General features: G+C 46.0%; 15 protein-coding genes across 34 annotated transcripts in view; 8 read left to right on the forward strand and 7 right to left on the reverse strand.

The window, feature by feature from the left end:
- csad (cysteine sulfinic acid decarboxylase) overlaps positions 1-316 on the reverse strand; it is a 6,198-nt gene extending 5,882 nt beyond the window's left edge. Inside the window, exon 1 of the mRNA XM_026998774.3 lies at positions 254-316. Within this exon, the coding sequence (XP_026854575.2) occupies positions 254-305 (52 nt within the window). The 5' untranslated portion in view covers positions 306-316. The remainder of the gene's footprint in view (positions 1-253) is intronic.
- Positions 317-1,164: 848 nt separating this feature from the next.
- On the reverse strand, positions 1,165-5,014 carry zgc:174906 (uncharacterized). Of its 2 annotated transcripts, none has more exons than XM_026998773.3 (4): positions 4,813-5,014; positions 3,806-4,180; positions 3,612-3,680; positions 1,165-3,075 (listed from the first exon to the last, which is right to left on the reverse strand). In XM_026998773.3, the coding sequence occupies exons 2-4, from the start codon at positions 4,122-4,124 to the stop codon at positions 2,792-2,794; spliced, it is 672 nt and encodes a 223-aa protein (XP_026854574.2). In that variant the 5' UTR covers positions 4,125-4,180; positions 4,813-5,014; the 3' UTR covers positions 1,165-2,791. The 2 variants fall into 2 exon arrangements, with proteins under 2 accessions (XP_026854574.2, XP_081560022.1); XM_081703896.1 differs by having other exon boundaries at positions 4,960-5,000.
- Positions 5,015-8,389: 3,375 nt separating this feature from the next.
- Positions 8,390-20,930, forward strand: lima1a (LIM domain and actin binding 1a). Of its 3 annotated transcripts, XM_026998775.3 has the most exons (11): positions 8,390-8,711; positions 10,364-10,506; positions 12,167-12,209; positions 13,899-14,201; positions 17,506-17,569; positions 17,803-17,897; positions 18,219-18,293; positions 18,399-18,450; positions 18,656-18,708; positions 18,839-18,972; positions 19,162-20,930. In XM_026998775.3, exons 2-11 carry the CDS (start codon positions 10,385-10,387, stop codon positions 20,129-20,131), a joined length of 1,911 nt encoding a protein of 636 aa, XP_026854576.2. In that variant the 5' UTR covers positions 8,390-8,711; positions 10,364-10,384; the 3' UTR covers positions 20,132-20,930. The 3 variants fall into 3 exon arrangements, with proteins under 3 accessions (XP_026854576.2, XP_081560228.1, XP_081560227.1); XM_081704102.1 differs by lacking the exons at positions 8,390-8,711; positions 10,364-10,506; positions 12,167-12,209 and adding an exon at positions 13,017-13,391; XM_081704101.1 differs by lacking the exons at positions 8,390-8,711; positions 10,364-10,506; positions 12,167-12,209 and adding an exon at positions 13,439-13,767.
- A 1,747-nt stretch (positions 20,931-22,677) lies between these two features.
- spryd3 (SPRY domain containing 3) lies at positions 22,678-48,687 on the reverse strand. 3 transcript variants are annotated; one of them, XM_026998705.3, is made up of 11 exons: positions 48,551-48,687; positions 47,263-47,390; positions 46,290-46,365; positions 43,252-43,376; positions 42,993-43,128; positions 42,134-42,322; positions 33,958-34,107; positions 29,636-29,693; positions 26,366-26,473; positions 25,950-26,086; positions 22,678-24,532 (listed from the first exon to the last, which is right to left on the reverse strand). In XM_026998705.3, exons 2-11 carry the CDS (start codon positions 47,388-47,390, stop codon positions 24,398-24,400), a joined length of 1,242 nt encoding a protein of 413 aa, XP_026854506.2. In that variant the 5' UTR covers positions 48,551-48,687; the 3' UTR covers positions 22,678-24,397. The 3 variants fall into 3 exon arrangements, with proteins under 3 accessions (XP_026854506.2, XP_026854505.2, XP_026854508.2); XM_026998704.3 differs by having other exon boundaries at positions 48,542-48,672; XM_026998707.3 differs by lacking the exon at positions 42,134-42,322 and having other exon boundaries at positions 48,542-48,672.
- A 2,478-nt stretch (positions 48,688-51,165) lies between these two features.
- On the forward strand, positions 51,166-55,428 carry igfbp6b (insulin-like growth factor binding protein 6b). Its single transcript, XM_026998650.3, has 4 exons — positions 51,166-51,809; positions 52,759-52,793; positions 53,348-53,467; positions 53,826-55,428. Exons 1-4 carry the CDS (start codon positions 51,440-51,442, stop codon positions 53,937-53,939), a joined length of 639 nt encoding a protein of 212 aa, XP_026854451.2. The 5' UTR covers positions 51,166-51,439; the 3' UTR covers positions 53,940-55,428.
- Positions 55,429-55,841: 413 nt separating this feature from the next.
- Positions 55,842-64,062, forward strand: pip4k2ca (phosphatidylinositol-5-phosphate 4-kinase, type II, gamma a). Its single transcript, XM_026998649.3, has 10 exons — positions 55,842-56,707; positions 57,466-57,563; positions 57,893-57,989; positions 58,239-58,385; positions 60,113-60,259; positions 60,541-60,579; positions 60,686-60,799; positions 62,444-62,708; positions 62,923-63,026; positions 63,199-64,062. Exons 1-10 carry the CDS (start codon positions 56,549-56,551, stop codon positions 63,277-63,279), a joined length of 1,251 nt encoding a protein of 416 aa, XP_026854450.2. The 5' UTR covers positions 55,842-56,548; the 3' UTR covers positions 63,280-64,062.
- Positions 64,063-66,496: 2,434 nt separating this feature from the next.
- Positions 66,497-69,323, forward strand: LOC118240078 (atypical chemokine receptor 5-like). Of its 2 annotated transcripts, none has more exons than XM_035521355.2 (2): positions 66,497-66,663; positions 67,350-69,323. In XM_035521355.2, the coding sequence occupies exon 2, from the start codon at positions 67,353-67,355 to the stop codon at positions 68,400-68,402; it is 1,050 nt and encodes a 349-aa protein (XP_035377248.1). In that variant the 5' UTR covers positions 66,497-66,663; positions 67,350-67,352; the 3' UTR covers positions 68,403-69,323. The 2 variants fall into 2 exon arrangements, with proteins under 2 accessions (XP_035377248.1, XP_035377247.1); XM_035521354.2 differs by having other exon boundaries at positions 66,498-66,663; positions 67,295-69,323.
- A 783-nt stretch (positions 69,324-70,106) lies between these two features.
- LOC145652806 (atypical chemokine receptor 5-like) lies at positions 70,107-72,961 on the forward strand. Of its 2 annotated transcripts, none has more exons than XM_081704328.1 (2): positions 70,107-70,301; positions 70,988-72,961. In XM_081704328.1, the coding sequence occupies exon 2, from the start codon at positions 70,991-70,993 to the stop codon at positions 72,038-72,040; it is 1,050 nt and encodes a 349-aa protein (XP_081560454.1). In that variant the 5' UTR covers positions 70,107-70,301; positions 70,988-70,990; the 3' UTR covers positions 72,041-72,961. The 2 variants fall into 2 exon arrangements, with proteins under 2 accessions (XP_081560454.1, XP_081560453.1); XM_081704327.1 differs by having other exon boundaries at positions 70,110-70,301; positions 70,933-72,961.
- Positions 72,962-73,744: 783 nt separating this feature from the next.
- On the forward strand, positions 73,745-76,599 carry LOC113570372 (atypical chemokine receptor 5-like). Of its 2 annotated transcripts, none has more exons than XM_035521353.2 (2): positions 73,745-73,939; positions 74,626-76,599. In XM_035521353.2, exon 2 carries the CDS (start codon positions 74,629-74,631, stop codon positions 75,676-75,678), a length of 1,050 nt encoding a protein of 349 aa, XP_035377246.1. In that variant the 5' UTR covers positions 73,745-73,939; positions 74,626-74,628; the 3' UTR covers positions 75,679-76,599. The 2 variants fall into 2 exon arrangements, with proteins under 2 accessions (XP_035377246.1, XP_035377245.1); XM_035521352.2 differs by having other exon boundaries at positions 73,747-73,939; positions 74,571-76,599.
- A 184-nt stretch (positions 76,600-76,783) lies between these two features.
- On the reverse strand, positions 76,784-82,303 carry zbtb39 (zinc finger and BTB domain containing 39). Of its 2 annotated transcripts, none has more exons than XM_026998674.3 (3): positions 82,141-82,303; positions 79,498-81,029; positions 76,784-79,158 (listed from the first exon to the last, which is right to left on the reverse strand). In XM_026998674.3, the coding sequence occupies exons 2-3, from the start codon at positions 80,995-80,997 to the stop codon at positions 78,241-78,243; spliced, it is 2,418 nt and encodes an 805-aa protein (XP_026854475.2). In that variant the 5' UTR covers positions 80,998-81,029; positions 82,141-82,303; the 3' UTR covers positions 76,784-78,240. The 2 variants fall into 2 exon arrangements, with proteins under 2 accessions (XP_026854475.2, XP_026854474.2); XM_026998673.3 differs by having other exon boundaries at positions 82,145-82,295.
- A 1,046-nt stretch (positions 82,304-83,349) lies between these two features.
- On the reverse strand, positions 83,350-100,578 carry agap2 (ArfGAP with GTPase domain, ankyrin repeat and PH domain 2). 6 transcript variants are annotated; one of them, XM_026998656.3, is made up of 19 exons: positions 100,197-100,578; positions 92,214-92,272; positions 91,850-91,937; positions 91,418-91,503; positions 91,026-91,167; positions 90,740-90,874; positions 90,531-90,652; positions 89,952-90,098; positions 89,539-89,622; positions 89,121-89,225; positions 87,114-87,273; positions 86,903-87,013; positions 86,514-86,651; positions 86,165-86,224; positions 85,687-85,835; positions 85,492-85,582; positions 85,118-85,340; positions 84,395-84,668; positions 83,350-84,040 (listed from the first exon to the last, which is right to left on the reverse strand). In XM_026998656.3, the coding sequence occupies exons 1-19, from the start codon at positions 100,357-100,359 to the stop codon at positions 83,834-83,836; spliced, it is 2,544 nt and encodes an 847-aa protein (XP_026854457.2). In that variant the 5' UTR covers positions 100,360-100,578; the 3' UTR covers positions 83,350-83,833. The 6 variants fall into 6 exon arrangements, with proteins under 6 accessions (XP_026854457.2, XP_026854456.2, XP_026854458.2 ...); XM_026998655.3 differs by lacking the exon at positions 100,197-100,578 and adding an exon at positions 94,818-96,770; XM_026998657.3 differs by lacking the exon at positions 86,165-86,224 and having other exon boundaries at positions 100,197-100,576.
- Positions 100,579-101,821: 1,243 nt separating this feature from the next.
- On the forward strand, positions 101,822-108,763 carry tspan31 (tetraspanin 31). Its single transcript, XM_026998661.3, has 6 exons — positions 101,822-102,105; positions 103,769-103,936; positions 104,358-104,438; positions 104,718-104,858; positions 105,151-105,261; positions 106,593-108,763. Exons 1-6 carry the CDS (start codon positions 102,043-102,045, stop codon positions 106,665-106,667), a joined length of 639 nt encoding a protein of 212 aa, XP_026854462.1. The 5' UTR covers positions 101,822-102,042; the 3' UTR covers positions 106,668-108,763.
- Positions 108,764-112,144: 3,381 nt separating this feature from the next.
- Positions 112,145-122,236, forward strand: marchf9 (membrane-associated ring finger (C3HC4) 9). Its single transcript, XM_026998659.3, has 4 exons — positions 112,145-113,806; positions 118,661-118,816; positions 119,402-119,594; positions 120,241-122,236. The coding sequence occupies exons 1-4, from the start codon at positions 113,468-113,470 to the stop codon at positions 120,573-120,575; spliced, it is 1,023 nt and encodes a 340-aa protein (XP_026854460.3). The 5' UTR covers positions 112,145-113,467; the 3' UTR covers positions 120,576-122,236.
- A 378-nt stretch (positions 122,237-122,614) lies between these two features.
- Positions 122,615-133,893, reverse strand: hipk1a (homeodomain interacting protein kinase 1a). Of its 5 annotated transcripts, none has more exons than XM_081704555.1 (17): positions 133,621-133,893; positions 132,234-132,967; positions 131,583-131,956; positions 131,072-131,195; positions 130,964-130,975; positions 130,262-130,381; positions 130,064-130,150; positions 129,598-129,779; positions 129,235-129,397; positions 128,913-129,117; positions 128,435-128,553; positions 127,092-127,246; positions 126,676-126,831; positions 126,273-126,413; positions 125,972-126,159; positions 125,755-125,885; positions 122,615-124,913 (listed from the first exon to the last, which is right to left on the reverse strand). In XM_081704555.1, the coding sequence occupies exons 2-17, from the start codon at positions 132,963-132,965 to the stop codon at positions 124,494-124,496; spliced, it is 3,309 nt and encodes a 1,102-aa protein (XP_081560681.1). In that variant the 5' UTR covers positions 132,966-132,967; positions 133,621-133,893; the 3' UTR covers positions 122,615-124,493. The 5 variants fall into 5 exon arrangements, with proteins under 5 accessions (XP_081560681.1, XP_081560679.1, XP_081560680.1 ...); XM_081704553.1 differs by having other exon boundaries at positions 127,092-127,249; XM_081704554.1 differs by having other exon boundaries at positions 127,092-127,249; positions 133,598-133,893.
- Positions 133,894-135,546: 1,653 nt separating this feature from the next.
- ube2j2 (ubiquitin-conjugating enzyme E2, J2 (UBC6 homolog, yeast)) overlaps positions 135,547-136,406 on the reverse strand; it is a 4,089-nt gene continuing 3,229 nt past the window's right edge. For both annotated transcript variants that reach the window (XM_081704799.1, XM_081704801.1), the window contains exon 7: positions 135,547-136,406. This exon is cut by the window's right edge and continues 1,158 nt beyond it. The gene's annotated coding sequence lies outside the window, so the exon portion shown is untranslated.

Raw genomic sequence — 136,406 nt, forward strand, 5'->3', positions numbered from 1 at the left:
TGCTCCAAACCATCCTACAGCCACAACTTCGTTCTGCACTTCTTGTTTTGCGGGAAGCGCTGTTTAATTGAAGTACAATGTTACACAAGGGAGTATTAAAACAGGACATTTGACCACACAGGGGGAAAAATTCGCAATTTTAGGCTACACTTTTGTCTGTCATATCCTGTGCTTAGCTTGTCAGCTCCGAAATGCCAATCTAAATAGCCACTACTAATACATTCCTTTAATACAAATCAGGGTATTTTCTCACCTTTGGAAAAGTTTGCACTCATTGCTGCAGTCCACAGTCTTGTATCACACATAGCCTATATGTAACCCGATATTTAGAAGTCTAATTTAAGCAAAGGAACAGACCAATGAACATTTAGGAGCGTGGATGTACAAGCATACAATTGGATTAGAGTGGTCGGGGTGTGTTAGTCTGCAAAGCAGTATCTCAGTAAGGTAAAAGAAACAGAAAAAAATCTAAAGATAGAAAAGATTTAAGATTGCGGGAAAATCTCTCCTATCTTATATTTTTATAACCTTTGGGAAAAGGTGGATTAGACTATGCTATATCAAAAAGCACATACAGCATTTGTAACATTAATATCTATGTATGGGTAATAGACGACTTTTTAAACATCATTTATCTCACGGCAACAGGAAAACCGCATTTTCGATTAAAGTTAAAGATTTTTAAAAAGTTTTTTTTAATATGACGACTTCACAACACAAGAGGCAAGCAGCCTACTTAACCCATTATTTTAGATGTCTAATTATTATAACTACCAATAAAGGCTAATGCACAATACATTTAACTTTACTGAACAGATTTTTAACCACTTCTTCTCTCATTAAAATATCCTAAAGAAATCACTGATCGTTTTATCTATCTACATAAGAAGCCGTTATGCTTATCAAAGTCTAGTTTTCCAAACACTCTACGTTAGATATCCTAAGTATTACGGAGACAGCACAATGCAATATTTCTCCCTTTATTACTGTGTTATGATACTTAAGCAGACTTTTTACAAAATCTGCATAAATCAGCCTGTGTGGATGAACAATGAGGTATTCACTTTCTTTCCCTCAGTCAAGCAATGGAATTCAATCATACTGAATTAAATTAAACATCCATACAGAAAAAAGAAAGAACAGATATTTTATAATAATAAATGGTAAAGAAATAAAAAATAGATTTTATTCTGAATATCAGTGGGAACCTTTGAATCATTTAGCCATAAAACGTTATCCATTCACAATCAATCATAGACGGTAGATGGCAAAGAGTTTTAGCTAAAGGTTAATAATTTGAACATAAACCAAGCCTGATCAAATGACATTCCTCATTTTGATGAAATTATACTTTAGATACTGTCTACAATTGATAAAGCATTAGCTCATAAAACAGTAAAGAACTTAAACCAGACACAAATCTAAATTCATTATAAAAACTGATAAAACTGTTACTGGTTAACTTTCAGTCTTTTTCACCACTATGATAATAATTAACCATGAAATCTTTTCTTCTTTTTTAAAAACTATTTACTTAAAATGGACAAAAGGCCACAAACATTGAAAAGTGAACTTTTTTAAAGGCCAAACAAAGCAGTAAAAAAAGAGAAGAAAAACAACTCAGAAAGTGGCAACATGGCTTTAGTTGTGAATTCCTCTAGCAGAAGCTCTGCTGACATGAATGCAACAGCAGCAGAAATAGCTTTGGATTAAAAATATTCCACTCTGTCAGTTTGCATTAGCAAGCTGATGACTGTGCAACGGAATAGTACAAAGCTCCTCCTCCTGCCTGGTTTCTTGGCTCACAGTACAAGGGTGAACAAGGGTGAAACATCAGGGTGAAAATGCATCAGGGTGAAACAACGTGTGACTTGCCGAGAGGACAAAGGTCAGCCCAGAGTCACCAGATAGCTGTTCAAGTTGGAACATTAAAGCCGTTCCTTTAAACCCGACGCGTTTCTCTCCACGGGAATTCTCTGAGAAAAAGCTTCGCTACCAATATCCCACTGGACACTCCAGGAAGAGCGTTACCTGGCCATCTCCACAATTCAGCTCAGGACAAGGTGTCATGTGTGATATCCAACCCGTGTCACATTAAAGCACTCTGGGTTCTTTAGAAATAAAACAAACAAAAACAAAAAAAAAACCTGCAAAATGTAATTTGATTTGTGTATACTGGAACACTGCGTTAGCTGTTTGCACACATATTAGCTGTGGTCCAAAAAAGGAGAAATATATCTGATTAGAACCAGGAGAAAAGTAACAAAACTTGGCATTCTAAGAAATGTTTCACATTTTTTATTAAAAGATTAATTATGTACATCTCCTGTGCAAACCAGTATAAATCCCTTTTTATGGTTTGTTAGTAGTTTTGCTGTCATTATAGCAATAAAAAATCTTCGAGGCACAGTACTTTCTATACAGTAACCCACATTAAAGGTTTGCACTTATTTGTCTTATTTACATGGAAGGAATAAGGCAAAACCTAGACTAGAGTGCAGTGAAAAACATTCTTGAGGGATTATTGTGGCTCGTAATTTTGGTCCAATCTTCTACACCCTTACACCACTTAAAACAAATGGCAAAAATATTACTCACATTGATATAAGTGATTAAATAAACACAAGGGAAAAAAGAAAGTAAAATGAATGCCATCAAACCTTTTTAGTTTGTGACTGCTTATGCAAACTCTTGTTGTCGTAGAGAACCATGGGGGATCTGGTTTACTATTTGTTTAAGACACGTTTGTCTAAGGTCACTGATGCTCCCTGCCGCCCCCGCCGAAACAGAGTCAGCTCTCCTCGAGCAGGAAGTCGATGCTCCCGGGCTCCACGGCGGCCTCGTCCTGCGCGAGGAGGTGGTGGAGGCGGGCGCAAGTGGCCCTGTCCCGCTCACGCATGCGCCAGCAGCGCAGTGCTGCGAACACGCACTCCCTGTGGTTCCTGGGGTTCTCCTCGGCGATCTGCTCCAGCCTGGTGCTGGGGAGGTCCAGGGCCACCCGGGCTACCTCCTTCCAGCCTGTGCCGACGCAGCGGGCCACAAGCATCAGCTGCTTCTCCGACACCATGCAGTCGCCTGCGGATAATGAGGGACACATCAGGCCTCACGCGTCAGTTAGCTGAACACAGACTGTAGAGCTGAGAATAACTACAGTGTTATGGGACCTTCCTCAAAAAGTGCTGTCTATCTAAAATGAGGTTTAAGGGGACAGTTTGGCAAAAACCACATAATGTAATCCAACAGCCAAGACACGTTTGGTATCCTGATCTTGCATTACTACTTTTGCTCTGGAACTATCAGGCTAATGAAGGCACCAAGTAATTATACTGCTATTATACAAAATCACGATTATGCGGCTTAACAATGGTGCTTTATGCAGCTATACGAAGATTTGGGCATGTATTTATATAAAAGATATTAGGTGAGATGGATTTTCATTACCTGTTAGTTAAACTACCTTTGTAGCGCCAATGCAAAACAAAACAAGAAAACAAGACATCAAACACGGACTGACTGACTACATTTGGGGTAACTATAAAATGGTGTAAATTCCTTACGAAACCAGTCTTAGTCTGGAAAAATGTAGCCTTTGTTGTTCCAGATGGCCTCACCCTTTGTAAAAGCCTTCTTCTGGGGAACGTCTTCAGCTGGCGGCTGTTTTCTTTTCGTGACCGTTTCCCCTAGAGGAGAAACATAGATGAAATGTACCCCATTCAATAAGGTATACACACTTCATCTACTGCTTTTTGTATCAAGTTGACTTACTGTTTCCAATTTTGCATTAAAAGCATATGCACGCTGTTACCTGTAGTTCGTGCTTCGCTGAGAGACAGCTCTTTGAGGAACTCTAGTCTCGGAAACGACTTTTGCATGTCATCCTTCTTTAAGAGGTTCAAGAAGCTCTGAACACTTTTCCTGTCTTTTGTCATCATGTAATCCAGGATGTCTCTAACTTGCTGCGATGGAATGACAGTGGCTTTGATTTGCTCGTATTCTCGCTGGGACAGTAACGAGAGCGAATGGCAATGCTGGAGCACATAGTCCACATCTCCACAGAGAACATCGATGAGCTGGATCTTAAACTTCTTCAGAAGTCCAGCATCACCCTCCAGTTCTCCATCCATTGTCCTTCACGTCGCTATGGAATCTACAGTATAGGCCTTTTTTTTTCCCAGTTCTCCTGTTGAGAGCAAGAACAGAACAGGAAAAAAAACTGTTTAAATTATTACACCGTTTAGCACTTCTTTAGGGTACTTAGGTTGCTTATGTGAGCACTTTTACAGATCCATGAAATTCATTCACTTGCCTAACAAGTATCACTGAGTGTTCGGCACTCAGAAATAGATCACTTTTGGTTAGAAGAGGGTGAATGGGCACTGCACTTAAACGCCTCCTGTGTGTCTTGGCACGGGAGTATCTGTTAATGTTCCCTTTCCCCCATATTTATGTTATAAAAAAGACGACTACTATTGCCTTGGTAATTATTAACATAATTTGAGAATGTAACATTTATAAGACCTTATAAGTAAGCTCATAAGAACATAAGACTGCTATTCTAGTGCCACACACACACACACACACACACACACACACACACACACACACACACACACACACACAGTTAGTATTAAACTACTTTGTAATAAAGCTTGTGACTCGACTGTTAAGCCTGCTCAGACGTTCATAATAATAACGTTCAGCACCTCTTCTGCATGAGTAATAAGTTACTACATATTTAATTCCAGCTATTTTGGAAAAGCCTATAGACAGTCAGACTAGATGAGCAAGCAGCAGTTTAATAGTTTAATTTACCTGAACGGGACGCAGTTTAAGGTGTTTCAAACGGTTCTATCTACGTAGATTAGATAAACCACTGAATTCAAGGACCTTACTCATACCTGTTCATTTAAAAAAAAAAAACATTAATTATGTTCGTACGTGGTGAAAGGCTTAAGTTACCTATCTTAGACTGCTTGAACGGACGCTGGGTTTGGTTTCCCCCCCTTTCTGTGTAGCGAGGGTAGCCAGCCATGACTCTGCTGCCACCTACAGGATGGAGGCTTATTCTCATGCGTTGACCAGAATTAGTGACGCCTTGTTTATGGAAAGCTTTTTTTTTTTTTTTTTTCTTGTAAATTCTGCAAGGACCACAGAAATATTTCACAAAGCAGGATTTCCCATCCAGATCCAAAGACTCCTACGAGGTAGCTGATCATATAACTAGGAATCGAGCGCGAGGTTTACAAGTTGGAAACAGGCATCCCTGTCCGGAGGACAGGGGAGGAAGGATACTAGACTGTCTGGCTAGAACGCTAGACAGACAGACAGACAGACAGAAAGAACTTCACTGAACCCAGAGGGATAGATCATGTTATTCAATTCAGTGTATTGACATAAGTGGTGCTTTGTGAAGTGCAAAACATATAGTGTTGAGGCTGGGACACAGAGGTCACAGATGCACTGAAAGAACTCTCTGGAGATTGCTGACCCTGTAGATTACTGTCCTGTTGATTGTCAGTCAATGCAACAATGTATATCAAACTTTTGACTTGCACCCACTGCTTCTACTTTGCCAGTGCAGTTTGTCTGTGTTTGGTATATATTTTTAAGATTTTTATGATTCTCCCCTTCTACACATTCACTGGAAAAAGTCAAATGTGACATCCCTATTATTTATGCTTCCCCCTGCATACCGTGAGTGTTGTTTGAATAAAGCATTTATTTATCAAGTTTATATTTTGGCTTGCATTAATTTATAAAAGCACAATGAGTAAAAGTAGGCCTCTTCAACCAGTAAATCAGTAAAAGGATGTAATTGAAATATGCAGTTGTAGATAATAAACTCACAGGCTCTCATGTGGTGTTGTGGGACTGATTCAGCAATACCTGAATGGAGCTGTAAGTACATGGGGCTCCAAATGCAGGCCTATTGTGCTAAAGGTTCAGGTATCTACCCAGCTGTTACTTGAAAAATGACGGAAAGCCACTCTGGAATTCACCACTGTTGCAGTAGAGACTGCAAGTGTTGTGTAAGTGTAAGTGTTGTGCTCAGTTTCACGGAAGTTGATCGTCAAGCACAAGACGGCTTCTCAGTTAAACTAGTGCACTGTAGCCCTGTATCCCCCACTTCACCTTTATCCTTGTCACATTATCCTTGCTCAAGCATGCCCTGTGCCACTCACGTGGTGTTCAAAACAGCTGGCTTTAGTCACGGCTCTTGTGCCAGTCCCACGGAACGGCCTGCATGTGTCTGAGACGCTTTATTAGCCTCACGGCTGTCTGATGACTAAGGGCTGGCTCATTCCAGAAACACAGAGAGGCAAGCAAACCCATGACTTCTGCATGAAGAGTTAAGATTCATATCGCATTTTCATTCGACCCGAGCACTTACCGAGCTGATTTCGTGGGTAGCTGGCTACTGAGGATGCTTTAGTAGTTCCCATGTACCTAAGACATCAGAATGTACCAACAATGCCAGATCCAGCCCAAAATAAAGCCACAGAGTATATTTCACACGCAGTGTACACATGAGGGAATAATGGTGAATGTTTTCTACACACTGCTCTGGCCCACAGTAACACGGCGTTATGGGAGTCTGCTGGCTGGACAAAATCTATGTGGGAAATCCCCTTTGTATCAGGAGCCATCAAAGAGTTAATTAGAGTTAATTAGAGTTGGCCATAATTACAATCCCTGATGAATCATTTAAACATAGCTGTGTAAATATTTGTATATTTGCTTGTTGAAGTGAACTAGAGACTTCCCCTTCTGTTTCCTTTCTCCTTTCTGTAGACTGTCCAAGTGAAGTCAACTGTACAGTAGGACTGCCCAAGTTCGATGAGTTAAAAAAAAAGCATAGTTGCACAAGAGAATTTAAGAGAAGTCAAGCTGTTTCCGTTTGCTCAGGCCCGAGGATACTTAACCAGTACCAAGTGCTTGCTTCCAGGTTAGCATGTGTACAGTCATGGCCAAAAGTTTTGACCCTTCTTTTCTAAGACTATTGCAATTTGCTTTGGCATGCTGGAAATAAGCTTCTGGGCAAAATCTTGATGGGCAACCCATTTTTGCCTGATCAGTGCTTGGAGTTGATCAGTTTTTATGTTTTTGTTTGTCCACCCTCTTTTTGAGGATTGACCACAGGTTCTCAATGGGATTGAGATCTGGGGCGTTTTCTGGCCATGGACCCAAAATTTAAATGTTTTGTTCACCGAGCCACTTGGTTATCACTTTTGCCTTGTGACGTGGTGCTCCATCATGATGGAAAAAGTTATTTTAAAGTTAAAGACAAAGTTATTTCGAAAGATAAATGATTGTCTGGAGAAGAAAAGGTGAGCACTACCATGAGTCCTGTGTCATGCCAACAGTGAGGCATCCTGAGACCATTCATGTGTGGGGTTGCTTCTCATCCAAGGGAGGGGGCTTGCTCAAACCTTTGCCTAAGAACACTGCCATGAATAAGGAATGGTATCAAAACATCCTCCAAGAGCAACTTCTTCCAGTGATCCAGGAGCAATTTGGTGATGAACAATGCTTTTCCCAGCATGACGGAGCACTACGTCACAAGGCATGCCAAGGCGAATTGCAAAAGTCTTGTCAATAAAAAGTTTTAAAAACTTATGAAATGCTTATAATTGTACTTCACTATAACCATATAAACATCTAAAACAAAACTGATGCAGTAAACTTTGTGAAAACCAAAATTTGTGTCAGTCCCAAAATTTTTGTTCACGGCTGTATTTATTTTTAAAAACTTCTTAATGATTTTTTCCCTATTTAATGCATGTACAGGCTGGTTCTAAAAAGACATCTCCTGGTTCTTGCACGGTGACACTGAAGGCATCTGAGGTGTCTCGTATGCCGTAGGTGGCGGTGCTTTTCCCACATGCCCCCTCCCAAGAAAATCCAGCAGTGAACCCGAGCCATGGAGATTCAATCCCACCAAAGCATCCATGTGACTAGGATTAAGGTGACAAACCTTCACAGAGACAGCGGTCTCTAAACAGGTCACCACCAGATGATACGCCTTGGGGCGTATTCTGATTAATGCATGTCAGAACATTTTGCAACATTTAAAAGCATTACAAAACCCTTGTGCAATTTAATGAAAACCTGGGGACACTGGCTAAATGACCATTCTTTGCTACTCGTTTGTTCTGCGCTTTGATTTGATTTCTTGTGCCAGACACAAATCCTAGAGGGGAAAAAAAGCTTCATGTATTTTTGTTTTCTTATAGATAAAGCTATAAGGATTTATAAAAGGATTTCCTGAAAAAAAAAATTGTCCAGCACAAAGTGGAAACTATCACTTTCATCATGATCATGGAGTTTACGGTCTCACTGGAAATGGGTGGAGACTGAACACTCTTCCAGGAACTGTGAGGGGCATTCCCATTCACTTCAGTGTTGAATCACCCTAATCCAAACAACAGTGCTAAATGAGATGGGGAAATGATATGTGGGTTAAATGGGTGGAGCCTTACCTGCTAGGTAAATGAGAGAGCTTTGTTCTGATTGGTTAAGGACCCAGTGCTCTCCCACCCGTTGGACAGAAACAGTGTGTAAAGGTCAAGAGTTGCTCAGAGCGCACAGGCAACAGGAGAAGACAAGAGCAGCTTACATTCAGCAGAAGAGCAGAAGAGCAGGAGAGCAGGATAAAGGCTTCAAACCTCTTACTGCAAGAGCAGGATTAATTAGACACACACTTAATCACGGTAAGTGGTTGCTTCTTTGTTTTGAGTGAATCATTGTTTTGAGGTGTAGTCAGTAGTCTGGAACACTGCACTGGTAGTTTAGTTTAGAAAGTTGGTGAATTTTAGTTACCTGAGTTTGGAGCAGGCTAATGTTAATTTAATGTGAATTTGTTTAGAAACACTTTGGCTTTTTGCTTATTTGAAGCATGTTTAGCTGCTGCTCGCAGGTTGTACTTAGATTTTTTAGAGCATATGTCCTTTACTTTTACTCTTTTGGCATGAAACGATTTTATATTTGGATCACCAGCAAAAGATTCTCGTTTTTTTTGTTTTTTTCTTACATCTCTGAAAGTTCAGATTCCCCAGCATGTCATCGTTTTAAACTGTAGTATCATGAAAGTCCAGAAAACTTGAGTTCTGTGTGGCTGGAAGAGATAAAGTAGCAGCAGGGCTCGGTCCTGAACATGTCTGCTTTGGCATGTGCAGCTGTGTCCTCATGCCTGGCTTTGAGAGTGGGGGAGGAAGGCAGGGTGAGTCTTCCTCTGGCAGCTCGGCAGTCGCCTCGCTTGGTGTGCCGAAGTCTTGAGAAGGCTGCCTCGGATCCTGTCTCTCAGACGTAATTTTACAGTCTGAGTTTCTCCTCTGTGAACCAGATGCGTTTCCTCAGCTGTGAAGCTCCACGAGTCGGCGAGACCGAACACCAACGCGTCTGTCCGCGTCTGGGAAACCCCCTTTGCGGGTTTTTAATGGCCCGAGATGCTGACCTTTTGACCTCACAGAGGAAGGCAGGAAGTGAATCACATCCTATGAAATGGGGGAATGAGGAACTCACGGCTTTTCCACATTGCCGCATCTGTGTGTGCCAGGCGGTTCTGGCTTACTCCTCTCCCTTCACTCCCTCAACGCCTCCTCCTATCACCTCCTTCCCTAAGTCTTGTCCCCTGTGAGCAGCAAATGAAGACCATGACGGGGAATAGTGATGGCAATGGAGCCACTTCTGCTTTCCTTGGATCAGTGAAGTGCTGAGGCAGCAACTAGAACGGAAAAGGGTGGGAGTGATGTGACCTCATGACAACCCTCTGGGCCTGTGAGTCACGTGTTCGCAAGTGATGGATGTGGCGATGAGCTCAGCGTTGACTGTGTGAGGCTTGTCGCTGTGTTGGGGCTTGTTGTGCGACTGTTGGTGACCCCATTCCCCACAACAAGTCTTCAGTGCACACGGCACTAGTGAGTTTAGCATGAGTCTTTGAAATTGGGCCAAAATTTTAATAATATCTGTATGGACCGTTTGTGTAAAACTGACCTACAGGAAATAAACCATAAAGGAGGTTTTTCACACTCCCTGCCAGACAGCTAGACGGTCTCGTCTGAGATGAGTTGGTGTGCGATGTTGCATGCTCGTGCAGGTCGAACACGCCACCGGGGGGGCAGCGTGGGATGATGTGCAGTGACATACAAATGACAGCCAACTGACTCCGGTGTAAATCATAACTCCTTCTCAGATGAACAGCTGGTGTCTGGAGCTCCCTGAGAACCCGTCCTTTGTAGAAAGGATTTACTTTCATGGGTTCCTATCTGTCAAACTCTCTTACCTTGATCTAAAACAAACTTTTTCCAACAAAATATATTTAACCTTTATTTCATGTAATTGTCTTCTGTTGTCTTTCTTACAGCTTCCAGCCTAAGGAGCAGAGATGGCCGTCAGCTCGTTCGACAGAAGACAGTGGGCCTCCCAGTCCTTGCGTGTCACGGCCAAAGAGCTCTCCATGGTGGGCGCACGGGGCAAGAATGCAGCCATAGCTGAGCGCTTTTCAAAGTATGTACATGCCTCCTAGTCTGCTCCCATGCAGTCGATCAGGCAGTGGGCCCCTCCCACGCACTGCAACCCCCCCCCCCCCCCGCCTCGCTGACTCTCTCCCACGCACTGCCCCGCCTCGTCAGCCTGGCCAGGCGTGCTCCCTTTCCACTTTTGCTTATGCTGATCCGTCTTGCGTCATCCTGCTCTTCACCCTTCTTGGTGTCTCTGCAAAGTGTACATTTTGAAAATGGCCTTCAAAGTCCTCATAACTCCTCATGCTGTGGCTGGAGCCCCCACACACACCTCAAAAAGCTCTGAACAAACATAGTCTGAATTTCAGTCTGGTTTCATTATTGCATTTTCTTTCCATTTGTTTGGTGCATCAACTTCGGTTTCCTGCGCGAGTCTGCGGCACAAGCTGAATTCTGCCTTTGCACGCCGACACCGGGTCGGCTCTCTCTGCCTAAATCCTCATCTCGCCCCTTATCTCAGAAGGCATCAAAACTGGTCTCGGATCAGTGTTAAAGAGGTGCTCCTCTGGTGGGTTGGCCTCATCCGTCTTCCTTTCCCTGGATTTCTGATGCGTTCCCCAGTCTCCTGCAGCTGCTGGAGAGCTGGGATCGTATATCACTCTCTCCAACGACCACGCTGCACACAGCCAGCTGGAGCACACAGCTGGCTGGAGCAGCCAAGCTCCAGGAAGTCGCAGCAAATGTCTTACAATTGCAAGTCTTTACTACCTGCCATTGCCCACCCTGTCCCATTACATACTGACTGGTTTGGGGTTGTTTATGGATGCGTTGTAGATCCAGTGCTGGACTTAAAGTGGGCCATTGACCTTTTTGTTTTGGTGTATACACAGGCCTAAAAACCAGACTAACCTGGGCCTGAACACCAGCTTGAAGCAGCACTAATATGTCGGTGCTAATCTTACCCTCCTTCAAACCTGATGAGTTTACCATAACATCACAGACTTGCTCCTCTTCTAGTTTTGCGGTTCGTATCAAGTGCAGTGACGTCAGTTTACTTGAACCTAAAAGTCGTCCAGTTGCTTCAGTGTTCGCGTTTTGTAGCCACCCGCTGAGCTTTTCCTCAGCAGAGGTCAGCAGAGGTTGTGTTCCAAATCTGCCCCCCCACCCCACCCCCACCTATTTTTGGCACTGCAATCATTTTTCACAAGAGGGGTGTGTATATATGTGTGTATGTGTGTATGTGTGTATGTATGTATGTATGTCTCACACACACATACACAATCCTAATGAAACAGCACAGATAAGAGTCTGATTACACGCATGAAAACATTTTTATTTCATTTCTTTTATGACCCATTTATTTCTTTCAGAATAAAAGTTCTTAAAATCCACGCAAGTTTTCGAATCTGTGGGTAGTGCCTTCCATAGTGTAATGGCTCTGAATGGGAAAGCAGACTGTGCAGAAGTGGTAGCTTGTATAGGAATGTTCCACAGTTCCCGGAGGACACACTTTTTGTAGTTCTGCTCTGATTCTCAGAGTGAAGGAGCTCTTCAAGCATTCGGGTGCAGTTTTATAGAACATCATAAACACCCAGATGGTCATTCGGATAAATAATTAGGTGTTCAATATTCAACACGTTGTATTTTGGGGAGCATTTTTTCCGGTTTCCGTTCTAACCAAATACTACCTGACTTCCTCTCTACAGATACCAGAAAGCAGCAGAAGAGATCAACTCAGACAAGAAAAACGTGAGTGTGTGATTTTATTATTTTTTTAAACTGTTGATTTTTAGAATGGAAATATTCTTGGACCTGGCCTGCAGTGAAACTCCTCTGGGGTTTAGAGTTTCAGTGAAGGATTTGAATTCCCAGGAGGACGTGCCCAGCAGCATAAACCACTCTTTGTTTTGCTCTCAAATGTGCATCAGTGTTCAAATATAAGCTCTGCGCACCCAGCGCATCACTTACTGGAGACAGAGCCCTGCACATCGACGCTTTTCAGGGTTTACAATCTTGTTGCTGTGAGACAGGTTTCAAAAGCTGGTTCTCGCACAAAGCCACAGACAGACAGACGGACGTACTCGCCCTCGATCATGTTCTTTCCTACTGCCCACTGCGTTTAGTGGCTGGTCAGCCTCCGTAATCTGCGGGAGAGTCCCTCTGGACTCTACCGTCTCTAGTTGTACCATGCGCTGCACGTTGATCTGATGGCGCGGTAAACACAGCTGAAGGATGGAAACCGATCAGAGGACATGTGTGGGCCACAGGGTCTGTGGTGAGCTTGAGGAAAGGGCTGTGGGATGGGGGTGGGGGTCAGAGGACGGAGCAGCGGTGGGCGTAGGCAGGCAAGGAGGACTGAGACTGGAGTTTGCGAAGCCGCCTGCGGCTCCGGTTCCTGCGGCTGAGTCCGTGCTCTGGGGTCCTTGTTCGTTGTATCACGAGACGGTACTTCTGATTTTAACGTCCGGCGTTTCGGTGGGTGGAACTTGCTCGGTGGGGGGGTAAACAGATGAGCACTGCGCCAAGTTCACGTCACGCCTGTGGCAGCCTCGCCTGGTGTTTGGACGGGGGATGGGGAGGTCTGGATGTTGGCATGTGAGGTCAAGCAGCGGACCAGCGAACGGCGGTTTTCCTTCTGTGTGAAGTCCGCGATGCTGGTGTTCCTCAGCAAAACAAAACGGGTCATATTACGAAACCCTTTCATAGTTTAGCAGTGCACCACAGACAGTCAGGCTGTTCCTCTAGCGGAAGTCAGAGGCTGCTACGCCAGTCTGCTTGGCGTACAGGGCAGATCGCGTGTCTAGCCTGCTCCGACTCAGATTCTCAGGCTAAGGGCTGGGATCCGGTCAGGATTGGCTTCAGCGGAGACCTGCGGATCAGCTGCTGACGCTTGAGCACTGAAATGGCGTGGCGGGTTTTCATTATGTCTGGGTGAGATGTTTAAATGTGACATTTGACTTCATGTCCATGACAGGTATTGACTGAACACGTAGCAAGCTGCCAAAATCGAAGTGTTAAAGCTTTCACTTTAGGCTTGGTTCTCCTCTGCTTTTCAAAGCCTCTCCTTTTCCCCTCCCTCTCTGTGCTCCACCTTCCTCTCTCCCTTGTTCTCCGGTGTCACGGGTGGGTAGGCGTGGTCAGGGGGGGAGTGCTCTAGCTCTCCCTGCTGGTTTCTAACACGTACATCCAAGTCTTCTCCTCTTCCTTTCTAACAAAAGACTGAACTACTGAACTAACTTGCCTGCCATCCCACTGTTGAGTTCTGCTTAAGGGCTCTTAAATGTTTATCCATGCGTTGCTGCTTTAGGTGAGGTCTTTTTGGTGGGGGGGGGGCTGTCTGAACTATAACTTGTACATTTTGTCTTGCTGTTTAAAAGGCTTTGAGAAGTGTTTGCTGTCTGGCGAGGGTCGATAACGAGGCTCACTTTTTGCTTGCAGCCCACGGAGGGCGGCGCTCCTGCTCTGTGCTGTGGCAGCCTGAGCATCCTGAGGAGGCAGTGGGAGGCCCAGCATCCTCCCTCCCCCGACCGTGCGGCGCCGCTCAGACGCCAGGAGCGAGAGCCGGCCGCGCCCCCGTCGAGAGGGTCTGCCGAAGGGAACGGCAGGGTCTGCCGGGTGCCTCCCCGGAGCCCCAGGATGGAGACGCAGCAGATGCGGGGGGCAGAGGAGGTCGCGGAGGGCCCGCCCACCGACAAACCCGCCGTGCCTCTCATCAGCCTCAAAATGATGTTTGAGAGCAAGGTAAGAAAGACGCACATCCGCGTGGTCAGGGGGTCGTCTCGGCTGTGGCGAGTAGGTGTCGTCTGTCGCGCTCCTGCGTTTCCTCTACGTGTCGTTGAGTGGACGTGATTTAACAACAGGCAACTTTTCCTGCCCACTTAAAAACTACACTCACACCAAGAGAGAACTACACTCCCACCGAGAGAGGCATGGTTAGGAAATGATCAAAGGAATGTCTTCTGAAGAATACTGTTGTATGTTTAAGGGGGGGTGATAACTGGGCCATGCTGCGTGCATCGGGGTGTGTTTTGATACCACGATTCGGAAAACCTCCTTAAAAGTTCTGAAAGTGTCCTTGTGGAGGTTCAAGGGATATTAGAAGTTTGGTAGAGCATGCGACTGGTGTGGGACATTGTGAAGGCGTGAACACGCATTGAGCGTCTTCCCCACTGTGCTTCTGTTCTTGAAGAGGGAATGCACACTAATTTAGTTTTAAGTTCCTCATGCCACAGCGGCTGCTGGCAGCGGTTTGAAAACGGAAATGTTGCACTTGAGACATCCAAGATGGCTTGCAACGACTATCGGGCCTCAGTAAACAGGAGGCAATGAAACTCTCTGTACCATCAGCTCATAGCAGGACAGCGTGCAGAATATGTTGTCCTGCCCTACTGTGGGAAAGAGGAGGTCAACTTCCGTGTGTGGTATTCTTTTCTTCCACCCACTGTGTATTCTGAAATTGCTGCCAACTCTCTGAAGCCTTCTGAGCCGTAACTGCAGTTACGGCTGACGGCAACAACGATGCTTTGTGTTTCGGCCGCGGCGGGGAAGCGCGTGGTCATGTTTTAAAGGGAAGGGAGAGACGGAAGTGGGTGGGTAAGGGAGAAAAGGAGACGGGATGGAAGAGCGAAGGTCTCACGTACCGCCCCCACCTTGCCTTTGAGAGGTCAGGAGGCATGCATGCTCCAACAGGACGTGGGGTTTTTTTGGGGGGGGGGGGGGGGCTGCTTTTCACCCCCAGCCTTGCAAGCCCTCTGCAGCACTCATCACCTGACCCGTGTTGGTGGGGAGCAGGCTTGCGTCAGCCGGCGGTGGCGGCAGGGTGTGGCATATGCCCACCCCCCGCCCCCCGGGGGTGATGTCATGGGATCAGGCAGGCGCACGATCAGTATCCCCGGCGGTACGCACAGGACCGCCCACCCCACAGTTCACAATCTTCTCCTGCGCTAGCTACAGACAGGGCTGTGAGGTGAGGGACCGTGGAGGTGAAGCACTTTAATCTGTCCCACTCCCCGCCTCCCTCCGGGCTTCTGTTAGGGAGACAGATGGAAACCTGACTGGCGTGCTCGGCAGGACGGACCGGGTTGCTCAGAAGGGCTGTCGTTAAAGGGGAGTTCTGTCTGTGATTAGGTTCCAGCCATATGTTCTTTCTTGAAAGGGCTCACTGGGAGTTTACAGTTTCTCCTCGATGATTTCTTTCCTCGGGAGACTTCGGATGATTGAGATTTCAGATGAAGGTGAAGCTTTGACCAGGCCCCTGCTCTGATCAGACAAAGAGCCAAACCCGTCCCTGGGCTCCCGGGCTCCTTTCTAGAAGCGGGCGTGGCAGGCCTGCCTCACATGCTTTGTGTGTCGGATCAGCTCGAGGGGCCTTTTGTCTGCCACCAAAGCCCCTCCCCGCCGGCGCGAGCCCCGGCCTTTTGTGCTGTGCTTGCCTCCTGCTCCCGCCTCGAGCCCCCACACCACACACCCGGCGCTGGTCTCGCCGGCTCTGTGTGGGAATCGTAGCCAGCCGGGCCAGGCCTACAGTTGCCTCCCAGCCTCTCGGCTGATGGTTAATCCACCGCGGGGGTGGGATGGGACAGTTTTGACACCCCCCTTCCCTGTGTAAGTAAAGGCTGCACCAGCTGCTTCCCTGCAACCCCCCCCCCCCAAAAAAAACCCCCAACCCCCTCCCATTGCTGCTGCCAGCCAAACCCAGACAAGCTCCTCATCTGTAATCTGGAGCTCTGAGTGCAGTCCTGTTCGGACAGACGCACACAGCTCTGTGCATCTCCAGGACACGGATTCACGCTGACGTCCTCTAATAGGTAAGGCGTACTCGTAGCTCTGGGGGGGGAGTTTTGGCTGAGTAACGCCTGGCCGAGGCCCGACTTGCTCGAGCAGGGCTCTTTTAGAGGTTTGCTGTCATTTTGGTTCAGATTTGCGGCTTTTCCTCATCAACAGTTGAGTTGGTGTTGCGGGTCAATGAAGGCTATTTAAGCAGTGCTTCTGCGCTACAGCAAGCTAGAAATACTATAGGCTAGTGGTGTACCGGATAATTTTGAATAATATGTCTTTGTGTTTGATTTAAAGTTTTCTTGTGGTGTGTAAGGCAGATGGAAAATTTCTAAGGTTGCGCCAATGGACAAACGAACACATCATAATTTTTAATTTTATTTCTACCTTTTGACACAGTTAGTTCCCACTGTAATGCTGCTCTCATGTGCTACCACTCCGAGAGGGCAAATAATCACTGTAAAGAATGAAAATGGCTTTTGCATCTTTTCTGATTCCTGCATGAAGCCCTATGGCTGAGTGCAGTGCAGGATGGAGCGCAGTCATATAGCATTAGTGCATTTGCAATTGTTCGACGTCTCTCTCAGCAAAGGGGTTTGGCGGGGGGGGGCCTGGGGTCCTGAGGAGACTACAGCGGGCTGCTTTTCAGTCTCCCCGCTGCAGGTCATGCGAGCGGCAGCTGGCATTTGAACAGAAACAGTAGAGTTCGCATCCATACTGCTACACTTAACAGATTCCCACGTAGGAGGCGCGCTTACCTTTGGCGTTCATCGCTTGGCTTGGCATCCTCCCGCCGTTCTCGCTTTTCATCTCTCGTGCCTTTGCGTTTCAAGCTGAAGGGACTGGACATGTTTTGTGGTGTGGCTGGACAACGACCTTTGCCCCATGCATCTGGCTCTCCAGAATTTGAATGGGTTATTCATGGCAGGACATCAGTAAAGGTCAGGAGGGCAGAGCCACGATCACTCCGCTGGTCCAGCCGTAGTGTCCCAAATGGTTTTGCCACTCAAACAAACCGAAATAACAAAAGGCACATTTGAATATTCATCATCTGTTCCTGCACGTGGAGCCAGTTTCCTGAAACGCAATAAATCCAGGTCATGCAGTAGCCTACAAAATCCTTCTTCTAAATTTCCATTAACTATCCTTAATTTGAGGATCAGACAGAATCTTACTTTCTATGTTCATAAATCTAAACAAATATAATGACCCCCGACCCTTGCCCTGTCCGTGATGGACTTTTGCTAATCCACCTTTGTTGTGTCTGCAGGTGTGTGGGGAGTCCTGTGAAACAGGAGGAAGTGGCCCTGAAAAAATGGAACTCGGAGACAAAGGTGCAGCAAAACAATGTGAACTGTTCAGTTTTGGTGTTGCAAGTTTCCTTGTGGCCAGTACAATTTTTCCAAGGGAGCAGCAGCAAGCCCAGATGCCGACTAATTGATCTAGTAAAGTGTTCGCAGTGGAAAACCATATTTCCCACTCGTGACCTGACGTGTGTGTGTGTGTGTGTGTGTGTGTGTGTGTCTGTCTGTCTCTGTCTCTGTCTGTCTGTCTGTCTCCCCCCCAGCGTTTGATGCGATCGTGGAAACGACTCCACTCAGGGACAGAATGGCCCTCTATCAGGCAGCTGTGTCTAAATTGGACGTCCCTTCCTCCAGCTTTGTGAGTGCCTGCCTATCCTCTTACCATCACGGTAACGTCACAACTACACAGCTCCTGTATGGTGTGATGATTATAATTATTATTATTTCACAAACGTATACGGCTGCAGCTCAGAACCACGTGCTCCCAAACAGGTGAGACGCTCTGACGATGTCTGAGTGTCCGTCGTCTGTCTAGTCAGAAGGGGGGCCAACGCACACTTGTGACTTCACGTCGGCCTGGGTCATTTTTAAGTGGAGCCTTTTTGTGGCAATTGGGACAGGCTTTCTATCAGTTCAAAGTAAAGGTGTGTGTGTGTCTGTTTGTGTGTGTCATTGTTAGAGTGACCTGGACATGGAGGTGCACGCCTCCAGCACCAGGCAGAAGGAGAATGTCCCTCCCACATCACCAGACACGGTACGTGTTCAGCAGACTTGTGCTTGATGGTTTTTTATATCTTTATTTTGGCCTGTAGGGGACGCTGTTGCTGCTTCACTTACTTTTCGTCTTTGTGCTCAACAGACCTCAGCCTATGAGCTCGACAGCATGAAGGAATCAGCCACAGACAGCAATGGTGAGCTAGGGCTCAGTATTCATTTATAGCCTATGGCAACTCTGTGTGAGGTGTGTCTGAAGTGTAAAACACCAATGTTGTGACTTTGGGGAAGCCTCTGCAACAGGAGTAGGGTTGCACAAGGACACTAAAACATAGTTTTAAGTACTCTGGCTCCCTCTAGTGTCCACAGTAGGCTATTGTTCCTTTTCTTCTCTCTGTCCAGGCTCCTGCGTGACTACTCCTGTTTCTGACCAAGCCCAGAGTAAGGCTTTCAAGGTAATCATTTATTTCAGTGATAACGTTCGAGATTTACTTAAACCTGCTTTTGCCAAGACGAGGTTGGCCAAGATTTTTTCTTTTTACTTAAGTAGTTTTAAGTCAAGCGTGTGTGTGTGTGTGTGTCTAGAAATTCTGTTTACCCGTGCGGGAGAGCTGCGTGATGTGCATGAAGACGGTCTATCCCCTGGAGAGGCTGGTGGCAAATCAGCAAATCTATCACAACTCTTGTTTCCGCTGTGTCCACTGCAACACCAAACTAAGGTGAGTGGAAGGAGAAACGTTTTGATTAAAATGATCAATTTTAAATTTAGTAGCTCCACGTCTCTTCATAGTTCTTTGTTATAATTTAAAGAAAGGTTGGTTTTCTTTTTAATGTGTGGCTCTGCACAATTTGTCCGGTGACGTACCATGTTTCTCTTTCATCCATGCCGCGCGCCCTCTGCTGGCCAGCTTGGTGAACTACGCTTCTCTAAACAGCAACATATATTGCAAGCCACATTTCTGCCAGTTGTTTAAGGCCAAGGGAAACTATGACGAGGGCTTCAGCCATCGTCCTCGTAAGGAGCTATGGGAGGCAGGAGGATTGGACGTAGAGGAACAGGTGAAGGAATTCCCTACAGAAAACTCTGCCAGTCCCACAGTGGAGGAATCGCCTTTAGAAAAGGTGAATGTCCTCACTGCCACTCTGGAGACACGGGCCCAGTCTGCGCCAGAGAGGCTGGAGAAACCTGTGGAGACCGGCCGGTTGAAGATCTCCTGGCCTCCGCAGACAGATGAAAGGGAGGAAGGTTTGCCTCAGGCCTGTGCAGCTGCTGATGGGGGCATCATCTGTCCTATTCGCCCAAAATGGCCACCAGAGGGCGACTCGGCCCCGTTCAGTGCAGAGAAAGCCGAGCTTTCTAGCATTCGCGGCAGTTCCTCCCTCAAGGAACGCAGCCGCCCCTTCTCAGGTGGTAGCTCCACCCCGCCTACCGTTCAGCCTGGTGAGACACGCCCTGCTCTGCTGAAGCCAGCGAAGGAAGAGGAGCCTTGGGGGGAAACTCCGCTGCCGCACCCGGCCCAGGTCACGCCCCTGCCGGCTGAAGACTCCGCGCAGGAGGAAGAGGAAGCGGAGTACGACCGCGAGCAGGTGGAAGAGGAGGAGCAAGTCGATGAGGAAAAGCTGGAGGGAGGAGAAGTCACCGAGAATAAAGGTGACTGTCAGGAAGAGGTAGAGCAAGCTTCTCTAACATACCAAAGCACCTCGCTGGACAACACGCCCCCCTCCTCCCCTCTCAGCGAGTCCGGCTCCGGCTCCGAGCAGCAGAAAAACTCTCAGGACGTGGGCTTCTGGGACGGAGAGGAGGACCAAGCCAACGACTCCATGGAGGACCTGATCAGGAGGAACCGGCTCTACTACGAGGAGGAGGAGGAAGACTGAGCGCCGTTGGCTCCTTGGTACCAACGAAAGAGCGAAACCAAGATAGCCAACATGAGGGATTTTCTGGCTGGTCTGATTAATGGCCTGATTAGTGCACATTGTCTTTAGTATGCACCCGTGTCACATGCCACATTTTGAGGCCTAGAGCTTTGTTTTGCGCTTGTGAAATTAAAAAGTCCACATCCAAAAGCTCATCCACAGAAACTGCACGGCCAAATAATAGTCATCATGTAAAATAGTGCTCAATTTCAAGAAATACTTCTGCATTTGATACTTTTTAAGAGTGTTTTTTATTTTCTACATTCTTTCTGCATATTTTTAAATGTCACCTTTTTAACAATCAGTATTGTACGAGATTTTATCATGTTACCTGTTAGGTTTTAGACGGTCTTAGTCCTCTGTAAAACGAGCGAGCAACAGACGCATGAAAAACAGCCAACAGTTTATACTTGTTGACATGATTCGAGGTGGGGGGCGGAGAACTTTTCGGAGTGGTCTTGTGTTTTCCATCAAGTCTCGTCACTTTGAAGTTATTAATTTGCTAGGGTCCGTTGCTTTTGCACAAATTTTATCAGTGGGAAAGAAGTAAACTGTCTGGCTGAGTTTTGTTCAGTTCATAGTTGCACAAGCGGTTTCACAAACGTAACGCAACAGTTTGCGAGCACCGCGCGTGCGTGTCATTCAATTGCTTGCTTGTCAACACCTTTCTTGCACCTCTGTATTTTAAATTATATTTCTTAAGAAGGGACCAGACTTCATGCGATGCCGTTGTTTGTTCAATAAATACATATTTAGTGAGTGCTGTTGTACGTGCTTGCCTTCGCGCGTTTGGGCGCAGACGCTTGCTCACGAGTGGCGAGAGACTTTTCAGGAACGCGGCGTTTCGGGGATGAGCGGAGCGTCATTCCTGAAATGCGCTCCGCTGAGCGCCCAATTTTCCTGTCTGCCGGTCCTGAAGAAGATAAATCTCATTCTTGGGGATGGGGGATGTAATTATGAAAAGGAATCTCACTGAAATGCCGGACCACAAAATTCGTATGGAAATAACTGTCTTTATTATTAAGTCGAGTCAATATGCTGGCACAGTGTATGCTACAATTAGGGCAAGATGCTAACATTTATAACAGGAGCAGAGCCCCCATAATGTGTGCATGTGTCATCAAATCAATCATCTGTCATTCGCCATGCAAGAGGCTGAGGTCTGTTCCGACCAAAACCTCTCACCACAAGCTCCGTCTCTGCAGCCAGCCTCATCATCGAGACCCAGGTCCCCCACTGACATAAACCCATTGCACTCTAACTATATGGCATATCTTTTATCTATTAGGAGCTCTACAATCAGGGCAAATGTCCTTGCATTAATTTTTTATATATATATATATATATAAAATTTCCCCTACCATATTTTTCTAAATACTGTATTGTCTTTTCTGTTTTTATTCTGTTGCCTTGCGCCAGTTTCTCCGAGTCAAATTCCTTGTATGTGGAAACGTGACCAATACACGAATTCTGAGTCTGATACACACTGACCAGCCACATCCCAGGGCAGGAATTTAGAATATTTGCTTGGCCGTCTGCGTCCTGCATAAACGGAACTCACTGGAGGGTTTTGGTTTAGGCCTCCCATTTATAATGCCAATTGTGATGCATCCACCACTTTAAGCAACCTATAATAGGGAACCAGGCATCAGCATTTCCACATGCTTGTTGGCTAGAAGCTTTAGAAAATGTATATCCATGTCGGATTATGTATATTCATGTCAGATGGACATAAGATATGCACAGTTTAGAGCTTTCCATTTGTGTGACTGAGAATACAGGATTCCAGCATTTTTGGAAGCTATAGTTCTGGTGACACCTTGCATCATGCATAGGAAAATGAAGCCATCAACACATGACTCGAGTCACAGATAAAAGTGGCCCTTTTCCTCCATATGTGACAGATTTGTCCTTTAGATGACAGTGTGAACAGCAAAAACACATTCCAACATTTTTAATTCAGATTTGGACCACTGTCATGCGTGGTACTGAAATCTGATACTTATCCGATAGGTGGCAACACGCATCTTTCTGATCAGCAAGATCAGAATTCCTGGATCAGAGATCCAAACTTTTCCATCAATCCAACTTGACGTTTATCAGAATTGCGGACTGACAAGAAGGAAAGATGGATGATAACAGTGAAGGAGGATTTCAATGACGGGATAGTGAGGTGCCAGACCTCAAACATTTGCGGTAATGTTTCTACAGAAACAAAACTGGAAGGCACTTACATAGCTTAATGTGTTAAGAAATTTCTCACATGTGGAACCTTTACTATGTAAAGGAAAACTATGAAAAACACCAACAAATTAAAGGAATATAGTGATCCAAACAAGCCTTAACGAGACATCCTCGTAAAGCACATGTAAATGTGATCTGTTATGTATGTGCATTGTTTCTTCTGATGTCTATATTGCAAACCTGTTGACCATATGCAGATTCTTAAGAATATAAGCAGATTTTTCTAAGAAGAAAAAATTTAAGCACCACAAAATAGCAAACACTGAGAAAACAGTATTTTGAATTTTAATGTAATCCTTCAATTCATATACAGGTAACAATTCCTTTTTGGTGAAGGTTGGGGTAATTACACTGAATCTGACAAACTGAAAATTTTGGCATGTAACATGAAAAAATATATAATTTTTTGTGACTTAAATGACATGAAAAAGACAAACGACAATATTACTAAAAGAGATAAACTATACCGATATTATTACTGTGTAAAGATTTCTGATTGGTTCTAAAGGTGTAGAAAATGGAGTCGGTCCAGATGGGAGGAGCTGAGTATGCCAATACCAGCACAAACACTGCTCCAACATCCTTTTTGTGTGTGTGAGAGAGATTCATATCAATTTGCTCTAAAGTGCTTGTGGCATTAGTAGAGTGGACGAGCTTATGGTGAAGCAAACATTGGCAAAGAACATCTTCAGATTTTTGACAAACTGAAGTGTGACATGGACAGGACCACACAGACAGACACTCAGATGCACACACACACAGACACACAGAGAGAGAAAGAGACCAAGACAAATCAACAAACGCTGTGCATAACCTGAGGCAAGAGCTTAAGACTACCAACTAAAACCATTTCAGAACTGACAATATCTGACCATTTGTACTGAGTTGCATACATTTATTAAAATACCAGCCTTTAACATAAAGACTCTAAACGTGTGGCTATCTCCCAACTCTCAACTGTTCTCAACGGCTGACTACCCCCACCTTGCCCCGCCCGGCATAAACCCCCTCCCGCACCCCTAACCGCCCAGATGCTGCCCAAACCCTTGTTTCCAGCCTGAAGTGAAGGCAAAGTGGCACCTGATTAACTCTGACATTTAGAAATAAAGCACAAAAAAAAAAAAGCACAGGAAGAACAAAGAGCAAAAAAAACCAAACCAAAAAACACCAAAAAACCCACCCAGCACAGAAAGGTCTTCCGCTGGAGGTTCCAGGGGGTTGGGGAGGGGAGGCCGTGGCAGAGTGAATGGCACAGTGACTGCGATGCTCGGAGACGTGGCTGCCCCCTGAACGGCTGCTATTTTAAACCCAAATGCCACCCCCTGCCCATTCACCCCTGTCATTCATTCAGCCGTTTCCTGAATTGAATCTTTGTTACTTGCTGTGGCATATTTTGTATAGCAGCCCATATATAAATGTACATTATATACAAGCACGTTAAAAATATATAGTTACATATGATCTGGTTTGTTTGTTTTTATATATACAGAATATCTTTCTTCATACAATCTATTAATTCTCTCATTAGTCAAATTATTTCATATGAGGACCAACATTTACTTTGATATGGTTTCCACGCAGAACATTAAACAAAGACAAATAAACAAGAAAAATAAAGCTCTATCCCTGAAGGGAATTCAGATGACACAGAAATATTACAGAAAAAGACAGTAAGAGATATTTGTTGCCTGTGTGAGCAGTCATCATGCACTGCTGCTTTTTACGGGCCATGGCATATGGGAAACCGTTTTTCTACAGTGTCTGTTTGCATACATGAATAAAAAAATAATAATAATTAAACACCAAACCAAAATTACAGATATATGATGATCTCCATTTGTGTAAAATGAAACTGTTGCAATTCCCTTTTAGCTGTGTCTGCTCCAACCATGCGATTATGCTCTGAGTGACAGACAGCCCAAGCCAGTGGATTGGCTCAAAACACAGAGGTGCTGCCAGTGGATTGGCCGTGCCTGCTGCTCGTCAGCCGCTGAGAGGGTGGAGGTCCACCTTGACCTTCTCCCCGCTGCTGAGCATGCCGACGGTGGGGTAGAATCCTCCGGCTGGCACTGCCACCTCCCTCCTCCCAATGATCTTCCCATTGCGGGTGAAGAACACCTAGTGGAGTAGACACACACGGGGGGGGGTCTGTCACGTAGCTCAGCACAACAGCTGCACTTTACAGCAGTGATGAAAGCCACATGCGTCCAAGGCGTTACATGTACACAACAGAAGATTCTGGGGTTCATTCTTTGGCTCCCAAAAGAGTCTCCAAAAGCTTTTTTTTCCTTCCCCGTGTGCAGCAATCATCCCACGGTTCATTAAACACAAGTAACTCTGGGCACGGATACAGTAAGGCATGCTGACCAAACAGGAGTTCATCTAAGCTTCGAGAAACCAATGTCACTTCCTTCACACGTATCCTGAACGGTCGCGAGCAGTCGAGCGTTCTTACTGCTCCGATCCGCATTTCTACACAAGGTGGGGAGCTCGCCGTGGGTCAGGGTTCCCTCGCGACTCCCACCGTTCCACCACCAGCCCCAGAAAGCACTCCCGGAGCCTGTACGCGGAGGGCCGTGGATTGCGGCGTATACAGATGTGCCCTTTGCAGAGAGGGAAGGTTGCTGACTTGGACACATTTGAGGGCAACCGACTTCAGCCTGCACCTGAAGTCAGCCTCTGACAAAGACCATGACGAGGAATTTATGTAGCTGTCAAATTAAGGCTTTGAGGTCTAGCCGTGACAAATGACTGCCTGTCAGGGAACAGTTGTTGCGAAAGAGAAATATGACTGATCGTGCTTTTAAAAACATAAGGGCACCCGATGACGAAACCCTGGGGGTCGCACGCAGGCATGGGGAGCGAAGGAACACAGACGCAACGCATGTCAGAGAGCCCAACGCTGCAGAAACGACTGGAAGGCAAACCCTTAAAGAGAAACACTTGGTTCTGCGTGTGGTTTGCGTGTGTGTGTGTGTGTGTGTGTGTGTGCAGCGTGTCTCCATGTTTGGCAGACAGCAGCAGACACAGAAGGGGTTTGCAAGTGCGACGGCAAATAACGTTGCTAATTCCCTGCTACAAGGGAATCATTAAATAGAGTGGTAACTATTATAAATGTCATCAAAACTTTATACATGCGCTGGGCCATGAAGGGCCTATTTATCTGGTGTGGGGGAGAGAGGCATGGGATCTGGGGCTTATGACAACTGACTGGATTACAGTCGTACCACAGGGCTTCATTGGGTCTGCATCAGCCTTCATGGTCTGTTTTGTGTTTGGTCAGGAATTTCTATCGGGGTTCGTGTCGTTTCCAAAGGCACGGCGCTTTACCCAGAAGTGGCTCGCAAATGCGTTTCACGAGTGCGTCAGCAGGGCTCCCACCCATTAGGCTTAAGTGCGCTGTGATGAGGCGATTCCTGATGACAGCAGGCGGAAGTTGCTCTGCGAGGGTTTTTTTTTGTTGTTGTTTTTTTTTTTTAATAATATCACCACAGCTCTAGGGACACGGTCCAGTGTGAATGTCAGAGGCGCTCACCGTAACTTTCCTCCCCTCCTGCTCTTGGTCTGCGTCATCTCCTTCCTCCTCCTCATCCTCATCGTTCAGGTACAGTACGTTCTGGACGCGGCCCTGCTTGGGGTGCTCGTCCAGTGTCTCGCCGTCGTCCACCTCATCTGCAGGGACGAGACGAATTTAAAAAAAAAACAAAAAGGGGCAGACTAACATAGCTAACCGATCGGCGCTATGGGTGACCCGTTAGCACGATCTCCCTTAAACAGGAGCGTTAATTGTAGGAAACGGACACTTGATTCTAGGAAACAAACGCATTTTTTAAGATCCTGATTTGCACTGATCGGTAGGCTTGTAGCTCTTTTCGGCATATTCCACTCAGTGGGCGGAGCTGGCCGCACAGGTGAGGAAGGCGCTCTGCTAGAGCGTGCGAGAGGTCTCACCTTCGTAGTCGCGGGGGAACATGATCCCACAGCCCATGATGTCGCCTTCGAAGCAGCGTGGGCCAAACGGGTCGCCAACCCCGCTACCATGGAAGATCTTCCCGTCGTCTGCAGGACACGACAGGACAAAAAACCGACGCAGGCTAAGAATCAGCTATGCGGAGAACGGATCATTTTGCATGGGACATTTTTGTCATGCTTAAAAAAAAAAGGGGGGGGGGGTTTAGGGGCAAAAAAGCAATTTTACACTGCGGCACACACACAATGGAGCAACATACTGGGCCCACAATGAACTAGTTCTACCCAGAAGTTATACCACATACATACCAATACTTGGCATAAACTAAACCTGTGCCAGTGAAAGGTATTTCTCCGCTACCAACACAGGCCGATTATCCTGCCAAGCCATGAGATTTAGTTGATTATTATATTTTACTTTTAAACACACAGCAACAGAAGACCTATATAACTAATCTATTTATTCTACAGCTTTGCCGACTGCATGTACATGACAAGGTTACAGGCTACAAGAGCCATTTAACAGACCAATATACAGCCTTTAACGGTCCTCTCCAGGCGTCTGACCCTGCGCGTGAAAGTGCCGATGAAGGCCTGGAATAACCTGCTATTTTCTAAACCTGGAACAAGTTGAGATGGTGGGATGAAAGTTGCGGAGGTTGACGGGTCAAAACAGAGAGGAGCGCCCTCTGCTCTCAACGTCTTCCCCGCGCTCTGGATTCGAGCGCCTTGGCGGAAAACAGAACAAAAGACGCCAAGAACGGAGACGACGACAACAATACGAGAGGCAGGGAAAGAACGACTTTGAAAAGGTAGCCTGCAGACAAAAAGCCTAGCGCGCAGCACGGCTGGTAAATATTTGTGGAGTTGTCATGGGACCCGTCCCCCAGCTCAGGATGCTGTTTAAACAATCTCTATCAGAACACGGGGAGGGCGCTTGGAGACACTGTATCATTAAGACTCCCATGCGGGCTCCTGTCACAACACCACACACTCGGCAAACACCACAAGCGGTGTGGGAGAGGAAGATGGTTAAAAATAGATGGGGGTCGGTGTTGAGTGTGTGTGTGTGTGTGTGTGTGTGTGTGTGTGTGTGTGTGGGGGGGGGGGGGGGTAGAGAAGGCCCTGTGGGGGGGTGCATTTGGGCGTCTCAGCCTGCTGGAACACTTTCAGTCCTCCTGGCACCTGAGCAGACAGGAAACGGTACACCAGAGGACACAGGGGGGCTTTCCTCTTTCCTCGTACTGCGGGCCTTTTCTCGGAGCCCCGTCTGGAAAAGGCGAGAGGACGCAGCACCGCCGGGACAACCCCCCACACCCCCGCCCCGACCCGGCCACGTCTGCAGGTTAGCCGGACACTTTACGGGCTCTCGGGGGGTGGGAAGACGAGGCTGAGGGACGTGGTGCGGGAGGGATTTGCTGTACCACCAAAAAGCATCACCCCTCAAATTCAGCTCTATCAGCACAGAACCTGGTGTCTCTGTTTTTGAGTCTGAGGGCACAGGCGCTCTGCCAACAGTTTTCCGACCCATTTGGCAAAGTCGGGCAGCGCATTAAACCAGGAGGAGCAGGCTTATTCTTCCCACAAGGTTTAACGATTGCTCCCCGTCTGAGGAGACGCCACCGCTTTACTGCATAACGGCCTTCTTGGTGGGGGAACCCCAAATCAGCATCTCAAATGACTTTTCACTATGGACCGTCGTGTTCCAGCGTTCCCCATCTCCTCAGAGCATGCAAACCAAGCAGCAGAGGTTAGGGAAAGACACCAGCACGAGGGGTCCGTACGGGAGAGTACCTGGCACTGGCATCAGGCAGGATGACTCAAGGGCCCGTGATTTCACGAAATGGGGGCCGCGTATGGATCAGGGTGCTTTAATGAGGCATGGCCTCCCCATCTGCCCTGCGGCTCTGCCGAAACACCCGCGGGGGGGGTTGGGTGGTGAGGGCAGCAGCCTGATGGGCGCGATAAGCGGGTAGATTCCTTCACAGCACTGGGAAGAATAATAATAGCGGAGGGGCAGGATGGTATGACAGCCCGAAACCAAGCGGAGGGATGCGGGGTGAACGCACACGACAGCATGGCTGGAGGAAGGCAGGAAGAGTCATCAGAAAACTCACTCTCCGAAATGAAGAGCACAAAAGTACAGAAGTTACTTTATGCCAGCTCTAATAACAGAGCCACACCATGCACCTAGTACTGTAAACAGAGACGCCAGGCAGGGTGCCATCCTGATCAAGGCACCACCATGGTATGTGCCAGAGAGTGTGTAGTGGAGTCATACTAAGAGGACTGATATTCCTGGCTATTTTCATAAAAAGAAAAACAAAAGAAAACAAACAAACAAAAACATTCACAACACGCGCACAAAAAAACTCCAAACAAACAAAATTATAGGGCTCAACGCTGGCGTGCCTCAATGCTGGAGCGCGGAGGAGCTGATAGGTGAGGGAGAGCAGGTGCGTGCCCGCCCACGTACTACAGCACCTCACACGCTGTGTGGAACGGCTGCGGCCATCGCTCCCCTCGCTAACGAGCGCTAGCGGGAGCTGCACGTTATGGCGGCCGTAGCAACCTGTGTAGCCCCGCCACGTGGCCCGGACGCACGCCGAGCGCATGTGTCGGGGGGCGAGATCGGGTGCTTTATCCGCCCCTCCAGAAGCCCCGCTTCCCCTCCACAAATCGGCCCCTGCGTCTCATCTCATCTCCGGTGAGCTTGCCATCGGGGCTCAGGCCCCCGGGCCAGCCGCGGGGGCCCCGGGTTGCAGAGATACGCCACAGGTCTGCGGCTCCTCGGCACACCCAGGAATCGGCGGGGGCTTTTAGGACAGGTGCAGACAACACAGGCGACGCAGCAAAAGGGCAAAAGAAGGGAACGAACGGAGGAACATCAACACGGCAAATGAGAAAACGGAGGAAATGAAGAAATAGAGATTTATTGGTCTGTGCGTGCTGCAGGGCAATGAGGCACACTGGGGTTACACCACACTGGCAAGGAGGTCAAAGCAGGAGGAAGGTTTCGTACAGCACAGAGTAATATCTGTCAGTAAGATACTGGGAAGCTAAGCCTGGCAGACTGGAGAGCATCGCAAACTTCTCCAATAACCAGTGGGGCAAAAGGCCAGGCTTCTTAGACTTGATGTCTCCAGAATGACACCTTGGGACACTATGTTTTTTTTTTAAATGACACTGTTCGTGGTGTGATGCTCTGAGTGACTACTGCACTCGGCAGAACGGATGTGTGCTGACACTCACCTGCATGATAAGCTACTGAGCCTCTGCTCCAGCCTGGGTGTCTGTTCTTAGGGTAGTCCTGCGGAAACACACACACACACACACACACACACACACACACACACACACACACACACACACACACACACACACACACACACACCTCTTTTAGTTCCCAATTTAGTGCCTTTGTTCCTTTTGAGATCAAAGTCAACCGAACCCCAGTACAAAGGTGCATAGTCAAGGCCAACAGAATCAAATACTTCACTCAACACTTTCACATCAACACGGCTATTCATACTTCAGCACCACGGTCATGAAACAATCAGTGCTCCTCTTCTGTGCTGCGGTGAGAAATGGACTGCCAGCGTGTTGTCACATAGCAGCACAGGATACATCTTTGGTACACAGGCAGGCCATGCCGGCACAAACACTCAAAATTTGTTTTTGTTTTTTTTTGGATAAATTCGAAAGAATGAGTCAGGTAATGAGAGGAAATGTGTTTTCACACCTGCACAGCTAACCCACAAAACTGTTTTCATTCCTGAAATGTTTCGACTCTTCCTAATGTCTGAATGAACAAATGGGGTATTCGGCGCTTAATGGTGCAATTTACGAACTGAAGTTACACGAATAAAAAAGGCCAGAGGGCTTCCAGTAAACTCCGCTGTAGCACTGCAACATCTATGATGTCAATTCACTTTAGCAGGGCTCACTGACACACACACACACACACACACACACACACACACACACACACACACACACACACACACACACACACACACACACACACACACACACACACACACACACACACACACACACATCCACTCACCTGACACTTCATCAGAAGTGCTTTACAGATGTCTAAAGCTCCAGTGACACCGATATGTCTGATGGAGTTGTACCCAAACCCACAACCATGCCACTTTGCGAGGAGTGAGAGCATGGATGAGGTAGGTATTTCGGAGAGAGCAGCTGGTGAGGAATCTGGCGTTAATTTGGCGATCCCCGTGGAATAATAGGAAATAGTTTTTTAGCACGCCCTGTTCTCCCGCTGCATTTCGCTGCGTGCTCATTCCGCAACATCTCCACTCCCCACGGATGTCGCGTGTTTCACGTTCTACTCTCACTCTCATGTCCTTGGTGTTGTGCTGCCTGAGGCTCACAGGACATGCTGCCATTTCACAGAAAGCAGCCGTTGTGTTTGTGTGTGTGTGTGCGCGCACGCGGGGGGGGGGTTCAGAGGGTGAGTGAGGTCAGGAGAAGAGGAAAGAGAAGAGACAAGTCCTCCGTTCCCCTCTCTCGGCCAAACCCTCACCTCCTCCTCGGCTCCGGGCCCTCACATAACTTTTGCGTGAGGATTTTGTGTTTTGGTTCAAACCCGTAAAAAGCTGTGGCCAGAGTGTTACACCGAGAGCCGTTTGATCTGTTTATCGAATTAGGAAAAGAGAGGGCGGGGGGGGTGGTCAGAGAGCAGCCGAGTAAAACCTGATGGATTTACTGTCTCAGCAGAAAGCCACGGAGCCAAGTCTTAGCAAGATGGATGATGGGCTTAAATATCCATGCCCTGACTTCCGTCCCTTTGGTACAGATTGGAACCATAAACTTTCTGTGAGGGATTAGGATTAGGGCACAAAGCTGAGCAGAGGAACGCTTGCAAAGGAAGGGGTAGGTGATGCCACCTCGCACAAGCTCACTGAGTGTGGAAGGACAACAGGAAACAGTCTTAAGAGATAATACATGTCAAAATAAATCATTTTCATACATGGAAATATTCTGTGAGACTCTTGCGTCTGGGAATGTGTTTGCACATTCCATACGTTTGTACGATTGCATCTGTGTTCCATATCGTGTTCCATACACAAACGCAGACAGGCAGAGGCGCTTGAAAAATAAATCCTACACACACCGCATTTATCGCGTCAATCATGCTGGTACCGTAGGAAAAGAAAACATAACAGTTTTTGCATTTAAAGAAAGGTTTTCAATTAACCCTCTCTATTGCTTGGGGGGCTCCAAGCAGAAAGTTGTCTTTCCCTCCATCTAGGCTGCAAAAACCATTGCAATAAGGTGTTACGCTAATCGGCAGTGCCCGTGTCGCTGGCCGAGACCCACGGGGGCCCTTTTATCTGCGTTATTTGAGCAGCCTGCATTTCCACACTGTGCCACAATCAACAAGTAGCTGAGAGGCTGCCGATGGAGGCCGATGCCCATCTGCCAATTACAAGCTTAGCAGTGGGAAGAGCGGGGAGGGGGGGTCTGCAGGCACCCAGACCACCATGATGAGGGCAGCAGACCGGCGTGAAGTGATCCCTTTGTGCCGAGTTCTCATCACTGCCCAAGTATAAACTCGCAACTTGGACGGAGGAAAACCTCTCGGCCACTGCAGGTCTTGTCGAGAGCCACGGAACCCCGAGATCCACAGAACGCGGTGAGCTTTTTTTCTGCAAAGAAAGCTCTCCGTGCATGGCCTTTCTTCACAGAAACATCCGATGTACGTTAAATGACAAAATTATCTAAAATATATAGTACAGATGGTCTAAATGCAGCATTTTGAAGAAAATGCTGAAACAAGGAGACAAGTACTCACGCACCGACACACACACACACACACACTTACACACCATGGGAACTGCTGTAGAGTCAGCTGAAGTAGTGCGGCCGGAAGGGAAAAAAGGAAATGGCCGGCTGCCACGGGAAAGGCCAGGAACCGATAAGGACCAGGGTCAGCGGTTCGGCTGGGGCTGGCCGGGCACAGACGTACCGGTACACGCTGGCGCCCTTCATTAGGCCAGCTCAGACCTTTGTCCTGAGTCCTAGCAACCAGTGTGTGTTCCGAATGTGAGCGGAAGTGCTCTGTAGCTGCGGGCGAGCCTTTGGCAGCAAACGGGGCTCTTATTTTCGGCGCAGCACAGTGTTCAGCCAGTGTTCAGGGCTGTGGCGGAGCTTCAACAGGTGTCGCGGTGCACCCATGACCAACTATGCAAACAGCCCTCCAGAAAGCAGTCAATTATGTGTAAAACCATAACTTATTGTTTCATGTTTAAAGGCTTTTTGAAAAAGTTATTCGAAAATGTCTGGTCATTTTCATTTCTGTTTTCACTGTAAAAATATAGCAGCGCTGCCAACACGCTACTTCCAAAGATTCCAGCGCTTGGCTCAGGATAAACGGGTTGTTTCCATCCAGTGCATTTTCAAGAGCCAATCAGAGTACGTCTAACACATTCTGCACGTCCACCCACGAGTCTGCAATGTCTTTCTGTGTAATATTAATTGCTAGCCCCAACCCCACCCTGCATTTATTTTCATATTTGCTTAACCATTCGCCCCATCATCGGTAGTTCACTGGCTCGAGCCCCGACGACGATGAGGATGATGATGATGATGTTGGCATTACTCCGTACTGTTATTCACTGCGACACTAGCCTTCCTGAACATGTGTTGGTGCTTGCGGACGAGGGCATTTAGCGCTGTCCTCCAAGTGCCCTGGGCTGCCCTCTGTCGCGGCACGGACAGCAATCCCAACAGATGTGTTGCTCAGAGTCCCGTGTCTTGTTTTCTGGGGTCACGTTAACAGGGTATAGTATAGCCCTTTTTTGTAGCCTGTATCTGGGCTCCGCCCCAGTTCAGGCGACGGGGTTCACCGAGTTTAGATAAAATCGGTCTACCTTTTCACCCCCACACATTCAAACAGACTTACTGAACCCAGCAAGATCACATTAGGAATCCAAAGAATGTACTAGACGTGCACCTCACACATGTGCTACAACTTGAAGTCAGTCAATCTTCAGGGCGTTCATACACTCTGTATGTATTTTGGTAGAGTCTAGCTGCTAGCACACCTGAGCCTGATCGTTAGGGATAAGGAGCCACACAAGGAACGGACCTTTTGGCGTAGACTCACTGGCGTGCTCGAGAAATAACTTGGAGGCTTTCCGCATGTTAATACGATATCACGTGGCTGCGGTATCAGTTATACCGTATCGCGCCTCGGCGCGTGGTGTCTACACGGGATGAAACGGCTGCCAGCTGCAGCTGCTGATGAATACGGCGCGCCAGCTTACCCCTTCTGGTCCGCCGGTGCCGAGAGCCCTCGAGGGGTCACAAGAGGCCAGCGCGCCCAGAACACTGCGAGGAACTCGGTTTGAGCGGAACGTATTAGTGTGCGTTTACAGCACGCGAGATCTGCGCAGAGTGTTCTGTCCCTCAGCCCTTCCCTCATCGTGGAAAGAGCTTGAGATGGTTTGTGATAAATTCTCGACAAATCCTGAGGAACGCCTCACCGTCGCAATCCAAACGTAACGATATTCATGCACAACATTGTGGCTTCCACTTACTCTACGAGCAAGGCCCAAGGCAATGTAGCACTTCTCTCCGGGGTCCACAATCTCCACCTCAAAGTAGTGGCTCTGCGTGCAGAGCGGCTGGCGGGCCTGGGCCAGGCCCACGTCCATGATGCTCTTTCCCTTCCCCACGTACTCCAGCAGCTGAGGAGACACAGGAGAGGCTCGTGGGTGATGGGACACATGGAGATACAAATACAGGCAAAAGTCAGGTGTCAAAAATTGGGTTCAATTGGCAAAATAAAGGACCACCATTAACATACACCTGGCAGGTAGTATTGCATTAATATTTCCAAAATTTTTAACCTATACAAAATGTATAACAGACTGGGTTAGTTTTTTTTTTTTTTGGGGGGGGGGGGCGGGTTGTGTTTAGTACTCTACATGGTCTCATCTACTTCAGCAGAGGCAATGGAAGAAGAGGTCCAGCACAAAACAAAGCCTGGCTATGCAGATCTTTCTGAACCACTCACCATACAGAAACATGAGTGCATGTGACTATGCAGGTAATGCCCCTGAACAGAGCAAAGTGTTATGCTCCTCTTCACTTGGGGAGAGGGAGGGGGTTCAAATTGATGGTTTACTTCTTCACAATGATCATGGTGCTACATGTCTCCCACAATCCCCTGTCTGCCCTAGGAAGAGGTCCTGATGCCAGTCACTGCCAATGCCACATGGCCAACAAAGGCCTTGGGACCTCAGCAAAGGGACTGCGCGTGGCACAGCTGGGGTTCAAACCTCAGCTGTTGAGCATCGATGGCACAGATGACGTGACCTTTTTGTGCACCATGTTCCACGTTTGCAGGGAGATGCTAATGTCATAGGATGACTAAGGAGAACGAAAGACTGACTGCCCTTTCTTAAGCTCACAGAGCCACAGAGGCAGGTGAAGGGTTAGTATCCAAGGCCCCCAACTACAAGCAACTGGGTTAATTCTGAAGTTACTGTGACTACTCGAAGAAAGCCAACGATTTACAGTGCTGTAAACTCTTGTCTGGGTTTTTGGGTCTTTGCTTTTATTCATCTGGTCTTGTGCTCTCCAAGACTAGAAAGCAGTAAACTGCAATAGTACTTAAGAAGACCATTGGGTTTTACTGCCGGCCAGCCCACTCTCGCGGACACTGCGTAGACGCTTATGGTGGTTGGGTTCTCGATTGGCAAAGTCCCGCAGTAGTAGCCCTGCTGTAAACCTTTTGTGCTGCCGGGAAGCAGGCAATGCAACCCCTGCTCAGGACATCGTCATCCACCCCCTCCCCCTGCAGAATAAAGGCGCTGGATCTAATCACGCCACAACACGCCACTGTAACTACTTTCAGGTTTAAGACGCCATCCATTAATTGCCCCCAAATTTCCATTTGTGACAGCAAAATACCGTGTGTCCCAGCAGTGGAAACAATCCTTGGATGCCATTTATGAATCCTGGAATCCTTGTTTACCCAACACTGACTGCTGCTCAGGCATTCTGACAGAGACGGGAAGACAAACCGAGGCACTGGTGAGGTGGCTCCCAAAACCATATGGCCCGTGTGTGTATCTATCTATCTCTCTCTCTCTCTCTCTCTCCCCGTCTGTCTCTCTCTCTCTCCCCGTCTGTCTCTCTCTCTCTCTCCCCGTCTGTCTCTCTCTCTCCCCGTCTCCCTACTCCACTCTTTATTATCATGACTAGCAGCAACGCTTGCTGGTCTACATAAAACACCCAGGATATGATCCATGCTGACAGGCCTGTGATAAAAGCTGCTTCGTTCATTCATCCTTCAAGTTGCTTCGTGTCCTGCGTGTGCTCTTTCAGCATCCTCCAAGCCTTCATCTCCAGAGGCTCAGTGAGACTTACTAACGCGTGCACCTGGTTGCCGACCGCCATTAATGGGATTCGACTGTGTGGTTTCTTTATTTAGCCCACCGCCGCCGTTATTTCTTGTTCCTCTGGGCTTTTATTTTCTCCTCCGCCTCATAACTCTTCATGCCGGGACCGGTCGCCTGCTCCTCTCTGAAGGTGGAGGCAAAAATTGCCATGAGTCGCACCTTCCTACCCATTCCAGGCTGAGTAATGCCCCCCCCCCCAAACCGTCACTCCCCCCTCGTCCCCCGGGCTTTTATTTTCTCCTCCACCTCCTCACTCTTCATGCCAGGACCGGTCGCCTGCTCCTCGCGACGGCTCCTGACAACTCTCGCCATGCTCCGGTGACACCAGCAGCCTCCGACTGCCCCATCACCGCTGTTGTTGCCGTTTTGTTTTGTTGACCCGCTGCCCGGGCAACAAGTGAGGCGCTCCGGACAGGCTTTGCGGTTTTCCCGCTTGTCCTGGAGCGACCTGGAAAGCCGAAGGAGGTGAAGTGGAGAGGCGCGTTTGCTGCACTGCTGTCTGCAGCTTGACCTACAGTTTCCACCCACTGTCACCCTATGATTGATTGCGATGGAACCGACAAAGACAGCTCGTGCTGTTAAAAGAACATTTTAAATGGGGCTTCTTCAGGTGTACCTTTGAAATCTTGCATGCCTCTGCACTCTAAAAGAGAGGGACTTCAGTCTAATTGACAATTGTCCATTAAGAGGCTTGATGGAACATTTGCACGCTGTCTCATGTGCCAGATGCAACTGCCACTCAAGGTTTCCAAGGAATTCCAAAATATTTCTAATGTTCCTTAGCTAAGGCCCCTCAGCAACCAGTAAGGCCATTAAACCACTCTATAAAACTGACACACTGGGGTTCCTGCAAGGCCTAAAACACTATGGACACACTCATAAAGCATCCAGGAAGAGGGGCAAAGGAAGGAGGAAATAAAACCACTTAGACCTACCTAATCTAGACCTCAGGTGGTGAGAAGATATGAAAAATGAACTGGCTTGGTGATCGTCATGTAGGCCAGGGCAGAAGTCCAGAGCAACACTCTGGGAGCTCACCTGTTTTACTTGAGGTTTGACTGAGGTTAGTAGAGTGTAATCGTGCTTCCAAATGGCAATAATCATTTAAGAATTTCTGAAGCTACCACTAAGCAGGGCTGTAATGTTACGCAGAGAGGTATGTCCATTAAAACTGCAAATATATGAGTTCTGCTGGATATATTTCATTGCCAAGATCAGAGACGTTTACAGCCCCCAATCATGAAAGGGAGGTACATGAATTATATTTTTTAAAAAGCAACTTGAATTTGCAGCATAAAGATCATTCATCAACAGCAACCCTGTGGTATTTCTTTCCGCATATGACACATATTCCACATATGCTCAGCAAGTCCCTGATGATGAAACAGTTTTAAACAAACCATTATTTAACAGGGGTTCATGCTATCAACAATCTGTCCTTCGTAAGGCTTTGGTTCGGCTGTAAAACCTTGTTGTCTAAGAGTGTAGTCTGTCAAGCTCTACAGATCAGACTGTGTTTTCCTTCTTCAAACAATGCTAAAAAGAGGAAGCGAGTTGGCCTTGGAAGCAAACTGCCCACAGCTACTTTTTTTTGTTTTTGTATAACCTTCTAAACCAGCCCAGTGGTGCCGTGTCTAAAATCGCTCCCTGCGTGATGTGAGGGCCCCTGCCTGCTGGCTGCAGCCAGCCTCTTTCTGACAAACTCCTGCTGCTAATCGCCAGCTGCTGCTGTGAAGAGACAGCACCTACGATACAGGTAACGAATGTACTCCAGCACGACTCTGAGCTCTGGAAGTCCTTGTGATGCTTTCCACAGAAATCCAGCACATGGAGTAAAGGCTTAGCTTGTCCTCAGAGTCTCTCTGCATGTCTGTCCAAGAATACCAATCGGTTCGGCTGAGAAATCCTCCAAAACAACAATCTTTCAGGAGAGGAGAACAATGTCTGCACTTTCCATTGCCTGGGGCATTATGAAAGTGAGGTGTTTCGAGGGCTTAATTTCACACTCTAGAGGCACAAAGAGCTAGAGAACATAGGAAACAATCAGCTTTCCGCTTACGTAAAACAACCGCACTACAGTGAGAACTGCAAAAGCATGAGACGGCGCAGCGTATCGATCAGACTGGAAACCTTTGTCCGCTGCCAACACAGGCAGTGAAGCAGAGAACATTGTGTATCGATCAGACTGCTATGCTGTGTGACGTGACTCAAAGGCTGTATATTAGGCAGCCCAAAAGTGAATCCTGACTCATTTCTCTTCGCTCTCCTCTCATTTTCCATCATGATCGAGACCGAAACCAGTCACACCCACAATGGAAATCTCTCGTTAAAGCAGGTGACCGGGCCTCGCCCTGCAAATGTTAGCTAGGTCTGCGTTTCCTCGTTATGAGAGAAAACAGAAACCAAAAGATGAGCTCCTGCCCCCTGGTAGGGTTTGAAAAGAGTCAGAAAGTTTATGGGGAAAAAAGGTGAAGCGCTTCTGACTAAAGGAGCCGACTTACAGTCCTTGTGCAAAAGACATTCATTTTTAAACGTTTGCAGACTCAAATGAGAATCAAAAGAAGGACCTGAAGGTTCACTGCATGGAAAGGAGTAGAAACCACTAATCACGACTGGGCCACCAAACGACACACCAACCATTCCTAACATCTTTGTACGCTGCGTGAGCGTAGCTGAAAGCAGTTTCTCTTACTACAAGCCCAGCATGGTGGTTGCAATCGCCATGTAAGCTTAGCTGTCAGAAAGGGCCCAGCATCATCATCACGTAGCCAGCGTGGAGGGAGGGTTCTCTGCGTGGGTGAGATGCGACCGTCCGGCAGGGAATGAAGCCAGACTCTCCTGTATGCTGCCACCAGCGCAGTCCTCCACTGGAGTGGCCTCCAGTGGAAATCCAGCTGTTTTGCCCCTGTTCCGTTGCCCCCATGGGCTCAGGCGAGCAGAGCTGATCGCGTGGAAGGGCAGGGGAGCATACACGTGCACAGTTGCACATGTGTGCGCTCGTGTGTGTGTGCAGGCAGGCATGTGCTCGACTGCTGGCGTGCACACATGCTTGCATAGGGCTTGGTTGCGTAGGGGTGTGTGTGTGTGTGTGTGTGTGTGTGTGTGTGTGTGTAGAACTGTAAATGTGTGTTTGATGGCTGGAAGGTTCCCGGTGCAGTCTGCCTGCTTTACTCCACAGCATTAAATGGCAGAGCACAGCCATTGCTGTGGCAACAGGCACAGGGATGTCTGCCTTGTGTTCACAGGGACTAGTACGTATACACTGGCGCTAGCCAAACGCCTCCTCATAATACAAACACTCCATCACGTAAAGAGAGAGAGAGAAAAAAAAGCCATTAACTGACCCGAGTCAACTCATCTCTGAGTTTCACACCATTGAGCACAGCAATAACTGGAAGTCTGTGTGAATTTCTCAGCAGCGCCGGCATGATCATCTTTACCAGCAGAACTCATTAAAACTCCCCGTCAACATGCATGAATAAGTGCTACCTGTAAGCTTGATCTACAATACAGAAGTCCTCATCAAGACCACAAACACATCTCAGAGCAATCTGTGGTTAGCTGCGTAAGGCATAATGCCAAAAGATGAAATTAAGCCCAAGTGTCAGCTAAAACATCCCTCTCGTGCAGACTTTTATGATGTTGAAAATGTCTGGCATTCAACTATGTGTCAGAATAACTGAACAGACGGTCACGTTGCCGGGGGGGCAGTTCTTGTGGCGGCAGGGTTCATGGTCTCACACCAAGCCCGGGACACTGGGTGGTTAGGACTCGCTGTGTCTTTCAATCGCTCCTCTGAAAAAGTGATCAGAGCCTTCGGACCTGGCCCCTGTGGCCATCGGCCGCAAAGAAGAGTGAGCTCCTCAAAACCTTTGCACCGAGTAACAGCCTACGAGCTTTACAAAACAGAGCTGTGTAGGACACCCAGAGAGGACGTCAACTTCGCCCGGTCTCAGCAGCCGCAAGCTTGTATGAGAAAGGGTCTTAGGAGCTGGCTAGTCATTTGCTACTTGAGTAAAATTCAAGTAGAGAGGTTAGGAGTCAGGCCAGCACAATCCAGTGCAACACACAAACACACACAGACACACACAATAATGGAAAAGCAAGGGAATGTTTGGGATCACTCTAGACAGGCTTGCTGACAGTTAGTACTGACTTAAGATGCAATACCCGCTTATGTAAACTGGTCTGGTTGCCCCGCCAGCAGCAAATGTAAACAGCAAACAAAAGCCAAGGCTTGTTGCAGGGCAAGAGCATAACGTTCTGCTCGTGGTGCAGCTAACCACCCCCTTCCTGTCTTTTTGCACCAGGTGCAAGAGCTGAGTGTGGCAAAAATGAAAACACACGGATATACAATCAAGTGATGGCAAATCATGTGTATATCAACATATCAACTTCATTCGCAGCGTAAACCATAGGCAAGCTGCGACGCGCTACGCTGGAGACTCAAAAGCACTTTGGCTGACCCGAACGTCCTCCGGTTTTAGCTTGGCAGCCGGGCAGCACGACTCCTGCTTCAGAGAAACCAAGGCGGCATACTGTGTCGGGCGAACACCGCGGCCGACTACGCTGCCGGCTTCAAACTAAAAGCTTGCTCCGGTAAGACGTGCTCTTCCGGAGAATGGAAATCCGTTGGCAAGGGGAAAAGGTATCAGTGCAACGCCGTTTCACCATAAATGGAGAAAATGAAAATTGCAGCAGCATTCTGAATACCACAGCTGAAGCGGCCAGACGCAGACCACAAAATGGACTTCATTCGAACATCTCTACTGAGAGGCCTTATTTAAACACTTTAGGCCTTGGTAAGAGCGTAAGACCGTACTTACCAGTCAGGGTAACGTATAGAATATCACGAAAGGAAAGATGCTGAGCTAGGATCAGCTCCCTTCTGCCAATACAGCGTAAAGCCAGACTTCTTTTACTGACTCAAAATAGTCAAACAACATTATATGATTTTGTGCTTGCTGCGGTTATAAGAGCAAACAAAAGTACCCACCTGTACATGTAAGGACAACTCAGAATCAAGGGCATAGGAAACAACAGATCAGTGATTAGACATTTCCATTAGAATATGAAAGGCAAAAACTGATCTTGGATCAGCGTCGCAAACTCCTTTACGTCACAGAGATCACCATCAAAACAGCAGACACGGATTCAACTCAGCAGTTATAAAATAGCCTGCTTCTAAGAGCAATGACGCCTCCTGTGCGTCGACACAGCCAGTCCACTGTTCAAACGAATCGCTGGTGTTGGAAGTACATCAACAACTATGTGACTTTATTCACTAGTGATTAAATATTGAATATGTCTTAAGTTCCTTCCACCCAAAAACCCAGCTGCCTGTCAAAACATGCCTTCATCAGCCTCTGTGTGGCAGCGTTACCCATACGGAGGCAAGCGAGGGGCCCCCCCATCGCCTCCTCCTTCAGTAGATCAGGACAAAGGCTGGAGGCCTGCGGCACCGAGCCGGGCCAGCGCACCAAACCTCCGGCTACTTTTTAAAACACGATGACGAGTCCACTTCTCCCTGCCTACCAGTTTCCAGAGGGCTGACCCGTCCGTGCCTGCAACCTGAGCCTCGGCCCACGCTGTGGCTGCGTGCCCGCTGGGCTGAACACGGGGCAGGGTGGCTGGCTGCAGTTCCGGGAAGCTGCGTTCTGGTCCGATACAGGAGGACCAGTCTGAACGACCTGCCTGAGAGTGGAACTTCTGGATGCTCACAGCTCTGTCTAAACAGAGAACTCCAGGTAAAGCGCATCACCTCCAGAGCACACAAGCTGCTTTTGTGGCAGAGCGGGGGCAGCTTGTGTGCGCTGGAAGAAGTTTGCACTGTGTGAGGAAGCTTGCACGCACACACACGCTGGCATGCATGCACGCCTGGCACTGAGCACCTTCTTCTGTGAAACTAGCCCTCAGGTACCTTTCGCAAGAGTGCAGATGCACAGGAAGCCAGGAGGAGATCAGAGTGTGGTTCGGGCCACAGCCTGTCCCAACACTAACTCCCAACATTAATCCCCTGTCCCAACACTAACCCCCTGTCCCAAAACAAGAAAATTATGCACATACTTGAGTCATGGTCTAAATCACAGGACTGCAAGACCGCTCTTTCTAAATCGGAATCATGTGATTCAGGAATAGCCAACAATTCCTGGATGATTTTAAAATTCCAATAAACCAATAATTTATTAAAATCATCATTAAATATGATTTTTTTTTTTTTGTTGATTCCTGCTTTCTTTATTTTTCCTTCTTTGTCTAAGGAGGAGCAGCAGCGTGTCCGAGTCTTCAGCGCCCATTTGGCTCTTACCGCTCCGCTGACGCACACATCGTACAGGCGTCCCCACTCGTCCTCGTGACTGTCCACCATCATGACGCTGTCCTCCTCCTCCCTGCCCCACTCTGCCTGCAGGTCCAGCCGAACCTCCTCCCCCAGGGAGTGCATACCGATAGCGGGGAAGAGGCCGTCCGGAGCCACTGGCACCACTACCGAGCCCACCTGCACTCCACGCACACACACACAAATTGATAACTGTGGTTACTGCATTTAGCCTAAATGTCCGCTACTTACTTCACCAGAATATTAATATTCTAATAATCACGCAGAAGGTAAAGTCGTAAACGGGCAGTTGTAGAGCAAAGAGGGGCATTTGTGTGACTGCTCTCTGTGGACCTTGTCTGATGGGCTTATTAGCTGCTGATCCAGTGCTGGTTGCTCACCACCGAATGAATGAGTTTAACGGCATGTAAATATTTGCCAGCACATTAGCGGTTATGAACATTCTCACTGCAAACATTTACCCACAATGCACAGCACCACAGCTTGCTTGCACATCACAGGAGCAGCAGCAACATGGGCCAAGTGCCACACAAACAACTTAGTCTTGCAGCTCGTTTCTGTGAAGTTCCCTGTCAAACGTTGCCACACACAAGTCATACTGAACATGATTTTTTTTTTTTTTTTTTTTAAATCAAGTCAGGAACTCCTCAAAGTACAAACTGTTCAAGGACAACATTACCGCTTCACTGGTGAGGGGAACAGCTCCGTCTAAGAATATCTGTCGACATGTTTATAGATCATGTTCAACTGCGTACATCTGCCATAGAGCAGTTGTCAGAAACGAGGGGGAGGTCTGTGGTGCCATTTGGACTGAGGAAGAGTGACTCACCTCTTTGCTGTTCTTGGTGAAAAAAACAGTCGTGAGTCCGGCATCGAAAGCATCTGCATAGATTCCACAGCCTATCCGATCGCCACGGTTACACTTGGGGCCGAACTGTTGGCCAACGGGGTTGCCGTTATAAAGTCTGAGGAGGGCAGTGGAGACAATGATGGCAGCCTGTAAGTCCATCAGCTCAACTAGCTGTTCATTTGGTGAACAGCCAACGCGACTGACCCAACTAGCTGTTCACTGGCTTTGTATTACTTACTTCCCGTCGTCTGCATGGTATGCAATGGAGTGTGGCAACCAGCCCGGCTGGTGGTCCAGCTTGTAGTACTGAGGCACCAGGCCCACGGCGATTGTACCCCTGACGCCCGTGTCCATTATGGTCACCTGCAGGAGCACAGAATCACCTCAGTCCACTCCTGTTGAAGGCCTGACCAGTTCATCGGTGAGCTGTTCTGTGGAGCTCAGTCATGATTGTCCTCAACAGAACTTAACAGAAATCAAATCATTTCGTCAAAATATATGTACCAAGGACACAAAACTCATCATTTAGAATGGGTCTTCTCATTCTGAATTACTGTATAGGATAATGCGAGTTTCTGTCTATCAGAAGCCAGGCAAGGAGTAGTGGGTGTTGTGCACGGAGAGCATAAAGCGATGTCAGTCTCGGGGGAAATGTATAATGAGGAACTGCTAGCGAAACCTGTATGAAGTTATTTTACCACCCCACAAAATGGAGAGCTGTAGCCCTGAGACTCACAGCTGCTTTTTGAGAAGTAATCAGCAATATTACAGCCACGCCTTTGAAAGGGGCATCCTGGTGAATGCCAGCAGCTGCGTGCATTGCGAGAGAAGCGGAGCCAGGAATAACAGACCTGAGGACCTAGCAGAGCTGCACTGAGTCAGAGGCTGGAGAAGTCACGGCAAGTAACCTATTATTAAGAGTGTGACCTCCTGGCTACCACTTAACTCCCTAAATGCAAAGCGTCTCGGCTCAATCCGGCCCCGTTCCCCCCCTGGGCGCAGACGGGGCGTAGTGGGAAACGCTTTCGGCTACTGAGCCTTCCACCCAGTCTCCTTGTGGCGTTGTGCAGATCTCAAACTGCGCGTCGTGTGACGTCATGGGAGTTTGTGGATATGAATCACAATTGCTCACGTTAACCTACTCGTCTACTTTGAACCCTGCAGGCAATTTAGTCGCGACCTCCCACGTGACGCATTCAAAATAATGGCCTTCGCTGAGGTCAGAACAACACGAGATCTGTGGCTCCTGAGCGGAGCTGACCGTGGCAGGAATGCGGGTCGGACACCGTTACACGTGGCTCTGGGTTCGAAACCGACTCCAGGATGGCTGCAGTGCAGCTGTTGGCAAGCCACTTGTTTCTGCTGTACAAACTAAACACTGCTCCCAGAGCCAAAGCATATTCATAGCATGAGAAAGTCTCCTCAAGTTGCTGCAGGTTTTCTATAAAGCAGGTTTCGGTTGCCGCCCACACAGAATCTCTGGTTGACTCTTTCGAGGACTTACCTTCCAGGCCTTAGAGAAGAAATTGTTAATTCTAAAAACTATTTCCTAAATATTAACGTCCACCGCTCGCTACAAGTGAATTTTATGTGCCGTGAACCTGAAAGATAGTGTTCCTCAAAAGAGAAGACTGGCTCGAACCTGGCTCAAACACTGGCTCAGAATTCCATCTCGAGCTTCCAGACAAAATAATCAATTAGGCTAATGGAGAAAATTTCCACTTGACCAAAGACAGAGCTGATTTACACACGCACACTGAGGCTCCCTGAAATAACAAAATGACATTAGATCACTGCAAAGGATTCTTAATTGTCCTTTTTTTTTTTTTTTTTTTTACATGGGACAGTTGAAACAAGGGAAGAGTTCTGCGTGTTTGGGCGCAGGCGGGTGGAGGCGCGTGAGCGGAAAGGTGCTTTGGGGGCCAGAGGAGGTGAAACGAAACCCCTGTGAAAGTGTAATGAGGAAACACAAGCCTGCTGCTGACGCATATTCCAGCCTCACACATGACCTTTCCCGGGGGTGCGAGGAAGACAAATGAGGAAAAAAACAAAACAAAAAAAAAAAGCTCTCTGGATTGCAGGGGATTCTCTTGAAAATGTGCATCATAATCGGACCCCCTTTCGCCACCCAGAAAATGAGACTCGATTCATTGCTGTATATGGCAAACTCATTGATGCGGCCCAGTGGTCTTCATTAAGGGGACATACACGATGCACAAAGGCACTAGGGTAACGCTGCCCTTGGAGGCGTGTTGTACCTGCGACTGAAACAGCAAGGGATACAACCCAGTGGCAATAACCGCTCGAAAAACAGCACATCTACAGGAGGCATCACCAAAACACAGACGACGGCCAAAGCCTTTCTATCGAGCCCCACAGGGAGGTTTGAGGAGGAGGTGCTCGCCACTGCTCCAGGCTGAGCGCCGGGGCCGTGTGTGTGCACAGTGCAGCGGGGTAATGGACATGGTGTTACTTTCCAGCTCCAATGCCCAGGAGAGGAAATCCATCAAACCAGGCCGAGTTGCCGGCAGCCCACAGGCCGAGCGGAGCAGGCTGCCGCCCATCCAGGCAGCCGAAGCCCAGGCCAGCTCCGTAAATCACCCACTGCGTGCCCTCTCGCCAGCTCTAATTTACAGCCCCAACCTCGCGGGCTTTCCCGTACTAAATCACTGGGACGTACTCTTTCCAAGCTGTATTTCACGGCAGGGGTTTCGAGACGGCTCGAGCTCGGGCGCCAGAGTCAGCTCGAGATGCGCGCCGTGGTGACAGAGGGCTCGCTGAGAGGCTGCGGCTGTAAGGCCTGGGTGTGAGCACAGCAGAGTGGGCTCCCCGCGGCCCCACAAGCTTGGCCCACCGCCACACCCTTAAGACCACCGGTTCAGGCTGGTGGTCTGACATTGTCTTCTGCAGCACCAGACTCCTAGGTTTAGAGTGAGAACCAAGATCCATGACTGCAGTGGAAGAATCCTGGGCTCTTATTACACCATGACAAGGGAAAACTATTTCCAGAATAGAGGAAAAAGCATGTGCTGGGGCATTCACTATTACATGATTTCCAAAATCAATATACACTCGGTTTACATGGAAATGAATTCATGATGAGGATCGGAAATATGTTTGCACCCTTGTCAAAACAGGGTTTGGGCTTTCTGGGTTATATCTTTAAACTGAGCTGAATTCAAAAAAGTAGCAAAGAGAAAATGGGAACTTAAAACTGCAATTCATTCTTGCAACAGTGGCACTGGCATAGTCTTTCAGCACAGATGTGCTGCTTACCTCAAAGTAGCAGTTTCCCTTCGACAAGGGCCGTGGAGCCACATAGCAGCCAACTTCATCAGAGTTCCCTTGGTAACTACAGCAGGGAGGCAAAAGAAAGCTATTTAGAACCTCTTAGTAAAGAGCACTGTTGCTATAGGTACTTAGACCTTGTCCAGGGAACTGCTGTTAGACTGTTGTATATCCTATCTCGATCCATGAGAGTGAATTGCAGAGACAACTAACACCAACATGTTAATAACAGCATGCTTATTATTGGCACATGACAACACTACAATTATTCCTGATTAATTGGGTTTGACAGCCATGTTGACCAAAAAGCCTGACACCACCTAAAAAAGCAACCTGACCAGTTACAGGCCTCAAACTCAATATAACAGTAACACGGAGGGCTCCGAGGAGGATTCAGTAACAAAGAAGTGGAAAAAAGAAAATTTTATGTCCTGTGGAATTCTCACACCATATTGTACAAAGGCTGACTCTTTTTCCAATACGTCAAACGCGCCTTTCATCTTTTGCTGACCGAAAAACAAGCAGCCCATAACGTTTCCTGAGATTATAATTGTTTCAATCAGTGAGGTTGAGTGAGGCAGCCTTGTTTGCGTTTTTGGTGGAAGCTGATGGTTCAAATGCACGCACACATGATGCTTTTCAGTCCCATGTCGACTTCCCTGACAAGCCCCAGCTTTCCGAGAGAAACATGAGCACCAGAGCTCTGTGGGTGTATGTTCTGGCTGTGGAAAATGGCTGAAAAGTGAATAAATTAAATTGCAAATAAATAAAAAGAAAGCCACACGAGTCCTCCTCATGCTTAATTTAATTACCAAGGAAACGAATTTAATTAAGACAAAATGTTGGTAATTCAAATACATGAAGCTTCAGTCTTATTATTTATGGTCGACTGTTGACATTTAATATAAAATGTGACTAGCTGCCGGACGCATTTGTGCTTTAGGCCGACCGACAGTCCTACCTCAGCGTGTCTCCATCCTTCAGCATGCGTTTGTAACGTTCCTGATAACGTACTGCACGCACTTCCCTGATTTCTCTGATCCTACGCCGCCAGTTAAGGAACCTGTAGTGTAAATTGATGTCATCCATCTTGGGCAAGGGAGAAAAAAAAACAATTAAAAAAAAAAAAAAAGCAATGGAAAAAAGTTTGACACAAAGTTTAGAATTCTTGGGTTATAGACAGATGTTTAGAGACTGCAGTGAAGCTGCAATCTATTTTCTAATCTAATTGCAGCGTGAAAGACGGTATGCTAGTCTTGGTTGGATTGCATTGCACATGTATAAGGCATCTTTGACTGATATAATGTTTGCGTTGATATGACAGTCAATATTTTTACCAGTCATAACAGCAAGTCCTGTTTCAAATTTCTAATTGGAAAAGCTGTCATGCAAAGAGGAACTTCTACTCTCTTCTTAACCTTGTGTCACAATTAAAAAAAAAAAAAAATGAGTAGGATCGAAAAAATCGCATATGTATCACACTGAGTGGCAAATGCTCGGGCCACGAGTTCACACTACGAGGTTTTCCCAAAAACATGAACGAATGTTAACTATAACGAGAAGCATGTCGAGAAGGCCAGGGCGTCTCCGTCCTGTCAATGCCACAGCCGAGGGCCGTGGCTGAGGTAATTTGAGGTAATTACACCCCGACCGACCCGGCGATAAACAAGCCGGCGTCACGTTTACCGGGATCACGGTAGTTAATGACACAATGAGTCACAGTTTGAAGTGTAAAATTACCTTACAGTGACGTGACGTGAGCAAACGTCCAATTAACACTTAATTGAATGGAGGACCGCGAAGATTATTGCAACTAATGAAATTAAAACCTTAATAACCTCTAATAACGACTTGTGTCCACATTACCATAGCCAATAATGCTAGCTAGCCATGCGGCTTTATAACTGGCTACTTAACTAGCTAGCTAGTTATAACGATGTAACTGTCGAAGTTTGCTGACGACTGTTCCACCTGTCGTTAGTTATCTGCGCTTTAGAGCCTCAACTAGCATGCCTATCACTGAAGAAATGGCTTTAGCTAAATACCATATCGACGCTATCTTAGCTTAGCTTAGCTAGCTAGCTAGCCGTTAACGGCGACAAATAGCCAACTTCGCTTCGCGCCCGGCTAACGCGTTAGCATGGCTAAATAGCCCCCTGAATAAGGCAGGAGAACATTTATATTCCGTATCACAATGTATTGATTAGTCGTTATCGAAACATTTTGGTGCAACGCCTTACCGTACTCACGTCTGTAGGCGAGATACTGTGATATTCTAAGGCCACTTGTGTTTACTTCTAGGTTGGGACTCCATTAGCTAGCTAGCTAAACTAGCTTACCTTGTAAAACAAAAAGTGTGTAAGGACTCTTCCTGTTTACATCAGAGACCAATGAGTGATGAACGCCAATCGGGTTAGAGTATGGTTATACTGACGTATCTTTAACCAATTGGAGAATTAGCCGCTATCCACGGCAAGATTTTCCGAGGCGGCACCTCTTGCTTACCGCAATAAAGCTTATCAAGCGCTTATGGGACCAAATTTACCCTTATAGCCATCGCTGTTTAGTTGCCTTTTATTCGTTTTATAGTATGGATGTCTACTGATCAGTTATCCTACGTGCATAAAAGTTTAGGTGTTTTTGCGTTGATTCCACTATGAAAACTGATTAGTAGAAACTCTGGTATTAACTAAAGTGAAAATCACCGAAATAGTAAGATGGCAAGACTTGAAGCTGAAAGCGCACCTGTTGGATATGCTGTGATATAAATCTGTGGGATGAAAAAAAAAGACTACTAAGATCCAGTTCAATGTGCCAAGTGACTATGTCAAGGCTATGTGGGGTTCATGGTTGCTAGTGTACACATTAGTTAAAAGATAAACTGAAGGGTAATTTTGAGAGGAGGACTGAAATTGTCCTGCTGCATCCCTGCAAGCAAAGTGCCGCAAGGCAAGTTTGAAAAAGAGCCTGGGTCCAGGCTTGGCTTTAGGTGGGAACAACAGGTGATTTTGGCAACTTTTGCTAAGATTAAACATCTCTAGGAAGGTCACTATTCAGGTGATGACAACCTAGCAAATAAAAGAGAGACAGCTTGGAGGGATTCTGGAATTCCTGAGTTTTAGGAATCATATCAGGATAGTCACAGCTGTTCAACTGAAACCAAACGTTCCACTGAGTTGTCTGTGGTGCCTTGCTGTACAGCACAACAACTAGGCCATTGATAAACATCGAACTATACGTCGATAAACATCTAAAATCCTGTTCGCTTCCCTTGTACCAGCTTGTCGTTGAAATGGTAAAATCTCCTTTTGCTTCATGACAAAAGCAAATAAACAAGGTTCGTCCTCACAAGACCCTCCTAGCTGATGGTGATCCGAAACCATATGGTGTACCTGCCTTAGATGCCGTGGTTCACAGCTTTAGTTTGGCTTCTCTTCATATGGTAGCATGAAAGATGCACTTTTCATACTGTAGCACACCTGTTTCCAAATCCAGAAGCAGACATTATAATGTATCAGTCCACAGATTGTGTGTTGTGCATCGCACTATGCATAATGTGGCCATTTTCATTCACATATTCACATATGACTAGTGATAGGTGAAATGCAGCATATCTCATTCGAGGTGTAGGTCAAGAGGTGTTTACGTTGAATGAAAATGTTAGGAAATCTCTCCTGGAAAGCAGGTTGAAATGGCTGACCGGTTAGATGGATTGCATAATTAGTTGCTAGAACCGATGGTCTTGTGATTATTCTGGAGAATACACTGCCTGCAATCAGATGCTAATTAATCAGATGCTGCCTTCACTGGGATAAATATTTGGGGGACAAAAAGCTACCCAGCTGTATCCTGCCCTTGCCCCATGTTCTCAGATGCCACATTAGCTCACACCTGTCTACTTTATGGCATTCTCGCTAACAAATGGTTAGTGTAACATGTTCCTTCTTTTAAATCGCAAAGCTGTAGTTTATACACTGCATTGGTGACAGTATGCTCAGCTATATGTTGTATGTTGTGCATCCAACCATGAACATCCTAGATGTTTATAGGATATAAAATGTACTAATTAATGAAGAGTTTGATCTAGAAGGATAACTGAACCAAACTAAAAAAAAAGTAGAAATGCCTGAAGAATTAGTAGTGTAGTTGCCTGTTCTCATCTCATTCAAGTCTGTTTGTTGGATGGTTCAAACCATGATTTAGTACCGTATGAATTACTGCCTTATTACAATACCCAAGTGATTGGTTTTCAGTTTGGATTTAGTTCAGATTGAGTTCAGATATCAGTGTTTCTATAAATACAATGTGACTGTAATATATTTACAGTATATATGAATGTATTTACAGTGTAAGGTACTTAGAAGTACAATGTTTCCTTTATTTGTATCTTTTAGTGATCCATTCTAAATGTGCCCTGAGCTCACAACCGTAGTGGGGAAATTCATAACTGTGAGAGAGGGACTGTGGAAACTCAATCCTGTTCCTTATTGTGTTACCATGGCAAACATTGCCAGACTGGTCTGACATTTTCATGTTTGATGCAGAGAAAGTATATATTGCATGGATTTTGACCTGCTTAACATAAACTGACTATGTATTTCATGCAGAGGAGAGTTGCCCAGATCCAGTACCGGGTGAAGAAAAGCTGGAACAGAGCTTGATAATTTCTGAAAGGAAAAATAATCTCTCTCTCCTACCCCCTTCTCTCTTTCCCTCCCTCCTTTCCTTTCTCATTCTGTCTTTCTCTCGCTCGCCCGCTCTCTCTCTCTTTCTCTTCCTCTCACTCTTTCTCTTTTTCTCTTTCTTTCCCTCTCCTTCTCTCTCTCTCTCTCTCTCTCGCTCTCTCTCTCTCTCTCACTCAGTCCCAGCCCCTGAAGGTGTCATAACTGTGCTCTCTCCCTCTCGCTCTCTCTATCACCGCCTTTCAGATCTTTAAAAGCTGCTGCTTGCTGCGTCTCTCCCTCGTTCTCGGATCGTATCCTCCGGCACTGCGGTGGGACTCCTGGCCGCTGTGCAACTGAGCAGGCTGAGCACCAAGCAAAGCTAAGGAACAGGCAAAGAGCACAGAGAGGTGGGGGGGGAAGAACGGAGACGGACCTCCAGAAATAGCATCAGCCACGTACAACAGGAGAGGGAACATGGACAACCTGAGACAGGAACGCAAGATGCCTTCCCTCTCGAACTTGATGACCATTGTCCTGTTGCTCATCACCCACTGTGGAAGCTGGACTCTGGCCAACCGCTTGGGCCCCCACAAGGTCTGCCCATCCTGCAAGGACCCAATGGGCGCGGGCCGGGCCTCTCGGGAGCACGCAGGGGGGTCCTCGGCCAGCACGGCCGCCCTGGCGCTGGGGGAGCCCTGCGGGGTGTACACCCTCGGCTGTGCCAAGGGCCTACGCTGCATGCCTCCGCCGCGCGAGCACAGCCCCCTCCAGGCACTGCTGCAGGGCAGGGGCTTCTGCATCAAGCACAGCAGGGCAAGTCCCACGGAGAGACCCCACCTCGCAGGTAAGCCCTCAGCCACCCGGGCCGCCTTCACAAAAATCACCGCCAGAGCACCACAGGTTCCTTGGCCGGTGAGAGAGAGAGAGAGAGAGAGAGAGAGGGAGAGAGAGAGAGAGAGAGAGAGAGAGAGAGAGAGAGAGAGAGTGCACATTGGTGCAGCACCGCTCTCCTTTGCTGTATCATCCTGCCAGGGAGAGTGACAGGCATAATCTGCCTTAAGTGCTCCAGCAAATCTTAGCGGCTCGCGTTTCAGCTTCCAAGGATGCACTGGCGAGAGCTCGCCTCGGTCACTATGCTGCAGTGTCAGTATCACGGGGCCGGCAGGATGACAGAAATGTTAGTGGACGAAGGGCAGGCGCATAAAACGCCGGGAATAGCTGCGGGCGTGCATGCAATGGCAATAAATACCTCTGCGGTGTGGAAGCATTTCTGGGTCTTTAGGCTTTCGCGTGGTTTATTTGTGTGGACGGTTAACGGATCGTTTGCTGTCATTGTGTACGCGTGCACGTCTACACGCGTGTGTGCACGTGCGTGTTTGTTGGTGTGCGCGTAAGATAAGAGACGGCGTGTCTACCGCGAGCATATGTGTGCGCTTTCGCAGGAGTGCAGCAGTGCTTGCTTGAGTGAGAAAATTGAAATTCAAAGAAAAGGAACGCGCGCGCGCCCGCGCGCGCGTGTTCTCTGGAGTACATGTCAGTGTCACACACATTCTGACGGTGCTGATTCATATAGCGGACATCTCCATCTACTGCTCATGAAGAGTTACTGCGGCTAAGCCAAGCGCAATAACATGTCTGAGAATGGGATAATAATGTCATCCACCTGAGGTGTGCATTCACCTTAACATAAACATGCAAACAATAAAGAACAACACATTCTGTAGTTCACAATTACATATATTACACAAACTTGTAATTACATGTGATTCACTATTATCTTGTTGTATTTCCAGGTCCCCATCCTTCACACAGTGGTGAAATAGATAAGGTTTGTCTTCTCATTTCCTATTTAACTTATAGAAAAGCTAAGCAATTATTACTGTTCATTCTATTTTCCACCCTTTCATTAGTGACCTATCGTGTTTGCATGGGCAGTCTCGTCCAGCCCCAGCAATTCACCTATTAAAATGCCCCCTAAAATCATATGAACATCACAAATAGTGGCGCTGAGTGAGCAGGACAGTTCTGTGCTCTTTGCTGACGACCGAAAGCCGTACATTTTCCATGAGTCATCACGCGTGGATGTCCAAAGAATTTCATGTTCAATCTGACCCCTTTTTCAACTGTTATCAGCAAAGTAGAAACAGCTGTTTTACCTACGAACCTCGAACAAACTCAGCAGCGTCAGTGTATGTGGGCCAGAGTACGACTGGCTCCCCGGTGTGCATGACACGTGCCCTGCTACAGACCGCACCGTCATACCTCATCACACTGATATCCAAGCCGTCCTTATCCACGTTCTTGATCAGTAAAGTTCAGCGAGTGGCTTCTCACCCCCCTCCCCCAAAATTCAACCCCCTGCCGTTTTCATTTCCTCCCCAGGCTCCGTGCCGGAAGCTACTCAATGCCATGTTGCGGGGACTCGAGCTCACTGTCTTCCAGTCTGACCGTGACATCTACATCCCCAACTGCGACACGCGCGGCTACTACAGGAAAAAGCAGGTACAGGTGCCTCGTGGGGGTTTCAGACTATCCTTTACTGCCTCGCACTGAAGTCTGTTTGGAGGGATAAAGTCATGATTTCCCAGTGCAACGTGGCTGGGGGGGGAAAATGAGCTGAAAGTAAATTAGCAGCCATGCTACTTAATGACTTTGGTACAATGAAAGAAAGATCACCCTGACTAAAAACAGACAGGGGACCAAAATGGAAAAACACAAGAGTTCAAACTAATTAAACTGCCTTATAAAGCCATAAAATGTTGCCCTAATGTCCAGTTCCACCTCATGACGTTGACCACATTCCCAGACACCGTATGGTGCGCTGTGGTTTTAGCAACCTTCTCGTCCCTGTGTTCGGCAGTGTCGGTCCTCCAAAGGCATGCAGCGCGGCCACTGCTGGTGTGTGGATGAGCTCGGCGTTGCCGTGGCGACACGTGCTGGCGAGGACGGCGCGTTACCGTGCGACGGCGAGTGAGGGCGGCCTGCAGCCCCACGACTCTGAGCCAGGAGGAAGAAGAGGAAGAGGAGAGGCACCTAGGAAGAGGGGATGACAATTAGCTTGCGCTAGACACTGCCTGGTCAGGAGACTCCAGGGATAGACCACTTCATAGGAGGAACCAATCACCCCACCCCACCCCACCCCGCGCCAGAGCTCCGCCACTAAACTGAAGGTTCATTCACTGCCATAAGCACAAAGCCAATAACTGCTCAATCATTTCTGTGTGTAATAAACTAGGTCACTTCAAACTGAGAGTTCAGTCCCTGGCCCCATAGTAGAGTCACTTTCTCTTCAAAATATCCACCACTGCCTGCGTCTTGTGTCTTTCTCCATAGGCCGCTATGCCAGTGTGCTTTTTCCGTGTTGCGTTTAACCTTCCCCACCATCCCCTCTCCCTCTCTCCAAAGATACACTGACTAAACTAGACATATGAAAAGAAAATATACCTTTCCATCTAATTTATTCTGGAGTATTACTATATTTCCTTGAAGCAATGCATACTTCTGAACTGTACTTGTTGTCATGTAATCACGACATTGACACAATATCCTGTGTGCACATGATTTAGGAATGATTTAGGAATGCATTCAGTCCTTTCTTTTGTGTCAAAGTGACACTCTGACCGCTAATATACATAGTAGATTGTTTGTACATAAATGCATTTATTTGTGGTATATAATGCCATGGGGTGACAGGTTCATAAGAGCTGATGGCTGTTACTCTTTCTGAGAAGGCATATTTTTATATACTTCAATATGATATTTTATATATAAATTTTATTTAATGATCTACAATACCATGTATTTTTATATTGTCAGCTTTTTCTCATTGTCAAGACACAGAACCTATTTTATTTCATGAAAAAAGAGAACACCATGCTTTAATGTCACATTTATGAAAAAGCGAAACAAAAACACATATTTAAATACACCCTTAAGATATATACTGCTGTACATGTTTTTTTCAATATTACATTATTTCATGATGTTTACTATTTATGTTGAATATTCAAAATTGAAATGTACTACAATAATGCTTGATTTAAAATATTTCGAATTTTGTTCAAATGACGCATTTAAGATTTTCGTTTCAAAGTCTGGTAATATTTTCTAATTTGTGAATGCATAGAGAAAACAAATATGATAGTGCTTTAAAAAACAAACAAACAAAAAAAACATAATTCATTATTTTGTTGTATCAGTGTATGTGCCAGTGGTGGTTCCAGGTCCTTGCAAAGTAGACTTTGCAAAAATGCAAATTACAAGCGGTCTAACAAAGAAAAATAAATAAAATGAAACAATATGGAGAAAAGCACAACCATGTCAATGTTATAAATGACAATGTACTATTATTCATTTTGGAGCTTCTAATTGAAAGGAACTAAATGTAAGATGCCTATATACTGTGTACCTCAACGTCACTAAAACTGATTGAAAAGAAACATTAAAAATTATTTTTGTGGCAATTCCTGCAAATGTATGCTCTATGTGACCAATAATTCACAAACATTCAAAACAATATATCATATCAGATCTTTATGAGAAATAGTGACGCTACAGAAGTGTGCAACCAATCAGATGTGCTCTGCAAACTAAGAAAATGATGATTTTTAAAAATAGTTCTACTGTATAAACCATTCAGTCATTAATGCTCTAAGCAAATTTAAATATAATAACAGGGTGCTAAAGAATACAGAATTTGTTGGATTCTCTCATAAGAATACTAAAATATTTTGATGTGTTCCCACTGCATGATCCCCAAGTCAGCAACATTTGACACCTCATTATACCTAATATACCTAAAAGGCACCACACCAAGGACAGTCTTGTTTCCAACGTAACAGAAAACAGTGATTTATGGAATGTATCCAAGAGTAAATGGTTAAATACAGGTTATGCGTGAAAGAGCAGACAGAGACACGTAAATGTCACTGCACATTACAGGATATGTTTGAATCCGCCATGTCCAGAAATACTCCGGCTGCTTGACAGACATTTTACGAATTTTTATACACAGTGACTGGTTAAGTTACGGAGTGTAACTTATCGTACAGACCGACAGTCATGCCACATAACGTCAAATATATTTTCATTGACTTTTCCTATACTGTGAATCTGAAAATGTGGTTGAAACTGAACGCAGCGCCAGTTGTTGCTGGGGCCAGAATCCGACGGAACACAACGCTTCCGCGGCTGCCTGACAGAAGACAGAGCTACCTACAGGTCCCGCCTATATTAGTCACGTGATCTAAGGATGAGGCTCCTCATTGGTCCCCTCGCCTGTCTATCTAAGCGCCATGCTGACGATCCTTCAGGTGAAATTGCTGAAGACATTCTTGGCGATTTTCTCACTGAGCTGTCATACAACATTTAAAAAATAATAATTCTGGAATGGGGGCGGGATATTTGTGTACTTGGGCTTTCCGGGCAATACTGAAGCAGGCGCGAAGAATCGGGAAAACAGCAACAAAATAAAAGGATCACGCCCGTTCGCTTTGCTCGACCATTGATTGACAGCTGAGGCGCGGAGCAGGAAGAGTAGCGCGGCGCTCAAGCCTCACACACCCCGGACGGCCGAGTTGCACCATGGCCTCCCTCACTCACCCAGGCAGCGCCTCCGTGCCCATGGTCATGCTGGCCCCGAAAACCAAAACGAAAAAGAAGCATTTTGTCCAGCAGAAGGTGAAGGTCTTCCGGGCCAGCGATCCGGTGCTCAGCGTCTTTATGTGGGGTGTAAATCACTCGGTAGGTCCTGCGGTTTCTTTTTTAATTAAAAAAAAAAAAAACTTCCTAAGGCGACTCCCAGTGTTTTCGGCTAGCAGTTAGCGAGCCACGGCCGGAGCTATGGCTACACGGCGTCCTTTAACGAGTTAGCTTGCAACACTGATCCCGTAGGATGTGGCATCGCTTCACAAACGGTGTTTATTTGTAGCTGGCTGGATGTAAATCCACCACAAACGGCCTTTACGACCGCAACAGTTGCTGCTACATTTACCTCCCCCGCGCTAAGGGCGGCTGCAAAGGCAGGTTGTACTCCGACAGTGAAATTCATAGCGTGTACCAGTGACCTCATTTATATAAAATGTGTTTATCTAAACGATACGCATACTACTAGTTCATGTACTGTAAGAAGCTTACAAAGTCGTCTGAGCATGCAGTAGACCCACATATCAGATGCATCATAAAAATATGATCTTCCTGACGTATGTTTCAGATCCACGTTGCTGTTAGCTGCATAGCTACAGTGCTAACGTTTGCGCGATTGAATTTTGTTTGAAATCGACTGTGTACCCGATGTCTTAAATAACTGATGCTACTCTTTAGCTCATATAAATGAAAGGTGCTTTTACTAGCACTCAACTAGTCTTATCACTATATCCGCTTCCATTGTGCTCTTCGTATTTATGTGCTGATTTCCATAAGTCCCCTTACCGTTACGACTTGTGCTAACGTGTATTTGAATAAAGCGTAACTTGGTACAATACGTGTGTTTATCTCATCAGATAAATGATCTAAACCAGGTTCCAGTTCCAGTTATGCTCCTCCCTGATGACTTTAAAGCCAACACTAAAATCAAAGTCAACAACCATCTCTTTAACAAGTAAGAATATCCCACAGCCTAATAGAAGCGTCAGGAAATGTTTCCATCTCGGCAGTTTATCTGTAAATCACTTATCACATTGGTAGGCCTACTGATAACCGTTTTATGAAAAAATCAAATCTGTTTGGTTTGTTTTTGTTTGTATCTTGCTAATCATGATCAATTTAGAAACGTCAATGTCAGACAGTATTATAACTGGAGCTGTAGCATTCACTTGGAAATAAGTAGCTAAAAAACATGAGTAAGTAGTTCCACTGGTGTCTGGTAGTAACAACGTACCGAGAGACTAAATGGGTGATGAGTGAAGTGACCAGACTTTCTCCTTACAGAGAGAATCTTCCTGGGCATTTCAAATTCAAAGAGTATTGCCCCCAGGTCTTTAGGAACCTGCGAGAGCGATTTGGCATTGAGGATCTGGATTACCAGGTATGACTGGGATTGTCTGTAAGGGTACACTTGGAATGCCATGCCATTTACTGTAGATGAATCAACTGGGGCCCAAGTAAAACCATCCCAGCACTAGTGATCATCTGCACTGAGTTCACTGAGCACCCCAGTGGAATTATTTGTTATGCATTCAGTCTGGTTTTTAATAGTTTAAAAAATGTTTAAATGTTCAAACACTGTGAAGCTGATTTGAGGGGTGTTTTTGTGTGGTGGTGTTTGATCCCTTAGGTCTCCCTGACCCGCAGTCCTCCTGTAAAGGGCGAAGGACGGGGGGAGGGTCTCCTCTTTACCTCGTATGACCGGACACTGGTGGTGAAACAGATCTCCAGTGAGGACGTGGCCGACATGCACAGCATCCTGTCTGAATATCACCAGGTAGCTCTGTTACTACCTCAGATCTGCTGTCTGAATATCACCAGGTAGCTCTGTTACTACCTCAGATCTGCTGTCTGAATATCACCAGGTAGCTCTGTTACTACCTCAGATCTGCTGTCTGAATATCACCAGGTAGCTCTGCTACTACCTCAGATCTACTGTCTGAATATCACCAGGTAGCTCTGCTACTACCTCAGATCTACTGTCTGCAGCCACTGCATTCAGACAGTTTCTACACAGCTGGCTTGTGCAACTAGCTGAATCGATGTTCGAATCAGTAGCCCTCATAATTTGGCCCACGTATCATAAATAGATTTTGTGGCAATGACAGGTGTAGATATTAAATAACAGGTTGTTATTATTAATGGGTTCATATTAAATTGTTTTAATGCTTCTGTGGTTTTGAGCGTTCACCTCGATCTTTGTTCCCGAAATCAAAACCCCTTTGCCAGCAAGCGCGTTTGTCACACACGTCGCTGACAAAGTTGACACAGGATCTGTAAAATGATTTCCAGTTTACTGATTTGCACAGCTATCTCACCCTAAGCTGGGGCCTGTATCTTGAAAATCACTTGGGCCTAAATTGGCCATTCTTCTATTTTTAGTCTGCTTCTAGCCTCCGATGAAGAAATATAGGACAATGGTTTATGTTGTGCATTACCTCTGTTAGACACCAGCCAGACCATGTTTGTATTCCTGCTCCCTGTCCAGATGCAGGCAAATGCCTTTCTTTAATCTGTGTCTGTTTACTCTTGGCTCATGTGATGTAATGCAAATGTGTTATATTGGTTGGCCTGAACTCCTAATGTTGAAGCGTGTTGAATCACAATATGTTAGTGTGTGGAGGATGTGGGTGTGGTTAAATTAACCCAGTCACAGTAATACTGTGGTCCACCCCACTATGTAGCTGTAGACAAGAGAATATCTGAAGAAGGCTAAATCAGGCGTTATTTCATAGAGCACTGGCATGTCCTGGGAGGTGTGTGGGCGGGATTTGCCTGACTCCACCATGGCCCGAACAATCAGACCTTTATCAGAACGGCTGCTCTGCTGCTCTGTTTAGTGGGCTTCCAGCTTCTGTTCGGGTCCCCGGGGGCTTGGGCTCACACACACCCAGGAATTTGTGCAAATTTTCTGCGTGTTTGCCCCATCACAAACAGACGTTTGGACTTGCAAGCCGCGTTGAAGTGTTTGTTTGTTTTGTTTTGTTTTTTGTTTTCCTGCATTTTAGCATGCACCTTTTAATCAACTGAAAATTTAAACTCGGTTCATGGTCAGATTAGTGTATTACAACAAGACACACAGTGCTGTTGAAGAATAACGCAACGTCTTTACCCGCAAAACAATTGGGTACACGAGCAATGAAGAAATTGTGCAATTTGTTAATCCTATAGGTGGCTATGACCTTGTTTTGAAAGTTATGTAACATATTGTACTAGTTGAATAGGTTTTGTTATACTGCATGTATAAAACATTGCATTATCCATGTAAAATCAACGACATATAAACTTGTTAGTTACAAACTTCATATCCAAGATTTGATGAAAAATCTTATCAATTATTAGACGAACTGCTGCAAAAAGTCTGTGTTTATTTCTTCTGCTCTGAATCAGTGTTTGGTATTGGTGTTTCTTGGAGCTGAGGATGTTATGGGAGACATTAGCTATCCTGCCCAGGTGCCTGCTCCGGATGGGTTGCGACTGACGGGCATTTCCATTCTCTTGCAGCACATAGTGAAGTGTCATGGCAGTACCCTCCTCCCCCAGTTCCTGGGCATGTACCGTGTGAGCGTGGAGAGCGAGGATACCTACCTCATTGTCATGAGGAACATGTTTAGCCACCGGCTGGTCGTGCACAGGAAGTATGACCTTAAGGTGAGATGCCCAAGAGCTGAAGCACAACAGGTGTGACGGAGATGTTCAGCTTCCACTTTTGTTAAGTTTCCGTCACTTAAACATGCAGTAATGCAAGACCTTATCAAAGATTGGGCTACTACAGTTTCTACATCATTGCAGCTGCATTCTTCGTGTTAAATTGTGTTAAATTGCCAGAAGAGGGTGTTTTGTTCAACCAGTCCGACACCTTGATCACCTTGCCTCTTTGTTAAAGCACAGGCAGATTCTTGAAACTTTTGAAATGGTTTAATTTTATGCAGGGTTCCTTAGTATCCCGTGAGGCCAGTGATAAGGAGAAGGTATGAGATTTCCCCCCTTTTCTGATTCATTATTTAATGGGCTACAGTGTTTTTCATGGAATCTGTTTGATCCTCCTGTAATTCCTTTTCTGTCTGGTGATGGCAGGTGAAAGAATTGCCCACCTTTAAGGATGTGGATTTTAGGAACAACATGCAGAAGGTGTATGTGACGGAGGATGACAAAGAGAAAATGATGGAGAAGCTTAACAGGGATGTGGAGGTAAAAGTGGACAGTGATTTAAACCATAGCACATAGTTTGAACTCATAACTTTATCATCAGCGTCCATTCATACTTTATTTATAGTCGAGGCCGAAACCCTATATACACACAGGCTGAAAATATTCAAACAGCTTCACATTTCATGTTGCCATACATTGCTTTCGGAAAGTCAGTCAGGGCATCTACTTTTTTCATATCCAAAGTAATTTTAAAACGATTGAAGAGAGAGATTTAGTTCAGCTTTAATTCACTACATCAGATTTCCAGTGGGTCAAACGTTTACATGTACCAAACTGTCATTAAGGATCTGGAGAATTGCAGAAATAAATCGTGTCATGCGTTCTACGCCCTTGTGCTGGGATCATTGTCAGAAGTGCACCTGTGGCTATATTTAAGAGCCTTTAGGCCATGACACTATGGGGGAAGTTCAAGCAGCTCAGATATGATCTCAGAAAATAATTAACATTGTGGCCCTCCATAAGTCTGGTTCTAATTTACGAGCAATTTCCAATCAACAGATGGTACCGTGGGCATCTGCATGAATTGTATGCCAATATAAAATTCTTGGTACCATACACACTACATTGTTTAGCAAAGAGTCACAAATTGCCAGGACTGAATGAATGTTTGTCTGAAATGTTAAACTGAACCCCAAGACAACTGCAAAGGAATTGGAGGTATCGGGTACAAGAGTATCTACATCCACTGTTAAGAGAGTCTTTCATTACCATGGCATGAAAAAGCCCCAACTCCTAGACCAGGATTTAAAAAAGGCCCCATGGATGGTTCAAAAGTGATAATCCAGACAAAGAACTAGCCTTTTGAAGAGTTTTCTTTGGTATGGTGAAAATGCAGTTTAACAGTTTGGCCATAACGATCAGCGCAAGGTTTGCAGGAAATACTAGTGAGGGTGTGTAATCCAAAGAACATCACACTATCTGAATCAAGTTTGCTGGAAAAGGAAATGGCGCACTTCTGAAAACGGATGGCTGGAATATCTAGAAATACTGAAAGGTCAAACTTAGTCTTGGACTGGGTCTTGTAACAAGACAAGGATCCTAAGAATACCTCCTAAAATGTGACAATGGCTTAAAGACAACACTATAGAAGTGTTGAACTGGACAGCACAAAGCTTTCTGAATTGCATAGAAAATTGTGAACATAACTGCAAAAGCATGTCTAAACAAACCTCTCTTGATTACACCAGTTCGGTCAGTAGGAATTGACAAAAATCCAGGCAAAGTATTGAGAGAAGCCTGTGGAAGGCTGTAGATTTGATTGAAGTTAAGCAATTAAAAGGAAGTGACACTAAATATTAACAAAGTATGTAAACTTCTGAGCCATAGAACATCTGGTATATTAATTAAAAACCTGAAATACATCTCTCTTATGGAATTGAAGTAAATACACTAATAAACATAAAATGTATAGTGATCTGGTATGTGGTGTTGTGAGAGATTTATATTTATCCTGTGTGTATTTAAGCATTTGGCCTTAACTGTAAGATGTTTCCAGTCTTCTGTAAGTAGATGCATAAGTCTGGAGAACTTCAATATATTCAAGTCTGGGCACAAGACATTTAACATATAAAATTATTATACCCTCCCACTTGCTGTGTGTCTGGTGACGTCTGGGCATTGTAGTTCCTAGTGAAGCTAAAGATAATGGACTACAGCCTACTGCTTGGTATCCATGACATTGCCCGTGCGGAACGTGAGGAAGAGGATGCTGAGGAGCCTGGTGGAGAGGACGAAGGGGAGGCAGAGAATGGCCTGACCCCCGCCCCACAGGTGGGCTCCTTCGGCACATCCCCCGAGGGCATCGCCGGCTACATGAACTCCTTTAAGCCCCTGGGTCCTGGCGAGTTCGAGCCCTACGTGGACGTGTATGCCGTCAAAAGCGCTCCAGGTTGGTTCCTTGGAAAGGTGAAGAGAGGTGAAGTTGATCCGTCATTCGTGACATGTGGCGTCGTGCGGCCGTCATCGTGAAACGCTGATAAGGTTTTTTTTTTAAGGACCTTTGTCAAAGGAGGAAAGAAATGAAGTGATGATATATCGACATCGACGGCCCTAGCTTGTGGAGAGAATGAACAATAAGTGCATTGTTTCTGGTTGGCTTGCAGGAGCGCCGCAGAGGGAGGTGTACTTCATGGGCCTTATAGACGTGTTGACGCAGTACGACACCAAGAAGAAAGCAGCACATGCTGCCAAAACCGTCAAGCACGGGGTAAATCGCCAACAGGAGCCATTTAGCACCAATAATTTGGAATTATATCTAAATCACAATTTAAAAAAAAAAAATTTTGGCCTTTACTCCCTAATTTATGTTATTTATGGAAATATAGATTTGGCTAAAATCTAATTAATTTAATTGTTCCTGTTTTGTTTTTTTTTGCCAGGCTGGGGCAGAGATATCCACTGTTCATCCTGAGCAATATGCGAAGCGATTCCGTGACTTTATTTCCAACATATTTGCGTAGCGTGTTGTGCGTTGCCCATCATGAATCGGACTTGTTCCTCTGATACTCTTAATTGTTTTGTATATATATTTACAAAAACTTCCATGATTACATAAGCACACCTCCAAAACAAGAAATTAAGATGAGCTTTAACATTTTGACCAATGTTTCAGAAATTATGTACATATTTACTGGCAAACAAGGTAAGATGAGACTGAAATCATCATATAGCAGTAGTATCATATCTCACTGAGTAAAAAAAAGGGTACATTTACATAATCTGTTCTTTATGTGAAGAGATATGACTCTAAACCTGTAGCAGTTCCACACAATAACGCCACCCCCCATGAAAGCTCAAGCATTCTCTCCGTCTCTGAATGGAAAGGGAAACTGCTTTAGCTTATCAACACGAGCGGAACAAATGTATAGCGTGTGAATACTTCGTAGCGCACTGCTTTTATCAGCTGGGCTCTCTTCAAGCTGCACTAGGCTGTGTGATTGTTAACAAATGTAATTCGTTAGCATCTGGATTAGACTTTGCTTTAGGTGTCGGAGGGTGGGGGGTGATGGGCAAAAAGCAATATTTTGAAAGTTGAATCTTATATAAATGCCTAAAGTATGAGGTTCAAAATATTTTCTAGCTATTTTATGTAATTGAGCTTTAAGTATGACAGGAAATTTTGTAGTCCTAGAAAATAATCTAGAGGCCCCTAAAGCCTAAACTGAATCTTGCCTTCTTGTTGCATTTATTTATATTTCAAATCAGTGTTTGGACCAAATATATTTTTCAAAGATTTTCAAAAACATGTCTTGAGGGTTGTTTTTTTATGGGGTGTTGGGTTGGGTTAAAGGACAGTTACCAGTTGTTAATTCTCCATACAACTTTAAAGCTAGACCTAATACTTCCTTCTCATAAATATTTAACCTTTGAGTCTTTATTCTTATTTTGAGCAGAAACGCACAAAACACCATATGGCCTTTTCTTTTAACAGTTTCAGTATATCTTTAGTTTGAGTTTAATTTATTAGGTCTCAGATAAGTCCATCCTAACAAATGTTTGGGGTCACGGACAGGATCCGCTTTGCCTCTTCCAGAAGCCCCAGTTGTGCTGACAGACGTTTTCCTGTTGCTCCAACAAAAAGATGTGCCCAGTCCTAACAATAGGTGGGGGACAGCAGGAAGAGGCGAGGGAGAAAAGTGGAACCGGCTAATCGAACAAAATGCTGACTAACCGCACAAGAGAGGCTGGAACATAGCGTCCTGCTCTCCATGAACTTCACATTCATCTGTAAATAGTGGGAACCGCGGCCAACACAAACCAACCTTTCGGTTTCGTGCTGACCTCTGAGAGTTCCCAGTATCACTTCGAATGCGTTATGTCCAAACCGGTCCAGCGACGTGAAGACCTGGGGCACGGTGGCTACCGAGCAAAATTGAATATTTTGTTAGCCGTTAAATGCTGAACGCTGGACAGCGCCACTTAATATAAATCGATGAATCGTTAACTGATATCCATATGAGTGTGTAATCGGCGAGAGTAGTCAAATCATATCCCTAATACAAGAGCAGAGGCACTCAAAGCCGGGAGAAAACCCAGATATGTAGCGTTACGCTAATCAACGGTTTTAAACCACATTATAATGTTATTCGTTAGGTGCCCTCGGAGCCCTTGCGCTTTTAAGTGAGTGCTGGAAAGAGCAGGCTGTGTAGGCAGGGCTAGGTTAAAGGGCCACCTTCCTTAGAGAGGTTTAATGTACGTCAGGCTTCCGACCCCCCCTTTACAGCACTGGAATTTCCCGCCATTGTCCTATATGTTTACCATAGGTTCAACCCCCGGGGGGTACTACCCCAAAAAGGCAGAAAAGGTCCACAATTGTAGACCCCAGCAGGCAACAACGTGTATTCTAGTTTCTGCAAACACAAACTTGTATATTTTTAAATATGTTCTTTGACCCTGTTAAAATGAATCATATTCACGTTGGCTGCAGTCCCACTGGATGGATCATTGCTATACTTTGTTTTAAAAGTAGCCTGATACCTGTCATACAGAAAAATGACAGGAATTATATCCTACATTCTGTTGTTTTTTGGCAGTCAAAAAGAATTGCTCGTGTTGTTTCCTATATGTTCATTCATACACATAAAAACAAAAACATAAAAAAAAGATGAAATATTTTTTAAAAATAGACAACAAGGAGTGTTTATAAGTATTTTGAATGTCCTTGTCTATTCTTGAGGTCTGCCTAACACTACTTTAATATACTATCATCATTTTCTTTATTGATCAGAAAAGGAAGTGCTTCTCATGCATCTTACACTGATTCCTCGCTTGTTCACATCCACAGTTACAGCCGTTGCCAGCAGCAATTTCTCTTTGCAGGTAGTCTTTCTCTGCTGACACGATGATGTTTACTCTGGTCTTAGGCCTTGTTTTTGAATCCAAACCCATTTTCTCACTGATCCATTTTCTCCCACTAAATCATGGATCAGTTTTCACAAAGTAACACTGCACCGTCACTAAATGCTTACAGCTGGAAGTTTCCACTACAGCGTTGACTCACAGGTGATGGAGGTTTTCATTCCTTGTTTGAATGATTATTAGGCAACATTTGCTAAACAGTGTATAGCATATGTGCGTCTGAACTTTTTTTTCTTTAATTAGAACTTAATTGTCATGTTAACACAGTGCTCAAACCTTTTCTTCTACTGAAAACACAGTTACTTGAGGTAATCCGTTCATAACCTGACACATGGCATCTGTAGTCTGCAGACAGTACAAGAAGAAGCTTGGTACAATCACCAGTGATCCATCACCAATACCACTGTACATTCAATCGAGCCCCTTTGTTATACTACATATACTTATCTAAATTATTAGTGAACAACGTACTGTATGTTCGGGAAAATAAATAAATAAACAAGCTGGCTGGGTGCAACTTTTGTAGGGTGCTGGATACAAGTAGGAAAAAGTGACATGAATGCACGTCACATATTAACTGTCATATATCATGTTCTAGGACCCCTGCTCAAATGAGTTCTGACTGTTGCTTAATTTGCCAGTAATTGCAGAAATCTGACTTGGATTGTCACTCCTCTAGTGGTGCTGCCTGAATCTGCGAGTCTTTCCTGTTTGACATGCTTCTTTCCTGTCCTGTGAGTGCATCCTATCAGCAGAGAGAGGGAGAGAGTGGGAGAAGGAGAGGGAAGGAATGAGATAGAGAGAGAGAGAGAGAGAAAAAAAAAGAGGAGGGTGATAGGGGGACTGCTCCACATCAGCCAGGGAAAAGATTAAAGCTGCACCGATCACTAGCCAGACCAGCCTTCCCATTCCTCCACCTGGACACTGCTCCGTGAGGGGTCTGCCCTCACTGCTGCTTATCTGCTGGCACGCTCTACGTAGTCAAGGTAGGCCCTGGGATCCTTTCAAAGTAGTCCTCTTTTCTTCAAGACCACCATTGTAGTAATACAATTCATCTGCTAAGCTGTATCAGTGCAGGGTATGACACTGCGACAGTCGGAAATTGTTATTTGCAGTCGATGTTGCACCAGGGCTTCAGATTCTCACAGTCAGCAGTATATGGTCGATTTCGAAGGGGATTCCGTTTGCTATTGTGCCATGTCAGGCATTATCCACAGGTGCTACTGGGAACACAGTGCAGCCCCAGGGTGGACTGAAGTAGAGTATATGACCATCTCTGTGGTCCAGATCTGCACTGCTACCAGTGCTGGATTAAACCCTGTGGAGGCCCCTAAGAAGTTATAATCTTGGGGTCCCCTTGCAAATGATCTCCTAATACGATTTTTGTTGTTGTGCAGCCCCTAAAAGGCACAGGTCCCATAGGCCAGTGCCTGCTCTGCCTATCTGGTAATCCAGCACTGACTGTTACTGATTTCCAGTATAAATTACCCTTTGAAGAAGGGTGGATTCAATTTTATTTAGAGTGAAATGTTTATTTATTTTTATTGAGGGTGCAAATGCACCTGTTTCTGTTCTGTACATTGTACATTCTTTCTCTCCCTTTTTTTGCAACTCAAGGAGTCTTGTACAACTTGCACAACACGCGCACTAAGTTTTTCCACCTTCTCACCAGACCATGACGCATGAGCTCAACACTACCGACCACGAGCTGTGGTTCTACGAATGTACGTTCGAACTGGACAGGGACTCGCGGCATATTGCCCTCTTCCTCCTCTACCTGCTCCTGTTCGTGGTGGGCCTGTTCGAGAACAGTCTGGTGGTTTGGGTAAACTGGCGCCGACGGCACGCTGCCAGCGGCGTGTTCTTCTGCGTCATCAACGTCAGCCTGTCCGACCTGATGGTGGTGCTCGTCATGCCCTTCTACATGCTGGAGGTCACAATGGACAAGGTGTGGCTGTGGGGCCGCTTTCTGTGCAAGGTCACGCACCTGGTCTACGTCATCAACTTCTACAGCAGCTCTTTCTTCCTGGCGCTCATGACGCTGGAGCGGTACCTGTCAGTGACGCGGCCCACCGCCACGCCCGTCTGCTTCCCAGCGCGGCCGCGCCACCGCCGCTGGCTGGCGTGCGCCGCCGTCTGGCTCCTGTCACTGGTGCTGGCGCTCCTGGAGAACGTGCACGTGGATCTGCTGGAGTGGAGCGAGCCAGGCTGCTTCATGGTGCCCGAGTGGAACTACACTGAGTGGTTCGTCACTGTCACCTTCCTCTGCCTCATATTCCAGTTCCTGGGGCCGGCAGGCATCATCGTCACGTGCAACGTGCTCATCGCCCAGGCGGCACGTGCCTCGCCCGAGGTGCAGAGCCGCCGCGACCTGTGGCTGGTGCACGTGTACTCGGTGGTGTTCTTGGCCTGCTGGCTGCCCTACCACCTGGTCATGTTCCTGCTGATGGTGGACGACCTGAACCCACACCTGCTGTCCTGCAACGTCATCGAGGTGCTGTACTTCACCTTGAGCGTGGCGCAGTGCCTGACGCTCTTCCACTGCATCGCCAACCCCATCCTCTACAACTTTCTGAGCAGAAGCTTCCGCGCCAACCTCATCGAAGATGTGGTGGCCCGCATCACGTCTCCGCCCGCCAACGCTGCCGGCGGAGTGGGCGCGGCTGCGGGGAAGGCGCGAGCGCTCAGTAATGCCAGCACCAGTCATTCAGACCTGGACTCCTAGAGAGCGAACTCCCTGCAGGAAAGTGAGGAAGGAAACACTTCAGAGTGTTTCACAGAGGGTTTCACATGCTTCTGGGAATAAAAGAAAAATATTGTTCACACAATTCGTTTTGTTTTCCAAGATTCATAGGTTTTTACCACTGGACATTCGAGCATGCTGCCTTGCTCTCTTATCAGACTCTTGGGTGTAACATCTCCTTGGGTCTTGAGTATAACATCTCCACATTGCTAAAGAGACAATTAGACAGTGATAAATCTGATTTTTCTTTTCTAAAACACAAAACAGCAGTGCAGGGTTGTATGTCATACAATTTCTCCGTGCAAAGAGGCAACAAACAGTATCATAGAACATGTTAAGCCTCTTAATTGTTTTTTTTTGTTTGTTTTGTTTTTGTAAATACTGGAGTGAAAAGATCCATTTTGAGTCAGAATTCTATGTAAACCACTTTAGGGAGCCCTGTTTTATAACCGGAAGGAAGAAAACTCCCTACATCAACCTCCCACAGGAAGTAGCATTTAGGAACATTTAGGAACAGGGATGTGCAAGCAGAATGTATCATATGCCCGTTATATCACAGTACCTTATGTTCAAATGTCCTTTGTTAAATAAAGTTCCCCAGCAAAACTTTCACCTTTCTGGACAGCAAGAAGTGAGGTGCTTTGGCAGTGAGGTGCCAGTGAGCAGGCCGAAGTCCTGGACTTTCTGAAACGCCACCACTAGTGACCGCTCACATTGGTGCTACTCTGGCCGTGTCACCTTCTCCTTGGGCAGAGCTCTGAAAACCTCACTGGACTCGTGGTTTTGCGATCCTGTTGTTCACTGGGACCACTAGCTGGACAAAATAATACCAGATGTCCCAGTCAACGTGTACATAATGTAACAGATGTGTTATTTACATGTAATTAAAACAGTTAAACATCACTCAGTTGGCAGCATGCTGTTTCAGTGTAAGGGGTATTAACAGGAGACTTGCTAATCTGGCTCTAAAGTGTAAGAGAGCAAAAGGCTCACTAAGGCAGACATAATAGAATGCTTAAAAAAGATCATGATGAATTTCGGGTGGGTCATCTGTAGCTAAACCAAAAACACAGTCCACCACAATACCTGTGTGTGCACATGATCTTAATTTTATTCAGAACACTTACTAAACAAATACAATTGTGAATAAAACAATACACGTTCATTCATAATGAAATCACTCCTTACAAAATATAATGTGGCAACTTAAAAATCTATAAATACAATAAATAAATACTTACAGATCTTAATCTGTCTGATAAGGCATTTTTTCACATTAGAAAAATACCACATACCGTGGAAATCACGCTTCACCCTACTATTCAATCGAGCCCCTTTGTTATACTACATATACTTATCTAAATTATTAGTGAACAACGTACTGTATGTTCGGGAAAATAAATAAATAAACAAGCTGGCTGGGTGCAACTTTTGTAGGGTGCTGGATACAAGTAGGAAAAAGTGACATGAATGCACTTCACATATTAACTGTCATATATCATGTTCTAGGACCCCTGCTCTAATGAGTTCTGACTGTTGCTTAATTTGCCAGTAATTGCAGAAATCTCACTCCTCTAGTGGTGCTGCCTGAATCTGCGAGTCTTTCCTGTTTGACATGCTTCTTTCCTGTCCTGTGAGTGCATCCTATCAGCAGAGAGAGGGAGAGAGTGGGAGAAGGAGAGGGAAGGAATGAGATAGAGAGAGAGAGAGAAAAAAAAAGAGGAGGGTGATAGGGGGACTGCTCCACATCAGCCAGGGAAAAGATTAAAGCTGCACCGATCACTAGCCAGACCAGCCTTCCCATTCCTCCACCTGGACACTGCTCCGTGAGGGGTCTGCCCTCACTGCTGCTTATCTGCTGGCACGCTCTACGTAGTCAAGGTAGGCCCTGGGATCCTTTCAAAGTAGTCCTCTTTTCTTCAAGACCACCATTGTAGTAATACAATTCATCTGCTAAGCTGTATCAGTGCAGGGTATGACACTGCGACAGTCGGAAATTGTTATTTGCAGTCGATGTTGCACCAGGGCTTCAGATTCTCACAGTCAGCAGTATATGGTCGATTTCGAAGGGGATTCCGTTTGCTATTGTGCCATGTCAGGCATTATCCACAGGTGCTACTGGGAACACAGTGCAGCCCCAGGGTGGACTGAAGTAGAGTATATGACCATCTCTGTGCTCCAGATCTGCACTGCTACCAGTGCTGGATTAAACCCTGTGGAGGCCCCTAAGAAGTTATAATCTTGGGGTCCCCTTGCAAATGATCTCCTAATACGATTTTTGTTGTTGTGCAGCCCCTAAAAGGCACAGGTCCCATAGGCCAGTGCCTGCTCTGCCTATCTGGTAATCCAGCACTGACTGTTACTGATTTCCAGTATAAATTACCCTTTGAAGAAGGGTGGATTCAATTTTATTTAGAGTGAAATGTTTATTTATTTTTATTGAGGGTGCAAATGCACCTGTTTCTGTTCTGTACATTGTACATTCTTTCTCTCCCTTTTTTTGCAACTCAAGGAGTCTTGTACAACTTGCACAACACGCGCACTAAGTTTTTCCACCTTCTCACCAGACCATGACGCATGAGCTCAACACTACCGACCACGAGCTGTGGTTCTACGAATGTACGTTCGAACTGGACAGGGACTCGCGGCATATTGCCCTCTTCCTCCTCTACCTGCTCCTGTTCGTGGTGGGCCTGTTCGAGAACAGTCTGGTGGTTTGGGTAAACTGGCGCCGACGGCACGCTGCCAGCGGCGTGTTCTTCTGCGTCATCAACGTCAGCCTGTCCGACCTGATGGTGGTGCTCGTCATGCCCTTCTACATGCTGGAGGTCACAATGGACAAGGTGTGGCTGTGGGGCCGCTTTCTGTGCAAGGTCACGCACCTGGTCTACGTCATCAACTTCTACAGCAGCTCTTTCTTCCTGGCGCTCATGACGCTGGAGCGGTACCTGTCAGTGACGCGGCCCACCGCCACGCCCGTCTGCTTCCCAGCGCGGCCGCGCCACCGCCGCTGGCTGGCGTGCGCCGCCGTCTGGCTCCTGTCACTGGTGCTGGCGCTCCTGGAGAACGTGCACGTGGATCTGCTGGAGTGGAGCGAGCCAGGCTGCTTCATGGTGCCCGAGTGGAACTACACTGAGTGGTTCGTCACTGTCACCTTCCTCTGCCTCATATTCCAGTTCCTGGGGCCGGCAGGCATCATCGTCACGTGCAACGTGCTCATCGCCCAGGCGGCACGTGCCTCGCCCGAGGTGCAGAGCCGCCGCGACCTGTGGCTGGTGCACGTGTACTCGGTGGTGTTCTTGGCCTGCTGGCTGCCCTACCACCTGGTCATGTTCCTGCTGATGGTGGACGACCTGAACCCACACCTGCTGTCCTGCAACGTCATCGAGGTGCTGTACTTCACCTTGAGCGTGGCGCAGTGCCTGACGCTCTTCCACTGCATCGCCAACCCCATCCTCTACAACTTTCTGAGCAGAAGCTTCCGCGCCAACCTCATCGAAGATGTGGTGGCCCGCATCACGTCTCCGCCCGCCAACGCTGCCGGCGGAGTGGGCGCGGCTGCGGGGAAGGCGCGAGCGCTCAGTAATGCCAGCACCAGTCATTCAGACCTGGACTCCTAGAGAGCGAACTCCCTGCAGGAAAGTGAGGAAGGAAACACTTCAGAGTGTTTCACAGAGGGTTTCACATGCTTCTGGGAATAAAAGAAAAATATTGTTCACACAATTCGTTTTGTTTTCCAAGATTCATAGGTTTTTACCACTGGACATTCGAGCATGCTGCCTTGCTCTCTTATCAGACTCTTGGGTGTAACATCTCCTTGGGTCTTGAGTATAACATCTCCACATTGCTAAAGAGACAATTAGACAGTGATAAATCTGATTTTTCTTTTCTAAAACACAAAACAGCAGTGCAGGGTTGTATGTCATACAATTTCTCCGTGCAAAGAGGCAACAAACAGTATCATAGAACATGTTAAGCCTCTTAATTGTTTTTTTTTGTTTGTTTTGTTTTTGTAAATACTGGAGTGAAAAGATCCATTTTGAGTCAGAATTCTATGTAAACCACTTTAGGGAGCCCTGTTTTATAACCGGAAGGAAGAAAACTCCCTACATCAACCTCCCACAGGAAGTAGCATTTAGGAACATTTAGGAACAGGGATGTGCAAGCAGAATGTATCATATGCCCGTTATATCACAGTACCTTATGTTCAAATGTCCTTTGTTAAATAAAGTTCCCCAGCAAAACTTTCACCTTTCTGGACAGCAAGAAGTGAGGTGCTTTGGCAGTGAGGTGCCAGTGAGCAGGCCGAAGTCCTGGACTTTCTGAAACGCCACCACTAGTGACCGCTCACATTGGTGCTACTCTGGCCGTGTCACCTTCTCCTTGGGCAGAGCTCTGAAAACCTCACTGGACTCGTGGTTTTGCGATCCTGTTGTTCACTGGGACCACTAGCTGGACAAAATAATACCAGATGTCCCAGTCAACGTGTACATAATGTAACAGATGTGTTATTTACATGTAATTAAAACAGTTAAACATCACTCAGTTGGCAGCATGCTGTTTCAGTGTAAGGGGTATTAACAGGAGACTTGCTAATCTGGCTCTAAAGTGTAAGAGAGCAAAAGGCTCACTAAGGCAGACATAATAGAATGCTTAAAAAAGATCATGATGAATTTCGGGTGGGTCATCTGTAGCTAAACCAAAAACACAGTCCACCACAATACCTGTGTGTGCACATGATCTTAATTTTATTCAGAACACTTACTAAACAAATACAATTGTGAATAAAACAATACACGTTCATTCATAATGAAATCACTCCTTACAAAATATAATGTGGCAACTTAAAAATCTATAAATACAATAAATAAATACTTACAGATCTTAATCTGTCTGATAAGGCATTTTTTCACATTAGAAAAATACCACATACCGTGGAAATCACGCTTCACCCTACTATTCAATCGAGCCCCTTTGTTATACTACATATACTTATCTAAATTATTAGTGAACAACGTACTGTATGTTCGGGAAAATAAATAAATAAACAAGCTGGCTGGGTGCAACTTTTGTAGGGTGCTGGATACAAGTAGGAAAAAGTGACATGAATGCACTTCACATATTAACTGTCATATATCATGTTCTAGGACCCCTGCTCTAATGAGTTCTGACTGTTGCTTAATTTGCCAGTAATTGCAGAAATCTCACTCCTCTAGTGGTGCTGCCTGAATCTGCGAGTCTTTCCTGTTTGACATGCTTCTTTCCTGTCCTGTGAGTGCATCCTATCAGCAGAGAGAGGGAGAGAGTGGGAGAAGGAGAGGGAAGGAATGAGATAGAGAGAGAGAGAGAAAAAAAAAGAGGAGGGTGATAGGGGGACTGCTCCACATCAGCCAGGGAAAAGATTAAAGCTGCACCGATCACTAGCCAGACCAGCCTTCCCATTCCTCCACCTGGACACTGCTCCGTGAGGGGTCTGCCCTCACTGCTGCTTATCTGCTGGCACGCTCTACGTAGTCAAGGTAGGCCCTGGGATCCTTTCAAAGTAGTCCTCTTTTCTTCAAGACCACCATTGTAGTAATACAATTCATCTGCTAAGCTGTATCAGTGCAGGGTATGACACTGCGACAGTCGGAAATTGTTATTTGCAGTCGATGTTGCACCAGGGCTTCAGATTCTCACAGTCAGCAGTATATGGTCGATTTCGAAGGGGATTCCGTTTGCTATTGTGCCATGTCAGGCATTATCCACAGGTGCTACTGGGAACACAGTGCAGCCCCAGGGTGGACTGAAGTAGAGTATATGACCATCTCTGTGCTCCAGATCTGCACTGCTACCAGTGCTGGATTAAACCCTGTGGAGGCCCCTAAGAAGTTATAATCTTGGGGTCCCCTTGCAAATGATCTCCTAATACGATTTTTGTTGTTGTGCAGCCCCTAAAAGGCACAGGTCCCATAGGCCAGTGCCTGCTCTGCCTATCTGGTAATCCAGCACTGACTGTTACTGATTTCCAGTATAAATTACCCTTTGAAGAAGGGTGGATTCAATTTTATTTAGAGTGAAATGTTTATTTATTTTTATTGAGGGTGCAAATGCACCTGTTTCTGTTCTGTACATTGTACATTCTTTCTCTCCCTTTTTTTGCAACTCAAGGAGTCTTGTACAACTTGCACAACACGCGCACTAAGTTTTTCCACCTTCTCACCAGACCATGACGCATGAGCTCAACACTACCGACCACGAGCTGTGGTTCTACGAATGTACGTTCGAACTGGACAGGGACTCGCGGCATATTGCCCTCTTCCTCCTCTACCTGCTCCTGTTCGTGGTGGGCCTGTTCGAGAACAGTCTGGTGGTTTGGGTAAACTGGCGCCGACGGCACGCTGCCAGCGGCGTGTTCTTCTGCGTCATCAACGTCAGCCTGTCCGACCTGATGGTGGTGCTCGTCATGCCCTTCTACATGCTGGAGGTCACAATGGACAAGGTGTGGCTGTGGGGCCGCTTTCTGTGCAAGGTCACGCACCTGGTCTACGTCATCAACTTCTACAGCAGCTCTTTCTTCCTGGCGCTCATGACGCTGGAGCGGTACCTGTCAGTGACGCGGCCCACCGCCACGCCCGTCTGCTTCCCAGCGCGGCCGCGCCACCGCCGCTGGCTGGCGTGCGCCGCCGTCTGGCTCCTGTCACTGGTGCTGGCGCTCCTGGAGAACGTGCACGTGGATCTGCTGGAGTGGAGCGAGCCAGGCTGCTTCATGGTGCCCGAGTGGAACTACACTGAGTGGTTCGTCACTGTCACCTTCCTCTGCCTCATATTCCAGTTCCTGGGGCCGGCAGGCATCATCGTCACGTGCAACGTGCTCATCGCCCAGGCGGCACGTGCCTCGCCCGAGGTGCAGAGCCGCCGCGACCTGTGGCTGGTGCACGTGTACTCGGTGGTGTTCTTGGCCTGCTGGCTGCCCTACCACCTGGTCATGTTCCTGCTGATGGTGGACGACCTGAACCCACACCTGCTGTCCTGCAACGTCATCGAGGTGCTGTACTTCACCTTGAGCGTGGCGCAGTGCCTGACGCTCTTCCACTGCATCGCCAACCCCATCCTCTACAACTTTCTGAGCAGAAGCTTCCGCGCCAACCTCATCGAAGATGTGGTGGCCCGCATCACGTCTCCGCCCGCCAACGCTGCCGGCGGAGTGGGCGCGGCTGCGGGGAAGGCGCGAGCGCTCAGTAATGCCAGCACCAGTCATTCAGACCTGGACTCCTAGAGAGCGAACTCCCTGCAGGAAAGTGAGGAAGGAAACACTTCAGAGTGTTTCACAGAGGGTTTCACATGCTTCTGGGAATAAAAGAAAAATATTGTTCACACAATTCGTTTTGTTTTCCAAGATTCATAGGTTTTTACCACTGGACATTCGAGCATGCTGCCTTGCTCTCTTATCAGACTCTTGGGTGTAACATCTCCTTGGGTCTTGAGTATAACATCTCCACATTGCTAAAGAGACAATTAGACAGTGATAAATCTGATTTTTCTTTTCTAAAACACAAAACAGCAGTGCAGGGTTGTATGTCATACAATTTCTCCGTGCAAAGAGGCAACAAACAGTATCATAGAACATGTTAAGCCTCTTAATTGTTTTTTTTTGTTTGTTTTGTTTTTGTAAATACTGGAGTGAAAAGATCCATTTTGAGTCAGAATTCTATGTAAACCACTTTAGGGAGCCCTGTTTTATAACCGGAAGGAAGAAAACTCCCTACATCAACCTCCCACAGGAAGTAGCATTTAGGAACATTTAGGAACAGGGATGTGCAAGCAGAATGTATCATATGCCCGTTATATCACAGTACCTTATGTTCAAATGTCCTTTGTTAAATAAAGTTCCCCAGCAAAACTTTCACCTTTCTGGACAGCAAGAAGTGAGGTGCTTTGGCAGTGAGGTGCCAGTGAGCAGGCCGAAGTCCTGGACTTTCTGAAACGCCACCACTAGTGACCGCTCACATTGGTGCTACTCTGGCCGTGTCACCTTCTCCTTGGGCAGAGCTCTGAAAACCTCACTGGACTCGTGGTTTTGCGATCCTGTTGTTCACTGGGACCACTAGCTGGACAAAATAATACCAGATGTCCCAGTCAACGTGTACATAATGTAACAGATGTGTTATTTACATGTAATTAAAACAGTTAAACATCACTCAGTTGGCAGCATGCTGTTTCAGTGTAAGGGGTATTAACAGGAGACTTGCTAATCTGGCTCTAAAGTGTAAGAGAGCAAAAGGCTCACTAAGGCAGACATAATAGAATGCTTAAAAAAGATCATGATGAATTTCGGGTGGGTCATCTGTAGCTAAACCAAAAACACAGTCCACCACAATACCTGTGTGTGCACATGATCTTAATTTTATTCAGAACACTTACTAAACAAATACAATTGTGAATAAAACAATACACGTTCATTCATAATGAAATCACTCCTTACAAAATATAATGTGGCAACTTAAAAATCTATAAATACAATAAATAAATACTTACAGATCTTAATCTGTCTGATAAGGCATTTTTTCACATTAGAAAAATACCACATACCGTGGAAATCACGCTTCACCCTACTGCTACAGTTACCCTTTAAAGGAGCAATAGGTATTATGTTCATGGTTTGCTGGTCAGACATTAATGCTCGTCAGAGATTACTGACCTGCAACTGGTCATTACACTGCTATTGCCTTCTATGTAACCAGCACATTCACCCCCTCCACTGTAAAATTATTTTCAACAAATATCACAACAATTTTGTTGATTAACAATGCTACTTATTGTTGCTTTAAGTTTTTGTTTTATGTAGTTAAAATATGACCATGTTTATTTTTGGATCTTTAGAATGCTCCCAATTATTAATGTTCTTTAAAAAATCGAACACGTAAAAAACCCCAAAACAAAACAAAAACAACAACCCCACAAACAACCAAATCTGCTATACCAACATTCTTTAACATTAATAAACAGCAACAGAACATATAATATGCTGATCTTGCACAAAATATGCTCCTCAGCGGAAGCTGTACCTCTAAGTTAGATTGGTGGACAGTATTTGCACTTCATTTTAACCCTTGGTTATTCCCATCCGTGATTTCCTACCGAAATACATAAACAGCCTTGCACTAATGACCAATTGGAGCATTCTGTGTTCAATTTATACTCAATATTCAATATTCAATTTATAGCATACAAACAGCAATCATGAACAGACACTTCTAATTCTGTGATACACAAGCACTTTGATACTAAAAAAAATAATAACAATATTTAGAAAAAAAATCACCTTCTGCAGGAAGGTGATGAAATGTTTTTCTTCTGCTTTCATAGCTTGGGCTTACTGCTGTAGTCTGCCTGGCCTGCTTTTCTTTAATCCACAACTTATTACCACTACCAATGAGACAATATGTTGTCATAACATTCTGTAACAGCGATTCTTTTAGCTTATATCGAGTACAAGATGATTTTACTGAATATCAAGAGGTAATTCTAAACTAATAGTCAGAACAGCCTGTCCTCATCCTTCTCAGCATAAATAAATGCTGCCACCAAGTGGTAATGAAATAACAGTACCTACTGAAATCCAAAAGGTCAATTCTTTAAAATAATCTCCGTTCTGAAATCACACAGCTAAAACATTTAGTTACGACCTAAGTCTACGGACACTTGGTCCTCAGAAGCAGTGACTGTGTGGGCTAACTCTTCAGGCACCTGAGATGTGTGTGTGTCTGTGTGTGTGTGTGTGTGTGTGTGTGTGTGTGTGTGTATGTGTGTGTGTGTGTATATGTGTGTGTGAGAGACTTCAGGTGTCCACGCTGGGAAGAGGCTCTTTGGAGTGGTCGTTGTACATGAATGTCTCTTCGATGTTGAAGTCCGGAGGCAGGTGATCCTTGTGGAGCTCCATGTGCGAGGAGACCATCTTGAGGGTGGAGAAGTACAGGCCGCAGACGGTGCAGCGGTACATGAGGGCGCCGGCGTGGGTCTTCAGGTGGCAGATCATGGTGGAGCGGCCGCGGAAGAAGCGCAGGCACACCTTGCACTGGTAGGGCTTCTCGCCCGTGTGGATGCGCAGGTGGTAGGTGAACTCGCCCGAGTGCGCAAAGCGCTTTCCGCAGTACCGGCAGCGGTACCACTTCTGCTTGAGGACCGCCCCCACGGAGGCTGCTCCCAACGGGCCGCCGTTCGGCAAGGGACCGGCGGGGAAGGACAAGCCCCCAGGGAGCACTTTGTCAGGTATGCCCAAGCCCAGGCCCATGTTGAAGCCCAGGCTGCCCAGCTTGCCCAGGCCACCTGCCTCCAGAGGGGAGGAGGAGGAGGAGGAGAACTCCAGGGCCTGGTCCGCCTTGCGCTTGGCTGGCCATGCCTGCACACCGTGGGAGTCACTGGGGTGCATGCTGAGGTGGTAATGGAAGGCTGCGTCGGAGCGGAAGGTCTGAGGGCAGAGGAAGCACTGAAATTCCCCCTGTCCATCCGTCGCGCTCTCCTGGCCGCCTTCGTCCTCTTTCGCCAGTGCCCCTCCTTCCTCAGCGTGCATGGCCAAGTGTCTGTCCAGCAGAGGGCGCTCCAGGAAGGGACAGGCACACTGTGGACAGGAGTGAATGAGGAGGAGGTGTGTCAGAGTGTGCCACAAGAGAGCACAGCGAGAGGGCTGCGGTGACTGGCACACGCCGCAGCGCAAGGTCCGCAAACACACGTGGCTGTGTACATGGTCCCTGACAACCTGAAAGAAGGGTCACAAGGAGATTAGGGGAGAAGAAAGCAAAAGGCCAACAATATAAAAAAAAAAAAATCTAACAAGAGAGACAAGCCATCAGACTTTACTCTAGTGATTTATATCCAAAAATAAAAATAAAAAATGTACTGCATTTGCACCAATGCCATGTAAGCAACATTAACCATTACAAAAATTCTGACAAAAATGTTAATATGGCTGTGGAAACACTGAATTATCCTACTCAGAATTATCCTAATTGTTTCCCACTAATTACCGTGTTGCCACACTGACATTTTTGGGTGCTGAAGCCCTTTTACCAACTACAGACAACAAATGAATGCGGACCTTGAAATCCTTGGAAATGGATTTAGCACACACGGCACACTGCAGTTCTCCTTCAGGTCCCTGAGATGTGCTGTTCAGCTGATCGGGCAGCTGGGGGATGGCCCGCGATGCCGACTGGCGCCTGTGCCGGATCAGCTTTGCCTCAGTGCAGAACTGGAGCTCGCAGATGTCGCAGGAGAAAAGCAGGATGCCCACGTGAGTGAGGGCATGCGTGACGCTGGCCGCGCGGTCGGGGAAGGCAGCGCCACACACGCGGCAACTTCCCGTCTCCGACAGGTGCGTCTCCGCATGAGCGCGCAGGACACCGTTGTCCGCCGCCAGCAGGGCGCCGCAGGCTTTGCATGGCAGTGAGGGCGCCACCAGCTGGCCCAGGTTCGCCGACGCGCCATTCCCGTCGTTCTCGATGCACATCAGATCTTCGTCGTCTTCCTCTTCCTCGATGTAATGCTCTTCGTCGTCGCTCAGCTCGATTATGTCTCCGGCCAGCGCTCTCCACTGGTCTCCCTCCTCTGTCGGCCCCTCTTGCAAGCCCTGCTTCTCCCCGTCGTCCTCCTCTCCGAACAGAACGGTTTCTTTGACTGCGCCCACGTCGAGGCTGGCATCGCCATCAACCGTCCTGAGCTGCAGGCCGTCCAGGGGATCCCCGGAGGAGGACGAGGGGGCGCACGTCTCCCCCCCGGACTGGGCCGACGAGTCAGGAACGGAACACACTTCCAGAAGCGGCGGTTTGTTGCCGCTAACGACCGCATGGTCCTCATCTCCCCCGGTCCCGTCTACTTTTTCCTCTTCCTGCTCCGTTTTGAGCTGGAGGGTGAGTCCTGGGAGGATTTCGGCAGCCTGGGACGGGTGGCTATCCAACGGGCCCTGCTTGCTATCCGCCAGCTGGCTGTAACCCAAATGCACATGGAAGTTGTCCTCTGCTTTAGGAGAGTGGGAGAGAGGGGCCACGTGTGCACGGTTCAGCCTGGACCCCCGGCTATGAGGCAGTGGAGAAGGTGCAACCGGAGTGGGAGCGGCAGGAGACGACAGAGAGGAGCAGGACGCGGCAGAGGAGGAGCACGCCGAGGTTGCCGTGGTGGTAGCCGGGCCCACTTCGCCATCTCCATCGCCGTCAGAGCTCTTCATGTCTGGGAAGGTGGTGTGGCAGGCACGCACCAGCTCCCTCACGCCCAGTCTCTCGGCCAACTCGTACAGCACGCCGACGTCGATCAGGTCCGCCAGGACCTCACCCGTGTAAATGAACGTCAGCACCTTCTCAAAGTTAGTGGCGGAGATGAAGTCAAGCGAGAAGGTGGGGGGGGTGGTGCCCTGGCTGTAGGAGGCCCTGGAGAACAAGCTGCTGAAGTGGGTGCTGGCGCAGGCCAGCACGGCGCGGTGTGCAGGGAAGGAGCGGCATCCCACCTGCAGGACTACGTCGCAGAGCAACCGCGACAGACGGCAGCGGTTCAGCTCGGAGAGGAGAAGGGCCGCGTGGCCTGAGCCCTGCAGCCTGATCCGCATGCCTGGCAGCGCAGCACGGAGCTCAGCTTCAACTGAAACACAGCATAAATAAACACATACGAAGTCATGAGCACTGAACAAGTAATTTTCTTCCTGGTAGAAAAACTTAATGGTCATATCTTAAGGACTTAAAGTTCTGTGCATCAGTATTGTTACTTTACAAAACTGCATTGTTGTCTATAATAGGTAAATTCTAAAATTAAGCTCGAGTTATGTTTATTGCGAAGGATTTTCAGTGGTGACTCGTTACTCAAATCATATCCACAACCAAATTGCCCAGACTACGTAACTGAGCTGGCTAGTTAGTTACTGGCAATAAACAATAAGACAGTGACTTTTGAACATCTGTTGGATAGTTTTTTTTGGGGGGGGAAGCTAGCCAACTTATCGCACAGAGCTGTTTAATGTTGCCCAAAGATCAGAAAAGTAAATTATCCTGGTCCTAAAGGGATGGAGGACAAGTAGTTTCTAAATATATCATAGATGTTAACTTGCTTGATTTAATTATTCGTAGCTAAAAAAAAAGGCTACGTTAGTACTTTGTTAGCTAGCAAATGACAACTCCACCTATCAAGCTAGCTTGCTAACTAACTTAAGACGGCTAGCAAACATTTGTTATTCGTAAAAGTAAAAAGAAAAACAGCTATTCCGCAAGAGTAACGCAGCTGGCTAGGTTACCTGGCTTCGTTTCACGTTAGCAGGTTTTTCTAGCTAGCGAGATATGACTTGACTAGCTACCACAACAAGTTAGCTATCTAACTAGCTAATCTAGTCGAGCTAGCCAGCTAAGATAGCTATCTAGATTAGAAAGCAGCTTTGTTTGCTTTTTTATGATGCTCCCTATAATGAATTTAAAAACCTTAATCCAATTTGAATATATCTGATGTATCCGATGAGCTGGAGAAACTGGCAAGCCACTGAAGCCCCATTAGCCAGCTAACGCAAGTAACAGTGGTTGCTTATTCTCAAACGGTTAGCCGCCGAGCTAACTAGCTAGCTACATCGTTCAGAGTGAGGCGGACTAGCTTAGCCGTTAGCCTGGCTAGCACTAACACTGGTCCCGGTACACCGATGGTAACGTTCGCTTACTACCATCTGTTAAGTCAATGTTACTGAGGTGTTAATATAGAATTTTACGTTTACCCACAGAACGGCGCTAGTTTTTTTCTATGGACAGTATTCCTCTCCGGCTTTTATTAACTTTTTCTCCTCTCCCCGAACCGGAGGCATGTTATCTAGCTAACATGCATGGAGCCGAAGAGCCTTTTATCAAACCGAAATGACCAGCCGGCGGCGAGAGGGGGGTTTGGTTGATGGCAGGCGCCTTTGAAATCGCATTGAATAGTATTAAGCAGTCTAGAAGATGAATGATTCAATGAATGTACTTTGTACTTTGGTAGCTACGAGAGATAGATGTGTATATATATATATATATATATATATATATATATATATATATATATATATATATATATATATATATATATAATTAAAAATACTACACAAAAGATAGGCTACACAATGCATTAGTGATGCATTAGTTAAAATAAACATAGCCATCAAATGGTTCAAGAGGTTCAAAAAGTTTTCCTCCCACTCCGTAGGTATGTCAAAATAAAACTTCAATGTTTTTGTAGTGGTAAGGTTTATAATGTGCCTTCGATTACCAATAATCCATGGCTGAAATACACGTATCCCGCAGGCCTAACAATTCACAGTAGTGTCCTTGTTTAATGCGAAATGGCAGTGGTCACATACAAATATCACTTTGAACTTCTTTTACTAAAATTGCTTGTTTGTTTATTCATTTTAAACTAAATAGATGTTATGACTTAATTATTAAATGAGGATAATTAAATCCTTCATAAATGCACCACACATATAAGCTGGTTATTTATGTCAGACTGTGATGCCAAGAGGGCAGTTCAAAGTTTTATTTGTTTGTTTGTTTGTTTTTTACAATTAAACCATTTTCCAATAAACAAAAAAGCCTTCAAGCACTTCAATATAGCCCATGGTGTTTACGCCAAATCATGAAAAATGAAAAAAAATCAGGAAACTTGTTTGAATTGAAGCAAACCTGGATAATCAGCCAGTGTTATTTTGGCACCAATACATTGCTGAGAAACCTGGCCTTCATTTTGTCATACCTGGGATGCCAACAGTGTACCAACCTTACTGTCAAGACTTCCTCAGTTTCATGAAACGTCATTTAACTTGGTCTAGCTCATATAACCTAAATCCCTAGTCTTTTCAAAACTGAAGTGATTATTCACACAACTGAATTAGGTTTGGCCTCCAAATCTAAATGATGTTACCCAAAAGATGAAACCCAAGATGTTACCCAAAAAGTTTAAAGACTGCACTTTATTAATTCTAGTATTTAGAAATGCTGCACAATGACAAATGCTATTCCTTTTCCATATAAACATCATAATTTGTCCTCAATTCAGTTTCTTATTAAGGAACAGTTTTATGACAGTAATAATGTGATGATGAATACATCTTCTCAAATTGCTTTGAGAAACTGTCTAGGCTACATTATACTTTGTAATAGATATAGTATATTTATCATGTATAATATTGCTTTCATGTTGTTGAAACAGTATCGGGGAAAAAAGCCTTTTCAGTTTGTTTGAAGCTGTCTTGCTAATTTTATTTTCCATACAGCAAGTAAGTTTTTTTGTCTTTCTGAGGATCCCAAACGAATATATATGAACGGGGACCAAGGAGAACATCCACAGAGACGTACACAGCTTTGTAACAAAACGTAATGAAATAAAAATATGGTCCAGTTTTGTCAGAAAGGAGGATGAAGTCTGTGAAGTCTTCCAAGTTAAGAGACCTTTCTCCTGGAGTTAACACGTTCGAGGCTTGTGATGCTACTTTTGCGCGAGAGGATGCGCGTGGGCGAGGTGGGCGATGTCTCGCTGGGGCAGCCGTGTTGGAGGAGAACGTCGACACACTCTTGGCTCCCGGCCTGTCGTGCCAGTGTCAGCGCTGTTTGCCCTTGAGGATTCTTTGCTTTAACGTCACTGCCATACTACGAAGAGGAACAAGGAAACAAACAAACAGTAAAAACAGACAAAGTAAAAATGAAAATAAATAATTTTATGGTTTGTAAAGGAATGTGAGACACGCCTAAGTAGAAGTTGCAGATTGGGCTCTAAGGATGTTTACTGTCAAAGAACAAAGAATGATTTTTGTCTAGCAGGCTTTCATAACTGTAGTGATCATGAAAATCTTCAAATCACTGATAACAGCTTAAAATAATCATGGTATTTGGCACTGGGTTGATATTTGGATGTGATACAATACTCTGATTTACCCATTTCAGATCCACAGCTATTACTGGCATTGGCCCCGTACTATATTTTCACATGAGCGTATTGCTTACCCAGACTAGGAGCTGAGTCATAACCACGTCTCCCAGCTGGCAGGCAGCATGTAAGGGGCTGGGGAGCTGCAGAGGGTAGCTGGCCGTGGGCTCGTTCAGCTGCTCCTTGGTGCTGTGGGCCAGAAGCAGCAGGAGCCTGGGAAGGTCTCTGTCGGTGACCGCTCTGAGCAGCTCAGCTGATGTCACCTCCCTGGGCCCCTCGTTCCGACGCGGTAAGGGTGCCACAAAAGCCCGCTGCTCGTATTTCGCCCGGATCCATGACTCCCTCTGCTCCCTGAGCCGAACACAGGGGGAGCCACACAAATACGTCACTCAGAGAACCTGCATGAGCTTGGATGGGCTGTGTGGAGTTCTACTTTCCCACAGGAAACCTTATCAGATTGACTGTGTCCATGAGGACTTCAGCAAATCTCTAGTCTACCAGTTTTTCGTTGAAAGGTTCCTCTAATCAAGACACCTAGGTTCTTTTGTGTACATATTAAAGTCCATAGCTGCTGTTTTGAAAGCACTACTTCAGACTTGCTGTGTTGGGTAAGGTCTTGTCAAATGTACAGATCAGCTCAGGTGTGTTTACACAAGTGCAAGGTGCATACTGAAAGCATGGTGAATAATTAAAGAGCCAGTAGTTCAAATATTATCTTGGATTATCAATAAAAGCAAAGGAAGACTTTGCCCATAATGATCTCCCTTTTAACAGAAAAGACACCAAGATGTCCCTCTCACCTCGTGGCTTCGGGTGTTGGCTTTTGGCGCCCTTGTGTGCATGTCTCCCAGACGCTGTTGGCCGTGTGGTTGCCTATAGCCGTTAGTACCTTGGTGAGCTCGCTGGGCCAGTCATCTAGGTCCAGGGAGCGAACACGGGACAGATGTGTCCCGAGGTTCCGGTGAATCCCCGAGCACTCGATGCAGATCAGAGCTCCTAAGTTTAGACTTGCCCAAGTGGGATCTGTTCCATGAAGATAATTGTTAATTTTTTTGATGAAGCTACACACTATGCAGCTGCACAGTGATTTTTATTGATATTTGCACACATTGTTTGACACATTATATTGTTTATGTTGTTCGCTGATGGATTATGGGAAAAGGGGAGAACTTACTGGGTGCCTCACAGTCAACGCACAGGTCATTGCCTTTGGCATTACGAATGGCTTGTATTGCCACAGCTTCACTCTGGCTGCACCTTCGAGTCTGATAACCACACACACAGAGACACACGCACACACACATACTGAGTGTTTGTGTCCTCCTAAAGACTGCACTGATCTTGCTTTCCCATCTGTTGTCAAACCAACCTTATTTCTACTTTCACACAGTTGCAGAGAAGCTAGGATTTGGCTCTCGATGGCCTGCACCCAGGTGTCCCTGTCCTCCTGACTCTGGGCCTCAAAGTGCCAGCTCTGCCCCGTGCTCGATATGACAATGAAGTCTGTATTCTCCTCTTCTGCAAGGAGCAGGCAGCATTTATTTATCCGAGAGGAAGTAATCAATCGAAGATGCCTATTGAAGTACTCTGTCCAATATATCACTTTCTCATTACAGTGACATATGAGAAAAAGAGAGAGAGAGAGAGAGAGAGAGAGAGGCAGAGTACAACAGGCAGGGCGAGAAACATGGGAATGGCTACACAAATCCATTTGCTGTAATCTAATGATGGGGCGTCAAGGCTGAGGGATGAACCACCATCACACACGCCCAGCACGGGCCAGCAGCCACGCACACACACCCAGCTCACCCACACATCTTACATCTCACACAACCCCACCTCTTTACCTGCTCTGTTAATGTTTCTCAGGCTACCAAAGCTTTTCAGCTTCCACATTTTGCGCTTGGCTTGCGGTGCAAGAAGTTAGGCCAGCAGCAACAGAGGAATGCGGAGGGCGAGGGAGAGAGAAAGGGAAGGGATGAGAAAAGGAGAGAAGCAAAACAAAACGACAACGTGAGGAGAGCGCCACGGAATCCGGATTCGCCACACGCCAGTATCTGCGTGAACATCAGAGAGGTGAAGCGGAGGAACGCCTTCGGGCCTCACAAGATCACATGATCACACTCTGCCAGGATGAATCAGCATTAGCTCAGTCTGAAATTGGCTAATCACGTTTGGCAAGACGACCGGGCTCACCATCCGCTTGGCTGGCCATCACGTCTCCTTTCACGTTCATGCTCTTCTTCCTCTTGGTCTTCTTCCGGTCTGTCATGGGGGAGGGCGGAGCCAGGTCCTTCCCCAGAGGAGGGCAGATAGCCCCCTCAACCCCGGACTCTGTTCGAACGAAAGGACACAGGTTGAAACCCTACCCCGATCTTATAAACCGTGCTGCATTTTGCAGAACCGATGCACCTGGGTATCACTGACTTCCTAAACACTGCCTGTCTGTTAAAGGGCCAATGAGAAATTACTGTGGTGTGTTGAAGCAGGCAGTACAATGTGCAAGACTGGAAATCTAAATATTTTGATATATTTGCATATTTGGATGCCTCTGCTACTTTATTTTCACTTACACATTTACATACCTAAGCTTACTGCCTTATTGGACACAGAAGAAGGGCAGCGTTTGACCCTGTTTGGTTCATCTTCAGATGGCGTTCCCATGCCGGCCCCCTCGTCCACAGGCAGAAGGTTTGCTGGATGGATCCAGGATAAAACGAGACACAAGTAAGACTGTCGGTAAAGAGTTTGCTTTGAAATCGTGTCCTAAGAGAAAGAACTCCCTGCATCGCTCACATGAGGTTGCCCCTTCGGATGCTGGCTTGTCTTTCGCAAGGCCGTTGACCCCGGGGGCAGGGCTAGCTGGAGGCAACGCCCTATGCAGCCGTTTCCCTGGCACTTTCACGGTCACGCGCTGCAGATCCATCTCCTTCCCATGTGTGTTCTGCTTGTAGTCCTGCAATTACACCTGCGTGTTGAAGTATACATTCCACTGGGTGCTGCGGCAACACTCGCTCAGGCACCAGAGAGCTAACAGAAGGTCTAGAGTGGATTCTAGATGTGGCATTTGCATCTAGAGTCTGTTGCTCTCGTCACTCAACCGTAGTGCCCGAGCCATGTCCACCCTGGTAGAGAAGACCACCATGAAAGACATAAATGTATCGAAGACTATCCAGAAGACTGGAATCCACCATTCTGACCTCAGAGGACGTTCCACAAGTGCAAAGCCACACCAGTGGAACGTGATGGCTTGGGTACGGATAACTGTCACTGATGTTTCAGTACCACAGGGAGGTGGCTCGCTTTGGTTCACTGTAGACCAGAGTCACAGAAACACTGAGGAAACGTACAAAAACGTCCTGCAACTTCAACAAAATGTCTGATAACACGCGCAAACATTTAGATGTGTTTCCATGTACTTAAAAACAGAATGGAGAACAGTTTATTGAAAACACACTCTTGGGGAAGGCAGTTGTGTAAACGCTGTTTTAAAAAAAAGAAATGCGAAACATTTTGGTGAACACTCTCTTGATCTCATGAGCTCTGATGTAAAAAAAAAAATTAGATGAAACATGCATCCAACCTTGCTTTAACACAAGCATAAAGGTTGCTGTCATTGAGATAATAGATTATAAGGACTAGTATTTTAAACTTATTTATGGCACTGAAACAGATCAGGAAGAGTAGAGAAGGCCCTCGGCATCTGGGTTGATTTCTCAACGTACAAAACATAACATTTTTAATGTTCATTTGTCCAATTACTTTTGGTTCCCTGAGAAAAGGGGAGGTGGGGTGGGGTTAATATGGGCTTCACCAACATATTACATTACTACTTTACAACATATTACTATATACATCAAATATATATAATACATCTAAAGAAGATTCCATGAGACTTGCTGCAGTGTAGTAACAGATGTGGAGGTAGTCAAAACTGTAGTGAAATACACAATGTTTCCAGAGAAACAGGACATTTTGGACAGAGGTCTTTCATAATATGTGCAAGCAAAGTGCTTCTAAATTTGGAGGAAGAGAAACCTGTTTATATTAAGATCATATTGGTTTATATTTCTTTTGTAGAAGGAGGAAGAAGTATATTCAAACTAATATGAATATGAGCCTCTTACTACAAATATATAGTGTTCTGGGCTGAGACAAAGCAACAAAAATCACGTTACAGTGAAATTACTTCTGAGTTGCACCGTGTTTCAACAGGAAATGGAAAAGAGCCGCCAAATCTGAAAATTTGCAGATTTTTTTTTTTGTCACAATCATTGTAAAAGAAACAAACCAATGAATCCAAATGTATTTTACACTTCAGTAGCTACTAATTGTCACTTTGACCCAACGATGCTTTTGATGTCAAGAATGAGCTGTAACTGAGTTTGGTTCAGAAGCCACAGAGCTATATCCACGCTCAGCGCGTTTTACCTCAACCGGTAACGTGGTTGCACAAAGACTGCTAAAGTTTCACGTGCTCACACACTTTTAAATGCACTTTTCAGTAGTATTACTGCTCTTTCAACTTGAAAACATTAGATGTGTCACATGATCCGATAGGAGGTGGATCTACTGGTAGGGAGCAAGCACAGGCCAAACTGGGCTGTTCTAAAGGGTTTTGAATATTTATTTAAAATTGATATTATAGAAATAACATAATAATGTTACCCATATTTTGAAAGGGAATTTAGATATATTAAATCATATTTGTTGATATTACAGTTCAAAGGTTGAGAACATCATGCTAGGTTAAAAGTCCTAAGAGGGCTGTGTGTGTTGAGTGTAGAAGACACTGTGACTTACATTGATGTTTGAGTGATACATGAGCATGCCGGTGTTGGACAGTGTGACAAACTTCTTCTTCCACTCTTTGTTCAGAGAGCGATCGCTACGTTTCAGCAGTGTGCCCTGAAACACAAAATGCACGATTCAGAATTGTATGCGTGAGCTTGTTCTTGCCCCAAATATATTACCAGGGACTGAGTTCATTACCCCATATTATTCTTCAAAAAGGCGGATGCCTGCCTAGTACATTACCAGCTTGAAGCATTGCATGTAACTTCAAGGATAGTCAGTATCACTCAGTAGTGAGGATCGCTCAGCAATAAGTCCCAAGACAATAAATATATATTGAATATATATATTTCCATGGGGAGTCTTATACCGCTCACTCTCCATGAGCAAAAGGAAGATCTGACCGACCCTCTGCCTTTACTCATACCTGTCTGATAGCGACTGATCTGTTGCCTCCCATATCAGCTCTGCTGTCCGGAGTTCTCCTCTCAGTATCACTCCCCCGGCGGTTCTAAAAGGACGGGAACGTGAGACGAGCTGTCGACGAGGCGTACGCGCTCAGACAGTGGAGGACAGAGGAGGAACGTGGGGTGGGATGGCAAACAATATGACAGAGAGGTGCTTCACTGACATGCTCCGAGTTTCTGGACTCTTGGAAGGACAAGGTTCCACTGATCAAACTGCTCTCCTAACATATCTACAGTGAATGGGGAATGGGTCTCTCTCTCCCTCTCTCTCCCTCTCTCTCTCTCTCTCTCTCTCTCTCTCTCCACCAGTCTCTCTCCCAGGCTGGTTAGGGGCTCACTGGGTTTAGGACCACGACAAGGCTGAAGGACTGACCGTGAACAAGGAGGTCCGCCGGCGGGGCAAGTTTCGCTGGCAGCCCCCCTCTCCTCCTGCCCCTCCCCGTATTTCTCGGTGACCTATCACAGGGGTGGAGGGCAAAGAGGAGGGCAAATAATCGCTACTCTGACCTCCGTTACTGGCCTGAGAGATGGGGAGGGCAGAAGTGGGGAGGGAGATGAGAGAGAGACAGACAGGATAGAGGGATGTTAAATGGAACAAATACAGAATGTGAAAGAAGAGCAGACCCACAATGGAAACATGGCATATGCTCAAATTACCAACCTCGCCAGAACATGTTTGACAACTCTGGCATTTTAAAACTCAGTAACCTCATTGCACCATCTATTTCCTGTTTGCACTGGCAACCCCCCCGCCCCCCCAACTTAAAAAAAACCACCACCAACAACAAAAACCCTCTAAACACTTTTGTGATTATTAGTGCTAATTAGTCCAGAAGTAGTGGAGAGTTAAGATATTATTTCTCCAAGCCATTGCTTGGGGGTGGGAGGCTTCAACACCCCATAAACTGGAGTTACAGTGTTAAACGGTACGCAAGCTGCTGTAGGGTAGTACCTGTCCAGGGAACGGCGCGGACACCGGCGTGGATGCTCCGGAGTGGCTGGGGGAGTTGGGGAGGGATTTGCAAGATGCCAGAACGGCAGCTTGCTTCTTAGCTGCTACTATCTTCTGGCAGACTGAGAGGTGAATGGTTCTGATTAGCATAACAACGGGGTCACGGAGTAACATCACGTTTCCCATTTCTAGTCTGAGGAGAGCCAAACCTTCTGTGAAGACTCGGTCCACGTTCAGTCCGTAGGTAGCGCAGGTCTCATAATAGGTACAGCGTCGCGCGACCGTGCAAAGCTGCTTCACCCGCTTGTCCTCGATTATGCGGACATTAGTGTTGCTAATCTTATCTGTGGAGAAAAAGCACATCAGTGCGTTGATGCCACGCTCTGTCACCTGCCTCAGAGTAGCAGAGCTGATCTAGAATCAGTTCATTCTTGACATATTCAGAAAGATTTGAGACAGAAAGACGTTACACCATGAGTTCCTACATCTACATACCTTGCGAGCCCACTAATATGAACGGGATGTCTGCCATGTTGCGGTGGGAGCTGAACTCCCTGAAGTTATTGTACACGTCTTGGAAGCTGGCTTCGTTTTCCAAGCTAAACACCATGATGACGCCATCTACCCAGTTGCTGAACTATGGTGCCATATTGGAGGAGGAGAGAGGAAAATGCATAAGCACGTATCCTAGGGCATGGGATAGGCCATTCACAAGCTTCCCAATGCAGTTTGTGCAAAGTCTATTTTTCACTGTCAGGCTAAGATCCCTAAAAGCTCACATCATGCCAAAGAGGAAATTGCACAATATCTATTAGTAGAATGCATGCTCATACACACACAGCCACACCCCCCACCCCGCACACGTGCAAAGAAACATTGGTAAAAACCTGTGCGTTGGGGAGGCCGGATTCCTCTCGGATTAGTAACAACTGACTCTGCCCCTCTACCAGGACATCTTTCTTATACCTTCGATCTGATAAGAGGAGAGGAGCGGAAAGTACAGTTAGCTTGCTGAAATGATGGAACGTAAAGTATGGTTCAGTGCAACAGGGGTACTCATAGAGGATTGCTTCTTACTGTGCTGTTGTGTTTGTCGGTGCCGAGCTATAAACGCGCAACATATAGTTGCAACAATTAAACAACTGCGAAGTGTTTTTCTGCTATCTTATATGCACAAGATTGCTTTGTGCTGACCAGTGACAAATCTGTGCATACCCTGAGCCTAACCTTAGCTAAGCATCATCGGTTGCATGTGTGCTCTCTACACAGTGTTGGATGATCAGGTAGTATAACCCGACGAAAGAGGCCATGGTTCTCACCCTCGTGTGTCTTCTCAGGAAGGTAGCTTCCTGTGATGTACCTGTTTACCAGTGCAGATTTTCCACTCCACATGCTACCCAACACCCCCTGCAAAGACCCAGAGACACGTGAACTTAGAAGCTTCAAAGGCCCATTCAGCATGAACACATTCAAAAGCAGCTTTCTGTCAGAGACATCTGACAGAGATACTGAGTGAAAGTATTTTCTTGCTCAAATGAGACTTATCTAATCTAAGGTTGGTTTGGCAATCCCCCCTTTTGGACCTACTAGGCCTAACCTATTACAGTGCTTAAGAAAAGCCAAAGAACAACCAAAGAACAACCGGATGATGCAGTCTGTTAAACATATATGACAATTTCTTACCAGTCTGAGCTCTGGAATAGATCGACTTAGGGTCCATTCCTGACTGTTGGCACACGATGCTTTGAAGATAAAAAAAATTCATAGGTAGTCAGACCTTTGTGTTTAAACATCAGAAATAAGCATTAAGTGTACACAGTAACAGGGTGACATGGTGTACGTTTCTTAGCAAGAAGGGGTAGGATGTCAGGGTGCACTAAAACTGCAATGCAGAGCAGAGGCAACAGAAACCATATGGTGTACCCTAACTGAAATGACTCTCAGTTTCAGACGTGACTCCATGGTCCACAGCAAGATTTTACTTTTTGACTTTTTACTGCTTAATTACAGTGTAATGCAGCTCATACCTCTTGCACACAAAATGTTTAAATGAAAAACTATTGGATGATGGCAGAACTGGTTGTATGATCATATAAGAATCCTTATAAGAATTCACAGCTTCCTGTCAAATCTGTCTTTCGTATAATCTTTTCATAAGAATCTATCAAAAAGGATCTTGTGACGAGAGGATTCTCAATGTGCCATGTCTGCACTCCTGAAATAAAAAACAAAACAAAACAAAACTGAGGCCGGCCTGTATTTATTGCAGGCTTTGGCATTATGGCAGTAAAATTTCTGCAGCTGCAAACCTTGAACGTAAAAAAGATAAAAGTGCCTCCCTAAATTTCTTTTTGCTTTGTTGTTAACAGTAACAGCTCTCGGTCTACAGATGCACACTTTCTTCTCTCTCTCCCTTTCTCTCTCTCTCTCTCTCTCTCCCTCTTTCTCTCTCTCTCTCTCCCTTTCTCTCTCTCTCGCTTTCTCTCTCTCTTTCCCTTCCTATCATTCTTTCACCAAGGAGTGACTCATCTCCAGCTGCTCCACTGTCACCAGTGACGGATAGGGCTTCCCTGCCATTGGCTCATCTGTGACTGGAGTGTGCAGGGGCAGCTGGGGCAGCCAGGCTATCAGCCACCTCTGATGGACAGCACACCCTGCCACGCCTCTAACCCCGCCCCCTGCCCAGCCCCTTGCCCCGCCTCTCACCCCACTGCGCCTCTCCTCTCCAGCAGAAGCCCATGGCTGAGGTGAAAAAAACAGTCCCCTGAACTCGCCACGATAAATTCCCATCTTCCCCTGCGAAGCGCAGCTCTGTGCACAAAAGGGGCTCCCTTCCCCAAACACCCGCCCACTAAAGCTCTATGAGGGCATTATAAGACAGGGCTAGCAGACAGTAAGATCCTTATGCGAATCCCGAATCCTCCATGTTGAACGCTATATCCGGAGCGCCTGGCTGAAAAAGGATGCTCTGTGTGTCACATCCTAAAGCCTGCCTCTTCAGATTTGTTTGTGCATATAGACATACACACACACACACACACACTTGCACACACACACACACGCACACAGCCTTGCTCTCTCATTCATTGGGCTGGGGACTCTCTCCCTGGCATCACACAGCGATACAACAGGCAGTTCCGTCCGCCTGTTGCCATGACAACCCCTCTTCCACCGCTCTGTCAGCTTGCCCAGGGAACACATACGTAAATATTTTTGCACGCGCATGCGTTAGGTTTGCACACACACCATCCAGTGCTCGCAGTTCATAGTCCACACACACACACACACACACACACACACACACATATGCCCAGAGATACATAAATTGAGCCCTCACTTAATGAGGCTCATCAATTTATTATCAATTTAGGAAATGCTTTGTTCTTGCAAATCTAATTTTACTGTAAATATATAAAAAGAACATTAAAAAAAAAGTTGGGGCAATTTGAGCAGGCCTATTAAGTGAAGGCTGTCTGAGAATTTAGACAACACTCTCAAAAAAGCTCAGCGGAGAGAAGAATAATAAATGCTCTGATGTTCCCTGTGATTCCGATTTTAACAGCACAGGCTAAATGCATCTGAGAAGCACACATTTCACCGATGGTCTGCCAAATCATCTCTGGGTCCCTCCACTTCCAAATTTGCTTGTCAGGGCATGAGATCCACTTGAATGCTGCTTTTTTGTTTTGTTTTGTTTTCAAGAAGGATGTAGTTAACAAAAGGGAGCAGCTGATACATTTGGAAGCATTAAACAGCTGCTTCTGACATGGACTGGAAATGAAGATCACAGTGTGAAAAGAATGGAAGCCGCCACAGAGGGAAATGATCAGAATAAAGGCAGGCAGCGGGTGGAACATCAAAGACGGGATCGGGGGATCGGCTGGAATTGCGCAGCCTTTAGGCACAGGCGTTCTCAAATTTGTTTCCTATTCCACACGTTCCAGATCAGGAGCAGAGGCAGCGGTGGGGGAGGCAACCGCATAGAACAGACCCGCATGTCTTTAACTGATGCCACAGCTTCAGATTTTCCAACAAATATCATTTGAAAATCCTTAAGCGTGGCACATGGAAATAATCTCTTTAAAGCTTATAGACCAAGAGCCGATTGCCATTTCATAAACTCTTCTGAAAAAATCATTTTTTACTTTTTTTTTGTTTTTGGTTTTACACAGGTACAGTTGTTCAGGATCTCCATGTGGCATTCTGTGGTTTCTGTTACCAAAGATCAAACGAAAAGAGGCCTCCCCTTTGAAGCTAAGAAGGGGAATGAAGGCAGTGCTTCCTTACCTTCATCCTCACTGGACCCCCTCTGGACGGAGCTCGGAGCTGGGCACGTCGCACCAGCACTGCCCGAGGCTTGGGTGCTCTTGGTGAAGATGCCACTAATAAACCGGAGCATTTTGCGGTCACGGGATGAGGCCCCCTGCGACGCCCCCGCCCTTGCATCTGCCGGGCCTTGGCCGCCTTTCACTTTTAGCAGGTCCTCGGACAGGCAGTTCAGGTCACTGTTATCCAGAGTGCGGCTCTTCCCCTTCCGCTGTGGCTTGGAGACAGCGGACCCGGGGGCCGGAAGGGACGCGGACCCTGCCTTCAGCCTCTCGGCTCTGGGGCTCTGGGTCCGCATGGCTACCGCCCCCTCCGTGGACAATTTGGACCTCGTGCCTTCTTTCATATCCTGCGGAGCGGTCTTGGCCTCGCACACAGCCCAGGATGCCCTGAAGGATCCAGGAGCAGGGCTGGTGGGGGATTGCACCCTGCTCCTACTATCCTTTCGGTCCAGGCTCTTGGAGGAGGCATGCATGCTGTCTCTGGCTTCTCGCAACTCACGGCTACTGAGGGCACTGCTGTGTGCCTTTAAAAAGGACACGGGCCTCTTGCTGCTGCGTCCGGCGCCGCTCGCGGCTGGGGTCTGGGTGGATTCAGATGGCTCCTTGAATGTAGATGTTTGAGGCAACCCTGTTACTTCACTTGCCCCATCGTTTTCTGCAGCGGATAGGGTTATTGATTTTTGCCTGTCACTGGGGGAAGCGCCATCTGTAAAAAGTGCTTTACGGTCCCTGGGGCATGGAAGTATTTCCTGTCCTGTTTGGTGATGGATACCTCTCCTGGCTTCAGGCGCGGTGATGTCTTCCTGCTTCGGTGGACGACCCTCCCCGCCACACGAGTCCGTGCTGGCGGGTGGCTGCTCGGCTCCAGTCCAGTTTGTCCCCCCCGCCACACTCTGCCTGGCCTTTTCCGCCCCATGGTCCTCGGTTGTCTCCACCTTCACCAGGGTCAGGGAGATGAGGTAGGTGGTTCTGTGCTGCGGTACGCCGGTTCGCTCCATGAGATACAAGTTCGGCAGACAGACAGACACGGACATAGATCAGTCTGATGGGCCAAACGTCCTCTGCTACGACCGCAACCGACAGACACAGCGAGAGAACTGCAGACGCGCTACTGGAGAAAAAGGGGACCGTCTCGAGTGATGCTTTCTTTCTGTGGAGCGGATAAAATTGCTACCAGCAACCTTTGTGGCCCTCTTGGTCTCGCCGATCGTGTCCCACTAGTCTCTACGTTTCAGTTCCCTCCTTCGTGCCCCATGTGATTGGCACTGTTGCAAGTCCACAGGCAATCGCAGCAAAGTACACTATTAATGTCACTTGAATTTCATTGAGCAAAACCTTCCAGCGAACAGTTGTGATTTTAAGGCAAAGTGCAGGATGAAATGGAGAGGAATAATACATCCTGCTGCTACCGTCGCGTTAGGAAATGTTGTTCGCAGCCATGCACCACAGCGTGGAAAAGATGTAGACACACAGGCAGGAGACAGGAAAAGTAACGCAGGATAGAGGTCTACCTGACACATGGATCAGTGAGAGAAGCTTAGCGTAAATCCAGCGAGAGCAATCCCACCTTCCCCATGAAGAGCCTGTCCATCGCGCCGCCTGCGATCTGAGCGTTCGGCCGCACGCGTCACGCGGAACGGACGTCGGCGCGGCAGGCTCCGGCGCCGAGCGCCCGCCGCACCAAACGAACGCGCATCCTCGCGGCGGTGAAAGTTCACGTCGTGCACGGGTAACAAGACCAGCCGTCTGCCTCTCGAGCGCAGGGGTTCCTCGGCTCCCCTCCCCCCCACTGCTAGATGCCTTTGGCGGTGCCCACGCCGAACAGCACGGAGCCGGAAAGCCTCACTCCTCTCTCCATCGCCCTGCTCCCCCTCTGTCTGCCTGCCCTTGTCGGTAGCCAGACGGCTCACAGCCTCTGCTTTCCACAGCTAGCCCCCCCCCCCCCTCCTCCCCACCCCCCACCTTCCTGTTTCCTCCCACCCTCATCTCCCCCTCCTCCTCCTTCCTTTCTCACTCTGCTCTGTCTCATCCTCGCTCTCCCACTCTGAAACAGGGAGAGGCAATGATGTGCTGTGCTGAGAGGCAGGCGCACGCTCGGAGGTCTCGGAGCCAATAAAACGCCTGGGAAGGGAAGGGGAGGAGCCACGCCAAACCTCATCAGCATACGAGAGAATCTAATTCGGTGCAGCTAATCAGGACTGTTAAATCAGTAGAGACAGGGTATCACATATTTTTGTCTAATACTGCACACCACACACATAGTCACTTCTCTTCGTCTTTCAGTCTGTGTGTTTAAACTCCTGTATGCGCTGTCCCCGCCTCCCACAAGCCATCTCCTTTTGCCCTCTTCCATTCAAGACGCTGAGGCAGCCTGTTACCAAGGTATTCTGGAGCTTAGACTCCTCCCCCACTGCATGGGCTCCATCTAGTCTCTGATTTTTTTTTCTTTCCCGCCTGTCTCCCCTCCAACCTCCAATCTCTCCACTCCAGCCACGTTTTGTGCACGCAAAAACGGATTCCTGCACGTGTGCATTCATGAAATCATTATGGAATTTAACAATGTGCTACGGAGTGGAGAGACAGTGTGCACACAGCACAGACACGGCTGGACGGATAAATCTGTGCCCTGTTATTGATGCTACTCTCATTACATATTACTGTCACTATTTTACTTCTGTGACGCCGTTCTCGCAAGTCCGTAATAAATGCTGTTGACTGAACAGAGGAGGGCAGATATATAAGAAGATCAACAGAATGTTGTATGTTGGAGGTCTTAATCAGCTCTGTAAAGTATCTTATGCGCAGAAGCGGCTTGTTCCAATAGTCCTGTGTGCCATGCAGATGGTAACATGTTCTTCTTACACGGGGGTCATTTTTTCCAGCAAATAACCACAAACTGATGACAGGGTGACTTTGTGCACAGTGTGTGCGTCATATTACCAGTTTGGGGTCCAGCTGTAAAGTTCTACCTGATTTCTAAGGAAGTCATTATGACTATCATTGTCAGGACTAGCATGTGGGCAGCATAGATAGCCCAAGTCATCTTTTCCTGTTAGTGTTTTGACTGACTTATCCTCTCGGATCCCTGTCTATGACAGGCAAATAACAGTGTGCACCTCTTATGTAGATCTTAGTCTTGTATTGTTTGTTGTTGTTGTTTGTTTGTTTGTTTTAGCTCCTAATGAGGCCCACCTGCACTGAGAGTGAATGGTACAGCTGCCGAGTCTGTCTCTCCGGTGACACCAAGCTCTTTGTTTTTCCATCCACCATAAGAGACTCTCTCTCGTGTTTTAACGTTGTTTTTCACTGTTTTTCACGTGTCTCCCTAAAGATCTCATACTGTCCAACCCTCTTCCCTTTCTCTTGGCTCTCTGTAGTAAACAATTTTTTAAAAGAATTCATCAAACCTATTCTCCAGCGTCAACATTCTGTGTCGTACTGTTTCCTTTCTTTTTTGTCGTTCTTCCGCGCCTGCCTCCCTATATAAATGTGTTTAATCTTTTACAGCTGCAAGGATGTCATTCTGTGACCGCTCATTTGTTAAAGCACTGACGAGTTACGTCACTCTGCCTCTGTTCCTCAGAATTCTCAGCCACCCCTGCATCTTCCAGTTATGATGGTGTTTGCCGTAAGTCTCAGCTCCAGAGAAAAGCAGAGAAGATCACTTAGATGATGTTTCTCGTCTGCGTGCCATTGTCGTCAGATAGAACGACTGTAAATATGCACTGGACCGGAAGTCATTGTCAAGGGAAGTGAATTATGCAAGCGACACCTTAAAGACTAAATGAAAGATATATTAATCGTTGTCACCAGAATCACTGATGTCATGACCCTATCGAACGTGCATGGGCATCTGGTAGCTGGTAATTGAAATGTAAATGACCCAGTAACAGGGGAGCGTTTGTTCAGCGAACGCTTTAAAAACTGAGCCCAAGTGTAAAAAAATACAAAACAACACAAACTTCTTCTATGAGATAAAAATGAATAAGGATGTGCTGACAGCTGATTTTCTTGTACATATGTATATAGCATATATAGCACGAAAGATGCGACAGGTGGTGTCTCAGATATAGAGGAAGTGGCTTTTGGGGCAACCAGAGAGCAGCAGACAGGAAGTGGGCCTGCTGCCATGACAACATTTGAGGGATGATGGTAATCTTAAAAGATAAGGCTTTAATCAAATATATACGAGTGTGATTAAGTACATAAACCATGGGGCCAATGCTGCTATTAGCTCCATGTAATGGGAAAGTGATGTGCTATAGTGCGCCTGCACAGGAAATGATGGAACTGATAATGCAGGATTTATCATAGCACAGTTTCTGGGAATTCACCTCAGACCAGCACTGCTGTTCATTTCCCTTTCGTCTCTCACGTTAGATTCGACAGCGGCGCAGGATGCTAAGGCATTTCAGCAAGAACCTTAAGTGCGAAGCGAAGTCCCATGTAAAGGGCAAGCCTGCGTGGCTCCATTCACCACCAGTGATTTCACAGTCTGAGCTCATGCATAACCCTCCAAGCATCAGTTCGGGTCCAACCAAACCTTTGTGTTCAGGAATTTTCCCATTTTAGCTCAGAACTAATTTTATTCTCCCTGTAGGAAACCATCAGGTAATAAACAGTCAATCACAGATCACTGATCACAGATCAGTGGTTCTTATGAGGGAGATCAGTGCCTGCATGTAGGTAAAGCCTATGTGTAGATACCAGCCTACAGCATCACCTACAAAACTGTATGCAGCAGAATCCCATTATACAGAATTTCAGAGTGAAGCCCTTTGTTCCAGTGATAGCTGTATTTAAGTATATACTTATATAAGTATATACTTAGCTGTATTTAAGTACATACTTATCAAATATGTAATTCTATTCAATACAGGGTGTTCAAAACTTCTCTAGTACTCTAGTGCTCAACTGTTATTTCAGCAAAAATCCTAATTCCTTGAATTTCACATATTCTTCGAGGGCTGCATGTCTACACAGCTAGGAAAAAACAGAAGGGGACATTCATCTGAAGTACCTTTGGCAAAGTAGTGCCTATGACAAAGCGTATCAGCTAAGTGGAAATGTGCACAGAGACGAAGTCTCCTAACCCAGATACTGGGAAATTAACATATACTTCTCTGTGGAAGGGCCCCATCACAAATTATACACATTGCTCCTCGGACAACAATTTCCCGCTCTGAGAAATAAACGTGGGGGTTCAGTCTCCGTTAACAGAGGATACAAAAACTAACAGAGGATACAAAAATCTACCATGTCTCCCACTCTTTTGCGCCGGAGGAAGAGGACTGATCAGCTGCGTGCATTTGTTGTAATAAACACCTGACATACTCACCTTGGATGCTGTGGATGTAAACCTTGAGGCCTATCTTAAGCTGCTGGTCCTCAACCCTCTCCAGCTGTTTGAGCAGTTTGTTAAAGGTGCTCTGCAGGTTTTCGTGTCGCTTTATTTCGGCTCTGATTGCACTCGAATATGCCGCCTTATTTGAGTTACTCATGTTTATTCTGATGACTCTGCCTAAAGTGGACAAATTCACTCCCGTGACCCACCAGAACTTTCCGCTTCCCTTTACATGCTTCTTTCATGCATAGAACAAAGTCATTCGATTCTGAAGCACATCGGTCAAGCGCAGAAGTACTTTTGCATGTGTGAATTTCCTCTGTGCACAACTGAGTTCACTTCCTGATTTCAAAGTGTTGCCATCTCATAGGTCGCTCTCTCACAAACAGGACTCTGCGGTGAATTCAATCTAACTGAAGAAAAAGGGAGAGAAAAAAGCTTCAACGGATGCTTACTCAAAACACTGGGCCCCAGAAAAGCAACTCTGTTTTATTTGGCGGTCAAGTACATACAGAAGTCTTGTCATTTGTTGTAATTGTAGACTGTCTAATAGAGATTATGAGAACTGAATTAAGACACGACAACTGAATTGCAAAACACACAGCAATAAAATAGTGAACCTGTGTGAGCTATTGGTAATATCTCTGTAATTATATGGTTTGTGATTAAAATAGTTAAAAAGCATTAAAATATGAGTTAAAAAATTAAAAACCCAGCAAACATAAACTATAGACATATATATTGCAAAACATAGACATGTAGCAAATTAATATAAAAACAAAAATACCCAAAACGTGTGACAAAGTTTACATTTCCTCTCTTGAAAGGTTACTGTCATAGAACTGTCACTTCCTGGGGAAGTTTGACATAATGGATTCTGCTGCTGTTTCCCCACGTGATGCCCTTACGGTGTCTACACGGACTACTTCTACATCCAGTCAATCTATCACGTAGTTGTACTGAGTTGTAAGATGACAGTCAGTGCAACAGCTACACCAAATAGATTTCTGAGACATAGCCGACAAGGGATGTTTTAAATAGCACCAGATTTTTTTTTAGATATATATTTATTTATTTATTTATTTTTAAGTTAAGCCCATTTACTAAGAGTTATGTTTATTAAAATAAGAGTAATGGCAGTGCATGCAAATACTTCTGGAATAGTCCAATTTATCAGTAAAATAGTTCTGGATAGAAGATTTACTAAAATCTAAATGTATTTGTAATAACTAAACAGATACTTAATATTCAGTACTATTGCTACAGCCAGTTCGTTTTACAAACGAAAATGTTGTCAGTCTACAGTCCACTAGTTGCTGAAAAAAGATGAATGGGCTTTTAGCGGTTACGGGCTGTTTGGGTTGTTTTTGTTTTTTAAACAAACATTGACATTAATTCACATACTTCATATGCTGCATATAGGCTTACAGCTAAGGCGTGAAAAGCGTTTAAAATACCTATGCTACTTTCCAACATCCCGAATTTGGTTAATTTTCTACAAGAGGATTTTAAATACAGTTTCAACATGCATGATGTCATTTTGCTTTCGTCTTATCTGGCACCAATCGTTTTGCGAGTTGGAGTTTTATTTCCCGCACAGCCCTTTGCCGAGCGTCGGGGTGTGTGAGGAGTGGCTTGGCTGTCGGAGTCTGTGGAGGATCTGTGGCTTTGCGCGTTCCCGTGAACATTCTCGTGAGCATCTCGCTAGGTCGTTAGCGGCTTAGCTGGAATTTAGCACAAGACGAGGCGAAATCAGCTGGCTAACTAGCCAGCCCATAACGGAGGAAGAGGCGGCAGACCTGACGGATTCACCGCGTTGATAAATGCCATAGGTCTCAACATGGTCTGTGGTGGATTTACTTGCTCAAAAAACGCCCTGTGTTCCCTCAACGTTGTTTACATGGTGAGTCATGAATGTCTGTGGAGCCACTTTTAGCAGTTAGTTAGCTAGCATCTGCTAACTAGGGGACGTTGGCCTGGCTAACGTTACTTTACCGCTTGTTTTTCCCCCCTCCGTACTAACTACCTTTCTTCCTAAGTAGGCATTTAGGAAATGTTCAACAACGTAGTCTAAATCAAACTAATGGGTAATTTGTGACCAAGTCAGTCCACCAAGACAGCTAGCTTGGTGGTCAGCTAGCATCAGTAGCTAGCTGGATTGTGGGGCCAAATAACGGTGAGCAAACCACGGGGCCCTGTAGCTAACCTAGCTAGCTTACAGGTTAACTACTTCTTTAGGATGAAATTCTGGTAAATGGAAGTTAATTGAAAGCAGAAGTCAACATTTTAAACATTATATTTTAGGTTTAATTTTAAACAGCCCTGCTCTGACAGTGGTGAGTTCTGTCTGTTGTATGAATGAAGAAATCCCAGCCAGGATTAGCAAGATTGCTGTTCGTGTATTGCTAGCCACGTCAAACCAGTGCTGCCCATTGCGTAACCATTAGCTTACTTAGCTAGCTGCAGCCTTGTGTAAGTCTGCCTTATCACATCCTGTGATATAATCAAGTGGGTAAAACAAAGGAAGGCAATTATATTTGCTGTCTAAGCCATTTTCGCTAACCAATATGACTTTTTCAGTCTTGTTAAAATCACTTTCTCAGAACACCACAGGTTAAATACAGAGAATATGAGCTGTAGTTTTCTCTGCGCTAAAGCTGGCTGGAGATATTTTAAGCTAGTTAGACGGCAGAAGTGAAGTGAAGTGAAGTAATCATGACTCATTTACGGAGTGCAGAGGGGTATTAAGAGAGGATTATGGAGCGTTAGACGTACTTACGACTAAAGTACGCCGATGCGTTGACATTAGAACTCGATCAAACACTGCAGTATTAAATATTGGTCAAAACAAGCACTGTCGTCATTGCTGTAGATACTATAATACAGCCTGAGCGATTACTTTCTATCCCAGGTGGTGAAGTGGCGTTGCCCTTTTAAAACAGATTTACATATTACAGTTCTACACATTATGCGCACGTACACATCCCAAATGGCACTACGAGGATAGCAAATGTAAAATATTATCATCAGTACAAAAAAGAAGAGGGGGTCGAAAAACATTTTTGCTTGTGTGTGTGTTGCGTTGCCAGTATCCTTAATTTAACTGTCATGTATCTGCAATGAAAACTTTGACCATTAGGCTCAAATGTTAGAGGTCAGTGCAACCACAGACTGAATCTAGTTGCTTTCCATTATATATGTCGATACCTTGCTCTGCATTTCTCATCTTTCAATTCAGAATAGATTCTTAGTCCCAGGTGAGGATGCAATGAAGGTTTTCAGGGTACTTTACTTCATGATTATCAAGTACTTTATTCAGAACTTCTAAGGGCTGTGTTTTGGGATATTATCCATCTTTGGATTTTTTTTCCTAAAATGGTGATATTTACTACTTTGACAGATCAAGTATACAACCTGGCATAATTGATAAACATTTGCATATATGTATATATGTCCAAAAAATTTTGATTTATACTTGGAAGCAGTGTTTATAGTGTTTCTGTTCATTTATGACAAATAAATAGCATAGTCTTTGTGTTCTATGATTGCTTTCTTGTGTTCCTCAGTTAGTAGGGCTGCTCCTGATTGGTGTAGCAGCATGGGGGAAGGGCTTCGGGATCGTGTCCAGCATCCACATAATTGGTGGTGTGATTGCAGTGGGCTTCTTCCTGCTGCTCATTGCCATTGTGGGACTCATTGGAGCTGTCCATCACCACCAAGTCATGCTTTTCTTTGTATCCTTTGTGGGAAATCTGTGCACTCCGGCGCTTTGCAGTTGACTCGCGGCTAGCCAGCTGTTTAAACCGAGCAGGCCTAGAACCTTACCTGAATGTGCAGTGTTTGAGTTTTTAAGTAATAAAACTTCTTCTCTGACATTATGGAGTCTCCCAAAACAAAGTTTTAAAAAGGGGGGGGAGTTTGTCTTATTAAAACTGAGAGAAAATGTAATGTTGTGTAGGAGGTGCCTAACAACAGCGTGGAAGGACTTTGCGAGTAATTCACCACTTTGGAAACACTGATCCTGAGAATGGTGCTTGCTGTTTTTACATATGCCCTCGGCATTAAAATGTTCCCAGTACATGAAATCCTCACGATTAGCATTCACTCAACATCTGCTTAGGTGGAATTTAGTCATTTCCTTTGACCTTCCTGCAGTACATGGTAATTCTGTTCATAGTGTTTCTGTTCCAGTTTGGTGTGTCCTGCTCTTGCCTGGCTATGAATGAAGGACAGCAGGTAGGTCTTTGCAACACTTGATAACACACTGCTAATAGTCATCCCTGCCTAAAGTTTGAAGCAGACTATATTCAAATTTTCACGTTAGTGAAGAATGTTTTTGTTTTGTTTTTTTCCCCTAGATTGTTACTGTTACTTCTCTTTTCACATATCGCATGACATTAAAATATCAACGCATTTGCCAACCGTTTTGCAGCTGATTTTAAAATTATTTTTCTTTATCTTGCATATTTATTTCTCCCGTGTTCTTGAAATGGCACTGTGGATGTTGCTTTGCAGGAGACTTTGCTGAACTCCACCTGGGGGATGATGAGCAACAAAACCAAGGGGGACTTGGAAACCAAGCTGAACTGCTGTGGCCTCTTCAACAGCACTCTGAACCGTGTGCAGTTCGACGCTGACTTGGCCATCTGCACTGCTGTAAGCAGTCTCTTGCCCGCAGGCACTCGGCTGGAGAGCAAAAGCATGCTGTTGAAATGAGGGGTCGGATTGGTGCTATGAGGATGACGGCAACACGCCTGTATGATACTGTGCATTTTCCGCTGTAAACATCTCACAAGGGTTATTACAAGCCCTGTGAAGACGATAATACCAAATGCCATCCTCCGTTTGAGCCGTGTATGACATGGCGCCGTTTGTAAGTGCACTTGAAGTTCTTTGGAACATTTTGCAGTTGCGAAATAGCTGACGATGTCCTGTTCTCCACACACAGGACTGTAAGCCCAAGGGCAACTGTTTGACCTGCGGTGAGAAGATGCTGGATCACGCGTCCGAGGCGCTGAGAATCCTAGGAGGAGTGGGTCTCTTCTTCAGCTTCACAGAGGTCAGATCCCCCCACAGAGCTGCCAGACCACTGTTTGGGCCCTTTTGTTTTTTTTTGTTTTTGTTTTTAAGATAAACAGCTTGGATCCCTAGCTTAGTTTTTTGTCGAGGATGGACTTGAACACATGGCTGTAGTTTTAAATGAGCTACAAGGATAATCTTAAATGGAGCTACACCATTAATCATTTAACCTAATACAAGTGGAAATAGAGCAATAGATGCGCACGTCAAGGAAAAACGAGACTATCTTGAATATTTGCTGCGTTGGAATGTGTATGTTTTGCTTTCATGTGCTATTTGAAAGTCTGTCTCATCTCTGACCTCTAGTGGTTCAACTGCACTATTGCAGTACCAATTAATTAAACGTAGTGCGTCATCAGGTCATTGATTAGTCAGACAGTGGAGAGCACTGAAATGAAATTCTGAAGGGCAGTTTTGTAAACAGTGTAAGTAAGGCAGGTCCCTCGTGAAAGCCGAGTAAAGCAGTCGGGCCTGTTTTTGAAAATGGCTGCTCCCGTTTCATCTAATATGTTACAGGTGTGTCGTTCTGGAGTAAACAACTTATCCTTGTTTGCACATTCCTTGCATTGCTATGTTGTGCAATGGTAAAAGCATTGAGAGTGTGCGTGTAAAAACTGTGCCGCCTTGTTCACTTAGAATGTTTATCCAATCGAACATGAACCCTGATCTGAGACCAGTCTGTCGGTCGGTCTCTGTTATGGTTAATATATGTTAATATCAAGCTTTGGGCTAAAAGGGCTGTTTGACTTGCATGATCCCACAGCTTCTCAGTCAGATACACTATTGTTGAAGGTTTACCGTCTGCTTGATCTTCATCCTGATATCGAACTGGTTGCCAAATCTGTGGTATGCACACCACTTGTGTCTAAGCCGATGGCGCTACCAGGATGGTTAACGGTGTGTGTTCCTCGTGCCTCTTTCAGCAGTCGTGTGCCATTTCCTCAGCAGGGCAAAAGAGGTCATGCAGCATGGCAGGGACATTTTCAAATCGTGTTTGGTTAGTCTGGAAATAGCCACTGACTCACTGAAGGGCAATTGGCTGCATTTGCCCTCATGAACGGGCCAAAGTTTAAATGTTCTACTGCAGAGTTTAAGCCTAGTCCAGTTTAAAACAGGCATGTGAGTGTTGCTGTGCACTCTGCAAGCCAATTGAAGTGCAGTTAAATGGAGCAACTGTTCCGTAACCTCCCCACGGAGATGCCCTTTTGATCTTTAATAGTTAACTAGTCAAATGTAAAGGGGTGCTGTCATGTAGCCCCTGTCTTACACGTGTTGTTTGGTTTTAAAGCTTTGTTCTTTTTCTTCTTTCAGATTTTGGGAGTTTGGCTAGCCATGCGTTACAGGAACCAGAAGGACCCACGGGCGAACCCCAGCGCCTTCTTATAGTCCCCCGTCCTTTTCCCATCCCTCGAGGCCATAGCGTAGACAAGCGATCCCACTTTTTCCCTCTGCACACCTCGACCGGAAAACACCCGCGGGCCGCCGGGCGTCCAGCGCGGTCTCTGCCCCACCGAGCACTGAGCAGCACGGGGAGAGCACAGCTTCAACACACCATCTCACACATCTGCACAGAGCTCTGAAGCATTACTGTACTGGCACCAGAGCGCTGGAGCACAGCATGGGCAAAGTTTAAAAAAAGAAAAAAAAAGTGCTAAACGTCTATTTCCGTTGTAGAATCTGGTCTGTCTGTCCTTTTTTTTTTTTTTTTAATTTATTTTTTTTCCCTCCCCCTTCTTGTTCTTTCCACCTGAAGGTGAGTGCAGTGGTCTCACCGAGAAGAGCCGGAGCTGGATATCTCATGTATGATAGGATGGGTGTGTGTGTGTGTGTGTGTGTGTGTTTGTGTTTGTGTTTGTTTGTTTGTGTCGCAGTGGCCAATCCCATCTTCATGGCCCTGGCTCCATCCTTGATTTGAGCGGCTCGTCCTGGACTCTGTGTGCTAACTGGGATGCACCAGCGTAAAGGCACCGGCGGCTGCGTGTCCCGTAGACATACGCCACAGCTGCTGGCTGGAACCCGGTCCGCTCGCTTCCGTAGCAACGGCTCTCTGTGAAGCAGATCTTTAGTCCTGTAGCCCCTGTACTTTTACTGTTGCTGTAAGTCACCACACTATTCTGGCTTCGCTGGTAGCATATGCATCTTTGCATCCTTAGTTGTTGATGAGCTTGTTGACTTCGGTTCTGTCGTAACGTTCCATGTTCAAATTGCGACATCCACTCCAGTCTGGTGTAAACAAACGTGTGCCGAACTTGTATTCTACGCTTTCGAGATGCGTCTTGGTGAGGTGATGTACTGATCTAGATGTGGTGGGGGGGAGGGGGGCGTGGCGTTTTAGTTTAGACGTTAGAATTTTAGTGTGAATATTTAAGGACCTCGTGTATCTGAGCCACGTGGTTGGAAGGATTCCTCTGCCAACGGACTGCAGCCGTGTGCGTGTGTTTGTGCGTGTGCGTGTGCGTGTGTGCGCGTGTGTGTGTGTGTGTCGAGATGGTGTAGGTTTACTCATGCACACTTCACGCCCTCCCCCAGCTGACCTCTGTTTCAGCCGTGCGAATCCCACTGAGATTCTACCCTTCAGGCTTGTTGCGTTTCGTGGTATTACTCACGAATATTGTGTGAGGCTTTATTTTGTAATATTGTGACTTCCAGGCTTGCTTTCTTATTATTATATATTGCCATCATTGTACACTGATATCTTCTCACTTGCCTTCTAAGAGAGAGCCAGTGTGTGTGCGCGCATTAAGCATATTGTAATTCCAGCTGATCAGAACGGCTTTACTTTTGAATATTTTGCCATATGCCTTCTGCTGTTTCCAAGGGGTAGAATGTTGCATTCAATATGTTGTTTCTCTAGTAACTTTTTTTTTTGTCCGTTTTTTCACCACCTATGTTTTGTGTGTGTTGTTTGCCAAACCTTTAAATCACATGCTAATTTATGCGCATTTCCTTCTTTTGAATTTAAAAGTATTAAGTTTGCAATTTGTGTTTTTGTTTTTTTGGCAAAGAATTATTTTTAAGTTATTTGTATGTATTACATTCAAGTTGTCATTAAGTTTGCTGATCTACCTTTGTATGCTAGCTTGTATTTTGCTGGTATTTGGTTAGGAATGTCATAGACACTTTCAGTCTTAATTCTCTCAGTTCCCTAACTGATTAAATCCAGGTGTACTTCTAACTGCAACTTGATCACTGGTTCTTGAAACCTGTATGGATAAGAGGTAATTTTTAAAGTCTCATTTCAATTGCCGTAACTAGGATGCACTGAGTTCATGTCTTTTTAATAACAGATTGTTATAGTACTGGTACTGTGGTTTTGTGAAGTTATTCTAAAAGCATTCACCTAATATTCATGCACTAGTTATATAATTTATTTGCATCATGAGCAATCAGTAACTCTGTAAACTTTGCACCTGCACCCTCTTCTCCTGGACTCCTTGTATTTTTGGAACCGATTTTTCCAATTAAAACATCTCGGAGCAAAATTTGTGGAACCTGCATGTACCTCTTCTCAAACACCACAGGGCTTCTCAGAGGCAGCAAAATACTATTCATATCTAAAAATGACAGAGATTTTGTCAAAGAATAGGGACATTACAACGTTGCATCTGTTCTTACATAGGTACTAATACATTTGTACAGGTTTCTAGTAAAAGAAATGGGGTTAAGTGTAACATTTTTACTGCTGTATGATGGTGTAGTTACACAGTTATGGTGCACTGTTGATGTATTTATTAGAACAAGACTCCTTAACGCCCATAAATGCGGTGTCACATAATGGACAAAAAGACTACAATGGATGCAATAGGTGGTATGTTTTTCTGTATGTGGTGAATGTCAAGCCAGATGGTTTATATAAGTACTAAAACTGTAGCAGGTATTTGCCAATGCAACATGACCAAGGTATGAGAACAGGATGCCAGCTTACTTAGTTCCTGGATGTGCAAAGATGGGGATTTGATCACATGTAGAGGAACTCGTATAACCTTTCCACCTGTGCCTGGTAAGTGGCGCATTTTTTGGGCTCTTCTGTAATCTGCAGAATTTTCATACTGAGGGTCTACCCTAAGTGAACCACTGTCCTATGAATGGGAACTCACCCTTATGTGGCTTGGTTTCCCCTCACACTCCATTTGGTGTTTTGAAAAAAAAAAAAAGTGCATAGTAAGGCATCTGTGCTTTCTGGAAATTTCTGCTCTGCAGCAGCATGGATATATCCACCAATAGGTGCCTTTCCAGAGAAGTGGCTTGGCCTCGGGCTCAGGCTTTTTGCCAGACCTTACCCTCGCAGGTGGGCCCATATGCTGTTTGGAGGGCCTTGGATTAGTTGCAGAAGGCCACTCTGACAAGGCTGCCCACCTGTCAAGACTACAAAAGAGCAGATGAGCTGTACAGTCTCTGAAAAGATGCCTCAGACAAAGCTAATGTGTAAGTTCCATCTCGCAACTTCAAAATCGTGAATGAGGGTGTTAGGAAATTGAAGGCGTTGAAGGAGGCTCTAGGAATAAATAGTATAAAGATATGGTCAAAATATCTTGTTTGTTGTGCTTGGACATTAATACATGTTAATTATGCCAGCCGTTCTTTTCATTGTTTGTTTTTGTGGCAATTTCATTATTCACATTTAGCAGCATTTGAAATGGTAATTATTAACTATTATTTGCTATGCCGATTTACTCTAATCTGATGCACATGGCCTGTGCCCCACAAACCCCCCACCAAAGCTTTAGATGGCAAAAGCAAAGATCCCCATAGCAAAGACATTAGATTTCTCTCTCTCATATATAGAGCCATCTCAGCACTATGATACTGTTGGGACGGTGGGTACTGGTTCTAGTTGTCCTCCATGGTGATTGGATCTGCTGACCTTGCAGGATGGGGAACAGGGAGGACAACACTTTGGCTGATTGAAATTCTGCATGCAATGCAGGGCAAACAAACAGGAAGAGTAATCTCTGTGCCAATGCACCAAGACCAACGGGTCAATAGCAGCGTAAGTAATGAGCATGACTGCTTGCATGTTGCATGCACAAATGAACACAGAGCATGTTGGCAGTCTGAAGGGATGGATCACCCAACATGCACCTGTCCCTTTTATGAAGGGTATATGAGCTGCCGGAATGGGTTTCCTTGGTGTTAGTACGGAAGAGGTATGTCTAGCCTGTGCTCTGATTGGTCATGTACTGGTTACTGTACATGTTGACACCAGTTACTCTCAAGAATGAGAAAATGTCATGATTTCCTTGGACTTTTGTTTTTCTCCCTATATGTCAAAGCTCACCTGATTCCTCTACATAGCGAAGTTTTGGTTGGAAGAATAGCTGGAAGTCTTATTTTTGCAGATAAGACAAGTAGAAAATGAGAGAAGACGGCTTTTAGTATGGGGACTTTGACCAAGGCAGTGTGATGAGAGAAAACTGATTGGGCTCTTGCTGTCCCACTTTGGACGCATTTGGTCTCACACAAATGAGGCACAGACAGACATTCTTATTATATATGTATTTTGGGGAGCATTTTTTTTTCCTGGACAGTTCATGCTCTCAAATAATTTGTCCAGTAGTAATATGATGCATGCTAAAATCGTGAGCATTTTTTTCATGTACTATGTCATTAACCACAAAAGGCATTTTAAAGGCTATAAAGTTTTAAACTATAAAGTTATGGATAATATAGTAATGATTCTCACAGTAAGCCGCACTGTCTTTCTTTGGTTCGTCTAGCCATGTGCTTTCTTTGTTTTGGTTTTGTGGCCTGCCTTAGCCACGCCTCCCACCAGTGATTGCTTTGTTGACCCTCCCATGTGTAATCCCTCCCCTCCCCCCCCGCCCCGCCCGCCCCTCCGTGTCTTTAGTATCTTGTATATTTAAGCCGTTTTTTTCTGTCTTGTTTGTGGTCATTGTTTTATGTCAGACATACAATGACTCATGTGCTATGTTTGATGTTATAAGCATTGTTCTATGTTAGATGTTTCATCTACTGCCTTTAAGATTTTGTTTTTCATATTCTTGCCCTGCTTTAAACTTTAGTGATTCTCCATGTTCTTTGTTTTGTGGTTAGCCACCATGTTCTTTAGTTTGTTAACTATGCATTCTGGTTCCATTTATTTAGCAGAATCCCGTCTTTTCAACTCTGGACCGTCCCTATGGTAATGATTATGGGTTTTCTCTAAATAAATATCGCTCCTCTCAGCGTTTGTCTTGCCTCTAATCACCACAGTGCTGGCCCCTGGACCCTCTGTCAACTAACTTAAAAAATTGCACATACCTTTTATATAATAAGGAACTGCCATGTTAGGTAAGATACAAATATAAAAATAATGCTGTTAACCTTTTTAGATTTTAGTAGGTATTACAGAAGCTTAGAAATGGTCAAACAATATATCTAGACACAGGTTTAATAATTTCCTGTAACATTGTACTGGATGACTTTAGTGGTAATTTTAAAACCCATAATTGCTGCTTGCAGCTCTATGAACAATAAACTGAAAGTTTCGTCCTCTCCGCCTTTTAAACATTTTTAAGCAGACCAACATCGATTTTGTACTTTGCAAGAAATGCAGTTATCTTACCATGTGTTATAGCCTATTCAATATATGCAATTGGTGAGTGTGAAAAATCCATTCACATCGAACTTTTGTTTTGGCATTATGACGGGAGTCATTCGGTGCATGGGCAATCAATAATCAATGTCTTCAAATTTCAGGTTGAATTGAACTAATGGTTCAACCACCATCATTCTACCGAATGCGCGTGATCGAGATCCTTCTGCATGCTCCAGTTTGCGGACGAGCAGTTGTATTTCCCGCGTGCCGTTTACACGTGGTCGGAGCGTCACGAGAGATCAGCACCTTGGACAGAGACGCCTGTCAAAAAAAACAAAAAAAACAAAACAAAACAAAAAAACGCACGAAATTCGGCGGAGTTTCGCTTTCACGGTTACGGCTGAATAACGGGGGTGAAAGAAAAATTCGCGCTAGAGAATAAATCTCACCGGGGCACTGACACGCCTTGTACCCCAGGGCTGTGTTTGATTCAGTCGGTAAGACGTCCATTTCGACGGAGAAGGCGAAGGGAGCACCCTCACTAGCCTACGTTGATTTTATCAGCAGCATTAGTTTTGGATGTACAGTCATCAGACCTCACCTATAAGAGAATCGCTGCGACTCCGATGTGTGTGTCCTTTATTTTATATTCCTACGGGCTCCATCTATTTAAAAAAATTTTTTATTTTTTTTTGAGCATTACAACTGAATCATCGGGTCGCTGGAAAGGGTGATGGACATAAAACTGAAACAAGATGCGGGGATTTTTAACGCGCTTTGCCCAATTCTCCCGTGGTTCCTAAAATGCCAGCTCCATGTATCCTGAGTCCGGTGGTGGTCGTCGGATGGACGGTGGCGTCAAAATATGTCCGTATGCATCGATGGAAATACGGCCAAGGAATGATCTGAAATATTCGGCATGATCAAGTAATTGCGATGCCACCGATGAACAGTTATAAGAGACTGTATGAATTCGAGTTACGCTTCGTCTATTTTCCATGCCGTTTTGAATTATACTACGGAAAAGACATGACTCTGTTGCCGTGATGTTAAAGTGGTGTTTTCGTTTTTTAAAAATCCATTTTGTACGCTCTGTTTCCGATCCTTCGCCTGCTCGCTCGTTCGGGCTTCTACTCTTGATAGCCGGATATAATTTCCTTCTCTTTAATCCCGAGGCGACGGATTGACGGCTATTTACAGTAATAACATGGGACAGAGACTTTAAGAGACCCTTTAAAATTGGCGTTGTCGTTAAGCCCGTCGTAGGCGGCCACACTGACTGGCGTTGGACGCGCGTTTAGACAGAACATTTTAAAAGAGCGTCGGTCGATTCACGGGAAGAAAATTGCTCATCCGCACTAACAGAAACACATGGCATTAGACAGAAAATAAAAAGGCAACGTAACGTAGTCTCGATCATTTTCGGTCATATTACTGTGATCTCCCACAGCTGTGCCTGCAGAAGCGTATAGTGCCCTTATGAATAGCATGTAGGCTAATTGTAACAACAATAATATACCTGCAAGGGACGACTAGATAACTACCAAAACAATACCGGATTAACAACAACAACCACGATAGTCTTTCGCTACAATCATTCATCGGTCTGATTTCACGTCTGGCACACCATATACACATGTAGTCAAAGATGTTCAAGAACCGGATCCGCATGTTTCTCAACGAACTGAAGGTACTGGTTTTCATGCGATCCGGTTCTAGACAGCCCGATACAGACGTAGACCCAAACAGACGATCTGCCATGCGAGGGCTCGCTATGGGCGGCTGCGGATGGCCAGCCTTTGCCGACTGCTCTAGCCGGGACGACGAAGAGGAATACTACGGAAGCGATCCCAGGCCGAGAAGCCTGGCCTTCGAGGAGAAAGACCCCAGGCTACAGGCGGGCCTGGACTCCGTCTCCCTGACAAGCAGTGCGGGAAGCGGCATGCGAACGCCCCAATGTCGGATCTGTTTCCAAGGACCTGAGCAGGTAGGCTGAGTATTTCTGACCGAAAGCCATTGCCTCGTCTCTGTTTATCCCATCCCAAGTTCAAATGCTTTATTTTATAAATTCTATTATTCAAGCGCCTGCTCATAGTGTCTTTTCCCTGGTGCTCTGCTTCGATGAGTCAGACAAAGACGGGACATACAGGCCCGCATGTAATAAAACCGAATCCTTTGTTTATAGGTTGGGCCGTCAGCCTATTCGAGTTGGCCGTGTTCTTTGGCCAAACACGTCTTTGCCCGGTCTGCTGGGGCAAGACTGGTGTCCGTCAGTTAACCTACCCGACACCTTTTTATGTCAGTATCCCGTCGGCGACGACCAGAGCTAAAGCGGTCATGTGACAGGGAACGCGGAGTCGTATCACACAGCCTTATTTCTGAGGGTCATTTTAATTACGTTTTTCTTCTCTTTAATTATAGTTGCACATTATGCTGACACTGGAGTACGGAATCAAAAATGGGTTCCTGACATGGAAGTATCGGTGCTTGCATACCACTGTTGAACAGCACATGATCTTTTATGGACCTCATAATTAGAAGCTTAAAAATCCATAATTTTATTTGAGCTGATTCATCATAACGCCATAAACACCTCCAAATTCACACACACTGTTAATGGGGCTGTTGAATCTAATAGGTTGGACATTAAATGTGGATGTCCACACATTAAATCCAGAAACACTTGCTTTATACTGGGGCCTTCATACATCTATCTTCTTGGTGCTTCTTATAATTACTGATTGTCTGCTTTCTAAACTAGAAGACAAGAGACAAGAGACCTGTAAGGAAGTCATGATGAACTGAAGCACCATGCTACAGATGCCGTATTCCTTCCCTGTGTGTAGCCATAATTCCTGGGTGATAAAATAGTCCGTACATGTTGCACCGTTGAACTGCTGTCAGCCTTCCTGCTCTGGGGGATGAGCAGCTGTGTTCGCAAGTTCTGCTGTAGGGAGGAGACTCGAGTTATTGCTCTAGGTCAGACCTTCACCACACAAGTGTTCAGCTCCACAGTAAAAAAAAAAACAACAAAAAATGTATCATATAAGTACAAAATGTGAAAGTCATTTGGGCTGGTATTCAGATCATTGTATTCGCGTCTATATAGGTGGACTCGCATTCCCACCAGGTTACGCTGCCGACCAATGGAGCATCCTTACAAGGAGGCAGACAGCCAGCCCCTGCCTTTGAATGCCCTGGCGAATGGTTCGCAGTGCTACAGACAGCACCGTGGCTGTTTTTTGGGGTTGCAGCACAGCCATGGAAGAACAAACATGGAGGCGCCCGTAAAGCCAGACACTGTATGTTCACCGCAGACCGCTCTTTTGCTAAGAATCTGGTGGTGAACCAATACAGATTAAGACACTTCTGGTGACTTAGTCGTCAGATCAAATTAAAATCCAGTTTGAAGCAGAAGAAAGGTAATCACACCTTCCAAGCATCTTTGGTATTTGTATACAAAGATAGAGAGAACAAAGAAACCCCGAAGAACAATCTTTAAAAAACATTAGACCGGACATGCTCTGTTTAGGACGTGGCACTTTTTCATCTTTGCAAAATTTAATTTCGGCCTCGGGTCTGATGTCCTTGATTACGAAGGTTTATATAGCAGCTTCCACAACCATAATCTCCATGTTTGATCACTGCTGAACAGTTATTGAGTTATCCAGATAAGTCACAGCAGGTGAGAATCGTGTCTCTCCAGTGTCCCACAATTATCTGTATAAACATGATTAGCCAGCGGATGGGATGGGATGGGCCATCAGTCCTCATTAACTAGCTGTCATATCTGTCAAGGCCTATAGAAAGTAAGCTGAAGAGAAATACCCCTTGATGCATGTTCACACTTTGTGTAAATGGGAGGCTGGTTTTATTACAGTTAACTTGAAATATATGCTGTATAAGATTGTTTAAAATGTTAATATTTAAAAAAAAACATTATATTGATGTGATATAGTAAAAGGGAACATAATAGCAATGTGGGAAGCAGAGAGGGAGTCTTTACAAAACCCTTTAAGTCCAAAGCAGGTATGGAGTGTATACACAAACCTTTCTGGTGACCTCTCTTTAATAAAACAGCAGCGTACAGGTTTGTGTTTTTTTTCTTGTTTTTTTTGGGTGTCAGAGGTGAGGACTGTATAGGTCATTTCACCCCTCCTGACAGCGGCTACTACCTCCCTAAAATATGAACCCACCACTTGAATACCGCCCAGCCACACAGGTAGAGCCAAAATCAGCTAAGAGAGCAAGTATACCACGATGATTCAGCGCGCTCGTAAACAACAGAATGTTTATCAAAACACTGTGAGTTTTGGTAGAAAAAAACGCGGGCTAATTAGCGAGAGTATCGCCACTGGGAATGTGAAAGAGTAAGAAGAGCTTGTTAAACCCTTACGGAGATCTTATATTCTCACGATCTGGCTCGATGGTATACGAGCAGTCCCTTCTTGGGCTGATCTGATTTCATTTCCAGTTCCTTTCTACCAGTGTTCCCACTTATATCAGCTTAAAATGAGGTGCACACGAACACACCTGCAGTTTGGAGCCAAAAAGTTTAAAAAAATTTAAAAAACGCTAGCGAATTTCAATCTTTAGGGCATTTTGCATTTCTGTCACAACACTCGACTCCCGGTGCGTCAGGGTTCAGGGCGATGTTGCACATTTAACAGATCAATGCCATTAATGGCCACAGATTGCTTTCTCTCTTTCGTTCTTGTGAGCAGCAGGAGTTTGTTTGCAGCTCTGCCGTACGTCCTCCGCCCATTTGCCTTTTTCTTTTGGCTTGTGGTCGTCGTCAAAAGATCACATCGATTTCCCTGCCTTTACTTCCCAACTCCATCCGCACCCAATGCGTATCCATTCATTTTTCACCTCATGCATTTCCTCTTACGGCGGCATTTGTATTGAGCCTTGTAAATACTTTCTTGACATTCCCTGTGTATGTAAGCGCTGAGACGAGCGCTACGTGCTCCTGGAGCACATTTTACGTAGTTCTGCCCCTTGCTCGCTTTCTGGTAGAGTCAGCAGAGTGTTTTATGATTACATCACTATGAGGCGTGGGATCAATAAGCCTTTCAGGCTTTGGTTATTTTCGAGTTGTGTCCTACACACCCACTCACATACGCGGATCCGTTTCATCCATTTCACTCGGATCTTATGAAGCACCTCTGAGGGAATGTCCTGAGTGGCTGTGCTGGTTAATTGCATTGACCAACCCGTCTGCTTTTGTAGCCGATTGAAGCTTTTTACATATACCTTGGTTTTTAGGCATGCTGGTTGGTCAGTTGGTTTCCTTGGATTCAATCAACTAATTAGTTGAAGCAGGCAATGGTCATCTAAACAGTGAAAGTCTTAAATGCGATTTCCTTAGTACAAAAGTGAACAGCAGACATCTTAAATATCTGAAAAGGCGAGCTGAAAAGAGCAAAATTTCAAGAAATACCGGGAGTACCAGAATCGTTCGGATATGTTGTATAGTTTATATTAGAAATTATATGCTCACAATGAAAGGCAGTGCAGTGGATTCAATAAAAGGCCACGCCGAGTGCTGAGAACTGGCTCGTGTCTTTTTCTTCTGCTCTGTTTTGAAGATGAAAGGTGCATTCAAACTGTTCGCCCCGCCTTGCATTTACTGGCTAGCTTTTATTGTGGCGTATAATGGACGGTGATGGCACGGCGAGTCTCTGCTCGGGCCTGCACAGGAGAGAATGTTCCATACCTCTCGATGTCAGTGCAGTTTCTACCAAGAGACCAAGAAAAAAAAATCCAAGAAGATAAATAATAATAATTAAAAACAAAAACAAAAACGGTAGGCTTTGCAAAGCAGGGGGCTGTAGGATTCTGCACCGAGGCGCAGTAGGACTGCGTCCGTCTATCCGTAGGTGCACTCCAGGCGTGTATTAATCGGCTGTCTTTGTGGCGAGGAGACAGAGCCCCCCCCCCCCCCCCCTCATTAACCCGCGTGCTCTTCGCGACGCACCCGCGACCCGCCGAACAGCCGTCAGACCGCGCGCACGGCCGCGCGTCACACGGCGTCGAAGCTTTGGCGATTTACCGTCGCCGCCCGGCGCCCGAATGCGTAATATCTCTTTTACATAAACCTATTCGCATTGCCGACCCAGACTGCATCTGCTTATTCCGAAAGGTCATAGAGTCCCCACGAGAGGCAAAATATAGGACACTACATTAAATCTAAGAAAGGACGTAAACTTACTGCGGTGCAGTTTTTTTTTTTTTTTAGTTTTTTTTTTTGTCGAAAGTCCTAGCGTTTTAATGTTGGCGAACACTTGGCTCAGAATATCTTTGCAAGCAGTAGCTCTCGCCTGGGTGTGCGTCTGTCAGCTGATGCTCACAGACTTGAGGCTCGCCACTAAGCATGAGTAGCTGGTCTTACTTGACTGCCTCTGAATGGGAACAGATGCGCTTACCCCCAGGCTAAAGCAGGAAGCCACAATCTCGCACAGCGCCTCAAAGGCGTAACAGCATACTGCTGCAATGTGTGCAATAAATTGAGATTTTATGCTGACCTTTAATTCATAATCATTGAAGTTGGGATTTGGATGGAAGGGAAGTGGTTTAACATCAGCATTTATTGGAAACATCTACTCTCTAAGCATTCCTCTACATCTATTCCAGCCCAACAATATCTTGCTAGCAGATATTGTAGATTCTGTACTTCTCTGTCTAGTTTTAAATGGTATAAATACTTACTTGGTATAAATACTAACTAAATACCCAAATAAAATCTTCATTAAAATGTTTGTGAAGCCGGACTGCTACTAATAAGGTTCTCCATGAAATAACTATCATATAATGTTTCTGTATTTGATCTGTCCATTAGGGGGAGCTCTTGAGCCCGTGCCGCTGTGATGGCTCAGTGCGCTGCACGCATCAGCCCTGCCTGATACGCTGGATCAGTGAGAGGGGCTCCTGGAGCTGTGAGCTCTGTTACTTCAAATACCAAGTGCTAGCTATCAGCACTAAGAACCCCTTGCAGGTAAGAAACAGCATGACTCACCCTCAGGAAAAAAAAAAACCTCCTTCCTTTAAAAAACAAAACAAAACAAAAAAAAAAACTTCCTCTTGGGATAATCCATCTTGTAGGGGTGCACATTTATAAAGGATGTTCTCCGAAGGATCTTTCTGTTTCTGCATGATGGATTGCTGTTTCTCGCTACTTTTAGCTACGTGTTCGTTTGTCCTTGTTCTTTTCATGTATGTGGTTAAACGTGGATTTGCTGTGTAAATGGTAGCCGGGGAAATGAGAAAGGGTTTATGTTCCTTTGGCTTGGACCCACAAGCCCTGCAATTAGGAACATGAGGCAATATTAAGCCTCAGGTCACCCACAATTTCCTGCATTAATACGAATGCCATTCAACTTTGGAAATGGCAACACACTGTGACAGTCAATACACTATCACGTGCCATAATATTACCAGCAGTGATATTCAATTGTTAATTAGCAACAGTTTAACCCGTGGTTTCAACTCGAATCCCCCCCCCAATTTGCTGCGCGGATGTGTCACCCTGTGATTCGGCTGGGTGGGTATGGCCTGACCCCCCGCTGCTTTTCCGTGCCAGTGGCAGGCCATCTCGCTGACGGTGATCGAGAAGGTGCAGATCGCGGCCATCGTGCTTGGCTCGCTCTTCCTCATCGCCAGCATCTCCTGGCTGGTGTGGTCCTCGCTCAGTCCCTCGGCCAAGTGGCAGCGGCAGGACCTGCTCTTCCAGATCTGCTACGGAATGTACGGCTTCATGGACATTGTGTGCATAGGTGAGAGGTACCTTAGTCGGGGTGGAGTGGGGTGGGGTGGGGTGAGGGGGTTGGGGTGGGGTGATGGGGTTGGTGTCTGTTTCTGATGACTTGTGCTGTGATTACTGTGGCCAAAATACAGTCACGTGCATGTTATCACTGGGACAATGGGTAAGTGAAGTACATTTTACGGTTTGTGAGGAATGTCATAGATTCTCAAACTATGTTATTACTGTCATTACAGTTCCTGCTGGGCCATTTAGTTTTTTCTGAATTTAGCAATATTTATTTTCCTTGCTATTCACAATAATGTGCATGTTTTTTGTTTACTTGTCCAAGGAAACATATTTCTACCATTGCTTATTAAACCGATTTTCCAATAGATAATCAATAAAGAAGGTGGGGTATATTATAATTGAAACAAGTATGATGGTACATACAACTAGGTATTATGATTAGGAAAATAAGGTTTTTAATGCATGGTTACCATTTTACAATCCAGCACTAAAAATACAGCTCAAATAGTTGCACTAGTAAATTGTGTGAAAATCTCTCTTCCGGCTGTTTTCCATTTTTTTCTCTGTTTCACATTCATTCTTACTCCTGCAAGATGACTATATTGTACGTGCAGAGATCATTATCTCACCTAATCCTTATTTTCTCCCAGGCCTTATCATCCACGAGGGCTCCTCAGTATACAGGATTTTTAAACGCTGGCAAGCGGTCAATCAGCAATGGAAAGTGTTGAACTACGAGAAGGCTAAGGACTTGGGAGACCCGATCAGCACCAGCAGCAAGGCAGGGGCCCGCGGCTCGCGCGCCAACCCCCACGCTTTGGCCGGCGGTGGCAGGGGAGGCCAGCGGGTCCGGAGGCTCAGGACACTCCTCAACCACCACTGCGGCTACACCATACTGCACATCCTGAGCCAGATCCGGCCCAGCGACGGTCGCCTCGGCACCGCTGCCAACCGCGAGGTGGTGATGCGGGTCACGACGGTATGAGACGTGCCGGCCAGACTCCACGAGAGCTCACGCGTGTCGAAAACCGAACGCTTTAGCGGTCCGTCGGGGAATGACAACTGCGCGGAGCAAAGACTTACCAAACTGTGCGCGGAGCGGGAGCTGCGTCACGTCTCAGCGGATGGCGTGCCGAGACGAGCAAAACGCGTACGTTTGTCATAACCCAGAAGGGAGAACTTCAACATGCTGACATGCATTAATAAACATTGGAATTACATGGTTCATAAACAGAAATGGGAAAACAAAGAAAAAACTTTTTCTCTTGTGATCTAACACACGACTGCATTTCTATTTCGTTCCTTCTCTGGTGTTGTCTACCAGTATGGTTTCTACCAGTATGGTTTCTACCAGTATGGTTTTTACTATGTTTCATTTTCTAAAGGGGGTGTGATTTACTGACTGAAACTGCTGTATTACATATATAATGACTTCAAAAGGACTGACACGGTGATGTTTACGAATGCTTCTGACAAGCAGAAAAACCAGTCATAACCAAACAGTAACAATATTACAACAACCAGGGAACAAGTCATTCTTTACAATATACCGATTAATTCATTTGACACAAATATAATGAGGGGTAGGGTGCGATAAGGAAAACATAGGATTACAAAGTGAGTTAAAACAATATTAAAAAGATTTGATCTCTGCAATAAAGATACCTGTACATTTTACAGTGAACTTTGCATGAGGGTAAAGTTTAATGCCTCGACGTGCGGACACGATGAGTCTGTTTTATTCAGAATGGTGCTCGTTTTAATAAACACTGCTATTCATTTGGTGTTTGTGAGGTACGTAATCACACCACATAAACTGTGACTTCTAAACCCTGCTGCTTTCTGATCACTAATAGACATAATCAGGTCCCCCAAGAGCTGTGGGGCAAATGCCAGTTCAACGTAGTAGAACTGAGGACATACTGTCCTGTGCTTGTCATACAATCTGTCCAGAAACCATGTAGTCAGATTAAGTAATTGTTTTTTGTTTTATTTCAGGAAAACATCTGGCCGAATGTAAATGGATCAGTAAGCTCTGACTGGCCCAGCTGTGAGTGCAGAAGTAATAGTCACAGTCCTAGCTATTAGTGTCAGAGGTTGTCCTTCTCAGGCTAACTGAGCAAAGCATTTTTTTCTGTCATTTCAGCAAAAGCACAAGCATTTAAATGTGGTGAACTCAGCTTCTGAAGTGATTATGTGTTTTCATGGCCGATGTGCCGCAGGTGACACCTTTTTTCCTGGAGATCTGCTGCCCTGTACAGGTTAGTCCCACCCTTGGCCTGAAACACCTCAGTAGGCTCAGTAAGACCTTCCAAAGTGTCTGAATATTTGAACAGGTGTATTAGAGTGAATTGCCAAATAGTAGATCTCGGTACAGGGCTGGGTGCAGTCGCTTTCATAAATTAGCAGACTCATTTTCACTAAGGTGATTTTTATGAAGACTGGCTCTTGCAATGTTTTTCATTAAATATATGTGTGATATCTTCACATCCATCAGTAACAGATAATGTGCAACCTTTTGTTACCCGATTGGATTCCCTAAGACACCTCATTTCTCTCCACTAATGTGACACCAACTAATATTTAAATTGCTGCACACTGCCATTGTATTAGCTGAAAGAACACCAAGACAGGCGTGCCAAACAACACACCCACTGACACAAATGTAACAGCCCTGTGTTTGAAAGCTCGATGAGTGGATTCTCTGGTGGGGGTGTGACTGTCCTTCAGGCGGCCAGCTGTCATTGGCCCGCTGTTGCCGAGGCTGCTGGAGAAACAGGTTGGGGGTGGGTGGGGCTATGGGAGACAGCCATGGGCGTTCACCTAGTGCTGCAGCAGCTCTCTCAATGTCACTCTGGACTAAGTCTTCAACAGAGCTCTGCGCAACTCGCAAAACCTGTTACAGCATTTTATTACAATTAAGATTTAATAACTTAGCATTAAATACTAATTAATTATCAAGAGCACTTATTTTCTAGAAAAAGGGCTACAGCACATGCTAAAGCACACAAAATGCAAGATGGGTCACTGTACACCAAAAACTTTTATTGTGCGTATGCAGTAAGTTCACCAAGAGCAGCTGTGATTTGATCTGCTTTACAATCTACTCCACACCGTATTAGAATAGCAGGAACAACCAGAATTGCACCAAAGTCTGATTTCATCTAAAAACGAACAAAGAAAGACAGACTGCATTCAGAACTACATGTATAGGCTGGGTATCCATGAAGGCTGAGGAGCATAGGAGCACTGATCTAAGATCAGATTCCTCCTCTGGTCCTTAGAGCAGGCCTCCACTACCAACAGGCCTATGAACAGCCAGCCTGGCTCTACATGCCAGGCGGATTCGTGAAACAACCCGAACTGAGCTTGAAACGCAAGGTGGACTGTGGCGCACTAGGCACGGGTCCACTGGAGTGGAAACATCTTTATCTAAATGGGCTACTGCATTAGCCACAGTGTGATCTACATAGCTCGTGCTTCTGCTGCACATGACTGAATGAAAAGCTTCACCACTCTAACGCCATGTGCCAGCCTTCTAAGTGGTCAACATATTTTCAGACCCCCCCCCCCCCCACCCCCCTCAGAGAACCAGTATTGGTTTGAGGAGTGAATGTTGAACTGTAGAAATGAGTTCAGGATGTCTGCGGAAGGCCTAACCCCACTGGTGACGACAACGGCGGTGATCGGAGGGGGAGGCGTCGCCTTGCTCACAGACGTGGTCTTTTCACAAACTCCTCTTCATGCATTCGTCTTCCTTAACAATTTGCCTGGCATAGCCTAAAGCATTTGGCTATGTAGCACCCTATGACTCTACATAAACATGCATTTATCAGCACGATATCCATGAATGAACCCAGACTTAAATCTGGAAAAGGAAAGTAACATAACTTAATGAAACACACAAAATACACATTAAAACTTAACAGGAAATATAGTCAAGGGCATTTGTAAATAAAAGCCATATCAACAATGAATACACAGACAAAAGGCAGTTAAAAGGAAGAAAAATCAATTTGTTAAAGAGGATTATTCTGGCTATATGCAACAATTTCTAATACTGCGGTAACAAACTGGGACTTAACACAGACCCCCCCCCCCCCCCAAAAAAAAGACTCTGGCTTAAACTGTTGTGTGGATCTCTTACTAAAGCTGTATGCACAACATTTTAGCTGTTTATGCATTTTAAATGCAGAGGAAAAACAGCAGAAGTTCCAGGCTGGTTCTGCTGCTGTGTTGGTTACAGATGATCACAGACTGGTCCCATCTCAAACAACGAATTAGGGCATAGTTCACAACATAATCTACAAATAGTTTTTAACGCAAATAAAACATCTGCAAGTCCTAAAATGTGTTTCATATTTCTGTTGAAACACGAATTTATCATACTAATTGTTAGCGCTGTGAATGTTTCAAATATTGTTTTGCCTATTTTAAAACACACAGAATCCCAAAAAGATTCCTCTGTAGTAATACAGTTCACTACTACAGTTGTAGAATTAGCTCCAATTAGCCCAGAATATCCCTTTAAATGAAACCAAGATTCAAAGTCAGAAGTTAAGATCCTATAGGAGTTAAATAAGAGCTTGATGTTGGATGTGAGATGTTTTCTGAACACATACTGCCAGTAAGTGCCAAAGAACCATTTTTTTATACAGTTACACCTCCCATTGAATTCAAAATACGACAATCAACTTGTTAAACACATTATTCACACATTGCATGAGAGATACATTTAAGTTTCCTAGGCTGTATGTAAAATAAACACCATTTAAAAACAAAAATGAATATTAAAAAGGCGTTAAAACAAAGAACAAGCCCAGAAACTACAATAATCAAGTTCAATAATCGAGCTGATGTTCAATGTCGGAATCCCTCCTGTCTGTCCGTGTTCCTCTTCCTCTCACAGGTAAGGGTACTGGTTGGCTTTCCTCTGGCCGAGCGAGTAGGCCGCGGGCCGGTGGTAGGGCTGGCCAGGGAGTTGCTGCTGCTGGTAGACGGCGGAGGTCTGGCCCATCAGGCCCATGGCGCTGCTCTTTTGCAGCAGGCTCAGCGAGGCTGAGTAGGGGCCGGCGGGGCGCGCGTGCCGCCCGGACGTGGAGGAGGAGGAGGAGGCCGCGGAATTGTGCAGCTGGTCCACCGCCTGAGAGACGGAGGCCAGGGCGGCCGATGCCGGGTACGGGTACAGGTCGGGGGCGGAGCTAAAGAGTGAGGCCTCGTGCAGCCTGTACGAGTGGGTGGATCCTGCCGGGGGGTAGGAGGGCTGGCGACGAAGGGAGCCGCTTCCTGACCTATCGTGGGATGACATCACAGACTGCGGGACCTGCGGGAGGAGCCAAGGCAAAAAAATACATTAAAAAAATGGCACCAAGATATCGATAGGCGCATCAATATTCCCAGCACCCAGGTGAACTACTGCCTAACATGCGACTGTTGGAAACGTTATAGGATGTGATTTATTTATTTATTTACTTTTTACAAATTTATAAGATGAGAACAACATTGTCTACTGACATACAACAATGTACAAAACAAGACAACACATAAGAATTTGAATTTTAAAGTGTGGAATACATACCGATCTTTTCTCAGCCCTACAAAAGACTTCATTAATCAGAAACACGTGCGTCCAAAAAATAACTAAGACGACCGTGAACGAAACTGAAGCCAAAAAACAAGCCTGCGGTCTGTTCACAGGTGCCATTAACTAATAAGCAAACCCGCTGGAGGGGAGCCGTATGCTGGACCTGCTGCTGGAGCCTGTGGCCTACGTCACCTGCAGACAGGCGGGCTTGCTTGCTGGCCCACTTAGCTCCCTTTAAACGCTGAAACTCATCGGGCCCTTAATGCACAAACGCTGGACTCAACACAGGCTGCGAGCGAATGCTGGCCAACACGCACAGCGTACCAGCAAATCAATCGACCGGCCAGGGTCAGTGCTTTAGGATGCTGGAGGCCCATCTACACCTTATGGCATACTCAAAATACCCACTTAACTGGAAAAGATTAAGTAAGTAAGAAATATAAGGTATAAAGTACACATGATGCTCACTGGAAAATGACAAAATGAGCATGATAAATAGAGCAGAATGAAGGGAAGATTTCTATGGCACAGACTGAAGCGTGTTAGTGTGGCTCTAGGAGCAGTTCTGCTGCGGCTCTACCTGGCTCAGGTTGAGAGGCTGAGACTTGGAGGACGCCGCTCTGGGATGCCGCTCAGCCCCACGCAGGGCTGCTCTGGCGGCGGGGACAGCCGAGCTCCTCTTCACCCGCCCCGAGGTCGTGCCGCTTTGCTCTGAAAGGTCAAAGCAAAAAAAAGATGATCAACAGTGACCTGACGACGGAGGTGGTGTTGGTGGTCCGGGTGGGCTGAGGACTCACCCGGTGGCATGCCCTCCCAGGGCGAGGCCTTCACCGAAGGCATGACCACGGCCAGTGACTTGGGCAGGTCGGCGGCACCCTCCACGAAAGTGGGCAGACGCTTGGGGCTGAGCGGGCTGCACGTAGACGAGTCCGAGTCCTGCACGGTCACGCAGCTGATGACGTTCGCCCGCTGGCTCACGCCGCAGCTGGGAGGTGGGGCCAAGGACGAGGAGGAAGGGTTAAACCACGAGATGTGCAACGGCAGGGAAACTGTTAGGAAGGATTTCATAACGGCCTTAAAAAGTCACGGCAAGGGCACCTGGTGGGCGGGACCTTGGCGTCATCCTCGTCCTCTGAGTCGCTGGGGATGGTGATGATGCTGACAGCTGGGCTGGGTGTGTCAGAGATGATGATGGGCTGTGACGGGTCACCGATGCCGTGCACGGTGGAGGACACGGGCCTGGGACAGGGCCAGAGGGGCACGTCAACACTCTCAGCACACAATGCACACTCGAGTTGAACACACACAGCCTATCACCAAATTGTGATGGCACAGAGCCATTCAGCACTTATTACAGTTGTACAGTTGTACCCACTAGGCAGACCCACATACTAGACCAGTGGGTCTCAGTTCCAGTTCTAGGGTACCCTTGCATTGAATTAGTGTTGAATTGTAGCCTGAACACTAACCAATAAAAAGTGCAATAAGAGGCAGGGAGTACCTAGCTCGACTCTCTGCGTGGCGACCTTTTGACCTCTTGATCCCGCCTTGCTGGGTCCGGCTACTGGCTGTGCCCATATTCAGGGCCTGAGAGGTCATGTGGCATCCCTGGGCAGACCCCTGCTGTGTGACATCACACTGGCTGCTATGGCGCCCCCTGATGGAGGACAGCTACGTTATACACAAGCGCCGCCACTGCTGGCACATGACTAGACCTGAACTCATTAGCACACAGCATAAGAACGACAGTCAGACCTGGCAGGCATTATAAATAATAGAACACTTATGCCACTGAGGGCTGGCAGTGTTAAGAAGATGAGTCCAGGGTTTGAAGATGTAGCAGGTTTTTCAACTAAAGAGAACAGAAGGTGTGTGTGTGTGTGTGTGTGTGTGAGTGAGAAAGAGACAGATGCTAACCTCCAGCTGGCGCTGGACTGGCCTGAGGCATCGGACAGCAGCGAGCCCACGGGGGAGTGAGTGACCACAGGCTGTCCGCTGCCATGGATGGCCATGCCTGGCATCTGCTGCCATGTGGACGGTATGAGGATCTGCTGTGTGCCCGCAGGCCAGCCCTGCTATACGCATGCACACACACACACACACACACACACACACACACACACACACACACACACACACACACACACACACACACACAGCAAAATGTACTCATTAGCCAAACCGTTCAAACGATGTCGAAAAATCTATTTTCCATCCGTCTTTCTTTCTGAACACCTGTAGTTATTCTATGTGAAGTAGGGGTCTGAGGGGACTGACGCATCGTGCAACATGGAGACAGACACTTGTATCAGTCTGGCTGCTCTGTGGCTGTTCTATAGTAAAAGTGTGTCCAGAAGCTGCAAACACAACCATGAAAGAGGCTGGAAGCAGCTGCACTGCCGTATGCACATGAACAGTGTTAACCTGGCCGTCGAGCAACTGAAATGCACAACGAACGGCCGTAAAGCTGTTAAACGTTGACGGAAAGGGATCTACGTCAACCACCACCAGAGAAAGACAAATGATATTCAAACAATGATAGTGGCCACTCTAGCTAGGAAACGACTCCAACGACTCCTAAAACACAACAAACTGGTTCATTAGACCATTGCAGGTGGGAAAACAGACCTAAAAGAGGATAAGATTCAAAGAAGATTCCAAGTGAGCACTCTTGCCCTGACGAAGGCCCAGCGCTGTGCTGTACTGCTGGGTACTCTGTGCTGGGGGGTTGAATGGGGTATGTTTGTGTGTTTGTGTGTGTGTGTGTGTGTGTGTGTGTGTGCGCTGAAGCAAAAGTGCAGGTTGGAGGAGCTAGAAGGCTTCAGTGGGGCCGGGGGGACAGGGTTGGGTGGGAAGTGGGGGCGCGGCTTGCAGGAGCCCTGGCATGGCTTTACCAGAATGGCTGCGCTTTGCCCAGGGGCACGGGGTACAGCGGGGCCACTCCTGCCCCACGAGGGAGCAGGGCAGCGACCGTCAGCGGTGTGCAGGAGCCGGAGGGGTGTGTGGAAGGGGGAGGGGTCAGAGGCATTATAACACACTGCAAAGGGAGAATCCACTCTACGGGAGGAGGAGGAGGAGTTGGAACGCTGCATACAGGGAGTAGAGAGAACTGAATGGATGGGGAAAAAAAATAAAAAAATCAATGCCAAAACACTGTTGTGTATTCCACACAATGTATGCCAACACACACACACACACACACACACACACACACACACACACACACACACACACACACACACACACACACAGAGTCATACCTGCGTCAGCATGCCGGGCTGGATGTGCAGCGACTGGGTGGAGTGGTTCTGGGGGACCATGGGAACGGAGCTGTCCATCCTCACTGGGTAGCCTGAGTGTTTACTGGAAGGCTGAAGCCCTGTACAAGGTAAACAGTCCTAATCTGTTAATCGCACAACGGCATAGTCATTCCCACCAGCACCAAAAAGGCTGTTAAAGGCCGTTATTCAGTTCAACACGTGAAAAACCGTCATACACATGCACTTCTCATTTATCATGAGGTCACAAACTCAGGTTGTCCCCATTCAAAAGGAGGAGACGACAGTAAAGTCTCAGCTATTCTGTCGCACGGGATTTAATGGGAACTCCTACTTATATCAAAAGCGATAAAGGTGCTATTTCTGTCGCTGTGTGCGGTTTTGTCCACTTAAGCCAGGGGAGTTGTAGTCTGCTAGGAGGGCTGCGTTCAGGGCCTGCGTTCAGGGCCTGCGGCCTCACCTTGTAAAGTCGGGGGACAGACGATGAGGGTCTGCTGAAAGGGTTCGGCCTGCGTGCAGAGCTGGGTGGGCCGGGCCTGCAATGGCACGCTCTGCGGGGTCAGGCCCGGGATGTTGATGGTGGCCTGCTGGTACAGACCCGGCTGGTAGTTGAGCAGAGGGACGCTGCTGCTCAGAGACAGGGACTGGCCACCAGAGGGCGTCATCTGCCGGGAACGATTATTTGACAGTTAAGCCCATGATGCCCTGAAACAAGGATGACTTTGATGTCGCTAGAAGTGGGTTTTTTTGGGGGGGTGGGTGGCTTGTGCCGGTAGCCCCACCTGGCTGTGCTGGCCGAGCTGGCTGCTGAAGGTGACGGTGAGGTTGGCAGCCGTGCTGGCCCCGCCCCCAGACCCACCCCCGTTGGCAAACAGACTCTTGCTGCCATCGAAGCCTGCACACCGGCGCTTGCAGATCTCCATGTTCTGGAAGCAAGATTTCACACTGCAGAGAGAGAGAGAGAGAGAGAGAGAGAGAGAGAGAGAGAGAGAGAGAGAGAGAGAGAGAGAGAGACACGGGCAGGGGGCAAGTTACAGTACTAGCAGAGAAACTCTGATGCTATTTGGATTTCTAAATTAACACGGTGTTGCTTAAAATGTTTTTGAAACACTGACATGTAGATTGGAAGGCCTGGAGCAACTCACTGTGCACTGTGAGGGAAGTGGAGGAGGTGGGTCATGGTCAGAAACGGGTGGTTCAGGGTCTTCACTGGCGTGATCCTTTTGTCAGCGTCTAGCGTGAGCATCTTCTTCAGCAGGTCGATGAACTCCCGCCGGTCGGCCTTCTCTGCCAAGACGTCGGTGCCTTCCAGACTGGTCATATTGACCTGCGCGAGAGACCCATGGGTGAGTCATATTATTCACCAGCAGAGGGCACCGAAGCACGCAAGATGCAGCAAGTTTGCACTGCTCTGCCTTTCACAGATGCTGTTCTGCAGAGCGACTTACATGCGCTACTCATTATGACAGCACGAACACTCGACCTTTCAGCTAGCACCTTGCTCTACCTGCTCTATAACGTGAGCTGCGGGAGCCGTTTGTCATTTTCTTCAATTTCAGATTGCAACACTAAAGAAAAACGTATGGTTACGTGCACAAAATTCCAAATAACCTGCATCATGTCATCAAGGCAGTTGAAAATGTATTTCCGAGCTTCTTTGGACTTGACACCAAGCTCCGCCTCATGCTCCGAAGGCGTCTGGAAAAAGGAAAGAAAAAACAAACCATTCAGCTCCACCATTAAGTTACATGAAGTCATTAAGTTACGTCCCTTATGAAACAAACATTTGGCATTTGAAGACGGGCGAACCTTGAGTCTCCACAGGGGGTAGCTGGAGTCGGGGCCCCTGTGGAAAAAGCGGCTGGTCTTGGTCCCTGCACTTAGCAGGTACTCTGCTGGTAGGCCCTGTGTCTGGGAGATGTAACGGATCTGCAGAGACACCACACAACAAGAGGATTACAACTTTATTTTGCGTTCATCCTTCCATTTTCAAAGTGCACGTATATATAAAAAAAACCAATCCATAGAAACTCATTTATATCAATCCTAAAAATGAGCGAGCCAAGACAGCAGCTAAAAGGTCAAACCACACACGTCACTACAGCCACGAAACCACTACAGGTCTGCACCGCTGATGCTGTACGGGTTTCCTAAAAAGCCTTGCCCCAGAAAGTCCTGTGCGCTGAAAGCTCTGCATGGTGCCATCTTAAACTACTGCAGCCATGCAAGCCAGGATTTCTTCCCAGTGCCAGCGGTGTTGCTAGGACTATTGCAAAGAGATATATTAGATTACCAATTAAAACCAGCAAATAAATCTCAGTTATAAAGGGCCCCTAAATCAGTCACATCACATTTGATTAATTGTTTTGTAAATTCACAAAAAAATTCAATCTCTTCATTGCTAGCCATTATGGACTCCTTAACAAGCTGCATAGTTAGAAGTAGAACAGCCAATTGCTGTTAGTAACACTACGTCACTCTTCTCAAAAATAAGATTTATGTCTTCGTTACGCAGTGAGAAGTCTGAAAAGAAAGTGGAAAAACAGACGGTAAAATCAGACCAAGATTGGACAGAAGAGTGAAAAAGACAAGGCACAGCGCAAAGGACCGTGTGCTTACCTGATCATATTCAGAGGCTCCGGGATACAGGGGCCAGCCCAGGAACAGCTCGGCAATGACGCAGCCCAGGGACCACATATCGATGGCCTCACAGAATGGGAGACCCAGGATGATCTCAGGTGCTCTGGACCAAAAACACATGAAATCATTAAATCAGCCTCGGCTGATTCTGTAGTTTGTGGTGATTCAGAGGATATCGCTTTAACACAAAGATTGCTGAATTCATTAATGAAAATTTAAAAGGTTTAAATAGCATTTTGTTGATAAGTTCAGGGTTTTTTTTGTTCCTAGACAAAACTTTACATTACACATCCACTATTCTAGTGTAACATGGAACCATGTGAAAAAAACACACTGACACTACAATGATGTTCTGCTTAGGCTTATTTTAGGCTTTTATTGTGTAGCAGGGTCATCACAACTGTCCACAACATGCAGCTCTACTCTCAAGCACACCAGAGTGCAACGAGTGCGTACTTATTTCTAACACGCCTCAGCACGTGTCCCTCACCGGTAGTATCTGGACTGCAGGTAAGTGGAGCACACGGCCTTGGAGACGTGGCTAGCCGAGCCGAAGTCGATGACCTTGACGCGGTACGGCTGCCTGACGGGGTCCACCAGCATGATGTTCTCGGGCTTGAGGTCGGCATGGATCAGGCCCAGGCTCTTCAGTTTCATGAGCGCCGTGGCGACCTGTTGCAGCACAGGCCGGATGCATTTCAGCAGCAGTGGGCTGAACTTGCTGTGCTTGAGGAAGTCGTAGAGGTTCTGCTCCAGCATCTCGAACACCAGGCACGTGTGGTTCTTGTGCTGGAAGCACTCGTACGAGCGCACGAAGTTGAACTCGTCTGCATTCTCCGTGCTCAGCCGGCTCAGGATGCTCACCTGAGGAGGAGCAAAGGAGGGAAGATGGAATACGCGTTAAGACGTATGTGTTACCTGAACTAGTTCCTACTGATGCCTTGAAAATTAGAACTAGTGTGCTGATATCAAATACAAGTATTTTTGTGCTACCCTGGCTGTATACAAATTCCACAGTGCGAGTTAGCACATTTAAAACCAACAGATCATATGTTGTAAAAACTGAAACAAACAATGACAGAATCAGGGCTACATCTGATTCTAGGCCATATCAAAAGCTCAATTAAAGCAGGCACAACACCTCGATTTGGCCTTGTCGAGCATAGGACGGATGATTTTTCAGGATCTTGATGGCAACTATTTCATTGGTTCCCCGCTTCCAGCACTTGGCGACCTGGCCAAATGTTCCACGGCCAAGGAACTCCAGAACCTCGTAGCTGTTGGAGATGGAGCAGAGGATCTCATGCTGCACCAGCTGGTAGTCGCCCTCGCTATGGGAGTTGCTGCTCTTGGCGGTTGAGGCGGAGTGTGCAATGGACTGAGCGGCAGAGGTAGTTGCCCCTCCCCTGGCCACGCGCTTGGACAACCCAGGGGCGGAGAGCTCTTCCAGGATCTGTACACTATCACTGCTGTCTGCCTCTTCTCTCTTCCTCTTCAGGCTGCCCCGCTTCTGATAGGTGTCAGCATGCCGCGAGGCCGATGCCTCATCTTCACCCCGCCGGCTGGATGAGGACGAAGAAGAGGAAGACGACGATGAAGGTCCCGGGATGCTGCCAGAGCTATCAGCAGCGCGGACCACTGTCTGCTCGCCCGAGCCTCCAGTGGGGGAAAAGACCAGGCCAGGTGAGCCATAGGTCGAGTTAAACCCTGAATCCGAAGGCCAGGGTGTTCCTGCCCGAATCCGGGGGCCAGGGCTCCGCAGGTAGTAGCTGCTCTCGCCCCACGCAGGATTCTCTAATTTGACCTTCTTGGAGCGGGAGATCCCACTGGACGAAACTGAAGGAGAAGAGAATGCCTGGAGCTGCGATGCCATTCCTTTAGGGAAAGATGAAAACAGGATTAATAACCAAATGAGAGGGACTGTTTGTTCTTTGAGGCTGAATGTGATGTGCCATAACAACCATCAATTACTATAAAGGTGTCCAAGCTGAAATTCAACTTAATTACAATAGCTAGCCAGCAGCCAAGATAAAAGGTCACATGTCACACAATTTTAAGCTTCCCTTTATACGAAAGAACTGCAGTATTTTAAATTTGCCACATCGTTGGCGGACAGGTACCTAGCTAATTATCCTAGCTAGTTCACACTTCATTCTCCCCCAAATGATCCCATTATCGACAGGTATCCGTGCTTAGACATGAAGACAGTTCAGCGACCGAGGACTGACACGCAGCTGTCACAGCTCTTTTAGAGCAATCCGATACCATCGTAGTTAGCATCAACCCACAACGCAGAAATCTACCCTAGCATTAGCGAGCCAATGCTAGATAATAACGTTAATTGCAGCTACAGCAAATAGTTGGCAGTTACACAGCTATTAGCTAACTAACGTACTACATCGCCATGAAAATTGGAGTCTTTTGTTACCGAAAGAGATATGCATAAGTAATGTGTGAACTAGCTAAGTTAACCATCTCAAATAGACAGCTTGTCTGTTAGCTAACCTTGCTAGAGAGCCCAATGTTACCTGAGTCGTTGAATTCAAGTCCGACTTGACACTTTAGCCTTTCCCGTTAGGCCTCATCGTCTTTTTAAACAAAATTCGCATACTACTCATAAAATCCATATAGAGTAACTTTTATGGATGATCTGCCCAGTGAAGCTGCATTATTTCTGTTATAATACGGACACGGCAGCATTATTAAAGAAATAAAGAAAGCTGGGCTTAGACGAAGTGAAATATGTAGCTAGCTAGCAGACAGCTGTGGTGCCCAACAGTGTCCATAGTAACTCAACTAGCCACAAATGGGGGGTGGGGTGGGGGGTCCTCACAGGTCTTTCTGGAAAGGCAGCTTCGTAGTCATTAGTGTAGTTAGTTGTGTCGTGCATGTTATCCTTCAGAATGTTTTCTTAATCTGTTTATTGCAACTGTCAACACATACGAATGATTAGTAATTAATGTAAACTGTTATGCAGCGAATTAAAGATACTATATTTTCCTGTTTCCCCAGAAATAATCCAAACTGCAGTGTCTGCTTGTTTATGATGAAGCACGCTTAAGTGGGTATAGTTTTTGTGGATTCCACATATACATTAAAAGGAAAATGTTGCCCAATCATGTCAGAAATAGCAAAACAAAAAAAACACAGGCTCCGAGTTACTGAAAGAGAAGTACGCGATGAGGTCCTGGTAGAGCATAGGCACAGGTTGGTCATACGTGTTTATGAGGAGTTTAATTTAAGCAAAATCCTCATCACACACCCAAGAAGCCAAAGCCTGCAAAATCCCCAAGTAGCAAGACTGCATCAAGTTAGCACTGGCTGAAGCAAAAATAGTGCTGTGTCCTGCTCTGTGGCTCATCCACTCTACCAGTCTCTTAGTATTGGACTTAGTGTGGTTAATTAATCTTTGACTGTGCTAACGTATTGTGCTATTTAAAGATTTTGCAGTTACTTATATTTTGTCAATATAAGCGACATGCCCTCAGTCTGAAGACTGCACTGATAAATATGTAAGAATATACCTAGATGGACATAGTCCTTATGTTTAATTGCAGTCACTATATTGTGGCCATAATTATCATATTTATTTACATTTTATATTGTTTTGCATGAAAAAAATCCACTAAATCGTCAGTGATATTTACAAGGAAAGAATTAAGTAATTTATAGATATCAAAATACAGATTTCCTCGATGTCCTAACTGACATTCAAAAAGAAATGGACATGAGAAGACAGTGTAGGAGTTCAAATTTGAATGGGCTTGAAATGTAGGCTGAAGTGCTCTTCTGCAGCTGAGCAGCTCATTTTCTGCTGAGCATCTTCACAGCCCTTACAAGGAGAGCATGAAAATGATGGAGGGGACAAGAAAAATCAGAATAATGCTTTAAGGACTGGACACATTTACAGCTTCTCACACCAAACAAAGTACTCCAAGGTAAAAAGTTCATCAAAGTAAAACATGTTTCATCCATCTTTCTGTGAACTGATATTTTAATGACTGACAGACAAAACTTCTAAGACACGGCTTGGGTTGTTTTGGTGTTCTTTTTCTGTCTGGCATTCAGATTTCTTGAGCATCCATGTTGCAGTTCCCCATTAGGAACATGTTCCAGCCTCCTCCGTGCAAGCTGGAGCACTGGATCCACTCTTTAAATGTGCCTTTTTAAGGTGACGGCTTATAAATCATCTCTGGTATCCTTTTTTTTGTTAGCTTTTTAATCAGCCAAGTCTGTAATTTTCCAGATTTATGTCCATCACTACAACAGATGCAGTGGCCAAGTCCACCGGAAGTTGGTAACAACTTCAAAATCATTTACAGCAGCTTCAACCTTGTACTAACAGAACAGAAACTGACACAGCGTTAACTAAACCATGGCTGAGTGATTTAATTAGTGAAACTGGCATAGGACCACCAACTGTCTATTAAAGAAAATGTTTATGACACAGGAGCAAAGGTATTATCAGAATGTAATTTATTCCAAATGTAAACACATGATTATCTTAATTCTCTTAATTCCCTTATGAGGCATATTATTCAATTATGTTCATAGAGGTGCAAAAAACTACTGGGTCTTGAACACAATGCTATTATCAATAAAAAGTCTCAAATGACCTGAACACAGTTGTACCACCATTACAAACTCCTTGCTTGAGTCTGCATGTATACATGTATGACACTAATATATCAGCCAATGAATGATGGACTCAAGTTTGTACATAGACAGATCTTGGCAAGTTATCAAGCCAAAAGTGTAGCGTGTCTCTTTTGTGATATAGAATTTAAGATAAATGTAATGTCATTGTAGTTCAGGGAAACACTGCTCAGTGCTTTCAGGTCCATATCCATACACTACGCAGAGCACACTGCCAAAATGGAAACTACAGGTAAAAGATACTACAGGAAATAAGAAATTTCCATAATGTCACGAATAATCAAGAGGTTACATCTAGGAAAAGAATGAACCATTTATTTAAACGTGTTGAATATTGCACAAGTCACAACCCTTTAAAAGCCAAGAAGAGTTCTCTGTCTGCTTAAGTATTCTGTGCTGCAAAATTGAATTGAATTTTCCCACAATTACACATACAAGAACCATATAAGAAACCATAGTCTTGGTCTTATAGAATGAGTTTATACAGGAAAAGCCTGATAGAAAGACACCTGAAAAATCTCAGCTACTATTATAAAGAATTACACAATGAAGTTTGGATTCAACGGAATTTCGTTTTGAACTACGGTAGAGTGGAATCTTTATCGGCTACTGGAATACTAGGCAACAACCTGATTCACCATTTGTGGATCACATTTGA

This window comes from Electrophorus electricus, chromosome 21 (assembly GCF_041902795.1).
Source record: "Electrophorus electricus isolate QZ-2024a chromosome 21, ASM4190279v1, whole genome shotgun sequence".
Lineage (NCBI taxonomy): Eukaryota > Metazoa > Chordata > Actinopteri > Gymnotiformes > Gymnotidae > Electrophorus > Electrophorus electricus.

Coding starts and splice junctions, on each gene's coding strand:
- zgc:174906 (XM_026998773.3), bottom strand. CDS start 4,124: ATGGATGGAGAACTGGAGGGTGATGCTGGACTTCTGAAGAAGTTTAAG. Junction 3,681..3,805: donor CAGCGAAGCACGAACTACAG/GTAACAGCGTGC, acceptor TTTCTCCTCTAG/GGGAAACGGTCACGAAAAGA. Junction 3,076..3,611: donor GAAGAAGGCTTTTACAAAGG/GTGAGGCCATCT, acceptor CATTATCCGCAG/GCGACTGCATGGTGTCGGAG.
- lima1a (XM_026998775.3), top strand. CDS start 10,385: ATGGCCGTCAGCTCGTTCGACAGAAGACAGTGGGCCTCCCAGTCCTTG. Junction 12,210..13,898: donor TCAACTCAGACAAGAAAAAC/GTGAGTGTGTGA, acceptor TTTTGCTTGCAG/CCCACGGAGGGCGGCGCTCC. Junction 18,294..18,398: donor CTCCCACATCACCAGACACG/GTACGTGTTCAG, acceptor TGTGCTCAACAG/ACCTCAGCCTATGAGCTCGA.
- spryd3 (XM_026998705.3), bottom strand. CDS start 47,390: ATGGATGACATCAATTTACACTACAGGTTCCTTAACTGGCGGCGTAGG. Junction 43,377..46,289: donor AGGGAAACTGCTACTTTGAG/GTAAGCAGCACA, acceptor GTGCTCCTGCAG/GTGACCATAATGGACACGGG. Junction 43,129..43,251: donor TACCATGCAGACGACGGGAA/GTAAGTAATACA, acceptor TGCCCTCCTCAG/ACTTTATAACGGCAACCCCG.
- igfbp6b (XM_026998650.3), top strand. CDS start 51,440: ATGGACAACCTGAGACAGGAACGCAAGATGCCTTCCCTCTCGAACTTG. Junction 52,794..53,347: donor ACAGTGGTGAAATAGATAAG/GTTTGTCTTCTC, acceptor TTTCCTCCCCAG/GCTCCGTGCCGGAAGCTACT. Junction 53,468..53,825: donor GCTACTACAGGAAAAAGCAG/GTACAGGTGCCT, acceptor TGTGTTCGGCAG/TGTCGGTCCTCCAAAGGCAT.
- pip4k2ca (XM_026998649.3), top strand. CDS start 56,549: ATGGCCTCCCTCACTCACCCAGGCAGCGCCTCCGTGCCCATGGTCATG. Junction 58,386..60,112: donor TCCTGTCTGAATATCACCAG/GTAGCTCTGTTA, acceptor ATTCTCTTGCAG/CACATAGTGAAGTGTCATGG. Junction 62,709..62,922: donor TGCCGTCAAAAGCGCTCCAG/GTTGGTTCCTTG, acceptor GTTGGCTTGCAG/GAGCGCCGCAGAGGGAGGTG.
- LOC118240078 (XM_035521355.2), top strand. CDS start 67,353: ATGACGCATGAGCTCAACACTACCGACCACGAGCTGTGGTTCTACGAA.
- LOC145652806 (XM_081704328.1), top strand. CDS start 70,991: ATGACGCATGAGCTCAACACTACCGACCACGAGCTGTGGTTCTACGAA.
- LOC113570372 (XM_035521353.2), top strand. CDS start 74,629: ATGACGCATGAGCTCAACACTACCGACCACGAGCTGTGGTTCTACGAA.
- zbtb39 (XM_026998674.3), bottom strand. CDS start 80,997: ATGCGGATCAGGCTGCAGGGCTCAGGCCACGCGGCCCTTCTCCTCTCC. Junction 79,159..79,497: donor CCATTTCCAAGGATTTCAAG/GTCCGCATTCAT, acceptor CCCTTCTTTCAG/GTTGTCAGGGACCATGTACA.
- agap2 (XM_026998655.3), bottom strand. CDS start 95,892: ATGTCCGTGTCTGTCTGTCTGCCGAACTTGTATCTCATGGAGCGAACC. Junction 90,653..90,739: donor GGACCGAGTCTTCACAGAAG/GTTTGGCTCTCC, acceptor TTCACCTCTCAG/TCTGCCAGAAGATAGTAGCA. Junction 85,583..85,686: donor TGTGTGAAAGTAGAAATAAG/GTTGGTTTGACA, acceptor TGTGGTTATCAG/ACTCGAAGGTGCAGCCAGAG.
- tspan31 (XM_026998661.3), top strand. CDS start 102,043: ATGGTCTGTGGTGGATTTACTTGCTCAAAAAACGCCCTGTGTTCCCTC. Junction 102,106..103,768: donor CCCTCAACGTTGTTTACATG/GTGAGTCATGAA, acceptor TGTGTTCCTCAG/TTAGTAGGGCTGCTCCTGAT. Junction 104,439..104,717: donor CTATGAATGAAGGACAGCAG/GTAGGTCTTTGC, acceptor GTTGCTTTGCAG/GAGACTTTGCTGAACTCCAC.
- marchf9 (XM_026998659.3), top strand. CDS start 113,468: ATGTTCAAGAACCGGATCCGCATGTTTCTCAACGAACTGAAGGTACTG. Junction 113,807..118,660: donor GTTTCCAAGGACCTGAGCAG/GTAGGCTGAGTA, acceptor TCTGTCCATTAG/GGGGAGCTCTTGAGCCCGTG. Junction 119,595..120,240: donor CATGGACATTGTGTGCATAG/GTGAGAGGTACC, acceptor ATTTTCTCCCAG/GCCTTATCATCCACGAGGGC.
- hipk1a (XM_081704553.1), bottom strand. CDS start 132,965: ATGGCATCGCAGCTCCAGGCATTCTCTTCTCCTTCAGTTTCGTCCAGT. Junction 129,780..130,063: donor GCCTTGATGACATGATGCAG/GTTATTTGGAAT, acceptor TCTCTCGCGCAG/GTCAATATGACCAGTCTGGA. Junction 124,914..125,754: donor AGCCTCTCAACCTGAGCCAG/GTAGAGCCGCAG, acceptor CTCCTCCCGCAG/GTCCCGCAGTCTGTGATGTC.